At 61.4% G+C, this 137,199-nt stretch overlaps 5 protein-coding genes across 10 annotated transcripts; 1 reads left to right on the plus strand and 4 right to left on the minus strand.

Moving 5' to 3' along the window:
* Positions 1–1,949: 1,949 nt before the first annotated feature.
* Positions 1,950–48,955, minus strand: WASF2 (WASP family member 2). 4 transcript variants are annotated; one of them, XM_041129084.1, is made up of 14 exons: positions 48,842–48,955; positions 31,868–32,021; positions 27,791–27,925; positions 27,112–27,265; positions 25,852–25,969; positions 24,576–24,706; positions 22,853–23,008; positions 20,560–21,080; positions 19,945–20,092; positions 15,082–15,184; positions 11,612–11,833; positions 2,783–2,887; positions 2,233–2,310; positions 1,950–2,016 (listed from the first exon to the last, which is right to left on the minus strand). In XM_041129084.1, exons 2-12 carry the CDS (start codon positions 31,995–31,997, stop codon positions 2,870–2,872), a joined length of 1,836 nt encoding a protein of 611 aa, XP_040985018.1. In that variant the 5' UTR covers positions 31,998–32,021; positions 48,842–48,955; the 3' UTR covers positions 1,950–2,016; positions 2,233–2,310; positions 2,783–2,869. The 4 variants fall into 4 exon arrangements, with proteins under 4 accessions (XP_040985018.1, XP_040985020.1, XP_040985019.1 ...); XM_041129086.1 differs by lacking the exons at positions 1,950–2,016; positions 2,233–2,310; positions 2,783–2,887; positions 11,612–11,833 and adding an exon at positions 11,880–12,958; XM_041129085.1 differs by lacking the exons at positions 1,950–2,016; positions 2,233–2,310; positions 2,783–2,887; positions 11,612–11,833 and adding an exon at positions 12,863–13,908.
* Positions 7,091–9,165, plus strand: GPR3 (G protein-coupled receptor 3). 2 transcript variants are annotated; one of them, XM_030038620.2, is made up of 2 exons: positions 7,091–7,209; positions 7,992–9,165. In XM_030038620.2, exon 2 carries the CDS (start codon positions 8,008–8,010, stop codon positions 8,992–8,994), a length of 987 nt encoding a protein of 328 aa, XP_029894480.1. In that variant the 5' UTR covers positions 7,091–7,209; positions 7,992–8,007; the 3' UTR covers positions 8,995–9,165. The 2 variants fall into 2 exon arrangements, with proteins under 2 accessions (XP_029894480.1, XP_029894481.1); XM_030038621.2 differs by having other exon boundaries at positions 7,097–7,209; positions 7,989–9,165.
* Positions 48,956–61,900: 12,945 nt separating the features above from the next.
* Positions 61,901–63,799, minus strand: LOC115351645. Of its 2 annotated transcripts, XM_030038584.2 has the most exons (4): positions 63,437–63,799; positions 63,197–63,367; positions 62,722–63,017; positions 61,901–62,421 (listed from the first exon to the last, which is right to left on the minus strand). In XM_030038584.2, the coding sequence occupies exons 1-4, from the start codon at positions 63,676–63,678 to the stop codon at positions 62,204–62,206; spliced, it is 927 nt and encodes a 308-aa protein (XP_029894444.1). In that variant the 5' UTR covers positions 63,679–63,799; the 3' UTR covers positions 61,901–62,203. The 2 variants fall into 2 exon arrangements, 1 of the variants encoding a protein (XP_029894444.1); XR_005934107.1 differs by having other exon boundaries at positions 61,901–62,329; positions 62,446–62,974; positions 63,037–63,795.
* A 790-nt stretch (positions 63,800–64,589) lies between these two features.
* AHDC1 (AT-hook DNA binding motif containing 1) lies at positions 64,590–116,167 on the minus strand. The gene is given in 7 exon segments (XM_030038583.2): positions 64,590–65,115; positions 65,118–68,835; positions 68,837–69,693; positions 70,219–70,259; positions 71,406–71,568; positions 115,357–115,477; positions 115,940–116,167. Coding segments are annotated over 7 exon segments (5,565 nt in total). The 5' UTR covers positions 116,123–116,167; the 3' UTR covers positions 64,590–64,633.
* A 7,778-nt stretch (positions 116,168–123,945) lies between these two features.
* On the minus strand, positions 123,946–135,901 carry FGR (FGR proto-oncogene, Src family tyrosine kinase). Its single transcript, XM_030038585.2, is given in 16 exon segments — positions 123,946–124,819; positions 125,085–125,216; positions 125,649–125,802; positions 125,886–125,962; positions 126,173–126,329; positions 126,331–126,353; positions 126,800–126,955; positions 127,357–127,521; positions 127,979–128,080; positions 128,204–128,346; positions 128,528–128,626; positions 128,938–129,040; positions 129,149–129,314; positions 129,316–129,402; positions 129,728–129,788; positions 135,675–135,901. Coding segments are annotated over 14 exon segments (1,761 nt in total). The 5' UTR covers positions 129,391–129,402; positions 129,728–129,788; positions 135,675–135,901; the 3' UTR covers positions 123,946–124,610.
* Positions 135,902–137,199: the final 1,298 nt, after the last annotated feature.

Below are 137,199 nucleotides of genomic sequence, written 5' to 3' on the forward strand. Positions count from 1 at the left end.
GGGGGCCGGGGCGGGCAGGGGCTGGGGGGGTTCGGAGCAGGGGGCTGGGTGCTCCAGCCAAAATGCTACAGGGAAAAGCACCTGAGAGCCCACCCGGGGGAAGGGGGGACCCCAAGCCCCCCCCCAGCGAGCCCCAAGGCTGTGGGGAGGCAATGGGGCAGGGGGTGCCCAGGGTGGGGAGGGGGGGCTGCTGGGTGCTCTCTAACTGGGGCCAAACTGGGCCCTGCGGCTCCCATCCTGCCAAGGGTGCTCAGGGGGAGGGGGGACTTGCACCCTGCCACCGTGGGGCTGGGGGGGTGGGTCGGGGGCACCTCGCGCGGGTGGCAGAAGGGGCACGGAGGTACCAAGGGGCTGTGCATCGGCTGCGTCCCACCAGGGGCTCCGTGCACAAAAGGGGGCTGAGGGGGGACACCCCCTTCCCTTCCACCGCTAACAACTCCCAGGAAAACAGCAAACCAGCCGGGAAACCCCCTTCATGCAAACCAGGAGAGAGGGACCACGCCATTCCCCCCCGGGGAGGGGCGAGGGAAGGGTGAAGCTCTGGGGGTGCAGGGGGGCAGCCCCCTCCCCATCGCCACCAGCACCCAGAACCTACTGGTTGTCCTCTCTGGCAGCGTGCAAGGAAAGAGAGAGGGGGCACGGCCCCCCACGTTAGACACGGCGAGCCCCATGGCACACAGGCACGAGAAGAGCGTGGGCCCCCACTTGGCTGAGCCTCAGAGGGATGGATTTGGGGGTCCCGCGCTCCCCACGGGGCTCAGAGTCAGGATCCGGCCAGGCAGCAACAGACAGAGGCGGCGGCAGGACAGCCGGACACCAGCGAGGGGACAGGCAGGGGAGGACGAGCCCCTCCATCTCCCAAATCCTCCCCCCGCCGGGCGAGGACGGACCGGCACAAACAGCCACGGGAGACAACACTCAGCTGCGAGACAGGACACGGCCAGACGGGCCACGGAGCCCCACGGACCGGGGCTGACCCCCATTTTTGGCTTCAAGGGTGGGCTTGGCCAAGGCATGAGCTGGCACGGGTCCCCCCACTCCATCCCGGCCGGGGCCGCGGGAGCCTTACAGCGTTTGGTAGGTGCTGTCCTTCGACTTGATGAACTTGATGATGAAGAAGACCACGGCTTGGACGCTCAGCACCAGCACGATGCCGCCGATGAAGCTGGCCGTGTCAAAGCCGGGTGGGTGAAATTCGGGGCTGCCTGTCAACGGGGCACCGGTGGTGGTGGTCCCTAATGGCAGGGGAAAAATGAGATGGGGGGGGGGTTATGGGTGCTTTTGGCATCCCTGGGGTACTGATGCCCCTGCCAAGGAGAGGGGATTTGGGGTCTGCACAGACTCCAGTGTCTGCACAAGGCTGGGATGTCCCCATCAACACGCGATGCCAGGATGGGCTCAGCCCCTTCCCATGCCAGAGCAGCCGGCACCGCACGGGAGAGGAGCCAGCAGTGAAAGGATCCCAGTGGGATCAATAATTCAGAGGGCTCCAGGCTCTGGTTACCCGCCGTAATTAGCCCAAGGCTCTCCAGTTCCCGCTTACTGGAAGAGGCTCCTGATCCGCTTCCAGCTCCTGCTCCAACCCGGCTGGAGACAGCACTTCCCAGCAAGGATGGCAGCAGGACTGGTTCTTGGGGGGGGGTGCTGAAGGGTGTTATGACCCCCCCAGCCCCATCCTGGCATCGCTGTAGCCCATGGCAGCATTGATCAGGGCAGAGAGGAGGGATGGGGACGGAGCTGTGACCCTGGGGACAGCGCTGGCACCTCCTGGGGCACAGCCAAGGTTGCAGCTCCATGAATGCAACCCCAACAACGGCTCTGCTCATCCCTCCCCAGGGATGCAAAAAACAGAGGGAAGCGGCTTGTCCCATCCCACTGGCCACTGTCCCCTGGGGCACCCAGACCCCCCCACCCCATCCCACGACCTCCCACCCCTCCAGACCCACTCACTTGGGGAGTGTGTCGCCGGCTCCTTGCTATGGGACCACGGAGGCTCTTCGGTGGGGGACTTCAGCGCTGCCGGAGGCAGTGACAGAGGGAAGGGGGGAAAAAAGGTTGTCAAGGGACATCGCCATGTACCCCCCCACCCCACGTCCCTGTCCTGCGGGTGGGATTTCATCCCCACGGTGCCGGCACCCACGGCAGCACCTCCTTCCCGAAGGCTGCTGGGTCTGGGGAGGGCTGCTGGGGTCCAGGGGGGGGGACCCGCTCTCGCGGGGGGAGCGGGGTTACCTCGACACAGGGTGCTGGTGTTGTAAAGCACACAGGTCTCCCGCGCTGCCACTCCTCTCTGCATGCAGCTCCCCATCTCTGCGGGAAGAGGGAGCGGGGTTTTCCCAAGGGATCCCTGGCAAACCAGCCCATGGAGGCACCCAGTGCAACCGCTGGCATTTGGGCCCAGGGCTGCCCTGGGCACCTGAGGGTTTGGGATGGTGAGGACTCGTTCCCAGGGGTGGGCGTCCATCCGAGGGGCTGCGAGCTGGGGCTCGCATCTGCACCCCCGCGGGGAAGAGCCCTAAACAAGGGCTTTATAAACTGGGAGCAGCACACACCAAAATCCTGCACCCCTGCCTGCTGGGCTGGCACGGATCCCCTGCCTCCCCCTGGGATGGGTCAGGTGAGATGGACCTTGACCATGGAAAGCAACTGGGACCAGGCACCCAAGGGTGCTGAGCTGCCAGCACCATCCCGGCACGGCCCCAGCCCAGCAGCAGGGGCTGCGGAAGGCTGGTGGCAGGTAGGAGCCCCTCGCTGTACCCCCACACAGCTGAGCCCCCCTCACCTGGCTCCTTGGGGGTCCCACAGCCCATCCAGATGCAGCCGGTGGCGTTGTGCGAGGCGGTGCTGGCCGTGCATGTCTCGCAGGACCTCAGCTCGCTGCACTCTCCTGCCAAAGCCAGGGGAAAGGGGTGAGGTCCAGGCCAGCATCCGTCCCCAAATCAGCTGGGGTGGGGGCTGGACCCTCTGCTCCACAGAGGAGGATTTCTCGCCACGCAGCGGGAGGGATGAAGGCACCTCTCGCAGCACCAAACCCATTAACCGACCCATCCCGGCCAGCTGCAGGTGTCTTTGTAGAATCACCAGCTCTCCGGAGAGGGGACATCCCGCACCCCACAGTTCCCAGCACCCACAGCCACCCGGGACACGCGGAGCTCACCGCATCGCCCGCAGCCACGGTGGGCTGCATCACAGGGCAAACCCACCCCAGCCTGGGTTCTTTTGGTGGAGGTTTAAAAGAAACGAGGCAGCAGCACCAGCCCAGCTGCTCCCAGTAGCCTGGTTGGGGTTACCCGAGCAGCGTCGCCCCTCTGCCCCCCCCCCAGACCACCCCACAGGACCCCCCACTCCCCATTGCCCCAGCAATGGCGGTGAGTCACTTGGGTGTTTGCGGAGCTGCTTTGCCACGAGCTCTCCCCCCCCCCACACACACACACTCATCATTAATTTACAGCGATGACTGTCGGCGAGGGAGGCTGCAACGAGGAGCCACGGCCGGGCCCTGCCTGCACCTCGCTGCGTCCCAACGCCCACGTTTGCACCATCCCAGGAAAGAGCTGGGAGCCATTCCATTCCCACCCTGGACACGTTTCCAGGCTCTCAGGGGACAAACAACCCCCCCCAGGGCTTGCAGGAGGGTGCTGGGGGCTGGTAACCCCCTGCATTGGCTTCCCAGGGGTCTCGGCCACACAGGGACCGACCCGGCCTCACGCTTGGCTTTGCCACGTTGCCTGCATGCCATCCCTGCTGGCAGCGCTTTGCACAGCCAAAACCACACCACCTCCCTTTGGGGTGGGCAGCTCCAGTCGTCCCCCCCCCCAGCTTTTACGGTCCTCCTGGTCTCCTGGGCCATGCCTGGCTGAATCCAGAGGCCCTTTCCTTCCCCCAGTGCCCCCCAAAGGAAAAGCAAAGGGGGCAACTGGTGGTGTAAGGCGCGATGTGGGATGCTGCCGACCCATTGCCATGGCTACGGCGTGGTGGGCACGCCGCCGGGCCCCCCCTCCAGCATTTAGAGACCTGCTGGGAACCAATGGGAAAGTAGGACTTTGTTCACAAGGGTTTCAAGGCAGGTTTATAATTTAAGTTATTTTTATCGCGGCAGGCACAGGAACAGACGTTTGAGCCCAACGTTGTCAACTCCCGCTCCTTCCGTCAGGTGTGGGGAGGGAGAGGGAAATAAAGGGGGGGCAGCGGGGCCTGCTGAGGGCAGCCCTATCCTGATGGGTGCTCTGGGAATACACGTGGGTCCCAGTGGGACAAGTCAGGGTGGAAATGTCTCCCATGAGCAGCGGGGGGATGGGAGAAGGGGAGCAAAAGCAAGCCTGGGGTTTGCATAATTCATGCCCGGAGTTGCAGGCACCCCGGGCAGGAGGATGACAGCTCCGCTCCCCCACCACAGAAACCGCCACAAACCACGAGCTCCCCCCTGCTTTTTGGAAAGGGGGCCAGACCCTGCACCCCACTTGTCCCACAGCAGCGCAGGGCACCCCTCCAGGCCCTGGGGGTCCCATCCTCCCCCCAGCTGACACCAGGAGCAGGGACCCCTCTCCCCCCCAAACCGGGGCCAGCCGAGGAAACGGGGTTCTTCCAGCCCCATCACAGGCGAAGGGGACCCCCCCCCCCCAAAAATAAAACCCCTCCCAAAAAGTTCAGCTGCCCCAAAGCTGCAAACTCCCCCCCCCCCTCGCTCCCCGGCCGTACCTGCGCGGGTGGGTGCGGGTCCCTGCGCGCAGAGCAGCGCGCAGACCAGCGCGCAGCGCAACGCCCCGGCGTACGGCGGGGCCATGGCCCCGGCCCGGTTGTGCTGGGCTTAGCCAGGCTCAGCTCTCAACCCGGCTCGGTCCGACCCGGTCCCAGCGGGAGGTGTCGGCTGCGAAGCCGAGGAGCTCCCGGGAGAGCGGAGCGGAGCCCCGGGCACATGCGCGCCCGCGGGAGGCGGCCCCGGTGGCGGAGGGGGGGGGTTGTGGGGGGGGGGGAGGCCCCGCCTTGTCCCGCCCAGCCCCGCCCCGGGGGGCCCGGCCCATGGGGGGGGGCCCGCTCCGGGGGTGCAGTCCCCTTTAGCCGCCCCCCCCCCCCCCCCGCTGCCTGCACGCTGCCGGCACCGTGGGAAAGGCGGGGCCGGCCCGGTCCCGGGGGGGCTCTGGAGCGTCGGGAGCTGCAGCCCCAGCACGCCCTGCTTCCCTGAATGCACTGCGCTGCACACGCTGCATGCACTGCACACACTGCACTCACTGCACACTGCCTGCCCGCTGCACACCCTGCACTCACTGCACACACTGCCACATCCTGCACCGCGCACCCTGCACTGCCCAAGCTGAACACACTGCACACTGTCTGTGCACTGCACACCCTGCACTCACTGCACACCCTGCACTCACTGCACACCCTGCACATCCTGCACTCCACACCCTGCACTGCACATGCTGAACACACTGTACACTGCCCGCGCACTGCACACCCTGCACTCACTGCACACTGTCTGTGCACTGCACACCCTGCACACCCTGCACGCGCTGCACACCCTGCACTCACTGCACTCACTGCACACTGTCTGTGCACTGCACACCCTGGCCTCACTGCACACCCTGCCCTGCACACACAATGCACTGCCCGAGCACTGCGTGCCCTGCACACCCTGCACTCACTGCACACCCTGCACTCACTGCACATCCTGCCCTTACTGCACACCCTGCCCTCACTGCACACCCTGCCCTGCACACACAACGCACTGCCCGAGCACTGCGTGCCCTGCACACCCTGCACTCACTGCACACCCTGCACTCACTGCACACCCTGCACTCACTGCACACCCTGCACTCACTGCACACCCTGCACTCCCTCGCTGCACACCCTGCGTTGCACACCTTGCACTCACCGCACTCACTGCATGCCCACAGCCGGCTGAACACCCTGCACCCCCCCCCCCGTACAACCCCCACACACCCGCTCCCGGCCCCCGCACCCTCCCCAAGCCCGGGGCACCGCCACCCTCCCCGGGGCCGCGCCATCGCGGCGGCGTTCAGCACCGCGAACAGCTCCCGCCGGGCCGGACCGAGCCGAGCCGAGCCGAGCCGAGCCGAGCCGAGCCGGACCGAGCGGAGCCGAGCCGAGCCGAGCCCTCCCTTGCCCCCCAGCCCCAGGCCGGGCTCCGAGGGAGCGGCTGCAGCCGAGCCCAGGAGCACCGGGAGCTCCCGACCCCCGCGGGGTCCCGGCAGCGCCTCAGCCCGGTCCGGGCACCCCGGCACTGGCCAAACCCGCCCCCCCCCGCGGCGGGGGCAGGTTGCCGGGGAAGGCCTGAAATGCATCGGGCTTCGAGGAACCGGCGCAGGGGAGAGTCCCGGGGGTGCGCACGCCTTCTCCCTCCTTCTCCTCCTTTCCCCGGGGAGGAGGGCTCCCTGCCAGCCGCCCTTCCCGCAGCCCCCCCCCCCCCCCCCCCCCCCCCGGCCGGGCCAGGCCTTCCCGGTTCTCCTGGCAATGAATTATTCAGGCCCGCGTGGGAAAGCCGGGCCGCGGGGACCTGCTGGGGAAGCGGAGGGGGGCTGCGCACCCCCGGCTGTGCGGGGGAGGACTCACCTTCGCCACCCCCACCCCCCCTTTTCCCCCGGGCCGCCCCCTTCCACACACCCCACGCCCAGCGTGCAAAGCGGAGCCCCCAAACCTCTGCAATGGGGGGGGGGGGGGGGGGGGGAGAGCCGGCGCCCCCCTCCTCTGCAGCACGGCTCTGCAAGGGCTTTGCAAGGACGTGGCGGGGGGACCCGGGCTGGGGTCGGGGGGGGGGTCCCGGGGGCGGCGTGGGCCTGGGGTGGGGGTGGTGGGGTGGTGGTGGGGGGCGGCGAGCGGACGGGGGGGCCGGGGGGGGTTGGTGATGGTGGTGATGTCTTTTTTTTTTTTTTTTTTTTTTTATGAATGGGCTGCTCCATCCCCGGCGCGATTACTATGCGGCGCGCGCGCGCCCGCGCTGCCTCGCGGGGAGCTGATTGGCTCCGGCGCGCCATTGACGTCACAGCAGGGAGAACGGGGCTGGGGGGGGGGGAGGAGGAGGTTGCGGAGGGGGGGGGGAGGTGGTGGTGAGTCACCCCCCCCCCCACCACCACCCCCCCCCCCCCACGCCACCACCACCACCATCAACCCCCCCCCCCGGCGGTCACTATAACTCGGCGGCGCCCATGGCAGCGGGCCCCCAGCCCGGGCCACGGCCGAGCATCCCGGCAGGTGAGTGCCCGGCACCGGGGGGGGGGGGGGGGTTGGGACGGACACGGACACCGGTGGGGACACACACACACACACGGACACCGGTGTGTGTGTGGGGGGGTGTGAGCACGCTTGGGGAAAGCGCAGCGCTATGGGAAGGAGGGCGAGGGGCAGCCGTGTCCGTCTGTCGTCGGCGTCGTCCCTGTGTCGTCCCCCCCCCCCCCCCCGGGGTTGTGCTGCCTGCCCGGCTGCCCAGACCCCCAAGGCAAGGGGGGGGGGGGTGGCATTCCCCTCGGTTGGGGGGTGCGTGGCGGGGGGGCGGGAGGGCGCCTCTCCCCACCGGGGTGCCGGTCCCGGGGGAGCGGGGCTGCCCCCTTCACCTGCTGTTTGGGATCCCCTCAGTTTGGCCCCGAAGCCCTCGGGGGGAGTTGAGGGGGGGGGGCAAGCCAGGGCCGGTCCTGCTCCCCTGTATTTATCCACCAAAATCACGCAGTGCAGAAACCCCAGCAGCCAATGCAGGCAGGAGCAGGCTGAGTGGGGGTTCCCCCCTGTCCCCCCCCCCACCTTTATTCACCTATTTATTTTTCTTTGCTTGCAAAAGAATTAAAACCAAACCACCTTGTCCAGAAAAATCCCCTCGGAGCACCCCCTCAACACACACCGCTCTGTCCCCCTCCTGGAGACAACTTTTGGGGGGAGGCAGGACTGTCCCTGGCCGGGTGGCACAGGGACAGCTCGGGTGGGTCCCCACCGCAGACAGTGGGTGCTGAGGAGGGGGCTGTTCTTGCTTTTGGCTGCGGCAGGTCAGCCTCCGCCAGCATGATGGAGGAAGGGCCCCCCAACTCCAGCGAAGGCCAGCAAGGCTGGTTCACGGCCAGGAACGGCAGCGGCAGCTCCTTGGACCTGGAGTCTGTGGTGCAACCCCTCGCCTTGAACCCGTGGGACGTCGTCCTCTGCATCTCCGGGACCATTATCTCCTGTGAGAACGCCATCGTGGTGGTGGTCATCTTCTACACCCCGGCTTTCCGGGCTCCTATGTTCCTCCTCATCGGCAGCTTGGCCACCGCCGACCTCCTGGCCGGTTTGGGGTTGATCCTGCATTTTGCCTTTGTCTACTTCATCCCGTCGGAAGCGGTCAGCCTGCTCACGGTGGGGCTTCTGGTCACCTCCTTCACGGCCAGCGTCAGCAGCTTGCTGACCATCACCATCGACCGCTACCTGTCCCTCTACAACGCCCTGACCTACTACTCAGAGAAGACGGTCACCAGGACTTACATCATGTTGATCCTCACCTGGGGAGCCTCCATCTGCTACGGGCTCCTGCCCATCATGGGCTGGAACTGCCTGAAGGAGCCCTCCACCTGCAGCATCGTCAAGCCCCTGACGAAGAACCACCTCATCATCCTGTCCGTCTCCTTCTTCATGGTCTTTGCGGTGATGCTCCAGCTCTACGTGCAGATCTGTAAGATCGTCTGCCGGCACGCCCACCAGATCGCCGTCCAGAGACATTTCCTGGCCAGTTCCCACTACGTCACCACCCGAAAAGGCATCGCCACCTTGGCCGTCATCCTGGGCACCTTCGCTTCGTGCTGGCTGCCCTTCGCCATTTACTGTCTCCTGGGGGATTACAGCTACCCGGCCCTCTACACCTACGTCACCCTCCTCCCCGCCACCTACAACTCCATGATCAACCCCGTCATTTACGCCTTCAGGAACCAGGAGATCCAGAAAGTGCTGTGGACCGTGTGCTGCGGGTGCTTCTCCTCCACCATGCCTTTCCGGTCCCGCTCCCCCAGTGACGTCTGACACGTCGTCCCCCCCCCTCCCCAGCCTCTCTGCACCTTTCACTTACCGATTGCAGTTGGGGGAATTTTCTTTTTTTTTTTTTTCCCCTTTTCATTCCCAGAGACACATCGCAGGAGCTCTCAGAATCAAGCAGCTCTTCCCAGCCCCGTCCTTTTGGGCACAACCCCTTCTCTTCCTCTATTTTTCCACTTTTTGAATTTCCAGGAGAGAAAAACATATTTTTTATCCATAATATAATCTATATTTATGCGTGCGCGCGTGAGAGAGAAGGGGAGATCCTCATATTTTCTTTAAAACTATTTATGATGCTTTATTTTTTTAAGGGGGGGCGATACCAGGAACATTCGCTCCCCTCTTGCTTTTTTTACAGCCTCGTTATTTACCTCAGATAGTTAAAATATATTTTGTACGTTTGGGGGAAGGGGGGGGGGAGACTCACTTGCCAGAGGAGGAGGGACTCAAACCCACCCCCTTCTCCCAGCTGTCCATCCATTTATTTATTATTTTTTAATTATTATTTAATATGATTTTAATGCCGCCCTCCTGCCGGCCCAGCGCTGGGGCTTGCTGCCCTCTAGTGCTCGCTGCCTTTGGGCAGAGGGTGCTGCCGGAGACTGCACCCCCAAACCCAGCAGCTTTGGGGGCCCCTGGGTACTGCCCCCCCCTCCCCATGGCACCCAGGGGTGTCCCCCCTCCCCGCCAAAGCCTTTATTTGGATTTGCACATTTTTTGGGTGGGTGGGGGAGACGGATGCGAAGAGGCCTCTTGGGATGGGGACCCCTTGGTGGGATGCTGCAGAGTGGGGTTAAGGGGGGGGGGGGCTGCTTCTATGTTTACAACCGTGGGGAGGGGGAATAAAAGTAATTTGTGATACGAGATGCGGCTGTTTGATGCTGGGGAGGGGATGCGGGGGGGGGGAGCAGGTTGAGGTCCCCGCACCGTCACCCCGAGTCCAGGCAGGGTCTTCTCCCCGCTCCCGGTTAAGAAATCCCAAGCGACAGCACTACCCCCACCCATCACATCCTGTTAGCAGGAGCCGGCCCTGGGGGAGCAGCACCGAAAGCCCCGGCCATCCTCATCCTCATCCTCAGAGCGGTCCAGCAGGCAGAAGGGCCGCATCCAGCCTTGTGCTGTTATTGCCGCCTCCATCACAGCAAGATCACGGGCAGCTGCCTGCACCCCGGCCCCTCTCCTGGCAAAGGCGGCACGGGAGGGCTCGGGGCTCTGCCAAGGTGCCCGTGCTGCGAGGACCACCGTGCAAATAGGGTCTGGGATGCCCGTCATTGCCGCCCACGCCGTTTGCGTGCGGCGCGCGTCGCAGGGAAGGCAGGGTTAACGATGGCAAAGCTAATTAGGGCAGCTCGTCCCCTCCGGTAGCAGGGCTCTGTGCCCCGAGAGCCCCCCGTGCCCCTGCCCACTCCGGTCAGGGAGCAGCAGGTTTCTTACAGGCATTTGTGCATCCACAGACACGCCGGGATGTGGCAGAGCCCAGGGCTGAAGAGCAGCCGGAGCCCGGCTGGGTGCTGCGGCACGGGCGGTGCAGAATGCGTGCCGGTCCCCGAGGCTTGGCTTCACCTTGGGCTCAGGGACCTGGTGGCAGCCCGGAGGGTTGGTGCTGTTTATCGCAAAGGAAATAAAGATTTCCTTCCGCTTCTCGGCCGAGCTGAGCGCTGGAAAGGGGTTATGGCAGCAAGTGTCGAGGGGAGATGGGGCTGGCGAGAGGCTGAAGGACCCGCAGACCGACATCTCCTGCTCTCCAGGGGCTCGGCTCAGCGCTGGTGTCGGGGTTGGGGAATTTGGGGCTCCCTTTGTCCCCACCAACGTTAAGCCAGGAGGAAAGGAGCAAAACTCAGGGGTTGGAGGCACGTATCGTGCCCCAGGGCTGAGCTGAGGACCCTTCATCCCTCAGCCGGGGGATAATTCCCAAGCTCACCTCCCCCAGCAGTAAAAAATCCTGTAATTCCCAGCCCTGCTTTATTCATGGGCAGTTTATACCTGGTTGTTCTTATGTCAACATTGTACAGCAGCTTAAATAGCTTTTCTCTCCCTCGTGCTTCCCCTGCTGATGTCTTCAGAGGGAGCAGCCGCAGCCCCTTTGCTTCTCCACGGTGGGCAAGCCTGGCCGGTCCCTTCTGCTCCCTGGGGTCCCTGTCATCTTCCCTGGGGACAGGGTGACACGCTGGGGTTCGCTGCAGGGTGTGCAAGCATGTGGCATAAAGGCAGCACCATGCAGGTCTGCTGGGACCCCCCCTCAGGCTCCCACCCACCACGGCTGGCGGTGGGGTGGGCACAGGGCTGCAGCCCCCAGCTCCTGGCAGGGCTGCGCTGGAGCTGATGGGGCTTCCCAAATTCATCTGGGGGGAGGGATGCTCACAGGACTCGGGAACTGGGGTGAGCCTGACAACAAAAGCCACCACGACCCAGCCCCAGTAACTCAGGAACCCTCGGAACCGGAGGCCGCGCCGAGCCCTCGTACCCACCGCCACGGGTCCCCCGAGAACGTCACCCCTCGCGGCCCCGTCCCCTGCTGCCACCAGACACAACGGTGGCCATCGATCAGCGCGTGGCTGCCCTGCGTGCCACTTCCCGGCTTGGAAATGCACCCTTCGGCTCCTACCTGTGTCCAATTCCCTCCTGCCAGGATGGATGAGGAAAGCCGAGGCTGAACGTGGGGGTGGAGGAAGCCGGGACCCCGACCCCGCCGTGGTGCTGGTTGCTCTCCTGGCACGCCAACCAGTGACTCTGGAGATGTTCCTGGCCGCTCCCAGGCCTTCAGGGAACGGAGCAGGCGGCACCGAGCCGGGAGGTAAACAGCCCGCAGCAGGGCCCAGCCCGCTCCCTTTTTTGGTGGAGAAAGATGCAGAAAGCGGAGGTATAAAAAAAACAGTCAAATCCATCCGAGAAGGCGCCCGAGCGCTGAGCAGCCACCCCCACGCCGCCGATGTGAAGGAGAGGCTCGGGAGGGACCGATGGCCCATCTTTGGGGTTAAAATAGGAGCTAAGAGGCTGCGAGCAGGATAAAGGCACTGGCGTGCCATCACCCCAGCTGTGCATGCACATCTGGCAGGCCCAGCCCTCCCCAGGCACCCCCTGCCCAGCACCACAGCTCCCAGCAGATGCTGTAAGCCACAGGCAGCCTCTTGCCTCCAAACCCTGCCTATGCTGCAATGAGGGCATGGGCGTCCGGGCAGGTTTTTTTTTTTCCCCTTATCTGCTGCGGGCAGCCCCTGTCCCATTGGCAGCAGCGGGGCTCGGCTACAGCTCCACCGCCTGCCCTTTGCCACCTTGCCAGGAGCAGCGATGCCGGGCAAGAGAGCTGGCAGTAACCATGGCAAAGCCACGGCCGGTCCCTGCCAGGCAAGAGCCACCCGCTAAGGAGCCTCCACTCGAGCCCTGGTACCGAAAACACGATGGCTTTGCCAGATTGGAGGAGGGAGGGAGGTTGCTGCTACCCCAAAACCTCCCACCAGCACCCCGAACCCCAACGGACATGCCTGGGGCAGAGCCAAGAGCTGCCCATCGCCCACACCGCATCCTAGGGATGGGTCTCTGCTCCCAGTGATTTACTGGGGTGCCCATGATGGGTGCATCCCAGCAGGGAGCGTGAGCCCCGACATCCCCCCTGCACCACCGTGGGCGGCCGGGCTGGGAACACCGGGCTACAGGGAGGGCTGAGCAGCCCTGGTTATTGGCCTGGGTTACATTTAAATGAGAAACCTCAGCCCTGGCTTGGGGGATTTTGTTTCCTTGGAAGCAGGAGCAGGCAGGAAATGAAGAAAACGCGGCCCCGCTCGTAAGCATTTTACCAAATGCCGAAGGCAGTGGGGCAGCGGGAGGCATTTCCCGGTGCGGCTTGGGCTGTGGAGCATCGTCCCCGGCCACCACCGGAGCCGTGGCTCTGGGAGGCATCGGGAGGCATCGGCCAGCGTTTCCCGGAGAGGAGAGCCTGTCCGAAAGTGCTGTTCTGGGTGGGAGACAGCAAACAGCAGGGTGGAAAGGAGGTCCGTCCCCAGCACCCTGCAGCCTCCCATTTTATTCCTGCAGCAACATCCGATGCAGAAGGCGGCTTCGTGCCAGGAGCCCTTGGCTGCCCGACCGGGGTGCAGGGACCCGGGGCCGGCAGCACCCTCTGCTCCCCACTGGCAGCTCGCAGAGGACCGGGCTCCCACGCTGGCTCAGGGCTGGGGCTTTGTCTAACTCAACCTGGCCTGGAGACGGCAATGGAGAGCGGAATTTGGCCCTGGCCACAACCCCAGCTCCGCGCCGGCTGCCTTAAGCCCTCCACATGCAGGCGCTGGCCTTTGCGGGAGCGGATGAGCCCAGCGCAGAGCTGCTGCCCTGCCAGACTGCAGAAACTTGAGCTCCAAATACATAATTCCTCTGGCACCCCGTGGTTATTTGTGAGCTGCTGTGAGCAGATGGAAGAGTTACAGATAAAGCCATCCGCAGCACGGGAGCCGATTGCCTTCCCCACACAACCGCGTAGGCAACAGCAAAGGCAGGGAGGAGAGAAAAAAAAAAAAAAAAAAAGGCAGAAAGAGAGCGAGAGAGAAGGAGTCAGCCATTTCTACAGGGGCTGAGCTGCCATCTCAGCACACCTACGTGCAAGAAATGGGGACTCTCTGCTGGCAACGGGCCCTTCCCGGGGAGTTGGAAGAGGGTAGTGCTCTCCCACCACCCATGGATGCTTGGCTAACGAAGGCAGCGCGAGTCGGGGGTGACATTGGCAAGGCAGAGCGCTGCCACACACTGGGAGAGCAGGCTGTTAACGCTGATCAGAGCTGGCAGCGCCTGCACTCGCTTTGGTCCCAGAGGGGGAATTAAGGGAGAGAAGCTGACGTCAGTGGTGGAAAGGACACGCAGCCCACTCGTCCAAGGCAGCCGGCAGCATCTTCTGGGTGTTGCTAACACCACCTTGAAGGAGAAAATTAAATAGGTCTTTGGAGACAGGGGCTCCTGTGAAGCCAGAGCCCGGCCAGCTGTGATCTGGTGCCGAGCCCCGTGGAAGAGACAGACAGGCAAACACATCAAAGGCTGGGGCCAAGGCCAGAGTGCCAAGGCACAGCAGAACCCGAGAGACTCTCCCCCAGCTGCAGCAGCTCCTCCATAGGAAACCGCTGCTCACGGAAGGGGCTCAGGCTCCGAGAACACCGGCACACGATTCATCTCGCTGCTGGGCTTTTCCTCCCCGTAATGAGCTAAACCCCGGGCCAGGGAGCAGCAGGAGAGGGGAAGCTTCTCGGTCTGCAGGAGCTCTCCCCGGCTCCGTGGGTTGCTTGTACACCCACCCCTCCAATTCCCAAAGACGACTTTCAAGGGCCGGTAACCCAAAAGCGCAGGGCTGTGTGCTAGTGTGTACCCCAAAAAAGCAGAGGCACCAAGTTCGCCCTGGCCACAGTCGCACCCATCCAGACAAGGGAGCCGGGGGCACTGGCTGCTCCTCCCGGATTTGAGATGGAGCCAAGAGCCGGGACACGCAGCGCCAGGGACGTGGAAGCCCAAGAGATCCCTCCTTCCCCTGCCCTCCGTGCCCCAGCACGACTAAAGGGCTTGCTTGTTCAGAAGCTGGCAAGGCCAATTAATCTAATGAGGTTTTGCAGCCAGGGACTATTGTCAGCCAAGAAAGGCACAGCGCTGCAGAGCGAGCGCACGGGTCTCTCCTAGAAGCCAAGGGAATTTGGCAGAGCAAAGCTCGCGGTAAAAGCAGGGACGAGGAGCAGCAGGGACGGATCCTTTTGTTGCTCTCCACCGACCGGCAAGAAAATACACCCGCACAACAGGCTCACGTACCAAGCCCAGACAAGGCACCTGAAAACAGGGCCAGGAGCCATCGCTGCTGCGGCTGGGGCCAGGCAGATTAACTGCCTAAGGGACCTTGAGCAGCTGAAATGGAGGCAAAAAAAGCAGAAGCAGCCCCCTCCCACCCCAGCTGCAGCAGCTCCGCTCTTGCAAGATGGAGCATGGGCTCATTTCGTATGGCAGGGAGCACACACGGGAGGCTGGTAGCTCCTCCTGGATAGCGCTTCCTTGGCGCCGTTACCCACGGCAGGCAGCACTAACTACCACCATCGATAATCCTCAACCCACCTTGGCATGGCTGCATTTCGGTACTGGAAGAGGCTTCTGCGCGGATGGCAATTGCAAGACAGCTTGGGACCCGCTGGCTTTCTTCATCCCTCTGCCCAGGCACCTGCAGACAGGACACAGCCCGGGCGCCCTCGATGAAACGTCGAATGCAGCCAGGCTCCCCAAATTACACCCCAGCAGCCCTGCGAGATGCAGTACAGGACACAAGTCGTACGGGCACGAGCCGCTCACGTGGCTCGGCACCTGCCCGTGCTCCTGGGCAGGAGAAGTCACACACAGACAAGTCGCAGCAGCCCCTCTGGCCGGGACCAGCCACTTTCCACGTGCAAGAGACCACACCGCAGCTCCCCAACACATGCTCGGAGTAACACACGCAGGCACCGATTGGATAGAAAGGTTTTATCAAGTTTAAAGTTTTAAAAAAGGATCAAAAAAATTAATTCTTTTTTTGTTTGTTTTTACATGTACATTACAAAAAAACTTGAAATTGGGATCTTCATCCAGGGGTTACTGAGCTGATTATAAAAAAAAAAAAAAAAAAGCAGCAGGAAAGCCTGGCTTACACAGCAACCGACAGGGAACAGCACAGACAGACATTACATGGGAAAACAGAAGGCAGCGGGTCTGCGCCGGGATGCACAGGTACGGACCGGGCTCCACTCCCCCAGCAGCAGCAGCTTTACGCCCGCTGCATCCGTGCAGATGAGGCGGCAGAGTCTGGCCATCAGTGTTTATTTTGCAGGGGTAAGAAAACCAAACAAGTCTACAGTATTTTGCTCATGAGGTTGGTTTTTTTTTTTTTTTTTTTTTTTTTTTTTTCCTAAGCAGAGTTTCACTGCTGAAACTCCTTTGGTCTGAAGTGAGTAACCCCCTGCACCCTGAGAGTATCTGTCAAACATCACCCTTCCGACCCCCGGCCTGGCTGGGTCCTTCGAGGGCACTTCCCATCTCTCCTCCCACCATATCTTCTGCTCAGCAATAAACCCCTAAGATACAAGTGGAATAATTACTCTTATAAATATATTTATATCATGTAGGAAAATAAGGCACTTCAGGAGGGTTACAGCTCGTCTAATTCTATGACATTCTAATCAGGAAGAAAAATGAGTTAGTTTCTGAAATGAATTAAAATGAATGTTAATACAGTAATAAAAACATCAGATCCACTTCCCACTTCAAGGCTTTGTTTAAAAAGGAAGAGAAGAAAGCACCCCCCGAAATCCAACAGCAATGAAACCTGACCCAGGGCAGCTGCATCTGCCCCACGCAAGGCCCTGCCAGCTAGCTCCCCGCCAGAGCCTGTCAAGGGCAGGTACTTTCAAACAAGGCACGTTAAATAAGTCCACGGACTGGAAAAAAAAAAAAAAATCCTTTCCCTGAAACGACACTCCGCACAGTTTCTTGGCCATCTGGGACCTCCAGGAGCCCCTTCCCTCGATCTGGTCTGGTGCTCTGGGTCTGATAAGGAGAGGAGAAAGCAGTGAAGGTCACCGACTGCGGATGAGGCTCCAGGCTGAGCCCAGGGAGCCGGGACGAGGCTTTCCCTGCGAGCGCGGGAAGGGGGGCAGCGGGGGAGAGGCTGCCGGGAGCAGCAGCCAAGCACTGCGGGCGAGGACACCGGGAGAATGTTTAACCAGGAGCGCGGCGCCGGGAAGGGGAAGGCAGCGGCGGCCTGCCCAAACTTGCACGCCCCGAGCAAACGGCTCCCAGGACGGGCGAAATGGCTGCTCCGGCTCTGCGTCTCCATACGGACACGGGTTGGGCTGAAATGGAAAGACGGGGGCTCCTCCCGGGCAGGCGGAGAGCGGGGAGGACCCCAGCTGCCAGCTCTCGCTTTTGGCTTTGTGAAATGCTTGAGGTTCGCCTGCCGTGCTGTTCAACCCAGCCTTACACGGAAAAAGGGGAGGAAGGAGTAACTTAACACAAAATGACAAAGATGGCAGGGGAGTCCAACACAGGCCCTCGGTCTACATGGGGCAGCAGCCCTGCAGTTACAGCACAGCTGCTCTGTCTTGCAAAGGTTGTTTTTGGCACCTCTCCTCTTCCCCTACTGGTTTAAGAAATATTAAGCTTACTTGGTGGCCCAGTGCTCTGCGATTTTGCAACGATACTCAGAGACGGTCACGTTACACCAGTTGTTTCTCAGGGATCTCCACGCTAGGCTCATACCACTTCTTTTTGCAATTGAAAGAGATTTTAAAAAAAAAAACAAAACCCACAACCAACCTTCCCTACCTGTCCACAACCCTTCTGCTTAGGATCCAGCAGTTTTGATTCTCACCTTGGGATGCGAGTTTGGAAACAGAGGGTGGTTACAGCAGGCTTGCACGGACAAAGCAGCGTCCCTCCTGCTGCCAGGAGGGCCTTGCAAGCAGGCGAGGCAGGCAGAGGAGCCGACTCCACCCGCAGCCATGCTGGATCGCCCACACAGCATCCTTGTGCAACAGGCAGCACGTGGGGCAACTGTGTCCCTAGTGCCTCGAGGCACGGCCCTGCCTGACAGACCATCCATCTGGGTCACAGAGAATATGGCACTTTTCTGTATTTCACGTGACAGGAATACTCACTCCCCTTTCCCAACAGGGGCCAAGTCTAGTTAAGGCAATTTAAAATTAACCCAGGTTTGGCATTTGCGAGCTCCTCGCTTCCCTGTGTGATAATGCTGTCAGCCCGGGTTAGCTTAAAGGTCCGTTTTCCCCAGGAACCTGTCTCCGAGAGAAGCCAGAGGAGGATGCTTACAGAAAGAGCAGAAAAACAAGAGGCAGTGATTCTCCTCTAGCCCCCCTTACCCAGCTTGCAGCAATAATCAGTTTGCATTTCCAAGTCCCTACACTGCACGATGGCTCACTGGCACTCGAGGGGTTTGTTCCCTCTTCCAGAACCTGGAACTAGCACGGCTCAGATGTTCCCAGCCCATTGGGATGCTTCACCGTCTACGCCCTTTGCATCCTGCCTAGCAGCTGATTTGCAGACAAAATCTAATGGTGCAGCGGTCCACTAAATCTCTCAGGGTCGCACTGGATCTCAGCTTGATCCGCACCCCAGAAAAGCCCATCCTCCAGGTCATCATCTGCTTTGTCAAAGATTAAAAATGCGCACGCACACACACGCACATAAGAAATCAGTAAGAACTCAATGGCACAAACTGAAGCCATCAATCAAACCCCAAGAAGGATTTTCAGCAACCTGGCAGCCTCGGGCTGGGCCTGGCGTTCCAGGTATCAGCAACATCATTAAACGAGGCAAGCCAAAGAAGAAAGAACAGGCACAGGCTGGCAAAATACTTTACAATAGGAAAGGCAAAGAGGTTGGAGAGTTGGTCTTAATGGGACATGCAGCTGGTCCCACCCCACAACAGCTGGACCCACAATCTCCAAAAGGCTTTGGAATTGCTTTCTTGCATGACCCTGAGAGAGTCACATCCAAATTAAAATGCCAAAAGCACATCTGTAACATCAGGGGTACTTGTTTCTCGATTTCCAAGATATGCTTATGTTCGGTGTAAGGTAATATAAAACAGCAATAAAACCTAGGTCAGCTAGTTCAAGTTCACCATTTTCTCCCCCTGCCAGTACTGTATCTGTAGTGAGCAGCCTGGGAATTCACAGGGTTAGTGAGGAGAAGAAACGTTTCCTTAAAAGTAACTAATGAATTATAATAACAAAATTATGGGAAACGACATAGGTTAGGGCTGATGTAACCGATGGGCAACTCAGTTCACACACTAGATGTTTTTAGGCACACAAACTCCCCTCCTTAGGTGGAAGGGAGGAGGAAGCAAAGGTAATACCAGCATTTTCTGCTACTCAAGTCCCTGTGCAAAAAAGTATGGTCACCCTGCTAGAAAAAGCACCTCTTCAAACTAACTGCAGCATTGCCCTGAACAGGCCAAAGAAGATCAAAGTGCCTGGTGTTCAGAGAACCCCTCCCCACACCATCTCCCTGCTCTAGGCACCTTTTTTAAACACACTCTCAGCATGAATTGGAGAAATCAGCAAAGTGGAGTTTCACCACCACTCAGTGCTGACCACACAGATGTGTCTCAGTGGGGCAGTGGCTCTGCTCTCCCAGAAGTGGGAAGCCGAGCAACCATCCTGCCCTGGCTTTGCATCCCTTTGTGCAAGTCCCCTTTGGCAGACTTGGCGAAGCAGTCCAGGAGATTTGAGGAAGGTAAAGGCAGCTTTTAAAATAAAAGAGTCCCTCCTCACATTGCACCCAATGCACTCCACAGCCCTAGAGCCAGGAAGCGCACTCCACACAGGGTAGTCTGGAAATAATACTAGGGGGTCAGAGGGGAAAGAATTGTGCACTGTTGCCAAAAACTGATTATTTGACAGTGGGATGCAGCAGAGAACAGACATTTAAAGCCCATTTTCTTGCAGCACTACCAGTATTCACTGGAAAGGAAGAGCCATCAGATCAACTGTCTGCTGTTGCAATGAGAAAACTAGCTGAAAATGTCCTTCATCTGAAAGGCCACGCGGCCACAACAGGATCATCCATCTTTACTTTAAAAATCCCTCAGGATGGAGGGTTTATATGTGCTCTGCCTGGTGGCATCGAGAATCTGGAGGTTTAGCTCTATTTTAAATAAGCAACCGTTACACCCCCTCCAGCTAAATCCCAACACCGCATCCTCAGTGTCCGTGAGGAGACCTTTTGGAAAGGCAGAGCACAAAGTCCTGCCAAAGCCAGAGGGGGGAGGGAGGGGAGATATGCTGCTGGTTGTCTGAAAACCCTTGGCACATCTTTGGTTATGGGATGAAAAAGAAAGTGGTGGAAGGTTTGGCCACCTGATTCTTTAAGAAGATGTTAACCCAGGAGAGAAGGGGAAGAAGGGGACAGGACTGTGGTTAATCCGACCATTCGTCCTCATCAAACTCCGAAGAGTCGTCCTCAGAGTCGCTGTACTCCACAGCGATGCGGCGTGACAGGATCGTTGCCACATCATTGCCCACAACGTCCCGCTTCTCCTGTTCCCGCTGCTCCTCCACCTTGCGGAGCTGGAAGCCTGTTGGGAAGAAGGCAACAGAGGGGATCATTCAAAGGCTTTGGTCACACTGAAATCTCCAAAGCAGCCATCCCTTTGACACAACCCCCTGAGCAAGGCAGCCTGTCCTCTGCCAGTGAGTATTGGACAGGCTGTGGGATAACGCTGATGGTGAATGACAGCCAAGACAGGCTGGGTGGGCAGGTGGAATGGGAAGCGAATCGTTTCTGTGCTCCTCTGAGGGGTTACACCACTGCTGTTCAATCCACTTGCAAACTTGGACCACACCAATTCCAGTACTGCCATCTCCAAAGGTGCAGGTGGAGGCACAAAACCTTTTGAGGTTGTCGTTAGGGTGGGCAGACAAGGAGGGACCACAAGGAACAGGTCTCAAGCAGCAAGGCAGTCACCCCACTGCTCATGAGATGGCTCCCAAGTGCTCTCACTTTGAGGCAAAGGAGAAAGTTGGTATTGAAACAAAACCTTACCTTGACGAATAGCTGAAAGCAGATCACTCCTGGCATCACTAACCGCAGGCAAGGATGACTTGGGCTTGGAGGCGGAGGTGTCTGAAGGTGGAGGAGGGGGTGGGGGACCATCCAGGCCACCGGAAGACAGAGGCGGTGGGCCAGGAGGAGGCGGTGGTGGAGGGGGAGGCGGCGTATTCCCACTGCCTGGCTGTGGCAGCGGAGGTGGGAGCACGCTGGCATATTCGACTGCTGGAGGGGGTGGTGGTGGTGGCGGGGCAGCAAACTCGGGGTGAGGAGGGAAAGAAGGGGGCGAGGGTGGTGGTGGAGTTCCCGGGGATGGGAAGCCCACGGGAGGTGGTGGAGGGGAGGTGTTTCCCAGCAGCGGTGGTGGTGGAGGTGGCGCCGGAGGGGGAGCAAAGCCTGGCCTGGCTGCTGAGGGGGATCCGATCGGAGGAGCTGGTGGTGGGTGACTTGGGCTAACCAGGCTGGATCGTTTGGTCCCTCCAGAACCAGAACCTCTTTGGTTGTCTACAGGATAGCTGTTGCAACAGAAGGAAAGAGACATAAGGCTATTAGATGTGAGGCCAGATTAGACTGTACAATCTCAATGTTAATGCAAATCACGTGTGTTTGGTGCAGTCCAGACAACAAAAAAAAATAATATCTAAGTTCCAGCTTTAACTGGTGTTTCCAAGAGACCTCACTCCTTGGTTTTAGTTCCCTCGCAGCGTTTCTTTTGGCCTACACCACCAGAACAAAAGAAAGCTTCTAGGGACTGGCAGAAATGCTATCATCCATCCCATCTCCCAGGCTGACAAGAACATGAGCCATCTCACCTCTCCGCCAGAGGCCAGGCGTCACGTCTGAGCTCAGAGCAGCCTCCTGGCTTAAGAGCTCCTGCAGCAATGCAAGCCACTACCCCTCCACACTGAGGTCAGACTTATGACACGCCAAGCAGGGATGTCTACCGTGATAAATCGCACAAGGACTGGTGGGTGTGCCAGGAAAGCATATGCTCTGAACACCTGCTAGCAACAGATCTCTTCACCGGATTCCATGGCTCAGAGCTGGAGAGCAGCAGCCATGTCTCATAGCTCACCGTGGGGAGTGAAGAGGAAGATATGGAAACCCAACGTGCTCTTAAGGAAAACACCTATTCATGAGCGACTGAATCTCCCATTTATGGAAGCTGTGTTTATACCAGAAAACACTACTGCCCATAAGATACTGTAATATCCTCTCTACGTGTAAAGGAAGCCCTAAACTGACATCCCCTTCCACAGTAAGACAGAAAAATAAGGTACTTTTGCTACAAAAATGTCACAATTTTTAACAGTGCACAGAGCTGATCCAAGACAGACTACTGGAGATCAAACCTAGCTCCCAGGGTTCTTTAAAAAACAACCACCAAAACAAAACCAGAGAAAGGAGATCTCTGTGGCTGGCAGAGATCTAAGCAACTGCATAAGGCAGTGTAAGCTTCATCTGAAAGCTCGTTTCTGCTCTGCCCTAGAGGAACATGCTGCAGAGTGGAGGGCTTGGTCTCTTTGACACATCAGAAGAGCCTTTTCTGCAGCATTGCTGCCTTTGGATAAGATGGAGACAAGCTAACGCAGTCCTGTCTATCAGACATACTTCCTCCTGTTACTCTGGACTCTGTTTTACTGCCTTTAAAAAAAAGGCTACTCTCTTGTTTCACCCTTTGTGTCTTGAGCTACCACTGGACCATAATTCTCATCTCTAGAGGTGACTGGAAGTCACCATTTCATCAGATACAAAGCAGCTACCCTGAACTTGCACTGAAGTCTCTGGGAAGAAGTCAGCTGGTGTGCTCAAGTCCTTTAAATTTAACTACATCTACATCTTCAGTGCCCACATCGTGCATTTGTCAGAGATCATAGGGCAAATGGTAACAAAAACAGCAGAGAAAGAAACCGTTCTTCGCACAGCTCTGTCAGGAACATAAGTCTATGTGCTCTGGACCAACTGCATTGGAAAACGCATGCAATGGAGCCAGACCATTAATTGGGACCCCACTCTTCTAGAGAGTGAAATAAGCCTGCTCTACTTCTTGCCCGAGCCCACTGTCCCCTTCTGTATGGGAACAACGATGGTGGTCGGGATTTACGGAGAGCTGTTCTGCCTGTGCCTCTGTCCCTGCCTGCAGTTGCACTTCCCCTCCAGACAGGAGCATTCTGGTTCCCATACAACACCCGTTAGGAAGTTATGCTGAACTATCTCAGCCTGTCTCATGTCATCCTTTTACACCACCTACTACTCCTTGGTGACAGAAGGGATCCCGTAGGCTTACCTAAATTCCACCGGGGGCGGAGGCAGGCTGTCATCTGGGAATGAAGGAGGTGGTGGCACAATAGAGTCAGTCTGCGGCGGTGGCGGGTAGCAGTTCACGTCCATGCTTTCATTTGAACCGATGCTGCCGTTCTGATACACCATGTTAGAGGGGTACCTGAGTGAAAGCAAGACAAGCGATTTATTTAAAGAGTTCAAGGCAATGTCTAAAGCTCATTTCCCGCCCCCCTCACTCACAAGAGCTTTGCCTCCTGGAAGGGTTACAACAAACAACCGTGCAGCAGTTCAACCACCGAACGGCAGTGATATTAACCAAGTGGATGGATCAACCTGCAAGATTTAGAAATGAGGTCTTCTAGCAGGAATGGCTTTTCCCAGCACAGTGGGACCTGCCTTTAGGTGGAACCTTATCAACCACCACGACAGGACACACAAAACAAAACCTTAAAGCAACATTTAAAAAAAAGAAAAAAAGAAAAAAGTCTCTGTTTCTCAAGGCATCCTATATGAAGAATTATGTACAGCTGTATTAGTATGCTCTGCGTAATTCTTTGGCTAGAATTTGCCCAGATGCTCTCGTGTTTGTTTATTGCTACCACACACCAGAACAGCATGAGTATATATTTTAGTGAACAAGAAAACACCAAAATAAAAAATACATTTCTTAACATTTGATTCTAGAAAAAACATTTATAAGAGCGTGTTTTGACCAGTGTGGACTTGAAGGACTCCCAGTTACACTGGGTATCATCAGTGGCAAAAAAAGAAGAGGTACTCCTAGGTGCCAAAAAAAAAAAAAGCTTGAGAATAGAGTATCAAAAAGAACCCAAGGAACGGCAATGCCATTAAAAGCAAGTATCCAGAGCTGAAATAGTACTGAAGGAAGAGACCACTCTCACACTCAACTTCCAATGAGCTCATTTCACTGTGGGGCGGTGGAACCACCCCATTCTTGGGGGCTCTGGACCTCCAGTGAATTCAAATGCATGAACATGCTTACACCAGAAGAGAGGAGCAAGAAAATGGTGCTGTTGTGCTGCTCGATTCCTCTGCTAGAAACCAAACCTGTTCTCCTATTAAACTAAAAGCAAGTTTTATTTTTAGCTGGAGAGTGTGATTTAAAGAGAGATTTTTCTTATATGAAAGGAAGCTGCAAGGAGCGAGCAAGCGAGAAGTGCATTGTGGGGAATTCGGTCTGCTTCCAGCCTTGCTGGTGTCAAAAGTTAAATGAATTCCCAAGCCAGAAGTGCTAAAGAGAGATCTGTAGCTTGAAATACTTGGATGGGGACAGCCCCCGCTTCAACTTTAGGGTGTGAAGAGCCATTTGTGAAATGTTACAAAGCAGTCACACAATACCACCGAGATGCCACCCTGCTCCTCAGTGTAAGGTCCAGAGGCTAGGTGTGATGGGAAGGGCACTGCGATGGGGTAGGGAGCCAAAGCTCTCAACACTTTTGTGCCCACAAGACAGGCAGCCGAGAGCAGACTTGCTACCGAAGCTGTTCCTGCCACCTTGTTCAAACCATGTAGCTCCCTGATTTATTTAGCAAATTTTAAATCAGCAGACGGATTTACTTTGGAGAATCTGATTAGTGGCAGTATCGATCTGCACTGTGCAGCAGATCTGGAGAAGCTGCAGAGCAGGGTGAACTGCATTACAATCAACAACGCCCGCCTGCTCCCCCTCACTGGGGAGCTGAAGAGAGAGCCCCAGACTTGCTTACCCAGCAGGACCATGTTTGTCCTTTGACTCAACAAATTCTTGTCCCATTTTCAGCTTCTCCCACTCTTCTTTCCGGGTTTTGATTTTCCGTGGATTCACATTTCCTCGGTTTGGATTCTCCTTTTTCTCTTTCTAAGGGAGGAGGAATCAAACAGAAGCCTTATTTTGCTTTAAACTCACTGGGAACAGGGAGGGATAGGACAGACCTGTAGCAGTTTCAATAAGATACATTCTCAAAGAGGGCCAGGATTTTTAATTTACTTTCCTGATTGCTGCAAGCTCCAAAGATCTCCCATACAAAGAAGCTGGAGCAGAGATAGCATAAAAAAAGACAGACAACATCAGATTTCCCCAGTGCAGCCCAGACATGATGCCATCGTTACTCCCTGGCATGACCACCTTGAGGGCAGAGTGAAAGCTCAGTTTCCCACATCAATTCAGTTTTTGGCCTCTGTGTCAAGGCTGCCAAATCTCACTATCATCTTGCTGGTGTTAAGTGCTTTGAGGTGCAATATGGACACTTGCCCACAAAGAACTGGGCTTTAGCTAGCCTCACTCTGTATTCTAACATGGCCTAAATCTCTCCTTTGTTATTCTGATCGAAAAAACATGATCTATTTTGATATTTAATACTCCAGTTGCTCAAAAGCTAAATAAAGTATGCTCAAACCGAATCTTTTATGGTGTAAGTTTCAGTGTTGGTAAACATGGGTCCAAATCCCCAGGCAACCAAACCAGGAACTCTACCTGCCATTTTCAGCTTAAATGGTTTTGTTAAGCCTCCCGCTTGCCCCTAATTTAACATTAGGGCCTGGTTTTGCACTCCTGAAGGGACATTTTCTCTTTTCTTTATTCTTCCACTGCAGAATTTATTACACCACTCAACACGCTGCGGTGCTGGGGCAGTGGGATTTGCACTGCTTCAACACTGAACAGACCCCTATGCAACATCAGAAGTGCAGAAAAGACTCCGATGCAACCTTCTCCCCCGCTGACTGCACCAGCACTACGTTTGAGAACTACAAATTACACCATTGTAACCATACAAAGATGGTGCCATTTGGAAAAACAGATCAAGGGTATCTTTGTTTTCTTTTTTTAATTAACAAGGATGAGAGTAAACCAGAAAAAACCTTCACTGAATTGATCCCTAAAGAGCTTAAGAGAGCAAACCTGAATTTTGGATAGCAGTTTTGGAGTCCAAGATTTATTAACACTCCCCACCTCCTATTCTTCCCTGACATGCCTCTCTTGGCAGAGATCTCCCATTTCCTCACCCTATGTTTCCGCTTCTCTTTCATAATATCCTTGGTGTCCTGAAGCATTTTCTCTTTCCAAAGGTCAAAGAAATATGAAGGATCCGTGTAGAATTTAAGTGCCTCTTTGCCATCATCCCTAGAACAGGGGGAAGAAAAAAAAAAAAAAAACAAAAAAACCAAAAAAAACCAAATACACAAAAAAGGACCATGTCACACATTTGTTTGAAGCCCAAAGAAAACGCAAGGCATAACCCCAGATGACAGTTTTAAAGTCTGCAGTGAGAAGGTCAAACACGCTGCTCTTCCCTCTGTCCCCCATTTGAGAACAGGCAGCAGACCCACAGCCTCACTTGTCCTGGCTCTCCCACTTGCCATCACTTTTGTCCTCACACAAACTCTCCATTACTCAGCACCTGAAGAGCTCAACTGCTCTGAACAATCACCAAGAGAGCAGCAGGTCTCTCACTTCAACTCCCACTTGTTTGTGTTGTATTTTTGGTGTGAAAAAAACCTTCTCCAGCTCAGGAACCCTAAATCAGACCAGCAGCGTCCTTGAAACTCATGAGTGAGCGTGCACGCACACACACACACACACACACTCTCCTCCTACTTTGCAGTGCAGCCGCGTCTGGCAGAAGACAGCTGCCTCCAGCTATCTGTAATTACTTTTTACCTGTTCAAAAGATATTTATGGATGTGGGCTAAGTCTCTGTATTCTGACCCCCTTTACTTCTACTACCTACAAGATGAAATCAGAGCAGGACTGCTCAGAAGAACTGGTTACACAGCCAGCGTAGGTCACATCAGATGTCTCAGACCAGGCACAGAAGGCCACAGAAAGCATCTCCAGATCTACAGGAGTCTGCTGCACCCACCTGGGTGAGAGCCATTTACAGATGTATGCTCTGCAGTTTGCGCTGCGGCTTTCTGGAAAGAAGCCACAGGGCTACAGAGAAGCACAAGAAAAATGCATCATCTGCACAACACCTAGCATGTTTATGCAGTGCCAGCCAAGCCTTGCCCCAAGGCAGTCACAAAAGTGACAGCAGGTAACCAAATATATAATTTTCTAGCTACCCTCATTTGTACAGCCCCAAAAGCAAAGTTCCACGTAATCCAGGGGATGGAGATTTCCTGGTGGATCTCAGTGTAGCAACTCGATTTCCCAGTGGAAACAGATACTTCAATACAGCACAAGATGGGAAATTACCTTGGCAGGTTGGGAGGAAGAGGTACTCTGCAAGGGAGCAAGGGGCCAAGAAGGTATTGCAGCCATACCTGTAAGGTGAGAGAATGTTGAGAGGTGGAGGAGTATTGCAGGTCCTATAGGTTTCAAGGACAGGCACGGGGAGAGAATCTCTATCAAAGAGCTTCTGGTCCTGAGTAGTGGAGCTTTTGAAGGCTTTCCTGGTGTTAATGCCTTGCAGGGACACTGTAAGAAAGAGGAGAGAGCAAGTGAAGAACAGCTTGACCCAGGCCAATGACACTGAAGATAAAGTAGTGAACATCTGATTTCAGTTGGAGTTCTTGGCACGCTTAGCACTTCTTAAGGTCAGGTTCCTTTTCCCACAGATCTCTTGGGAAATCCAGCAAAGCTCAGATCATGCCGTGCCAAGATCTGCTGCTGTATAGACATGGCTCTCTTGAGAGTTGCCGATGTGGTTTTGAACCCCTGCGACCAAGACTGAAGAAGTGCACTGCTATCAAACTGTTGAAAAGTGAGTTTCCACATGGAGACTTGCTAACGAGCAAAGCTAGACTCAGTCAAAAAGGCTATCCACATAAGCAGCATGGTGCTTTTTCAGGAGAGGAGGAAACGGTCCCTCTTAGTCCAAGAGAAGATGTTCCAACACCCATCGCAGCGTCATGCTCACTTTATGGCTGTGAACCAACCATGCTGACTCAATGAGAATCTTTACCACGCTTGGTCTGCAAGGACTGTGCTCCACTCCATTACCTTCTTCCTCTTTGGGATCCAGCTGAGTGACTTTGACTTGCAAGCGGTCAACTCTCTCGACTAGAATGCTCACCCGAGAGGCAAAGGTGTTGGCTTGAGTAAACAACTCTCCAAATATGTCTTCTGCAAATTTACCTGGAATATTAAAGTGTCCACATTACCCTTGTGAGCCACATCAGACCACATTCAATCTCCCACCTTGTTTTCTTGAAGAAAGAAGAAAGAAAGAAAGAACCATGCTTCTTTTAAAGTTTGTCAGGGTTGAGTTTAACATCCAGGAAGAAAACGCTCTGTTCCACCAAAACCTGACATTTCCAAGGGATCTTCAAGCAATAATGAAACAATCGAGACATACTTTCAAGTCGTTATTAAAGTAACAAAATAAAAAGAGGGCTGACAATACTATAATGGTCTGAATCTGGATGGGTATGTAGGTCCTTTAAGACTCTCTACTGTTCTGTTTATTAGACAGGCAAATACAGTTAGATTTTTATTGCTCTGGAGAATCTCAAAGGCTCTCAGTCTCCAGCAGGCCTGCCTCCAGGGTAACTGGCACATATTTACAAGCTCAAAGTAGTCTGCAACTAGAGAGCAGACCCAGTCCTTGATCCTAAAGCCTGAGCTATAACCACAGACGAAAGCACTGACCCTTTTGTTCCTTCAGGTGGCAGTGTCTGAAAAATTGATGCATTCACGTTTATTCCAAATCAAAACCAAAGGGGAACTTCTCAAACAGGGATATTCTCTCTGTAACAGCTTGGATTGCCCAGTGCACTGCTATGACAAACATCATCCATCGCTTGGACTGTGAGAGTGCCTAGGGGCTTGGATCAGGAGCTCACTGCACCACTTACAAGCATAACAAAAAGATGTCCCCTGTCCTTAAGAGTTTAAAAATCTACGCATGCAACAAGAGATGACCACAGGTAGACAGAGATGGGAGAACTGGAAGAAACCCAAGAACTTACGAGTACTGTCTTTTTGTTCTGCTCTCGGGCATAACCCAAGACAGGGAGCCCTAACCACGCTGAGGACAATACTGATCAGAACAGACTTGGCACTGACAGCAGACATAGGCCCATGGAGTTCCCACTGACGGGAAACATTTCCAGCCACGGCTGTTGAGTACAAGGCTGCTCCCAATAAGCAGTCTGGTTTTGAAGTGCATCATCATATGGTCAACAGTTCATTTTGGAATCTGTTACTCCTAAAGATCCTCTCCGACATTCAGGAAAGCATAACCAGTTGGAAGCCTAACTTTAACAGCAATTTTGGAAAATCTGGTTGTCTGCAATGAGTCACATCAGAAAGAGAAGCGCCCCTTCCACAAGGCAACACGAGGGCATCCCCCAAAGCCCAGCTGCACAAATACTTTCAGCTATCTAAACTGACATATCAGCTACTTGTTCATACTCCCATGCACTTCTCCTTACACTGCCAAGCACGGGGAACCAGCCAGGTTAAAAATCAACCTCCTCCACCCCTTTTGGTGGCAATGCCAGCCTGAAGTGTTTGTAGAAAGCAAATGCTGGAAGTTAACTTCAACTGACCTCCTCCTTCCACTCTCCTAGACAATACAGACTCCACATACGTGCCATTAACAAGCCCAAACAGCTTTCCTCAAACTCATGAGAGAGGGATTTTATTTCTGGAGACCTAAGGGCCAGGTAGCTCTTGCTATAGCCAGGTTTCATGAAGCACTCCCCGTGTTCAACATCAGCACAAGACCAGCTCTCCTATTTGACCAAAGAGGGTGAACGTTTATCTATGGAATAATTTGACAGCTCCCAGCAACAGTTCAAAAAAGAAAAGTTGTAATTTGGTTTCTACTTTAATGAGAACTGAAAATAATTTCTGAATTTCACAAGGAACTGCAACAAGCACTAGGGAAAAAATGAAGTCTTTGGTTTGCAATACTGAGTAGTATGTTTCAAGCCTGAAATAATAAACAGCATTGTATATACTGGTCTTGACCCTGGAAGGAGAAAGCAGCAATGGTCCATATTCCCTTGCCTGTGTAAGTGCACCTGTACAGAGTTATCACCCAGCATCTCACATACCATTCTGTGTTTCATGTACACTTTCAGATGGGGTAAGGCAAAGATTAATTTTTTGGTTTAGTTACTTTGACTGCAAAAGTGCAGCTTACAATCAGAATTATCTTTGTCATGCACTGGCAGGAAGACAGACGGCATGATTTAATAGGTCTTTCCATCTTTAGCTTGTGGATTCTATAAAATCACACAGAAACGCACAGTCGACTTATACAAAGTGCTACCAGCTGTGATAGTAACGAAGGGTAAACTCACTGGAATATGAAAGTTTGACAAGATTTATGTTTGCATCTTTGTAAAGAGACTGTGGTGCACTAGGCATGGCTGATTATTCACTTGACAGGGCTGTCACAGCCTACTGAACCTGCTTTACGTTCCTGTAATATTCAACGTACGAGGAAGGAGCGGATTTATTTTTCAGAAGTAAGAAGGAAAGAGGAGGGGGGGCAGGAGTTTGGTCATTTGGGTGCAAGCATTCTGTAGCAGTTAGTCTAAATATTGCTTCATTTAGAATACTGCTGACCCTAGGGAAGCAGGTAAGAGACGGTGCTCAGCATTTCCTCCCCACCTGCCTCGCTCCCCTCTTACACAGACAAGCACGCAAGTGTCAGCAAGAGCCACCTCTCCCGAGTTTTCCCTCCAGCGCTCTGCTTGAGGTATCTGCGATTGGTCCAGCAGCACGCACCTCCCTCCCCACATCGCCGAGTGAGGCTCCCAGGGTACCTTCCCGATAAAGAAACTGGGCTGCAATTTGGCTTCCAGCACTTCACCCTCTCTGACAAGGTAGCAGCAGAGAAGCTTTCAATATCTGCGCTGCGCAAAGAAGGTCTAAACCTCAAGGATCTCACCACGGCTCTGTCACACTAACCCACTGCATGCCTTTGGACTGGGATTAGCTTTCTCCGCAGCTGAGATTTGCACAGCTTTACTGATTCTTCCTCATCATTTCACATGCACGAGATGGATTTTACTCACACTCCACAACCACCTTGGCTACAAGACCTAACAAATGAACAACAAGGGCCAGTTGAATGCGAGCAGAGAGACTGGTCTTGCCTGTGCAGTGACATTTCTACAACCCAACAGAATGTGATACTGACTGGCAGCAAACACAGGCCCAGATTTTAGCAACAACCATGGTTTTCACTGCTGGAAAGAGACTGCACTCCAACTTTCCCTGCCACATTCATGCTATGGCAGAAGACAAGGGGCTTGCTTCGCAGAGCAAGCAGAGGTGCTTGCAGACACCATGCAGAAGCTAAACAATTTATTAATTTGATTATCAAAGTCTTGCTTCAAGGGCAGAGGTGGCTTATCAGAATCCAGAGCATTTCAACAGAGTAAGGAGTCATCCCGGAGAGACCACAGTTAACTCTTCATTTCTCCTACAGCATGTAGGCCCACGTTTTCCCTCCAGCCTTTACAAGGCTATTGGTCAGCCCACTGGAGAGCTGAGCTAGGCATCGCTACAGCTCGTGCTGCCATTTGAGCAAGCAGCCCCAAATCCCCAATACTCCAGAGGCAACGCTTGGCTCAGACTGGGGACTTTGGGTCTTGCAACACAACAAACAGCGGGGGCAAACAGGCAGCTTCTGCGTGTGCGCTTTAATTATCTTTCATTAAAAATAAGACTACTGACACACTGTAGATTCAACGCAGTCAAGCTCCATTTAGTAGCGCGTGCAATTACAGGCACATTCTCTGACACAAGATCCTGGCTGCTCGGAGAGCCTCCCATTTTACAAGCCTGAGTTGTGCTCCATCCTTCCATCTGCAGTTTCGCTGCAGCCTCTCACACATGCACGCACACAGACATACATCCCCCCCTCCCCATTTTCTCTTAGATAGGAAGGCAGTGGGACCAGGGATATGAAATTAGCATCAGATTTCTTTAGGAAAACATTTTAGCATTACCCAGGGAAGGCAGATGGGGGAGAAATAGGAACACGAGAGTAGAAAGGGAGCTAAATAAAGAGCACTAGCGACTCCTGAGGGCAACGCGCAGGCTCGCCATGGTACTCACTCAGGCTGCCCAGCTGTCGAATGACATTTGCCAGGGTGATGTTGGTCATGCATTCCAGCTCGCTTCGAACGCTAGGCAACGTCTGACGGCACAGGTGCCTTGGCTCAATGTTCCTCGTTACTAACGGCATGGTGGACCTGCTTCAGGCACTGTTCTGAAAGATGAAAAACAACCCAAAAAAGAAACAGGAAAGGATTACTCAACCGCAAATTCCAGGCACACCAGAGCCATGGTGTTCGTTTTTCCTGCTCTCAAATGGCTTTATTTATAAGCCTTCTTTCCCCCTCCCCACCCTTATAAAACTGGTTCATCAGAAATAAAGATCCTGCTGTTCTGTGACTTGCAGTGACAGCAAAGCCCCACCAGCTCAGGTACAGAGGCAGAGATGGAAAACTACATCTTCGCCCACACGCAAGGTGCTGCTGGCATTACCGCAGCCGTTGTTCCCTTCCTACCCATCCGCCGTCTCTGAGCAGTCTCCTTCCTCCCGCACAGTGTCTTTGGCGAGTCTTACAAGCTCTTCTTCAGAAATATTTTAAACTTGCAATCAATAGGTCTGCTTAAACCAAGAGGATGAAGACGGGAGATGTTAAAAAAAGACCCCAGCTTCTTCCAGCACACCAAAGCATGCGTGGTGCCTCCCTCCTGGAGCAGCACAGACAGGGCTCTCCTGAAACAACAGGAAGCGCTTGCAGCTGACCAGGAAACTTTCTGGTGACTGTTCCTTATCCTGCAGGCTGCACCCCTCTTCCCTTGGGAAATCCCCCGGGCCCGAGGTTTACACTGGACCATTGTTTCGTGCTACAGCAGTTTAACATTGAGGGAGCTCTAATCAGGATGCAGGACTAGAGCGTGCTCAGAAAGAAGTCAAGATTGATTGTACAACAGTCAGGACAAACTTCCAGTTCTTTAAAAAACAAACAAAAAAAAAAAATTAAAAAAAAAAAAAAAAAAAAAGAAGAAAACATAAGTGTCCGGAAGTTATGCTTTGGACAGAAAATGCTTTTATGTGCAGGTCAGTGCCTTGAACTAACAAAAATCTCCTTTGCTAACAGGCTGAAATGTTGAAGCAACAAACGGCTCCCTCTCAGATCATCCGCCTCCAAGAGAGAGGAGGAAACTTGGGTAAACAGCTCAGAACAAGGAGCATGATACATGCCTGAAATCTTTAAGACTAAGTGAAAGCAAATACATCCCAACTTCTTGATTAATTTAGAAGGGGAAAGAATCACTTTTCTAGGTCAGCTGAGGAACAACCCAAGAGAAGCAGCCAGCTCCCATGTGATAGGCATGCTGATCTGCTTGGGCTGGGTGTAAAAATAAAACAGGAAGCTAACAGCTTGGGGAACATGGCTTCCTGTCACCAACAGCAAAAACCCAAGAACCATAAAAAATCAGCTGTTTGCTCTTGACTTTGAGCCACCCTTTGATAGTCTCTGTGGCAGCTGGCAGCTTATCTTTGAGGTCCAGGAGTCCTTCCTGGATGCTTTTCTATCAGGGTGTTAAGAGGAAGAAGTGGGCATTATCCCTCCTAATTACCTCACAAGCCAGATTTTGAATTGCTAAATTTGACCCATTAAGGCAGAGGAGTTCAAGAGCCACAGCATACCGGGGCCCACGGATATCTCCCAGACAAGCAGATATTGGTTGCCATTTTGCAACGCCTCTACGCAAAGGACTTCGTGTGCTTGTCCCTGCGCAAGGAAAGGGTCCCCAAAACTGTACATCTTATCGAAGAGGGGAGCGAGACCTGCATCCAAATAAATAAAAGGAGAGACTCTCCAAGGACTGAAGCCCGTGTTGTTCTTCACCATGTCCAAGCACTGCAGCAGCCATCAGTAACTGCTGGGATATTTAAAGAACAGGGTGAACTAAGGAAGGACTCTGACCTTCGCTTCCAAATACCCTGTGTTTTATTGATTACAGCCCAAGCCCTACAATCTTTTGTCAGCTTTAGCGCTTTACGCCAGACAAACTTTCCCAGCTCCCCCCAGACTGCAGTCTGCACCAACAAGCAGCTCTCATAAACAAGGCAGCATTTGCAGGCTGCCTGCATCGAGCTTCTCCCCCGTGCTTCCCCAGGGCTTGGCCAGGGAGCACATGCGGTGGGATCTGCAGAGCCAGAGTGGACAGCCCATCCACCAAGCCTGGCTGGAAACTGTCCAAGGTGCAGGACAGACAGAAGGAAAACAGCAAGAGGAAAAATAAGCCTGTAAGGGGGAAGAGATGTGAGCATGCATGTATAAAGAGAGACAAACACCGCCCCCCCACCCCCCGAAGATGATAGGTAGCCAGGTCAGACAGACACAGGTAGCACTAGTCTCTGCAAGTATGGGGAGAACAGGGCAGAAAATGGAGTAGTGCCCCAGATACCCACAAATAAACAAAGGCTCAGAATATGTTGTCTATATACAGCCCCCCCGAAAGTGTATGCCTTCAAAGCATGTTTTCAAACTAAAAGCAAGGAGTAGTGGTGAAAGTTGTTTTTTGGTTTTTTTTTTTTTTTAAACAACAATGGTACAGCACGTGTACATTATGAATTCGCACCGGTGCAAGACACCAGAGATAAGGGCTAAGAAAAACACTCCCTTTATAGCCTGGCTCATCCTGCCAGCCACCCCCACCCTCCCAGCACAGCCTGCCACACTCCACTGCAGAATCAAGAGTTTCGCCCTCGTGATCACTACAGACAGCCCTCCTCGCAAAGAGTGTGGCAGTGCTGCTTCTTCCCAAGGCGACGGGGACAGCTCTGCTGCCCTGCTGCTGCTCCTAAAACCCATCAGGATCCAGCAAGCAGCAGTCAGACTAAAAGAAGAGATTAACCCCGTGCAGCACCAGAGACGAGCAAGGCAGGGAGGACAGGATGGGCTGTGGACAACCACCCTTCTGCTCTCCCAGCAGCCTCTGGGATAAGAGGCACTTTAAAGAAAAATTTCTTCCCCTCTGAGCGGAAGGACTAGGAGCTTCAAGGTTTCAGATGTTTTTGTAGGGTGGAGGCAGGCAGATAGGAAATCTGGGACCTACAACCAGAGCTTGGTGCCAACATTACCAAAAAGAGCAGTTGATGTCCCTACAAGAAGGCACTTTGCTGTTAGACCTCGTTTTTCCCCATGAGTCTTTGGAGGGTAGGTATAGAGATAACAGCTAATGGGCTCCTGTAAAACCTTCATGCCTCGTGAGTAGGTGGGACAAAGATTAATAGACTGGATTGGAAAATAAGTGGTGTATTTCAAAAGCAGCAATCAGGTGGGGCAGAAAATCAAGTGTGGAGAAGGGACAAGTTACGAGAGCAGAGGGAGAAGGAGGAAGCAGAACACTGGAGACAGCACAAGGCATACAGCTGGAGGCAGGGAAGAGACACAGTAAATGAAACAAGGAAGGGACAGACCTAAAAAAGCTTTCCAGGAGGCTCTTGCTTTTATTCTTTAAGAGAGTCATTAAGAAGCCGATTGACAGCATGCTACCAGCAAGGGCCATCCAGAACTGCTTTACTTTCAGTGGTCAGGGCATGACAGCACAGCAGTTTTCCACCCCAGCTAGCCAGACTGGTCATCAGGCATTAGTCACTGTCACGTAACTACCGCAGACCATATATTATAACTAAATCCTACCATTCAGAAGCAAGTTAAATGAATTGTGAGGCCAAAAATCCTTATCTTTCAGGCAAAGATAAGCATTTTCACTTGCTTATTAATGCTGAAGATTATATTTGTTTCAGTAGTAGAGTTTGGGGTGCATACGCTGTTTTTAAGAAGGTGCAAGAATGGCATGCCTTGCCCCAATCCCGCTGTAACAGGAAAAGAGAGGGAGCATGTTGAAAGTAAAAGGAAACTGCCTCTAAGAAACAGAAAACTGTCTGCAACAGATATCTAATGAATATGGAAAAAAAAAAAAAAAAGGGCAAGCATCAAATTGAAACAGTGCTAGCTAAGTGATGAGAGAAGTTAAGTGATCTTTGCTGGTTGCAGAGCACTGCTGGTTCCGAGAGCTGTAAGGAACTGGGCAGAAATGGGCAGACGATGAGGCCGCTCATGTGCCAAATCCACAAACACTGCTGCACCAATGGAGGTTCAAAATACTCATCCTCCCAACTGCTGTGCTTCACACCTTCTTAAAAACAAGTAAGGGCTTTTGTTACAGTAACAAATGATTTTTGTCTCCCACTTGAATCAGAACCTTCCCACCTGCTCACGGCAAGCATTTCCTCTGAAGTCTCCAAGCCACCGCTTGAATCAAAGAAGGCTCCAAGCCTTGTTATGACGGCAGTGACTAAAAGCCAAACCACCCGAAAAGCCCAGCTTTGCCCCGTAGCTCTTTTCCCCTTGCCTCCCTGCAGCCGTATGCTGCCCCACCTCCAGCTGGGCATTGCCAGAATTCCTCATCATTTCCCCTCTCCCAAAATGCTTACGCACGCGTTGCCGAGCCCTGGCCCGCTCCACAGCCCCATGCCGGCCCAGAAAAAGTTTGCTGAGCACGACAAAAGCCCTGGAAGCTGAGCTCACCGCTCCTACATTCCTACCGATCTTCCAGCCACAACTGGCACCTCTTTTCCAGCTTCTGCTCGGCATCACCCTTCCTATCGTGTGCTTGCTCACTGCACAGACAGTGGTCTCGGACGCCTTGTATTTCTCCAAGAAAGCAGGATCCGCGTGTAGCGCTTCTTCATATGGCTGCCGATCTCACACCCTGCTCCCTCCACAACAAGCTCTCACCTTGAATCCCTTACTCACCAGTTTGTAAGCAGATTTTGACTTTGGCAATTATTTCTGTCAATACTTTGGGGGCACTAGGAAACAAGCATGGCACAACACAGGCCTGTAAAGCCGGGAGGGAGGCGGAAAATGCGACTTGCAATTTTTGCCTTTCTGAATCCAGCACTTTGAGCAAAGCACGAGGTAAATTCAAGATAAGCATGCTGCTCTAAGATTTCTTATCAGCAAGTCATTGACCGCTCTCCCCATGAGCTCTGCTGCAGCAGATCACTCAGGAATCCCAGTTCTGGATTAGAATCAAGCACAATTGGTTTGTTTCAAACAAGAACTGCCAGTCTATAAACCCCTCACACAAAGCTGCGTCTTATTGACTATTTTTAATAAATAGGGCTGGCACAGTAAAATTGGACAATTGTTACAAACAATAAAGGAGACAGACTTTGATTACAAGTATTGAGAAGCAATACAGGGACATTTTAGGATTGAGTATTTGCTTTCCAACGCGAGTTCTGTCAACTGAAAACAGCAACTCAGAGCAAATACTCCTTAACAAGCAGTTTGGAGCAGAGCAGAAAACAGCACTGCACAGCAAGAGAGGAACCAGCCTTTTTTTTTTTTTTTTTTTTTTTTTACAGCAGGCAGATAGTACAGTCAACACCACAGTGCAGAGGAGAAGGTAGGCAGGACTACAAGGTGAGACGTGTGTATGCAATGCACACAAAGAGCTGTAAATAACAGCCCGAGTTGGAGGGAGAGATCTGGCAAGGTTCTTCTCACTGGTATTTGACCAGCTAGCATAGCATTACTGGGAGTCACCTGGGTAATTCCCCACTCAATGTGACACACAACCTCTTAGATCAGGGACCATCTGCAAATAAATCTGGACCCCAGCAGTGATATCATCTGTCATAATGTCTGGTGTAGCACAAAGCACCTAAGGAGGACAGAGCGCATTTTTTGGGGAAGGGGAAGGAAATTAGGCTTGATCTTCAAGTACATCAGGGTGACCAATCACCCTGCCCTCAGCAGGGCTTACAGAATCTTCTGCCTGGACACAAACAAGCAGCATAGTCAAGGAGACCAAGCCTTCAGCTAAGCGCCTTGGAGAGCAGCCTTTAGGAGTACCCATCGGGGGATTAGACACACCAGCAGGTTTGGGAATGAGGGAGAAAGGAGATAATCAGATCTGAAATTCCCATCAGTATGAAATGAGACTTAACTCAGTAGCTTGCCAACGCAGACTGACTGTTCTTTCTAATGTCTGTGACAACTCTGCTTCAAATTTCAAGCTTCTCTCAGCAGTAACTACTCCCCCATGTAGCTGTAATGGCCAGAAAGAGACTGGCTTTTATGTAACCCCAAAAGACTAGCAGAAAGGGAAGCAGCAGCCACACACACACGGAGAACTGGAGAAAAAAAAAAAAAAAAAAAAAGAAAAAAAAATCAGCAGAAGGCTCTGCTGAGTGCTCAGGGCTATATCCAAGCTCACAATGCAGCCACAGAGAAGTGGGATGCAGCAATCAGAAATGCTACAGTTCCACGCTCGGAGAGAGACCTAGCAATCAGTGCTGCATCCGAGCAATAGGGAGTGAAATTATAGAGCAAACTGCTATGTGATGCCACAAACTACTCCATCCCGCCAGCTGTAACAAGTATTCATTCCCAAAAACGCGTCACAGGCTCATCTGTCATTAAGAGCCCAGCCTGCCAGCAGCTGAGCAGGAGTCAGCAGTGAAGGGCAGCTGCAGGGCTGCTTCCTTTCACAGTGGTCTATTCTCCCCAAAAGCCACGGGGGAGATGCACGGGTAAACCCCCCCAGGTGCCGGGGAAAACGTTGCCCACCATCTCTTACCAGCCGCTAAGATGGAAAGCGCAGTCTGCATTTTCACCCACCATCGCACAAAAGCTTTCCTGAAGCAGGATCTACTGAAAACACAGGGCCTTCAGGAGAACACAGTTAGCCGATCACAAAAAAACCATACATAACCCCTCTGTACATTAATAATTCACTTCAATCACCAACTCAAGAACTTCACAGATACGATCTGGCAGCATTACGAAAGAGGTGTTTCAGCAATAGCGTGGGGCAAGAGCAGCACTGCACATTTCCACAGCGATGCTCTGACACTAGGAAACGTCAGCCCTGATCTCGCAGAATAACGAAGCATTGTACAGCGCACTGTGGAGTCCTTGAGACAACAAACATCTAGCCTGCTCAGTTCCCGGAGTAAAAATACTCTTTTTTTTTTTTTCCCGCCCCTTTTTTCCCCCCCCTCTCCAGTCTGCTGGCTCTGAAAAATGCAAAAGAGGCTCAGAAAGCCATTTTCTGCGTTTTTTGTCTGGCTCATGCATTATCATCATCATTTACTGCCCTCAAGGGGATTGCACAGGTGTGACTGAAAATTTGGCTCTTCCTTTTAAACTTTTGTTATCAGCTTTACTGAAGATGATCTTGCTGGAATAAATGCCAGCCTGCTCTCCTGGAGAGGGACTCGCTCAAAGCTGCTGGCAGAAATCAAGCTGGGGGTGGAAGGATGGGGGTGTCACCAACGGGGAACATACAGATCCTCCTAGCTTCTGTTGGAGTGCAAATACAGCCAGCAGTTGGACCTAGACTTTTTCTTTTTTTTTTTCCCTAAAAAATACACCATTGCCCTAATTAATGTTTCCATTCATTTAGCTGAAAAACAAGTTAAACAAAGAAGGTCACCCGGTGTTCCTATCAATGCCTGACTAGGAGGATACAGGCAGAACAAATGCATTTAAATAAAACTCTAGAAGAGATGTGACAAGAGAAAGGCAGTTTAGCTCAATTAAAGAGAGCTGTCACAGGGATTTGATTCTCAGAATACGGAACTATTGATTAAACAGGAATTAAAGCTCCAAAACAGAAAGGTTTCAAGGTCTTTGCCGTGAGGATATACATCAGGAGAGAGGCAGGGCTCCTTCAGCACCAGAAGAGCTCTGGCTTTGTTGCTTCCTAGGAAACAGGAGCAGCAAAGGGAGCAGAATGCTTTCTGTTAAACCTATGAATAATTTTGGCAAGGATACAAGGTCAATGACAATACAGAGTAGGATCACAAACTTCAATCAACAGGTAGCTTTGGCATACTCAGGTAAAGACAACCCACCATAGGTTCTCAAATATTTTAGGAGTATATGGGGAGAGAGGCCTGGTCAGTGGGCAGGTTTCAGTCCATCAGCAGGAGGTCTCCAACGATACCTGGTCTGAGCCCGAATCACTGTCCAAAGTGAATGAGACTGTTCAAGGAATCAGTCTCAACCTGTCCCAGGATATGAGTCCCCTGAGCAGTAACAAGCCCCAGGGTTAGCAATCACGGCAACCCAAGAGGGAGATGTCTATTACAACGGGATTGCCACTCTGCCCCAAAAGCCAGTCCTTAAAGGTCAAGGTTGAGGAGCTTTCATTGGCAAAGCCATCTGTTTGTTTCTGTCCCAATCCAGGCAAAATATGCTCTGGATAAAATCACAAGATTTAATTTTCCAAGCCTCGAAGTCTGTAACAGCACTGAATTCACTTCAAAAGATCTTGACTAGAAGAGATGCAATTTAGGTGGCAACACAAGCAGCGTCGTTCCCAACAGCTTCATCTGGAGGTACTGCAGGTACCCGAGCCTCACGCCATCACTGCGGGGATGCCTGCGCAGAACCACAGGCCAACTTCTGCAAATGGTGCGTGGCTGCTAAAGCAAACACCGCTGAATCGCTCATTCCCAGGCTGAATTACTGCTAATGAGGATAGCATGTTTTCTTCCTCTCCTTCACACCAGCCTCCTCCAGTAAGAGGAAAGGCTTGTGCCTGTTCACACTAACAAAGCGCTCGGTGCAAAGCGCAACTCTCACAATACATCAGCACATTTTCATTCTAGGGTAGCGCTCGGTAATTAATACGGAAAGAGAGGGTGTGGTTTTTTTCCTAAATGACTTATTCCTGAAGTCTGAACATATTTTAACCTTCCTTTTCAGCAGATAAACTCTGTCTCATTTGCAGCTAAGCTCAGCCTCCCCTCCTTTAACACACACTAAACTATTTTGATTAATGAAAGAGTAGGAACAAACCAGTTCCAAGTGTTTTCTATACAGCTCAACTGCTCTTTCAGTTTCAACTCACGCCTAGATAATTATATCACAGCTCTGAGTGCCCCCACCCTTCTGCTGCACTTGGGGAATACTGGAAAGATAAGTCTTTTCTTAATTATTAAATGTAAATAGCTCATTAAATATAATCCAATTACTTTAATTGTAAGAAAAAGGAAGTAATTACAATATGTACATGTATTCTTGCCTGAACAGTTTTAATATCTTAAATGAATCTTTGCAGCATTAATATTTTAAGTTAACCTTTGACATGAGGAAAAAACCAAAGACATTGACTCCCTGATATTTTCCAGAAGTGTTATATCTGCTGGGATTTCTGTCACAAAAAACCAAGAGAACAGCCTTGAGCATCTAGATTAAAATGGTTTATGAACAGCGTCTTAATAAAGTCAAAATAACACATGGGTTTTCTATTGCGGAAGGAAAAAAAAAAAAAAAGATACGCATATGATGCCACATTAAGACCCTGGATATGCTTTTTAGATCTCAGGAGTCAAGTGAGATGGGTAGTACTATGAACTTGGGAGAACAGGCAGGCGCCCACCCCACCAATACCAAAAGCCACCACATATCTGGAGTTTTCCAGGCAGTTCTCCCTCCCCATGCCTACAGTTTGTCCTGTCCAAGGGTGGAAGAGGAACTAGGGCTGGGGGAGAAGGGGCCTGCCCCATGTCTGGGATTACCCCATTCTTCTGTAGAGGTGCCCAGCGAGGCAACCCCACAGAAACACTGAATCCGGTTTTTGTGCACGTACAAGCCATCTGTGCAACGTACGGGCATGGCGCATGATCCCAGGCTGCCATTTGGGATTTGCAGGCAGAGCTACAGGAAGCTGCGAGTAGCAGTCTTCTGGTTTTGCTCAACAGCATGACAATCCTTGGACTCACTTTCTCCATCCATGCAGCCAGCGGGACCAAACAACCTTCCAGGCAGACTTCAGCAAGGCCCCACTGTTTCAATCAGCCCCCCTGGTCTGACAGAGCAGGGTCAAATTTCAGCTTGGATGTGGTGACAGATGCCTGTGTAATCTCCTTGGGACAGTCAGAAAAATATTCTTTTTAAGCTGTAGTTGTTTCCATTTTGCATGTTCTGAGCCCAGCAGTGATCTCACCTTATGTAATCTACAGTGCAAACTCCAGGCTCTGGACCATCCAAAAGTATTTCAGTGTTTGAAACCATCACTTTATTGAACCGATCTTTTCAGGAGAAAAGAGATTAGACCGTATTAGGGATGCTAAAGATGCAAGTCTTTCTATCAAAGCTCACCACAAGGTCTATAATAAGCTGCTTTATGGAAACCTCTCATGTGAAGCCAGACCCTAGATGTAACCTCCTTGATACAATATTGAATTCTCAATAGCAACCAAAAGGCTATTTTGTATAAGTTAATTACACGCATTTTTAATTTAGCCTCCAAAAGGGAAGCGGCCAGTTATTTCATGCTGCCCTAGACACAAGGTAAAGGTTTTACACAAGCTGTGTTTACAGCTATATGCCTTCCTCCAGCAAAGGATCAGCTCAGCAGCTGTTGGTATTGAAAGAACAGGATCTGGGTGTGTGCACGGTTCTCTCTCGCCTTTTTTTTTTTTTTTTTTTTTTTTTGCAGCTGCAAGGCCAAAACCATAAGAGTGTGTGCTTTTTCTTACGGTGCACAAAAGCAGGGTGCCTGAAAGGGAACTCGCTTCCGCTCTGGCAAGCACTCAACCAACTATTTGCTGGGCTAAGGGGTGGTCGGGGAACTTTCACCCATCCATTCAGCCAGGGCTGCTATTCCCCCTCCCTCCCAATTAAATCCCATTTTTTGCACTCCATGCATGAACCGCAGCTACACCAATACATCAGATATTGTGGCTGATAGCCTTCTCTGAATGCCACTTAAAGCCCTCCAGTGCAGAGCTGACTGAAAGCAAAGCATCATTCATTCTTTGAGCAACAGAAAAAGACTTTTGCTATACAGAGACTTGAAGTAAGACTCTAAGAAGTAGGAAAAGGGCATCTGTGAAAAAGGAAGTGAGAAATTAAAACCACATTCAATCTTATTAGCAGTTTTACAACAGGTCGACAAAGTACTTCGCAAAACTCCACAGCATGTTAACAATTTATGCAGAACTCGCTCCTATGCGATCAGTGACACCAGCCCATTTGGCTATTACGGAAAAAAGCAAAGATTGTCAGCAACTATTTTAAATAGCCCAGCTGGGAGGGGAGATGGCTGGAGATATTACCTCCATGCCTTGCAGGGAGTACACTTACGAGATGAGAACAGGAGGAATATTCCCCCTCCTCCTTTTCCATCTGAAACATTTTCGCTCTCTAGGGATTTCCAGCATCTTATAAGCGAAGCCTCTTTGAAGTACCGCAAAGTGGCATTGCTCATCATTTCAGTAATGATAGTAAATAAGCTCCAGTATTTTGTTGATCCTTTTCCTTTTGCTTTACAAACAAAAGGTCAGAGTCATTAGCCCAGTTTTATGAGCAGGGAGAAATGGAGGCTCGGAAGAGGCAGATTGCTCTGTAACATCATCGGAAACGTCAGCGAACAAACAAGACAAGAAACCCTAAGCCACAGGACTTAAGAATAGCCATGCTAGGTCATCCAGCCTCCAGATAAACCAGCATTCTCTGTCCATCAGTGGCCAGATATCAGATGCATAAAGAAAAGAGCATGAGAACAAGGCAGGCACAGAGCAACAGTTCTCCCTGCTGTCCTTTTCCACGTTGCAGCACCCCACCACACCTTAAGACCACGCAGAAACAAACACTATGATTTAATTGTCCTTTATGGATTTCACTTCCATAAACTGGTCTCATCAGTTTCTGAACTCATCTAAACAGTTAGCATCCATGAAATCCCAGGGCAGCAAGTCCCACATTTATCATACACTAGGTGAAAAAAAAACTTCCTTTGTGCCCTTCACTTTACAATTAGGAGATTTTAATCTCAAATCTATGTGTGTCTTTGCTTCATAAAGGAGTTGTTTGAATAAATGCATCACCATTCATATTAAACAAGCACCTTCCGGGAAGAAGGTTATCTAGCTGCATCAGACAACAGAAGAGAAGCTCTCAATTCTTACTGAGCACTTTCAGCAGAACACAAATAATAAACTCATGGTTTAGGTTTGATTTACTGCAGCAGTAAGAACAAACTATTTTTAGTGGACAGCTCTTTGCGTGTTGTCCGGCCCATTCTCAACTGTGCACCACTTTCAACAGTAACGCAGGAGAATCAGAACCTCCAGGACAACAGGTCACTAGTGATCTCAGAGCAGCTCCTCTAAAGCGGTGACCCAGCAACAGCCTCCCATGCAGAAATTTACGCCCTCAAGAACAAATGCTAACTGCTGCTGCTTCACAGGCATCTCCCTTCTTCCTCTCTTGGCATCACAGCATCCTTTAAACCACCATTTCTCCCCAAAACAGGTCTGGGATACTGCTCTGTAAGAGGAGACGACACGGAAGGTGTCAAAGGAACACAGCAGGTCACCACTGACCGCATTTGTGGGAGACCAATTGAGATTCCTGGTCCTTTAAATTTTCTTCATCAAAAGCCCCTGGCAGATGCATACTTGAGATATGTCTGCGCCTCACCACTTCTCCAGCAGCAACATAATACCAGAAAGCTTTACTGTGATTTCAAGAATTAGGGTAGGATCTAGAGGAACTATTTCCCAGGCCCATTACTGCAGTGCAAGGCGAGCTCAGGATGGAGAATGTGATTAACGCTTTGCACTGCTGCTGTACTGCTTGCTCAACAAAATAACATGGAAGTTCACGTTTCAGTTCTTCTGGGAGGGGACCTCCCCCCTACTGATTCCCAGGCAGGAAAATAAAAATCCTGCAGACCTTCAGATGGAGAAACCAATCTTATATAAATCAGAATCAGGCCTGAATCTGATAACCTTCTGTAGAAGCTCCTGTTAGCAAGCACGCCCTTTGCAGTGAAGCCTGATCAGCAGCACCAGTAGCCTCCCCTCCTCAAAAAGAAAACACACAGTCTTTTTATTACACAGAGTTGCAAAAATACAAAGGAAGTAAATGTCACCGGGGTGGTTCTGTTCTGAGCAGTCATTTGCTTATTACCCAGAAGCCATTTCCACATGCCTTTTTTTAAATCCAGTGTTTATAAATACCTAAAATATTTAAATAAATGTTAATCTGCGGTAACTAAGGGCCCAATCTCACAAATATTTATCCTTGCACAGTGAGAATAAATACTTAAATGCACAATTTCTTACTACAGATCCTATTAGAAGCAAGAGTGTGGCTGAAAACAGTAACACACCACAAGACAGGCTGGGAAAATAGTTGCATTTTGCTTTCCTAGATTTCCGCACAGTGAAAGTGTCACTTTTGGTTTGCCTCCTGTGCATTTTGCACAGCATTACTTTAGAAACTACATAAAGGAGCAAGCCCAGCACTGAGCCGTCAAACAGTGGCCTGTTCTGGCTACTCGAACTCTCAGAAGCAGCTTTTGGCAGCGCATGCTTTTGCTGGGTGCTGGTGTCCCATTCTGTATGGGGACAGCGGGAACTTTATACACAACACATGCAAACACAATTGCTATTCAATCCTTTTCCTGGTTTGTGACTGACTCGTGCAGCACATGCAGCAATGTATTTTGCTCAGCTGAATGACCAAGGGCTAAGTATTATCATCAAACCTAGCAGAGACAAAACAGAAACCTTAAAGTTAAACATTTGAGTCCAGAAAGCCCACAGAGAGAACCTATCTGGAAGGATTAAAGCCGAGTCTTACACTTGTTGAAATCTTTCTTATTACAGTCTGTCAAAGAAAACCAACCTGATTTCGTTGAAACATTAATCCTAACAACCTTCTTTGTTCTTCTATCACCACAAAAAATAAAAAAAACCAAGAGATGGATTTGCTGCTCTGACTATATGCATATGAGGCAATCACTGAAGTTTTAACCCCTCCACCCACACTATGTGATTATCTAAGCTTTGTGAATGAAATCAACTTTTCCTAGACCAGCCCTGAAGAATGAGATATATTCAAAGCATGCTGAGAAACTGGGTTGGTAGTTATCATAAAGGTTGTATTCTTTTTAATGAATCACTGCTCACAAATACCTTCTGAGCTGTAACTTAAAAATACACCATTTCTGTTCGGTGTGTCACATTATTCACAGGGCAACCAGTTTTATACTCTGCTTAAAAGAACTTTACTATTAACTCATTACTTCAAACTCCAGCAGTGATATCTCTAAAGACATGAGGGCTGCAGTTCCAGCCTCTACCCTTCTTCAGTAAGCCACTCACTTCACAACACATTTCAAATAGGACTTGTACAAAAAGTAGCCAGAAATTTCCCTCCATATTTCCCTCTTTTTTTTCCTGCAGCCTTAGCCTGCACCCTCCTACCCACCCCCCAGCATAGTTTTGTAAAACCGGAGCTTGAAAGATTTGTTAGGAATGTAGACCAGACAGAAGCTAAAGCAAGGAACAGTGGGTGAGCCTGCAGCCTGAGATCAGGCAGTGGCATCGCACTGCTGCACAGCTGATTTTTTGCGGGGCTGGGAACAGGGGTGTGGGAACAGCAAAATGAAGCAGGGGTCTTGCTAACATCACCATGCAGCAGCTTGGAAAAACTGATCAGCAGCAGACAGCTTGGAAAGGCTTTATCTTCACAGCTGTGAAGAGGAAGGAGTCTGACAGGCATGAGCCATCAGAAGGTTTGGTTTTTTAAAATTAAAAAAATGGAATTTGAGGCATTTACTTTTTGAACTTTTTACCAGACAGATAAAAAAAATGTCACATTTCCTTCTGAAAGCAGTCAAAATATGTAGTTTCGGAAAAAGCTTGCATTCAGTTCAACCCTGGAAGTTTATCCTCTTACAACTCATAAAGTACAGCAAGGCTTCACCTTGTCTCAGCTGGGCTGAGACAAACCTGCTCCTCACCCCAAACAGAACAAGGCTTTTAACCAAGCAGAAATCGATGCTTTCAAGGCACAAGTCCTGGGTTTGACCCCCACCATCACCAACCCACCCAGGGACAATATTGACAACTGTAGCTTGACCAATGATCAGCATTAGGTGGGTCTTTAAAGCCTGCATCAAGCTCACTCACTCAAACTTCATGTTTTGAAGCACAATAGTTAAAAAAAAAAAACAAAAAAACGCAAACAACAAAAATGCACAGAACTGGAGTGCCTGGCCAGCTCCACCCCACTTCCTGGATAAAACTTGTCCTTGGCTGTGAACGCAAGTGGATTTTCAAAGTCACTCTATCAACATTCTGTCTGTGCTTTCAGTGGGTAGATGTTAGTTTTGGTTTGTTTTTAACTAAGTTTTGGATTAAACTCTGTATCGGTTTCTATGACAAAAACCCACTCAAGGTCAATAAGAGGCAAATCAGAATGAAAAGTGTCGCAACACAGCATTTTAAATTCCTGCAGCATTTAGTAGCAACTGATTCTGCAGATGTTTAAAACGGGTGGAAAACATAACTATTCCCCTTCCTCATGTGACCAAGCATACTGACTTTAGTACTTCCCATAAAGTAACATTTTGCATCAGCTTTGTCACAGGGAGGCACACACACGCACACCCTGCTGGCTTCTCACATCTTTTACTTTCAACTTTTCCACCTCACAAGTCTTTGTGGGGCTGGACATGCAAGTGTGAAGGTTACAGAGGGCTCCATCCATGATGACCTTGTCTGCAGCCGGTGTACTTCATGAAAGTTTTCTATCGTTATTAATATAATTTCATGCCCACCAACATCTGCAGTGCTGAAAGACTTAGACTTTCAGTGTTTTCTAGTGTCTTACCGAAGAGGCCTACTCCTGGCATTAACACACCATGCAGTCCCACCAGTGGTCTAATCTATGTAGAGGTACCTAATTCCGCTGTTGCTACTAACGAAAGTAAGAGAGTAACGTGAAATGTGAAACTTTTGGCAGGAAAAAAAATCCTACCATGGGAAGGTCCTTGAGGTCACATAACAGCTAACAGGGAGGAGCTGCAATCTCTTACCTTTCTCCAAAGGACATAGGCTCTTTGTATCCCAAAGCAGTAACCGCAACACAAACCTAAATGCTGGTGAGGTACAACCCCAAGGACATTCCTTAACAACTTATTTCTTCTCTGGAAGAAATATCATCTGAGGTCACCAGCAGGTCAGAACATTTGACCAAACTACCCAACCATATCCTGTTACACCCTCCAAAGCTTCTTTTCAGAGAGCACCTAGGGATTTAAGATTGGGGAAAAATTTTCCAAAGCACGCTACAGCACCCACATAGTCTTACCCCAAGTAGTTTTAGATTTTATGGGCTCATATGGCTAGTTAATGGTCAAGGGGCTTACACACATTCTTAAAGTATAGCCAGACACACTGAAGGGCGCACCCACTTGTGGGGCAGGAAGACAGCCAGGAGGGAGAAGTCGCTTTCACAGCAACGCTCCACGAACGCAATCACCAGAACTTGCACCAACACGGGCAGCCAGCTCACACCCAGACAGACAGACTTTGTACACAGACACGCACACGTTTGCACAAGCACTGATGTCAAACCCGGCAAAGGCTGCAGCCAGCCTGGAAAGGGAGGGACCCCCTCCCCCAGCACAGCAGCACTGCCTCTCCCTTAGAGGGGACCCTGCAGCACCCCCACCCTTCTCCCCAGCTTCCCCAAACCATTCCCACTAAGTCAGACCTCTGTAATGGCCCCAGGACAGCCGACACCGGCGAAGCCTCGGGAGAGCCCGCCAGACCGGCATTTCCTTAACCCAACGCAGGGCTCTGTCCACCCGCCCCGGGCAGGCCAGCCCTCCCCCTACACCCCAGCCCCTCCGGCCAGCCCGGCCCAGGGCACACACCCTGCACTGAGCCATGGCCCCTGGGAGGGGCTGGGCAAGTGTCAGCCCAGGGATGAAGCCAATTCCTTTTCCCCGTCCCCAGGCCGGGGCCAAGCCCGCCCCAAACCTCCCAGCCCGGGGGCACCAGGGCCCACACCAGCCCGGGACTCACTATGTGGCAGGAAACAGTGCCCCGCTCAGCCCCATAGCTCACTATTTGGCAAGGGCCTAGCGGCCCACCCCAGCGCCTCCGCCTCTCTCCCCCGGGAAGAGGCGGCCTAGGAAGCCCGGGGAGTCTCTGCTCGCCTCTCTCGTACTCACCCCCCTCCGCAGCTGTCCCCTCCGGCCCCCTCGGCTCGTTACCACCAGGGCGGGCCAGCCCGGCCGTCCGCCATTCCACAGCTCCCCCTCCCTGCCCTGACTGAGCCTCGCCCCGCCTCCCCCCGGCCGCCGGTCCGCTGCGCCATTGGCTAACCGGTCAAAGATCCTGCCGCGCTATTGGCTACGTCTGGCTGTCTATCAAAGCCGCTCTACGCCACTTGCGTACGAAACTGGAGCAACAGAAGAACCCCACCCAAGCCGGCCGCGCAAAGAGCGTAAACAGGGAGGAACGTACCATTAGGGGAGGTAGACGGGGAGCGCCCCGGGCAGGTTTGGGACAGATTCCAGGGGCAAGGGGGAGAACCGCGACACCATGGCCACCCACGACATTTTTAAAACACGTTTCTGAGTCTTGGAGGGCCAGAGCTCGATATCCTTCCAGGTGTCTTTGGAGGAAGGGGTTCTCTGTCCCTTCGTCCCCCCCCGAAGAGGTCCCCTTTAGTGTTGCCTTTTTCGCCTCTATGGTCTCACGCCCTGCGAGGAAAGTTCCACCTGGGGGAGCGGGGGTGTCACGCCAGGGCGGGGCGGGGGGGGGCAGAGCTGGGGGTGGGGGGCAAGGCTGGGGGGGGGCCAAGGCTGTGGGGTCAGGGCTGGGAGCTGTGGGGCAGGGTGTGGGGCAGGGCTTGGGTGCCAGGAGTGTGGGGTGGGGGTTAGGGGACAGGGCTGGGGGGGGGGGGGGGGGCAGGGGGAGGAAGGGGTGGAGGGATGGGGGGGGGCTTTGGGGAGAGGTGGGGGGGTGGCAGTGGGGCAGGGGGGTGTAGGTGACAGGGACAGTGTTGGGCTGGCGAGTGGGACCGGAGCCTGGCAGCTCCTCCTGTCACAAACCCAGAGACCCCCCATCAGCCTCCAGCCCCTAAACGAGGGCGGGGGGGTCCCCAGCCCCCCCCAACCACCTCCAGTCCCCAAATCAGGGCAGGGGGTCCCCAGCACGGGGGTGTGCGGAGCTGGGGGGGCACGGGGACAGCCAGCCGTCCGCCTCGCTGGCCGTGCAGGGGTGATGGCCGCTGGTTTGGGCTCCCGCCTGGGTTTCTCCCCACGGCCTGACGAGGTGGGGAGCGGAGTCACAACTTAAACGAGCCTGGTTTAACGAACGGGGCCGGCAGCGTGCGTATGGGGGGGGGTGACACGGGACGGGTCCTGCTGAGCGGACACTGCCGTCCGTCCCCGGCGCCCACGAGGATATCGGGCCGGGATTGCGGCAGGTGGGGGTCACGCCAGGTCGGGCAGCTTGGCTGAGCACGCTGGGGGCTCGGAAAAGCTCCGCTCCCTGCCCGGCCTCGAGCTCCGGTGACCTCGGCAGCGTCCTCCAGCTCGGCCCAGTCCTCGGCAGAGCCAGGGCGATGCTAATGGCCCCCTCAGAAACTGCGGGAGCAAAGGCTTGATCAAAAATTACCAGCACGTGGCATGCTGCATTTCTGCCTGCGCACCTGGATATTAAATCTTTCCATCCCTGCCTGATTATCAACATTAAGCACTGGGTTTGTTTGTACCTACAGAAGGGGGAAGAGGGAGCAGGCGGGGGCAGGACGAAGGGCACTGGGCACCGACATCTATCTCTTCGGGGCTTGGAGTGCTCGTGCTTTAAACCGAACCGCGGGGAGTAAATCACCGGTGTTCCCATCACTCCCACTGGGAAGCAAACAAATCCCTGTCAGCGCTGCCGGGAACCGTGACAGCAGCCGGGGAGGGCACCCCAGCCACGGGCATTGCTGACGGGCAGAGCTGGTGGCCCCAACTGGAGCAACCTGGGGGTCACTCTGGTGTGCGCCGTGCCTGCCCGTTCTGTCCGCAGTTCCTGCGTGCCCTGCCCCATGGCACAGCCTTTGCCCACTCCTGGGGTCTCTCTGCCACTGCCGCCGTCTCCTTTGGCTCCTCCTGGGTGAGATGGGCACATGCGCATGTTGCAAACAGCCAATTCTTGCCCGTTTTACATCACTCCCGCCTCCCGCACAGCCACCTTGGGTGCAATGCTCAGCACCTCCCGACGCCCCCAGCACCCCTCCATCTCCCCCTGCGGGTGCAAGGCAAGGGCCGAGGTGCTGCTGGAGGCCGCTCGGCTCCAGGTTTTCCAGACTGCCAGCGAGCCATTCCCTTGAAGAAGATCTGCTTCTATCTCAAGGTGTCACAGCCTCAAGGGAACCACCTAATCTGTATCTGCACTGCAACCTTTATCTCTCCCCGGCTGTGTGAGAGGCTCTGTTTATAGCTGCCAAATAATACCCGCTAAATTGCAGGATCCACCACCCCCCTCCCTCCCCGCAGTACCCCCTGACACTTGTTTGTCTGCAAGAGGGATGCTCTCGCCTGCCAGGTGCCTCCCCGCATTTTGCTGGAGGTAAATGATGCTCCAGGGGATGGGGAAGGGCAGCTGGGCTGCTCCTGCCTCCTGGCTGGGCTCCAGCCATGTCCAAGCCCCTGATAACCTCAGACAGACCCTGGCACAAATTGCTATCCCCTCCGGCTTCAGCCCGACCCTGCTTCCCTCAGCCTGGGCTTTGCTTCTGCTGAAAATGAGGTGGGATCCAGCAGGTCCAGCCTCATCCTTCCTCTGCGTGACCCAGGGACGGAGGAGTGGACATCCTCTGCAGGAGGGAGGAGATGGCAGCTTATCGCAGCTGGCGTGCCGTCCCAGCCTCGCACAAGGCCACGGCCATGTCCTTGCCTGGGGATGGCAGCCAAGCAGCAATCTGGAGTCACCCACCCTCCGCCGGGGAGTCTTGGGTGCCCCTTCCCCAGCTCCCCCAGTGTTTCACAAAATGGCCGAGGAGCCCCTGCAGCATGCAGCAGCGTGGCACGAGGGCAGAGCGGCTCCGGCTGCATCCCTGCTCCCTGCGGGAAAGGAGCCAGGGCTGTCAGTACCGGAGCTGCAAGGATGTTCCAGAAATGTGCACTCAACGGTGTGCTTTGGGCTTCTCCTGCATCCCTGATTCCCATGGACCGTGACAGCCTGGCATCAACCTGGGCTGCAGCAGGGAGCTGGGGTGCCTGCATGCAGGGAGTGCATGGGATGCACAGGGTGCATGGGGCACCTGGATGCGCCCCAGGGATGTGTGGGGCATGTGGGATGCCAAGGTTGCGTGGGCTACCCAAGGTGCATGGGATGCACGGTGCACACAGGATGCAATGGGGTGTGTGGGATGAATGGGGTGCACGGGGTGCTGGGGATCCAGAGGACACATGGGGTGCCCAGGGTGTGTGGGATACATGGGGCATGTGGGATGCTTAGGGTGCCCAGGGTGCCTGGGGTGCATGGGGCACGTGGGATACATGGGGCACGTGGGATGGATGGGTGCACGGGGTGCCTGGGATGCACAGGACACACGGGGTGTCCAGGTCACACGGGATGCACGGGATACCCGGGATGCAGTGGGCCACACTGGATGGATGGGGTGCTCAGGGTGCCCGGGATGCGCAGCGCACATGGGGTGCCGAGGGTGCGTGGGGTGCCCAGGGCACCCGCTGCCCGCCGGGTCCCCGAGCCAGCGTGGTGGCGGGCAGTTGCTGTGCCGCTGACATTTACTAATCAGCTCTAACCTCAGCTGCACACCCGCTCCGTCTCGCTTGCTGTCTTGTCTCCATGGAGACTCCGCAACCTTTGCTCACTCGTTAATGGTATCTCAGCAAACGAAACTCCAACACCACCCAGCCTTCCCCTCCCGGCCCCGGGAGAAATCCTCGCCTCTCACCTCCATCCCCATCCCCTCCCGCCGATGGGGATAAAAGGGACGAGTCCTTGTTAACGAAGGACCCAGCCACGCTGGGCCGAGCCGGGGGCAAGTTCTGACAGCGGCGCGGGGAGGAGGGAGAGCCGCCATCCTCCTCGCCGCCAAAAAAACAAGGCCGGGGGATTTTATTGCTGCGGCAGCAAGGACGGGCTCCGGCCATGCGGGATGCCGGCCAGCAGCCCCTTCCCAGCTGATTTATTGAGCCACGAGGCTCGGCACAAGCCGTTGTGCCTGGGGTTGCGTGTGCTCCCATCCCAAACCTACCCCTGCCCGACGGCCAGCACCCACCGAAGCCACCGGCACCCAGAAATCATCCGAAGGCAGTGGCGGCTGCTGGGAGCATGCTCCATCCCTGGTGTCCTGCTCTCGCCGATTCTGTTTTCAAATTAACATGGGAAAGATGCCCATTACCTGCTTCCAGATAATGACTATGATTAGGCAGAGCTCTGCTGCCAGCCGAGATCTGAAGGATTTCTGTGCACTCCAGCAGCGCTTGCCAGTGCAAAAACAAGAGCAATAAAGTGTAAATAAAAGACTAAAGAAAATAGCGCGGTCCATCAGCGGAAAGGGTGTGCGGAAGCAGCTATAATGACGGGTTTCTGCAGTGGTGGTGGTGGCTTCAGCCTTGCTACAGGCAAGGCAAAATTGGAGACGGGCTGCCCCAAACCTGCACCCCACGTTTGAACCTGGCTTGGCCTCCACTTGCTGGAAGCTGGGGGTTTGGAAAGAAAAATTCAAGATGTGCACTTGTAAGCTGCAGTGTAATGAGTGAGGCTGTCCTTGGGGGACTCCCGGCCCAGCAGACAGAGCTGGAGGCTTAAGAAGGGGAAAAAAAATACCCTGATGTCCTGAGTTGGGTGAACTGGCTCCCGGAGCACCCGGTGTGGTCCCACACCTCCTCCGCCCCCGCGGTGTGACTACCCTGCCCTGGCATCCGTGGAGCCGGCGGGGAGCAGGGCAGAGGTGGCCCCTCTGTGCCGGGTGTCCCGGCACATCTCCATCCCCAGCCCACCGGAGCCCAGCGGGCAGGGGATGCTCACAGCCCCGTGGAGCTTGGGACGGGCAGGGAGCAGCACAGGACCCGCGGTGCCCACGGGTACCAGCCAGCTGCCCCATGCAGCGCAGCCCTGATGGTCACACGAGGGGATAGGATGGGGCACACGACCCCGCTGTGAGGGGGGAACCCTGAAACTTTGCTGTTCATGGGTACCTGGCTCAGCTGGACCCTCCTCATCCTCCTGCTCCTCTTAGCAGGCTGGCAGAGCCCACGCTGACTTGCAAGATCTCGCCCTGCATCCTCACATACCAGCATGCCCCGAAGCACCCTGGCTCAGCCCAGCCTCCATCCCCTGCACCCCGGGGATGCCCCATGGCACATTGCCCCATGGCATGTCACCCCATGACGCATCGCCCCATGGCACGTTGCCCCACCGAGCCACCCATCTTTCCCAGCAGCCCTGGCCGGGGCGGCCCCCCCCTGAGCCGGAGCCAGGCAGGGCTGAGCTGGCAGCGGCATCACTCACCGCCTGCCACGCAGCGGCTGCAGGAGGAGGGTGAAGGCAGCAGACGAGGGGGAGGAAGGGCGGCCGACGCATCCCAGCACCATGGCGGGGAGAGATTTGTGTGGTGGGAGCCCCGGGGCTGCCCGGGTATCGATCTTGGTTCCTCTCGGGGCTCCATTTCTTACCCAGCGGCTCAGGGCTGGGAGCCAGTTACATGGGGGGGTGCAAGAGGGGGGGACCACAGCCAAGTTTGTCCCCATCCTTCGGGGATGCTGGGCTGTCACTGGGGGCACTCGCCCTTGTCAACCCCCTGTCTGTGCTTCTCCCCCCAAACCTGCCAAAATCCCCAAGATCCGTGGCCGGGGGAGATGGAAAACCACGGCCACAAGCTCGCCCTCGCCAGAAGCCTTCGTGGCAGCTCTCGCCATCCATGGGGCAAAGCATCACTCCCGGCTTGCCCTCCACCGAACCACGGGGCTGGTCCCCCCACAGCCGGGGTGCCACTGTGCCCGGCCAAGGGTGACAGTCCCCACGGTCCCAGGGGAGGCTGGAAAAGGAGCCGCCATTTCCTCTGCCGGCCGCTTCAGGCAGTAACCATCGCCTCCAAAATCTGGTCCCACATGTGACTCGCAGACGAGGTGGCTCCCCAGGGACCCGGCGGCCCTGTGTCACCTGGCCGGGCTCCCGCTGCCAGTCAGATGGGTACAGGGGAGCCCCCCCGGACCCCCATCCCGGGCAGGGGCAGCCACAGCCCCGGTGCCCACAGGAGCCGTCCCAGCCCGGCCGGGCGGAGGCAGAGAGCTAATCTCTGCTCCGATTAGGCAGAGTTCCCAGCAATGGAGGTTTCTTCTTTTTTTCTCCCCCCCTCAGTGATAACAAATAATAATATAATCCCCTTAATCCCTCCCTGAGGAGCCGCCGCACACACCCGGCCGGGAAGCACCGTGCTTCTGCCGCTGCTGATAACTCACACCGCCGGGGCCCCCGGAAAAACAAACGCTTTGGCTCATGCTTTGCCCCCCAAAACCCTCCGTGCTGCCCCTTGCCTCCCCACCCAGCACCCCCAGACCCCCCCACCCGGCCCCACTGCCAGCCTGGGGGGAACCGGCATGGCTCCCGGCTCCGTCTCGCAGGGCATGGCTGGGCAAGGCCACCACGACCCCGCAGAGCCCCCAGCCCCAGCCGGGGGGGTCCCATCCAGGACCCCCCCCCGGGTACTTTGCTCCCCCAGGCTCCTGCTCCCTTTGCAGCTGGGACATGGTGAAGCCCCTGGAGGCTGAGCGCCGTGGGTGCCCTCCCCTCGCACCCTTCTGGTCCCCAGGGGTTTAGGGGGGATCCCCTGGGTGCCCCCACCCCAGGGGGGTCCGGGCTCCCCCCAACATGCCCTAGCTGTGCCCCAACACTTTGATTTAGGAGCGTCGGTGCGGAGAGCATCGCCTTTCGCCCCAACCGGGGCCCCACCGGCGGCTGCGCAGGACCCAGGAGTGCTGGCATGGATCCTGCACCCCCCCCCCCCCCCATCTCTGGGTGCCAGGAAGGAACCCAGGCATCCGGATGCCAAATCCCCCTCCCTTCATGGGAAGCCCAGCCTGCCCTTTCCCCACAGGGCGGACACGCAGCCCACTCCCTGGTGCCGGCTCCCCCCACCGCCATCATCAGCCAGCAAATATTAATAACAACCCCTGCAATAGCCTTTGCTTTTATTCCCTCGCTTTCCTGGCCCCCGCTCTGCTGATCTCAGCTCCTCCGGCTCCAAAATGCCTTTTAAAATTACTGGAGAGTGGAGACCTCTGCAAATGCTCTGCCCCCGGCTGCCCCTGCCTCCCCCTCCGCGCCGGCACCCACACCGGGGACGGCAGCACCCACGTGCCGTGCAGGGAGCTGGGTGCCATCCGCCCCGGTTATTTAAAAGGCGCCAGGCTGGGCTTGATTAAAACCAAGTAAAAGCCAGAGCCAGGGCAGAGAGGGGGGATTAGATCGCTCGGGGGAATGTTAATGGACTCCAGAGCTTTCTGCCCGGCCGGCGGCTGGGCCGAATCCAGCCCGGGGTGGCTGGGGACGGGCAGGCGCAGCCCTGCGGCGGGTGCAACGAGTGCGCCAGGGCTCAGCTGGACCCCGGCGCGGGGAGTGCATGGGCAACCCGAGCTGCTGCTGGCGGAGCGGAAGGAGGATGGGGGGGACACGGGGAGGGGGGGGGGGGGTGGGTGGTGGAAATATCTTCTAAGGGCCTGGCCCTTCCTCTGGGAAAAGCAGGGGTGGTCTGGTCGTCCAGCTGGGCTCTGCGCCCGCCCCCGCTGCCGGCACAGAGGCCGTTCTGCAGCGGGGACGCGGCACGGCACAGGCTGCCTGTGGCGGGACAGCCCTGGGGAGCATCGCCGTCGCCCCGCGTCCCCTTCCCGGCTGTCCCGGAGTGGGTGACAAGGACAACATGGGGTGACACCAGCCATGGGGGGCTTCAACAGGGCTAACGGGGGCTGTTTGCCGGGCTGCTGCTGGCGGGAAGGGCCGGGGCGATAGCAGGGGTGCAGGCGTTGGGGCAGGGGTGCCGGTGGCCCCCGGCATGCGATGGTCCCCACCCCGGCCGCCAGATGCACTGGATTGCAGGTCTGACGTGGGAAATCGCCTCCCTTCCTCGTTAGCTTGTGATTAGCATGTCAAGTGGTTGAAGTTGGTGGGTATAAAGGATGCGAGCTAAGAATAATGGCTTCAATTTTCTTCACGGCACAGCCATTAATTTGAAGGAGAAGGGGGTGTCTAAACCTCCCAGGCAGCTCCAGGCGGCTCCGCTGGCCCCAGCCCTGTGGGGCGAAGGCAAGGGCCCACCGCTGCCCCCCGGGACAAGACCCCAGGGCTGGGGTGGGCAACGCAGCCCTTGCTCTGCTCCGCTCCGGGTGCCGGTGAGCAGCGGCTGAGCCGGGTGCCGGTACTGGGGTGAGGTCAGCACGGGTACGGGCATCCCACATGCTTCCCTGTGCCGGGGTGATGGTGCAACCGGGACTGGGTGTGCAACATGTGTGCATCCATGCACACCGTTCTCTGTGCCGGCCCTCACCTCCCAGGAATGGGGCATTTCCCAGTTTTGTCCCCCCCCCCCCGGATCCATCCCCATGCGATGGGCAGGAGGGAAGGGCAGGGGGAGGAGGGCAAATTCCTGCCTTGTTTCCAAGGGGATGGAAAAAGTCAAAATGGCGGCAAAGCTGTCTTCCTCCCGGCGCATGCCGGATCCCGGCAGCAGCGCAACGAGCCTCCTTACAGCCACGCTCCCCATGGCACATGCGGGCAAAGCTCCGGCTCACCGTGGTGCAGTGGCTCCGGGGTCAGCCCTGGACCCCTGTGCCAGTGCCAGGGACACGGAGCATCCCTCGTCCCACCGTCCTGCAGCATCCCCAGGCTCCGAGCACCATCGCCTGCTCTGGCATCGTTAGCACCATGAGAGGCCAGAACCCTCCTCCCAGCAGAGCTGCTTAATTAAAATAATCATTTCCATCCCGAGGAGGCGGCATGGCCGAGCAGGTACAGCCAGGCACCCGGGGACCAGGCTTTCCTCTCCCCGTTCATCCCACATCACCCTGGGCACAGCGTGGCACCGCGGCCATGCCGGGCTCGCCCCGGGTGCCCCCACAAGCAGCTCCCAGAAACCTTTGATAAGCACATGCCATGCAAATAAAGAAGTAGCAAAACAACCGTTTCCCCACCAAATTTTGAAGTCTTTTCTCCTTCCCCCCCCTCTCCGCCCCCTGCACCAAGCAGCCTCTGCTGGCAAAACCCAAGCAAGAGCCGGGTGCGGCGGCAGCGATGCTGGGCTGTGCTGATAAACCCCCAGCAATCAGCCCAATCATGAGGTTTTTCAGCCTCAGAAACGGCGCACGCTGCTTGATGGATTTAATTGAGTCTTAAATAAATAAATAAATAAATAAAATAAATAAAATCAAGCTGTGCTCCAAGCAGCCGGCCGTGCCCGGCAAGGCTGTGGCCATGCTGGTGATGCCTCCCGGCGGGATTTACCTGCCGGGGGGGATTTCTCTCCCGGCTTACCCCAGTGCCTCCATCGGTGGTCTTGTGCTCGTTTGCGCCCACCTTACCCGGGCGTTAATCAGGCCGCAACGGATTTCGTCCTCCTTTGATGCTGCTTTTTGCAACCTGAAATGAAAGAGAGGAAAAACGGGGGGAAAAGAGCAAATCTGATGCTTGTGGGAAGCATCGCGTTGGAGCCAAGGTGGGAATGGTCACGCACCCCTAAAAGACCCCCCCAAGGGTAGCTGTGCGGGAGCTGGCTGGGGGGTCCAGCCTCTGCAGGATGGGTGCAGGATGCGGGCACGGCCATGGCGTGGGCAGAGCGGCAGGGCAGGCCGTCCTCCCCTCCCCTGCTCATGTGCCTCAGTTTCCCCATTGAGCAATGTCACGATCGGGAACGTTTGGTGCCCACCAGGGTGAGAGCACAGCATCGGGGTGGCCCCCCCCCGAGGTGTCCCCTTTTGCCTCAGCCATGACACTCTGCCCGCACCGTGTATGAGGATCGTGGGAAGGGGTGCTCCAACCTCCAATCCCTTCCCCACCAGCAGCCTCCCAGTGCTGCGGCCACCCTGCTGTGGGGGTACTGGGGGGGGGGATGACCCACCAGCTGTGCTAGATGTGAGCAGCATCCCCAGAGCCACCACTAGCTCTCGTGGGGCCAGTCCCAGCCTGGATGGGGCCACGGGGTGCCCAGCAGGCACCAGCCCATGGGGAGCAGACGGAGCTCGCCGGGCGAAGCTCCAGTGTGCGACATTAGGGGTGCAAGTGCCCCCCCCCCCCAAACCACCCAGCACCAGGGTGCTTGCAATGAGCGTGGCTGGTCCCCAGGGGGGATGGCATCATCTGCAGGGTCCCCTGTGCCGGCAGAGCCCCCCAGCCCCCCCCTCCATCACCTCCACCCGCAGCATCTCCCCCAGCTCACCCTGAGGGCCCTGCCTGATGTGGGGGGCACCCGGGGGGGCACAGAGGAGCATTGCCCCCCCCCCCCCCCCCCCAGTTTGGCCCCTGCAGAGATGTGGTTGCACCAAGGGACCCATGTCGTCCCCAGCAGGGACACCCCATGCACACACACGCAGCCATGCTGCCGAGCACCCCCCAGCACCCAGAGCCCCCCCTGAGCCCCCACCCTGCAGCGCTCGGGGGCACTTGCAGGGCCCTGGGGCAGGGAAGGGTGGTGGAAATACAGCTCCCTCCAAACACCCAACCACCTTCACCTGGGGCACAGGGACTGGCAAAAGCCCCTTCTCCCTCCTGGCACCCCCGGGGTGCCGGGGGGGGGTCCCATAAGCCCGGCTCCATGCCCAGATGGGTGCTCAGGGTGCCCCTCACCACCCTATAATGGGGGGGGGGGGGGAGCTGCATTGGACCGGGCTCCCTTGGTGCCACCCAGCTGCTTGTCCCAGCAGGAGGGGGGGGCTTTGCTGGTCCCCCAGCCCAGCAAGGAGGGGGTCCCCCAGCATCCCCCCCCCAGCTCTCCCAGCACAGCACCGACATCTTCCCAGGCTGCGGCGGTGCTGGCAGCCCCGCTCCCCCCTCTCTCCCCCCCCCCCCCCCAGCCATCAGTATGCACCGTGTGTTCTTCTCCATAGCAACCTCCTGCCTCCCCCCCCCGGCCCCCCCAGCGCTGCACAAGCACTTCGCTGCAGCAGCCCTGACCCCGCCGGGATCGCTAACCTCTCCCACCCACAGGTAGCTGGTTCCCCCCCTCCACACACCCCGACCCCCCCCCCTCTCTTCGCCCGGAGGATGCTGCAGCCTTCATCTTCCCAGTCCTGGAAGTTGGTGGATTTTTTTTTTTATTATTTTGATTTTTTTTTTTTGGCTTATTTTCCTCCCTTTTGCTCCTTTATGGTGTTGGCGCTTTCCCCATCCATCACCATGAAGCTGCCTGCAGCCTTGTGTGTGTTCCCCCCCCCCCCGCGTGCAACCCAGGGTGCCCCATGGGTGCCAGGGAGGGGTGAGCACCCATCTTGTGCAGCAAAGGCCCCCCCCAAAGCAATAACTCGTGCACCCACAGCCCCGAGCACGAGGCGATCGGGGAGGGCAGCGGGTCCCTGGCGTGCTCCAGCCACCCTGGGGTAACGTGTCCCCCCCCCGGGACCGCCACTGGCACCCCATCCCGGGGGGGGAGCGGCAGCGGGACCACCTCGTGCCATACCACACCCCAATTTGCACCAAAATTCAGCTTTCTCGCTGCAATTCCCACCTTAGGCCAGATCCTGGCATCCCCCGCCAAATCCGGGGGGGGGGTGTCAGTCTCCTTCCAGCCCCCCCCCCCCCCCCACCCCGGCACAACCAGGTCGTGCCACCCCCAAAGAGAAGCAAGAAAGCAGCGGGCATCGCTCAATATATAGGTTTCTTTTTAATATAAAAAAAGTGCCTATTAAAAATTCCTTCCTAAATAACACAAAAAGACCAGTTGAGGGGATAGAGCGGGGGCCGGGGGGGGGCCGGGCGCGGGGGGCTCACCGGGGTGGGGGGGATCTTGCCGGGGGGGGGCCGCTCCGGCCAGGGCAGCACAAGCACCGCGCGGGTCAGCTGGGGAGGGGGAGCACAGGAGGGGTGGGAAAGGGGGGGCTATTTTGACCAGGGGAGGGGGTTCCCTTTTTTTTTTTTTGCATTTTGTCTTTTTTTTTTTTTTCATTTCAGGGTGGTTTTTTCTTTTTTGTTGTTGTTGTTTTTGTTTTGGGTTTTTTTTTTTTTTTTTTTTTGCACAATCCACAAAGCTGTACAGAAGTTGCCAAACCCTGGGGGGGGGACACACACAGGGGACTGGGGGGGGGGAGGAGGAGAGGAGCCCAAAGCCCCCCCTGGCACCCACGCACGCACCCACACCCTGAGCTCATCACCACCGCCATGCTGGGGGCCACGAGAAAGCCGGTGACCCCCCCCTTTGCCCCGGCCCGCGCCCCGGTCCCCCCCCGGCTCCCCCTCCCCACCAAGAGGGTGTGTGATTGATTTCTCTTTCTTTTTTTTTTTTTTTAATTTTTTTTGTTTTTTTTTTTTATACAAATTTGGATCTTTGGGTGTGTACTGCCAAAAAAAACCCGCCTCGTTCTTCTTAATAATAATAAAAATAAAACTCAAATCATCATCATCGTCATTAAAAAAAGGCAACGGAAACCCAAGGAACCCATGCGGAAGTTGCACACCACAAAACCACAGCAGATGTACAGAATGCAATATACAAGACACGATTTATAATAAAACATTATATACAATAAATAGGTTATTGTTACTTTTTTTTTTCTTTTCTTTTTTTTGTCGATCGATCTGTAAATAAATTTTTCTCAGTGCATACTGGTGGGTTTTTGCTCTTCTCTCCTGCATATTCACCTCTCGGTCGCTTTAGGTCTCTGTTCTCGGTCACTTTTTGATTCTCCCTCCGGTGTGTGGCTCTCTCTTCTTTTAGGTTTTTTTTTTGTGAATTTTCAGCTTTTTAAGATTTTTTTTTCCTTAAACATTTTTTTTTTTTACTTCTTTTCTTCAAAAGTATTTACAATTGCTGGTTTTGTGCAGAAAATGAAAATTAATAAAATAAAAAAATCAAAATTAAAGAGTCCCTCTGCTTCTGGCCGGGAGGAGAGAGAACGCGGCGCCGGCGCCACGGCCAAGGTGGGGGCCGGCGGGCAAAGCGGGGGGCGACGGGGCCGGGGCACCCCGCTGGCAGCGGCCCCCTCCTCTCCTCTCTGCTCCGGTGGCCGGGACGGGTGCGGGGTGCGGGGCCGAGGGTGCTGTGGCTGGCGGGCAGGCTGGGGGGGGGAGAGGCGAGAGAGGGGTGAGCGTCCCACCGCCGTGGCCCCTCGGCCCAGCCGGGGGTGCCGGGTGTGAGGTTGGGGCTCGGCACTGCGCCGAGTGGGTGCCCACCCACTCGGTGGGGCTTGCGGCGACTGGGTGGCAAGGAGACCTCCCTGCCCCGGCTCCCCGGGGTGGAGGGATGGAGCTGCGCCCCAGCGGCTGGGGGCCTGCGCTCCCCCCACCTGGCACCCACGCACCCAGGGGTCTGGGGTCCTGCCCACTCCAGCTCTGGCACCCACGCACCCAGGGTTTTGGGGTCCTGCTCATGCCCCATCCGGCACCCATGCACCCAGGGGTCTGGGGTCCTGCTCACCACCCACCTGGCACCCATGCACCCAGGGGTCTGGGGTCCCGCTCACCCCCCATCTGGCACCCACGCACCCAGGGGTCTGGGGTCCTGCCCACTCCAGCTCTGGCACCCACGCACCCAGGGTTTTGGGGTCCTGCTCATGCCCCATCCGGCACCCACGCACCCAGGGGTCTGGGGTCCCGCTCACCCACCCACCTGGCACCCATGCACCCAGGGGTCTGGGGTCCTGCTCACCCCCCATCTGGCACCCATGCACCCAGGGGTCTGGGGTCCTGCCAATCTCCCATCTGACATCCACACACCCAGGGGTCTAGCACCCACGCACCCAGGGTTTTGGGGTCCTGCTCATGCCCCATCTGGCACCCATGCACCCAGGGGTCTGGGGTCCTGCCAATCTCCCATCTGACATCCACGCACCCAGGGGTCTAGCACCCACATACCCAGGGTTTTGGGGTGCTGCCCACTGCCCACCCGGCACCCATGCACCCAGGGTTTTGGGGTCCTGCCCACTGCCCACCTGGTACCCATGTACCCAGGGTTTTGGGGTCCTGCTTACCCCCCATCTGGCACCCACACACCCAGGGGTCTGGCACCCATGCAGCCAGGGTTTTGGGGTCCTGCCCACTGCCCACCCTGCACCCACGTACCCAGGGTTTTGGGGTCCTGCCCACCCCCCACCTGGCACCCATGTACTCAGGGTTTTGGGGTCCTGCTCACCCCCCATCTGGTACCCACACACCCAGGGGTCTGGCACCCACGCAGCCAGGGTTTTGGGGTCCTGCCCACCCTGCACCCATGTACCCAGGGTTTTGGGGACCCGCTCACCCCCCATCCAGCACCCACGCACCCGGGGGTCTGAGGTCCTGCCCATCCCAGGTCTGGCACCCATATACCCAGCATCTGGGGGTCTACTCACCCCCCCCCATCTGGCACCCACGCACCCAGGGTTTTGGGGTCCTGCCCACCGCCCACCTGGCACCCATGCACCCAGGGGTCTGGGCTCATGCTCACCCCCCATCCAGCAGCCATGCACCCAGGGGTCTGGGGTCCTGCCCACCCTGGGTCTGGCACCCATGTACCCAGAGTTTTGGGGTCCTGCTCACCCTTCCATCTGCACCCACACACCCAGGGTTTTGGGGTCCTGCCCACCCCCCATCTGTTAGCCATATATCCAGGGGTCTGGCACCCACATACCCAGGGATCTGGGGCACCCCACACCCCTGCAGCTCCGGCACGTCCAGGGTCCAGCACCCGGCACCCCACCACCCTTGACTCCAGCACCCCACACCCTGGGCTCCAGCCACCCACAGACACTGGGGCAGACGAGGTCCCCAGTTTGATGCTTGGCCATGGGGAAACACCCAGGCCAAATGCTTGCAGCCCAAAAGGGGCTGGGGGCACCCAGTGGGCAAACCTCACCGGGTGCATTTGAGTTAGAAAGCCCACCAGAAAGCTCAGGGCACCCGGCGCACCCCCGCTGCCCCCCCCCCCCCCCGCACCCAGCTCCCGGCCCCCAACCCCGCACCACCGTCCCAGGGGACGGGCATCGGGCAGCGAGGGGACTTGGGTGGCACTTACCGGGTGACGGTGGCGTCTCCGAACCCCGCTGGCGAAGCTGCCAGAGCCTGGTGGGGGTCAGCTCTCCCAAACACCCATCGGCATCCATCCGGCAAGAAAAACACCCCCGGCAAGCGAGCGGACGGGAGGGAAAAGAAAAAAAAAAAACAAAAAACCCCAACCAGACCCCCCCAGGGGCGGCTGAGGGGGCTGCCCTTGCCCCCCGGCCGGGCTGCGGGCAGGGGGCACCCAGCCGCTGACCCCCAGGCCCCACGGCCGCCTCCTGCCCGGCCTGCCTGCCCTCCCTGCCTGCGCCCCTGCCCTGGGCTCGGCGGGGGCCGGCGCCGTCCATCCGTCCGTCCGTCTGTCCGTCCGATTGTCCTGCTGCGGGGCGGGAGGTGGGGGCGGCAGTCCGGAAAGCAGAGCCAGGCGGTTGGCAGGCGGAGTGGGTTTGAGTGCGGAGGGGGGAAAAAACGGGGGGTTTTCTCTCTTCGTCCGTTATTATTTTTTTTTCCTTTCGTTTCACTTATTTTTTGACTTTTTTTTTCCTTTTTTTTCCTTTTTTTTCCTTTTTTTCTTTTTTTTTTTAGAAAACAAACAAACGGTTCCAATCCCAGTTAAATACAGAACTTGAAAAGTGTTCCAGAAAAAAGTGCTGGCTAAATTACCTCTGAAAAAGAAACACAACACGGAGGGGGGGGAGACGATGAGAAGGGCCCAGGGGTGCCCCGTCCCCACCCCTGCCACCCCCCCACCCTCGCCCCGAGGGGCTCCCCCACCTACCCTGTAACAAAACCTCGTTGTCCGGTTGGCACGTCAGCAGACACTACAATGAGGTGACCGTAAAAGTGTCCTCGGGGTGTTGTTGCTCTACCATGGGTCCCAAAAACCCGCTCTTCTGGGTGGGGGCCATGACGGGGTGCCCTTGGGGTGCAAAACTGGGGTACCTGTAGTTGTCCTGCAGCTGCAGCATTGAGTCTCTCGGTACGGGGGAGATGTTCAAGTCATTGATCAAGGGACAAGCGTAGGGTCCTCGGTGGTGAGCCCGGGACATCTCCAAGGGCTCCTTCTCGCCCTTGGAGGGGTGGGTGCCGCTCGGGCTGCTCAAGTGGGGGTTGAGACATGGGGGGTCCGTCCTGCCCATGAAGTCTACCAGCATACCGGCCCCCGCTTTGCCGTCGTACGAGGGGCTACGGGTGCTGGCGTTGGGGGAATACCAGTACGGGGGGTTTTTGCAACTGGGGGAGTCGTAGTGCGGTTGAGGCATGGGGAGATCGCGGCAAGCCAGGTGGGGGGCGTGCGGCAGGGGCCCCCCCCCTGCATGCTGTGTTTGAGCGAGTCGCAGGCGGGCAGCTTACGGATGTCGCCCGCCCGTAGGTCCTCCTTGAAGGCCAAGGTTGGGGAGCAGTTGGGCGAGAAGGCTTTCTGCAAGCCGGCCTCGAAGACAGTCTGCTGGCCGGGGGCTGCCAGCTGGTGCGGGAGGGCAGGGAAGTGCTTGCTCTCCAAATCTGGCTGCCCCAAACCGGGCGAGTCGCTCTGAAAACCCTGGACGAAAGTCCCGTCCGAGGGGGTGGAGGGGTTCATGGAGTAGGGGCCGGCGTAGTCGCAGGGGTCCCGCTCGCCCACCCCGAAGCCCCGGGACTGGGAGGGCAGGGGGGACATGCTGCTGTCCCCGCTGTAGTAGTCCAAGCCCAGGTCCGTGCTCTCCTGGAAGAGGGGGTTGACCGCCTGCGACTTGGTGGGGAACTTGGCCTTGCCCGTCCCCCTCTCCTTCTTGGAGGCGCAAGCCCCCCGGGACCCCCGGGGCTGCCGGGGTCCCGTGCTCCTCTTGGAGGGGTACACAGAGGAGGAGGAGGAGGAGGAGGAGAAGTTCAGGTGGGAGGTGTCGAACATGTCCACCTTCTTCCGTCGGCCCCGACCGGGCTTGGAGTTGCTCTGGAAGAGGACGCTCTGGTTCCAGTTGTAGCCCGGGGCGGAGGACGCCTCGTTCCAGTCCATCATCAGCTTCTCCAGGCTGGAGAGGCTGGACTGGCCCTCGCTGGAGGAGGCCTCGCTGTTGGCACGCCGGTAGCCGGCCGGCTGGTTGAACTGGGTGCTGTCGGAGGAGGATTCGGAGAAGGTCTCCGAGACGGTTTGCTGCTTGGCTTTCTGCGGGGTGTAGTTGGAGATGTCCAGGATGACGTTGGGCTCGTTGAGGTGGCACTCGAAACCCGGGTTGTAGAGCTGGCTGAAGGCCTCCGAGCTCCAGTCCAGCCCGCCGTAGCCTTGCCGGAAAGCCCACGGCGCGGCGCTAGGGAACTGCCGGCAATTTTCGGGCGAGGGCTGAAAGGAGGCCGAACCCTTGGGCACCATGTAGCCGCCGGGCGAGACGGTGCTGGCCCGGCTATCGCAGCGCAACGGGGTGTGCGCCGCGCTGGAGAATTGTCCCCCTTGCTCGGCGCTGTTGAAGAACGCGGCTTTGCCCAGCGGCAGGCTGGGACCGGCCGTCTGCGGCGCGTAACCGGCGCTGTGGGCGCTGCTGGGGGAGGACGGGAGGCTGCTGCCGCTGCCGTAGGCGAAGCTGCAGTCCTTGCTGTTGGGGCAGTCCTGGGCCGACGGGTACTGCTTCCCCGGCGGGAAGACGCTGGCAGGTGCCACGCTCTGCCCGGCGCCGTAGCTGCCGTACGGGGAGTAGCCGGGGGTGCCGCTGGCCGCCGGGTGAGCCGTGGGCGACCGGGAGACAGCTGAGGGCGGCGCCAGCTTGGGGAAGGCCTCGGCCCCCCGGCATTCTGACGACCCTTGGGCCACCCCGTAGCCGGCGGCGGCGGCGGCGGCGGCGGCGGCGGCGGCGGCGCGGCCGGGCGGGAAGGCCGGCCGGCCCTGCATCGCCGCGTGGAAGGCGGCCTCGGTGCCGGGAGTTGCCGCCGCCACCTTGCCGCCCCGGGCCGGGTAGGCGGCCAGGCCCCGCTGTCCCGGCAGGGCGGCCGGCGGGGCCGTGTAGGCGGCCGCCGACTTGCGGGACTCGGAGCGGGAGGCCGAGAGGGCGAAGTCCAGCAGGTCGGAGGAGTCGTCCGAATCCAGCAAGGAGCGGAAGTAGCCGGTGAAGAGGCTGTGCCTCTCCGGGCCGGCCTCCGTCTGCGAGGACGGCGCGCTCCCGGCGTAGAAGCCTGCCCGGCCGGAGGAGCCCGACTCCAGCCCGGCGGCGTGGAAGGGTCTCGCCTCGGCCCCTTGGTAGCCGCCATTGCGGCCGGCCTGGCCGCCGGGGTGGCCGTGGTGGGGGGCCCAGGGGCTGCCCTTTTCCCCCCCGGCCCACTCGGCGGGGCCGTCGCCGAAGCTCTGCCCGGGGTTGGGCTCGGGGAAGAGTGCCCCGTTCTTGCGGGCCCGTCGCTTCCGCTTGGGTTTGCCCACGGGGTCGGGCTCCGGCCGGCCCCGCTTGCGCGGGTGCACGGGGTCGGCGTGGAGGGCGGCGGGGGCTTTCTTCTTCTTCCCGATGCCCTCGAAGAAATCGCTGAAGGAGCAACGGGCGGCACGGGCGGCGTGGCCGCCCCCGCGCCCGCCGAAACCCCCCGCCTTGCCGCCGCGCCGGCGGAAGCCCTGGACGCGGTGCAAGAAGTGGGAGATGCTCTGGGTGTCGGGGGCTTGGTGGATGGACTCGGGCTCGCTGGGGGTCCAGCAGCGGGGCGGCGAGCAGCGCCCCGAGCACTGGCTCTGCCGGTTGAGGAAGGCCAGCTTGGCCAGCACATCCGAGTAGTCGGCCTTGCTGTCGTTGGTGTCGGCAATGTAGGAGGGCTGGGGCGAGGCCAGCTTCTGCTTCCTCCTCCTCCTCTTCTTCACCTCCGGGGCGGGCTCCTTGGGCTTGGCTTGGCCCAGCAGCAGGTTCTTGGGGGGCCTGCCCCGCTTGCGCTTCAAGATGATGGGCATCTCGCCGGGGGGGAAGACCACCACCACGTTGCGCCCGTTGTTCTTCATCTTGAGCAGCGGCGTGGGCTCCATGGAGCTGCTGGCCGCCAGCTCCTTGCCCTCCAGGTTCAGGTTGCTGCTGAGCGACGACACCTTGTAGGTGGTCTTGTTCCTCCTCCCCAGGGACACGGGGATCTTGGCCATCTTCACCACCATCTTCCTCACCCCCCGGCACTTGCTCTTCTTCCCCGTCGCGGGGGCCTTGGGCACCTCGTCAGGGTCCAGGGTGGCGGGGGCTGGCGGCGGGGGGGCCAGCAGCGGGGCGCCGGGCTCCTCGGGCCCGGGGGGCACCTCGGCGGGCAGGGCGAGGGGGGACAAGACGCGGCTCTCGGGGGCGATGTCCGCCCGGCGCCCTCGCCCTGCCCTCCTCCGGCGGCACAGCATCTTTGGCTTGTCTGTCCGGCGCAGGGCGTACTTGCGGTGGTCCTCGCCGCACCGCCCGGCCCCCCGGCCCCCGCAGGGTCCCCGCTTCACCACGCCGCCCAGGGGACACCCCCCCAGCCGGGGCTGCAGCCCGTGGGGCCGCAGCGGGTCCCCGGCACCCGGCTGCGCCTCCAGCAGCTCCGACACAGGCCCCAGCGGCTGCGCCTCCAGCAGCGAGGGCTCGGCGGGCAGCAGCGGGGCCCGCGCGTCCAGCAGCGGCGGCTCCAGGGCCCCGGGCAGCGGCTCCAGCGTCTGCAGCCCCAGCGGCTCCGCCAGCGGCTCCAGCGACTGCAGCTCCAGCGACTCGGACAAGGGCTCCAGCGACTGCAGCTCCAGCGACTCGGAGAGCGGCTCCAGCGACTGCAACCCCAACGGCTCCAGGTTTTGCAGCTCCAGAGACTCCGGCAGCGGCTCCAGGCTTTGCGAATCGAGCAGCTGGGGCTGTGACTCGAGGGACTGGGAATCCAGCAGCCGGGACTGGGAGTCCAGCTCTTGGGCTGGCAGCAACTGGGGCTGCGGCTCCATCGCCTGCGACTCCAGCAGCTGCGTCCCCGGGCACGCCAGGGAGGCCAGTTCGTTCAGGATGTCCGCCTCGGCCAGGTCCGAGTAATCGCCGGCGTCGGGCTGGGAGCAACCGGCTTCCTCCGCCGGTGCTTTGGAGGCCCCCCCCCATGCCCCCGCTGTGGCCGGGGGGCTGCGGGGCGCTCCCCCCGCCGCCGTCGGCTTCTCCATCGCGGGCCGGGGGCCGGGGATGCCGCGGCGGCTCGGTTTTGCAGAGCACCCCCCGCTCCTCGGGGCTGCGGATGCTGTTGGCCAGGGAGGGCGAGGAGAAGAAGCTGTACTGGAGGTCGCGGTCGGCGGGCAGGAGGCGGCTGTCCTCGTGGCCACCGCCGCCGCCGCCGCGGAGGCTGCCGCAGTCCAGGTGCACCCCACTGCTCTTGAGGTCCTCGGAGAGGCGGTTGAGGTCCTTCATGATGTCGATAAGCTGCACCACGGGGTGGAGGTTGATGTGCCCGTTGCCGCACTTGCTCCGGAGCAAGGCGAGGATGCTGTCGACGTTGCAGCGGCCCGAGGCCAGCGTCGCGTTGGGGAAGGTTTTAGGCGCCCGATCGCGGGCGGCTGCCTCCTCCGCGCTGCCCCCCAGGATCCGGGGCTCACCGGCACAGCCCAGCAAGTCCTCCGCCGCCTTGGTGCCCCCGTGCACGCTCTGGCACCGGTCGGCCGGGTCGCCGTGCAGCAGCGAGCCTGCCTGGTGCTCCCGGCCGAGCGCGGGGCACGAGCCCTCAGGGAAGCTCAGCACGCTGCAGGATAAGGCCTTTTCCGCCGGGCAGGCTGGGGGCCGCTGCGCCGGGTGCCCCGGCGGGTAGAACTTGGGCTCTCGGACGTAGTCGGGCGAGCCACGCACAACGCTGGTCGTTACCACTGGGCCCGGGGGCTTCACGCGCATCCTGACCTCCTCCTCCCCCGCGTGCCGCTTGGCCGAGCAGTTGCTGACATGGGGGTCGGGGAATGTGAGACCGGGACCTGCGTGGGGCAGAGAGGGGGACAGTGAGGCTCCGAGGGCACCGCCGGCCAAAAGCAGCCGGCAGTGCCTTGCTCCATCCCCGCCGCCCTTGGAGACGGGGTGCCCGCATTCACCCCCCCCCCCGGCTCGTCCCTGCCTTATCACCAGCGACGACCCGGCTGGCACTGCGGGAACCTGCCCCCGCCGCCCCCAGCCTCCTCCCTTGCCCGCCGCAGCGGTGAGGAAATGGGGTCAGGCCCCCTCCCCTGCTCGGGGGGGGGGGTTGGACGCCCTCCCCACGGCAGGACCACCCGTGCCAACCCCCGGCTCGCCCCGGCGCAGAGCCAATTCCAAGGGGAAGCGGGGTGGCTGTGTCTGTGGGGGTCTGGGGCTGCCCCATCCCCTCGTGGGGCTGGGCTGGGGGGTCCGGGGCTGCCCCATTCCCCCGTGGGGCAGGGCTTGGGGGGTCTGGGGCTGCCCCATTCCCCCGTGGGGCAGGGCTTGGGGGGTTCGGGGGCATCGCGGGGTCAGGGCTTGGGACTTACCCTCGGCTTTGCTGCTGCTCCTGCTATTGCACTTGAGCTCTCTGCAAAGGAAGGGGTGCCGAGGGTTAGCCCCGAGTGGGGTGGGGGGTGGGGAGGGTGGGGGGGAGTGGGGGGAACACCTGGGTGCCCACCGCGCCCACGGCTTCTTCGCAGCACCAGTCCCTACAAGGGACATACCAGGGGCCGATCCTCCCGAGCTCCCACAGCCGAGAGGGCAGCGCCCGCCCATCACCCTGGCGTCGGGGCTGCGAGCGGGGCGGGGACGGGGAAAAGGGGGGGGAAGCTGCCTCCAATCTGGGGGACAGAGGGGACAGGTTTTTACCCCCCCTACCCCCCCCTCCCAATACCACCATCACCACCACCAACCCCTCCACGGGGCTGGGGCGCTGGGGGCGGGGAAAGGGGGGGGGGGGGGGAGGCCCGGGGCGGTAAGGGGGGGAAAAGGGGGGGGGGGGCCCTACGGCCGTGCTGCCGCTAGGTGTCCCCGGCGAGCCGCGCTCCCGCCCGCCGCCCCGGCCCGGCCCCCGCCCCCCCCCCCCCCCCGCCGCCCAGCGCCCCGGTCCGGCCACCGGACAGACCGGGGAGGGAGGGGAGGGGAAGGGGGGGGGGGGGAAGTTTTTTGCCCACGGAGGTGGCTTAGCATGTTGCGGTCCGTCCGTCTGTCCGTCCGTGTGTGTCTGTGTCCCCCCCCCCCGCCCCACCTCCTTCCCACCCACCCGTGGACAGCCCACGCACCGCTGCTGCCCCCACCCGAGGTGACACTGCCCGGTGCCAGCAGCCCCCGGGGACCACCCGCATTGCGTCTGCCTCAGTTTCCCCTCACTGGCAACGGGGACACAAGCGAGGTCGGGGGGGGGGGTGTTGCACAGGCACCCACGGGTGGGTTGGGGTGCCCGGCATGGGACCCATGCACCCACTAGCACAGCCCACCCTGCACCCCATGGCAGGCTGCAGGCACTCCTATTTGCCCCCCCCCCCCCCCCCCGCTCCAAGCCAAGGGCTTTGCAAAGCCGCGGAGCCCCCCCCTCCCACCACCCCCCCATCTCCAGGGATGCTTTGCAGCCCCCCACTCCCGCCAAGGCAGGGACGGGCAGAGCAGAGGCAGCAAGATTTGCTGCCAACCCCCCCCACCGCCCCCGGTGCAGCCCCCGTTCCCCGTTCCCGGGGCGAGGGCCCCCCCGGGGTACCTGGGCCGCGGGTGCTTGCAGTGTAGGTTCACTTTGAAGCTCCTGCCGTCGCCGTCGCTGCCGGGCTGGCGGGGGCCGGAGCCCTGGGTACGCGGGAACCACTCGGCTGGCGGGCTGGCACCGTTCTCCAGTGCGACGGGCTGGCAGGCGACCGAGCTCCCATCTGCTCGAGCAAGCACAGAGACCCCCAAGCGTCAGCCCGGCGGCCCCCTCCCCGGGGAGCACCCCTTGCCCGGGCTAGCGTGGGTGCCCGCAGGGCTGGGCACGCTGCGTGCTCCCCATTCACGCCTCCCCCTCAAAGCCATCGGGACACCCAGGGAGCCACGCTGTCCCCTCCGCACCGCAGGATGGGGCCCATCGCGGGATGCCCGGGCGCGGGGTGGCATTTTGGGGCAGGACACCCCTTTCTTCCCCGCCGTAGCCGTGCCTTGGGCTGCCCGTCCGAGGCAGGGCACCTCCCCGCCACGCCGCGGGCGCGTGCGTGCGTGACGCGTGCGCACGTCCACACGGATGTGCGCGTTGCACACGCGTGTGCGTGCAGGGGCCCCTGCCGCCCTGCGTGACACCGGCGTGCTGGGGGTCCAGGCACCCAAGGCAGCTGCCCATCGGGCACGGGGGTGCCCAGCAGAACCCCCCAACCCATCGCGGTCCCCCCATGCCAGCGTGTCCGCCTGTCCCCCCCCCCAGTGCCGCGTGTGAATCCCTGCCTGTTGGCTCCCTCCCCCAGCACACACCCGCAGACACACACACACACACGCAGCCGCTCGGCGTGATCCAGGCTCTTCCCGGTGTCTGGATTAGCGTGACAACTTATCAACAAGGCAGGGAAAGAGAATTCAAACCTGTCAGTCCATCCGCATCCCACCCCCCCAGCCCTCCTCCCAGTCTCCCCACCAGCCTTTGGGCGCAGCGCTGGCACAGAGGAGATGCGGGCACCTCTCCGGCAAACACCGCCGTGTTGCCTGCGTGGTGTAGAGTTACACCAAGGGCAATGTGGAGCAGGAAAATATGTGCTAGAAAGACCGGTCTAGTCTCTGATGAAGCTGCTAATGTGCCCGGAGAGCTGTTGGAGGGGAGGCAGGCAGGAAGGAAGCAAACGGGAGGTTTTCCAGAACAGCCGCTGGGAGCCGGTCCCCGCCGCACACGCTGCGCACGGCTCGACGGGGAGGACCGGAGGCGTCGCGGGGCGTGGGGCGCGGTCCCCCCCCCCCCGTCTCTGCTCCAGCGTCCCCCCGCGCGTCCACGGCGTACGGAGTTGCGGGTGCGTCGGTAAATCCTGCGGGATGCCCGTGGGGTCCCCGATGGGGTGCGCGGCACCCGCCGGCGTGCGTTCGTGGGTGCCGGAGGTGCTGGGTACGTGTCCCCCCCCCCCCGCCCTGCCCTGCCCGTCCGGCCGGCTCTTACCCCACACTGGCCGGCGTCAGGCTCCTGCCCTCGGACCCCCTTCCAGCCCCGGCAGGGCCACGTGTCCGGCGACAAGGCGGGGGACGCTCCCCCTCACCCCGGCCGAACCGCCGCCGTCCGGCTGCCCCCCACGGCGGGGACCACCTGCGCCCCTCGCCCGGCACCCACCACACCGCGCCGTGGGGACGGGCAGCACCCGCCATCCCCACACCACCACCACCACCCCCCGCCCGGGGCATGGGACGCAGGACGGGAGCCTGGCCCTGGGCGGTGGGGAGGGGGCTGCGGGGGGGGGGGAGCCGGGTGCGGCGGGATGCTCGCCGCGCCGCCGCGCTCACTTTCACCTCCCTGCTCAGCCCCAGGCAGCCGCCACATGTTTCGCATTAGGCTCTCCGGACTTCGCCATTCCTGGCTTGCTCGCCAGGGGTAGGGCCTTTTTCCTTCTTTTTTTTTTTTTTTTTTCCCTTTTTTTTTAATTTTTTTTTTTTTTAATTTTTTTTTCTCCTCGCTGGTTACAAAACACCAGCCGAGACCACACAAGCGAGGAGGGATGGAGGGAACGAAACGAGAAGGAGAGATAGATGGGCGCCGTGGGCGGGGGAGAGGCAGCGAGGCCGGGTGCTGCGGCGGGGTTGGGGGGGGGGGGGAACTGAGGCGGGGGGGGGGCAGCGGGCGAGATTGCAGTCACCTCCGCTTCCCACCTCCTGACCCCGCAGCCCTGCAAAGATAACAGCCCCCGAAGACTGCTGACTCGCCTCGCAGAAATCCAATATCCTCGCCTGGTGAACTAATCGACTACCTGGGCTCGCCACCTCCCCTGCCCGGGCTTAATCCTGCTGCTGCAAAGCTTTAATTAGTTTAACGGTTTCAGGCTTGACGAAGGTTGGCAGCAAGTGGCATGCCCCCCCCCCCCACCCCACCCCGCCGCTTCCCCTTCCCGGACAGGCTCCCGGGGGTCTCCCTCTTGGGTGGCAAGGGTGCTGTGGGGTGGGAGAGGTGGCACCATGAGGGCACAGGGGGGCTGCAGACCCCCCCCCCCCCCATGTCCCCTGAGGCTGCTGGCACCCAGCCCCGACCCTCAGCGCTGGCGGGGCAGAGGAGTGGGGGGGGGGGTGGGCACAGAATGGCTCGCTTGGCACCGGCGTGGCGGCAGCTTGCGGCGGAGGGACGGCTCCGCAAGACACGGACGTGGTTTGGTGCCCGGCTCTGAGGCCACCCAGACGTCAGGGTGGGGCCGGAGATGCCACCGGGAGACAGGCAGGCGGCGGGGACCCAGCCGCCACACAGATGGGGACACGCTGGCCCTCCGCCTCCCACCCCGGCAGGGCACCGTGCCGAGCCGCCCGCGGCGGCAGGGCCACGGCCGGGGGGTCCTCCCCATCGTCCTGCCGCCTCCCGGGTCCCTGGGCACCGTGGGGTGCTGGGAGGGGTCGGGGTGGCCCTAAATACCCCCATGTGGGGTCTCTGGACGCCCCCGTTACCCGTGTTCTGCGTGCACAGCTGTCGCGGCTGTCCCTTGCGTGTGCACAGACACATCTGGGGCACCGCAGAGGTGCCCCCCCCCCCCCCCTTGCACACACACATGATGTGGCATCACGGGGGTGTCCCGCTCCCGCGGCCGCCCTTGCACAAGCCTGGGGCCGCTGTGGCAGTGCCTCTCCCTTGCACACTCACACAGCCGGGGCCCGGCAGAGGTTTTCCTCCCTTGCACACGCACATCTGGGGGCACCACAGACGTGCAGCTCCCTTGCACGCCCCCCCCCCCCCCCGCCCCGCTGCTGTCCCCTTTGCGCCCTGTCCCTCGCACGTTCCCGCACCCCCCTTGCTCGCTCACATGCACCCAGGCCCCCCCGCCCTGTGAGTCCCCCCGGAGCCCGTCCTGCTCCTGCTGACACCAATGGAAAATCCCCTCCAGTGACAGCTTCCTGGCAGGCGCTTTCCGAGGGTTTCCGTGTTCCCCAGCCAGCCCCCCCCCCCTCCAGCCACCTCCTCCCTGAGCCGTGCGGGGGGTCGGGCAGGCAGGAGGACCCCCCGCCTTCACTCCTGCCACCCCGACCTCTGCATGTTCCCCCCCCCCCCCCAATTCAGCATCACAGCCCCCACCCCAAAGCACATGGGTCTTGCTCCCTCCTCTTCCTCGTCACCCTGCCTGCACCCCACGCACCGGGCATCCCCTGCCACCGCCCTGCTTGCCTCCGCAATGGGGGCACCCATCGGCACCAAGGGTGATTTGGGAGCCCATCTAGAAACCCCCTGCCCTGGTACCGCTGCCAGCTCCCACGGCACCCACCCACCTTGGGGAGCCACCACCCTGCGATGCCACCAGCGCACGGGTTGGGAGAAGGGCAAGAGCCGGGGGTCCAGAGGGGTGGGCGCAGATGGGTGCTGGGGCACAGGGGGCTTGCAGGCAGGGCTGCGGGGGGCTTGTAGGCAGCCCTGACCCCTCCTTCGGTTGTCACCCCGCTCCCACCGCCGTTCGAACCCGGCCGTCGCCATGTCCCCCCCACCACCCTGCCTTCTCTGCCGCGCTTGTAATTAGGAGACGGAGCAGATGGCGCCCGGGTTTCATCTTAGGTAACGGGTCCAGCCGAGCTGCTCGGCCACCAGTTCCTTTCAGGGGGCCATTGGTCGCCAGAGTGGAGGTTTTTCGGGGTCCCTCCCAAGCAGGGAGCTGGTGGGGGAACACATCCCCCCAGTGCAGTGCCGGGATGTGGTGCCGGTGCGGGAGGAGACGGCGGTGCCGAGAAGGCCTTGGCTGGCGTGTGGGGCAAATACACCTGGGAGATGTGGCCCCAAAGGAGAGCTGGGGCTGGGAGCCACCCTCCCATGGCACCCTGGGGTGCCACATCCCCAGGGCAGGCTCAGGCACCCACCCTGGCACTGGGAAGGGGGCTCTGGGACCGCTGGGCTCTAAGCAGGGGGTGCCTACAGGTCTTGGCATCCCCCCAACCACCCAGCACTGCAGCAAGGCAGGGTGGGAAACTCATTGCCAAAACAGCTCCAAAATCCCGGCTGGCCCTGGAAGCAGGGACCCCGGGGACGCAGATGCCGCCACGCTGTTGGGGATAATGGTGAGTCAGGGGACACGGCCCTTCTCTTGGGCCTGGCCCCAGGTGTGCTGCTGCCACGGGGGTCTGCGGCAGCGCAGCCCCCAGCCTGGCTGGTGGCATCCTCGAGGGGTTCACCCTTCAGCCTGAAGGCCTGGTGGTCCCGGAGCTGGTGGGACCCTCAATGGGTTCAGTCCTCAGCCCTGTAACGTGTCACGGTGCCCTCGAAGTGGGCAGGGGTGGGGATGCCTACTCCCGCTGTTGCAAGAAACCATCTCCCCTCCACTGACCATCTCCCCTGCAAGGACCATCTCCCCTGCAATGACCATCTCCCCTGCACTGACCATCTCCCCTGCAAGGACCATCTCCCCTGCAAGAACCATCTTCCCTGCACTGACCATTTTCCCCTGCAATCATCTCCCTCTGCAAGAAACCATTTCCCCGTGCAAGGACCCTCTCCTCCTCCCACAGACTTGGGTGGCTGCAGCCGCTTGGGGGTTTGGATGTGGGGGGCATGCTCCCCTCCGTGCCCAGGTGCCCCCAGCCCCAGCGGCATCGTCCAGCGTGGATGCAGCCCCCTCTCCCACCTCAACCCCCTTGGTCCCAGAGGGGCCTGACCCCCCTCCCTGGCTGGGAGGGGGGCAGGAGGCGGCGGTGGGGCTGGAGGGGGGGGGCCGGGGGAGGTCGGGCGGCAAAACCGCTCGACAGATGGACTGCAGAGACGGTGGCACCTCGGCCGGCTGGAGCCCAGAGCCGCAGTTCAGAGCTAGCAGGGAAACGGGCTAAATTTAGCCGCTTTCCTCGGTGCCAGCTTTGTTCCCCCGCCCCGTCGAGCCGGCGCGGGAGGCGAGCAGCCGGCCTGGCCCCCTCCTCTGCCCTCTCCCTGCCGGGGGGGGGGGGGGGGGGACGGGACACCCCAGCACCCATCCCTCGGGGTGCCAGGTCAGGGTGCCAGAGGGTCTTCGGGGCGCCGGGTATTTTTGCACGCACGTCTCCGCGCGACGGCTGTTCCCGGCGGTGCCGCGGGGTGCTTCGCCCCAGCGCGGTGAGCGTACCCCGGGGCCCCCCCCCCCTCAACGCGCCGGCAGGCCCGAGGCTGCGCAGACGGCCGCGGCCCCCCTCTCCGGGCTCCCTGTTATAGCCACAGCATGAGTCACAGCCCCGGTGCGTCCCTGCCCAGCGCCGGCCACGCCGGGTCATGTAACACCCGCGGCCGTGCCGGCGCGGAGGGGGGCTCCGTTCCTTGCCCACGCCACCCCCTGCCCGCAGCCCGTGGTACCCGGGGTAGCTCTGAAGCCCCCCGACAACCTGCTGAGGGACCCCCGGAGGGGGTGGGCAGAAGCGATGCTCAGCTCCCCCCTGTCCCCGGCCGGCTGTGAGGCCGCGGTGCGCTGCGGGTTAACGCCGAGCGGGGCCGGGATCCTGCGAGGCCAGTAACATTTGGAAGGCGCCAGATGGACGCGTGCCCGTGCCGAAGGCTCGCTCGGCACAGCCATGCTCCCCCGGCGCTTGAGGGTTGGGGGGCTGCCCAGGGCGGCAAAGGGGCACCCGCCGGGATGTCGGGATGCCCACCGTGTGCCCGCCGGGGGTCCAGGGCCACCCAGCGCCCACCCGTGCCCCCCACACCGGGCACCGGCCGCTGCCTCCCTCGCTTGCAGCCCCACCGCGGGGAATGGCGGCAGCGGGGTCCAGGTGCACCAGTCGAGCCCACGGCATCGCCGCAGCACCCCTTCGGTGCCGACGACGTGTCGGGGTGGCCAGGTGGGGACTGGGGGGGGGTCTGGGCAGGGGGAGAGCAGCCAGTTGCCTCCCTTGGCCAATTTTAGAAACTGGCTAGACAAGAAAAGCAGAATGGGCCGGGCAGGATTAACGGCCGTGCTGGTGTCAGGGTGGGTTGTTGGTTTTTTTTCTTTTTTGTTTTTTTTTTTTTTTTTTTTTTTTTTTTTTTTTTTTTTTTTTGTGGGAGGCATACACGAGTTGAGCGGAAACTCCTGGCTGCGGATCCTGTTTCCTGGGAGATGCGGCACCGTGCAGGGCCGGCTGGGGCCGAGCTGGGGTGTGGGAGCCACTGGGGACGATGCCAACACCGGCGTGCCGGGGCAGGGGCGCGGGGAGGGGGGCAGCCCCACTCCGTGGGGCAGCCCCCCTCCCCGCGCCCCTGCCCCGGCACGCCGGCAGCCTGGCACCCCGCACACAGGTGGGTACGCAGGAGATGCACCCACTGACATGTATGGGTGCAGGTGTGCGTGTGCATGGGAGGATTGCGCCCGCGTGGGTGCACCCACACAGACAAGCACGGGTACAGGGGTACGCTCACGCCTACGTGGGTGCAGGTGGAGACGCAGGTACAGAACGTGCACGGGCACCGGCGGGCACGCAGACGGGTGCACGCGCGGGTGCGCGCGGGTACAGCCACCCAGGTGTGCTGGCACATTGGATGCGCAGCACCCATCTCCCACGCACACGCAGGATCACACCCACTCGGGGGTACAACGCACCGACAAGCACCGCAATGCCCCCGCACCCTCCCGACCACACGGCGCTGGCAGCCCCAGCCGGGCACCCAGGCAGCACCCATGGGCTCCCGCAGTGCAGGGACTCCCTAGCCCCCCGGTACGGCCAGGCTGGCACCGCGGACCCCAACCCCACACCCCGGCAGCAGCAGAAGCAGGAGGCCATTGACAGCTTGTGCCAGGGGGCACGCTGGGTTTTGCCCCGATCAGAGCGGGTGACCCCAAAACACAAGTCACCCTTCCCCTTTGAGAGGCCGCGGTAGCATCCAAAAAGCCAGAGGTGCGAGGAAGGTGCGAGCGCAGGGAAAGCACCCGGGATCTGGCAGCGATAAGCGGCGGGGACATGGGTATGCGTGGGGAAACTGAGGCAGGGAGCAGGGTGGGCAGTGCCTGGCGTGCAGATGGAAACGGAGCTGCAGCCAACTCTCCCGGAGGACCCAGGCGTCCGCCACCACCCCCCCCAGCCCCCGGCTCTGCTCCCACCCAGCTGCCCTCCCGGCTCCGGTTACAGCTGCGGCTGGGCCAGGCTGCGGCACGACGCGTCCTGGGGGGCCAAGCTCCCCAGGGCCGGGGGATCAGGGCACCCAGCTCTCCCTGCACCCTGCCACGACCCACCGGCATCGCTGATCCAGCCACGTAGGAACCTCAGAGCACACACACCTATAGGTACGCCTATTTCCCCCCCCCCTCCCCTCGCCAGGGAGCTTTCCATTAAAATTGGAAGAACACAACTTGCCGGCAGAGCCCCGGCGCGGATCGTACACAGCCTGTCACTCACACATCACTTTGTAGATGCCCATAAATTGCTTCATTACCTCTTCTAATTGAGGAGAACGCAGCTGCTGTGGGGCGGTGACAGAGCGCCTTCCCTTTGAAGGATGCCTCGCTCTCCAAAGACGGGTCCGGCAGAGCCGCTGTGCCCCACCAACATCCCAATAATAATAATAATAATAGTAATAATAACGATAATAACAGTATCGAAGCAATATCCCTCGGCAAAGGGCAGCGGGGCTCACGTGCGCCGGAGCCTGCTGGTGGGAGGGGGATGAGGTGCTTGGCGAGCCCTGCGGCGGTGGGGAAACTGAGGCACGAGGGAGGTTGCGCCACGCACGAGGAGAGGGTGGGGATGCAAACCCCTGCGTCGCGCCCGGACCCTGGGGGGGACCATGGTGGTGACAGGACAACCTTTAGGGACAACCCCACGCTCAGGAGGACAGAGGACGGAGCATGTCCCTGGCCCACGGCAGGGATTTGGGGAGCGAGGGGGATCCACAGAGCACGGTGCTGCCAAAACTCCCCGGGGAACTTCCCACCCTGGTCAGGGGCTACGTTCTCCCAGCTTCGCCGGCGTGAAGCCAGGGGTCCCTGCCACCCTCCTGCGTCCCTGTCCCCTGCGCCCCGTCCCCGCGCGGGCCCCCCGGCTTTGTCTGGCAGGCGGCGAGCGGCTGCGGCTGGGCTCGGTCCCCTTGCAGGATACTGCAGAAGGATTTACTGTATTGCAGCTTGTGCTGGCTGCAGCCCAGCGCACAATAGATTAGCTGTAGCCCAGGGCAGCACGTTGCGGGGGAAGGAAGGTGGGATTCATTCGGATGCAGATTGCAGGGCATTTGCTGCAGTATACTGCAGGATCCGGCCACTCGCTCGGGACCCCCCATCATCCCGCTCCAGCCCTGGCAGAAGGGCTTCGAGGGGCTCACGCGTCCCCTCCCCGTCCCTGCGCTGTCGCCCCCGCCAAATTTTACGGCGTGGATGTTTGCTATGGCTGCGGGTGCCCACGCGGGCTGGGGGACACCCCGCTTGTCCCCTGTCCCCATCCCGGGGGGTCCGGAGGGGCTGCGGTCCCCAACGGTGCCCGGGTGCTGCAGGGGACGCCGGGGCCCCCCTTGCCGGGTGCGACGGCACAAAGCTGGTGCAGGGAGGAAGCCGGGGACTGCAAGCAGCACTAATTGATCGCGATTAATTCAGCTCCTACCTCCCCGGGTGGCAGGGAGAGATGCTGAGACACAAACCCAGCCCACAGAGCTCCCCAAACAGGCTCCGCTCTCCCCCGCGCCCACCCCTTCCCCCAGCGCGGGCACCCAGGCCTGGGGGACCCACGCTGCCTGTCCGTGGGGACGTGGGGGGCTCCGGTGGGTGCCCGGCTCCTGCTGCTGCCCCAGAGGTTTTGGGTGCCCATGCACGCGGTTTGGGGATGGGTCCTTGGGGTGGACCCACCTCCCCAGGGTGCTTTTGGCTGCTGGTTGCGGTGGGGGGGGGGGAGGCGGATCCCGCTGGCACCCCACACCTCTCCCCACCCCTCCGGGACGCAGGGATGGCGGCACGCCGGGAGACGATGCTCAGGCGACAGCACGGGGGAGCAGAAGTGCCAGGGGGTCACCGACAGCCTCACGGTGACACCACGGCACCTTTGGCGGCGTCACCAGCCGGCGGGTGCAAACCGGGGTCCCCAGAAGTGCTGCCGCCACCTCCTCCGGCACCCGGCCTCCATCCCGGCGCGGACGGCAGGCGCGGGCAGGCGCCCCGCGGGCACCACCGCCGCGGGCGCCGCGGGCAGGGGGGGGGCTGGCACGGCCGGCGAGGGAGGGGGACGGCCACGACACCCCAGTGGCCGTCTGGATTTCGAGGGGAGTTTGGAGCCTGCGGATTCAGGCTCCGTAATCCTACGTGGGATGTAGTTTCCACAGCAACAGCGGGTCAGAGGGCAGCGAGGGGAGCTGGCTGCTCCGCTCGGGATTGCAATTGTGCCGTCGCTGCCGAAAAACCGCCAGGGCGAGGTGCCGGGGCGAGGTGCCGGGCTGGACGGCTGGGCCGTGGCGGCGAAGGCAGGCGGCGGTGCGGGGGCCGTGCGGGGCGCGGGGGCGGCCAGGCTGGTGCTGCCGGGGAGGCGGCGAGCGGCTCAGTGTGGCGTTGTCAGCAAAGATGTCACTAATTGTCTGCAGGAGCAGCAAACTCTCGTTAACCCTTGGGCAGCCAGCGGCGGGTGCGCTCTTTCGAGGCCGGGGGCACCCAGGGACCCGCTGCCGAGCGTCCTGGGGCAGACCCACCTCTGCCACCACCCTGCTCGCACGGCCCCGGGCAAGTCACCGCGCTGCTCCCGCACCCACCTTCCCCCCAGCGCGGCTACTGGGACTCCAGTGCGTCCCAGTGACCAGCAGGGTGACCCCCGGCAGCCCCTCTCCTTGCCGCACAGGCTTTGCCCCCGCTGCCTGCGGTTGGGACGGCGCTTGGCCAAGCAGGAGCATGGAGGCAAACGCTGGCAGTGCCAGGGCCACCTCCATCCCCGGTCACCTCCATCCCTGGTCACCTCCATCCCCGGTCACCTCCATCTCCGGCCATCTCCATCCCCGGCCACCGTCCCCACAGGCACACCCGGCAAACGCAACGGGGTGCGGGTGCAGGCAGAGGGGGACGCAACACCCACGCCGTGGCCAGCACCCAACCCGTGCCGCACTCCGCACCTCACCACAGCTCCGTCCCCACGGGGAAAAGGGCACGTGGCCCTGTGGTGACGCTCGGGGACGAGGCACGAGCACCCACCCTGCTCCAGGAAGCTTTTGCCACGGCTGGCGGAGGCGTAAGCGCCGGGGGCAGAGGCAGAAATGGCTTTTCCACCTCCCGGCCGGCTCCTCTACCTGGGAGCGCTGCCGGGAAGCGCTGACGTCGGCAGGAGCGGGTGGGGGCGGCGGGGGGAGGCCGGGGCCGGGGCAGCTGGAGCAGGGTCAGCAGAAAGCCTCCGGCTCCACTCGCCCCTGCCAGCCGCCCCGTGGACCTTTTGTTCCCATTCAGCACCTTTCCCAGCACCTCTCGGCTCCCGCCGCCTCCCGGGGCTCCTCTCTGGGGGGGTCAGGGCAGGCCCCCCGCCACGGTTCTGTGGTTTTTGGCGAGCAAATGGCTCCTGGGCAAGGCAGGAGGTGCCCAACGTGGCTCAAGGCACGGGGGACCCGTGCGGTGATGAGGCCGTGGGCGCATCCTGACCTAAGGTGGGGTGACTGGGGGAGGTGGCGGCTGCTCTGCGTGGGGGATCTGAACCCAAACCCCAAAACCCAACCCCCCCCGATGGCACTGGGATGCGGTGGAGGGAGGGGGCGAGGAGAGGAAGGCAGCACGGCTCCCCATCCGCATGTCCCTGAGCATCACGTGGGCCCCCAGCGCACAGCCAGCCCGCTGAGCCCCGGGGAGGGGACGGATCCTGCACTGCACTGGGGAATGTGTACAAAACCAGTGCTCCCACTGCAGACAGCCACGGGGACTGGGAGGATGCAGGGCACTGCCCGCTGCCCCCACCCCCAGCACCCCAGCAGCACGATGGGGACACCGAACCGCCACTGCCGGGCAAAGCCCACCCCACAGGGTGACAGCACCGGGGACCCCAGGAAAGCCGTGGTGGGTGCAGCTCTCCCGTCTCCCCCCCCCAGCCGTTGCTGGTGCCCAGGGAGGAGCCGGGGCTGGGCAGGTCTGTACAAGGCCAGGGACTCTCCCAGCCTCCAAGGACTTTTCGGCTGGGATTTCCTGAGCGGGACGCGGGTTTGCGGATGTCGCAACGCTTCGTGATTTCTGCACTGCAGACCTCCCCGGAACCCACGCATGCAGTTGGCCTCGTGGGTGCCCATCAGTGAGGAGTCCTGTGGGTTACACCCACGGCCACCGAGCCTCCTCCCTTTGCCGATCGCCTGGCACGCCACTGGTGCTTGGCGAGCACCGGCCCTGAGCCGGCTGCCGGGGCCTTGCAGAGCTCCCGGGATAGCCCTGCCAGACAGGGCTGTGACAGCACCACCCTGCCCAGTATGGTTTACTGGTCATACTGGGCAGCTGACACCGGCCCTAAGCAGCTCCCCCAGTTTCAGCACTGCCTGGGGACGTCCTTGTCCCCCGGGCAGCCCACCACGCACCCTCCAGCTGGGGTGCAAACCCACGCCTGGGTACGAATTCAGCCCTGGATGCAAATCCATCACTAGGTACAGACCCACCCCTGGGTGCAAACCCGGCCACAGGGCGCTGCACCCCATTACATTGCCTTTCAGCCAAGCCCCAGCACCCCTCCCCTTCCCCGGCTGCTCCAACCCAGCCCAGTGCCGCCCAGTGCCACCCAGTCCCCCCGCAAAGTGCCGCAGGTCCCCCCGCTGCCAGCCTCGCCCTCCGGATACAGCAGACAGGTCTCTTCCCCCCAGGCTCCCTTGCTCGGCGTCTGGCTGAGCTAAGCGTATTTAGCGCTTTTAATTGTTCTTAATAAATCAATCCCGCCAGCCCCTTAAATCATTTTTGTGGCTTCCCTCTCAGCCGTCCCCGCGGCCGTGCTGGTGTGGAGCCTACTGTCTGCAGCACTGCCGGGGGGGGGGGCCGGCTGGCACGGGGGGGGCCGGGACGCACCCTGCCCACCCCAGCACCCACCTCGCTGCTCCTCACCCGTGGGTGCAGCCCCGGGGTGGCTGCGAGGTCCCAGCAAGCAGAGCACCCACCCGGCAGCTGGGTGATGGGGAGCTCTGCCTGCCTGGTGGGTGCCTGTGCCTCAGTTTCCCTCCCCGCATGGGCTGTTTGGGGGATGCACCGGCTGCTTGCCCTCTCCCTGCTCTGCGGGTTCAGTCACCCCAATATCGCTGTGTTTTGGGGGACACTGAGGGAGCACACGTCCCTTCTCTTGCTGTGGCTATGGCTCCGCACTCCGTGCCCCTCAAGGCTGGATGCAGCGGGAACAGCAAGCAGCCTGTTGGTCCCCTGCCCACACACCGTGTGCCTCAGTTTCCCCAAAAGGCACAGCCCTGATAGGACAAGCGCTGGAGCTGAGCAGGGGCTGGGGGGGGGGGGAATGCGGTGGGGGGGGACCCCAGGGGGTCCCTCGCCGAAGCTGACCCTGTGCCAGAGGTGGTGACAGTGGATGTCACCGACGTGGCACTTCTGTCCCAAGCCGGTGCACGGTGGTCCCAGGCTTCGCCAGCATGGATGGACATGTGCCTCCCCCTCCGAGCCCCCCCCCCGGTGCTGCCGCAGAGCCCAGGGACACGCGCCATCCCTCTGCCCGTGCCCAGCCACGGGAGCACTCATTGCTGAGCCACCGAGGGTGCGGGCTGAGGCCGGCCCCACTCGTGACACCCCAGGCGGGCTCAGGGCAGCCCCCAACCACCTCCAGCTGCCTTCCCGGGGGCTCGGCGCTGCACAGGGACGACGGTGACACCCAGCCGGATGACAGCACTCCTATTTTGGGGGACGCACCACGCACCCACGCCATCACCAACCTCCCGCAGCATCTCCCGGCGCACCCAACCCCGCATCCCCCTCCGTCCCACCACCCAACCCCGCAGCCCATCCATCCATCACCCCACCAAGCGCTCCGGTCCCGCCGGCATTTTTTTGCGGAAGGAATGACCACCCAATACCCAAGACGGCTGCCGAGGGGGGATATGTCACCGAACAGCCTGGGCTGGCTTTGGGCGAAAAACAAACCCGGCAGGGCTTGGAGGGAGAGAGCTAACCTTGACACAGTTGCAGCAGTCACTAATAGCAGGCAATATGCCTGTTCTTGGGGGACTGTTGCAGTTGCTAAGATACTGGCAGCCGTGTGAATGGAAATGGGTCAGTAAACCTGTGGAGAGATAGTGTGACACTGTAACCGGCACAGCTGTTGCAGCCTACATCGAAATCCCACCCTTTCAATATTTATCACTCTCCGCCTTCGGTTCCTTCCTCCCAGCAATTTTCCACGTTGGTTTTTCCCGGGGTTGGTGAAAGCACCCCCGAAGACTTGAACGGGAAAAGAGGTGGTGGAGATGGGATGGGATGGGATGGGAAAGGCGAGTTGGCGGGTGGACGGGGAGGGAAATGAAAGCCCCCCGCGTTGGGTGGGTGTCGTCCCCCCCACCCTGCTCCGTGAGCAGGATGGAGCCAGTTCTTGGAGAGATTTAACAGGAAACAGGCTATAATCCCCCTGGTAGGAAAACGGGTTAAAAGGTCAATTTACTTCTGTCCCTCGTTTAGGCACTGTGGTGAAATTACACACTCGCAGGAGCCGCTGCGCATGGTTGGGAGAGGAGGGAGAGGGCGGTGGCGTCCGTCCTCGTCCGTCCGTCCGTCCGTCCGATCCCGCCTGCCGCGCTCTCCGTGCCTTCCCGAGGCGCTCCGGGAGCGCGTGGCCGGCGAGGCGTTCCCGCCGGAGCGCGAGCGGTGTCCACGCGGCCCCCGCCGGCAGCAGCCGTGCGGCCCGGCGTCTCGCCCCGCGTGGCTCGGCACACGCGTGGCACATGCGCGTGCACCCGCGAGGGGCCCGCGTGCACACGCATGCCCCGTCCCGACCCGTCTGCCCGCAGCACCGCCGGCACGGGAATTCGGTTCTGCTGCCTGCCCCGGTGCTGGGATAGGCGTAAACCAGCAAGGAGCACTGTTGTGACCACCAAATGCTTCAGCAAACCCCCCCAATGCCCCAGCACCCCCACCCCAAATGCTCAAGCACCTCCCAAAAGCTCCAGCAACTCCCCTGAAATGCTCCAGCATCTCCCAAATGCTCCAGCAACCCCTCCAATGCTCCGGCACCCCTGCCCCAAATGCTAAAGCACCTCCCCAAATGCTCCAGCAACCCCCCCCCAATGCTCCAGCACCCCCACCCCAAATGCTCCAGCATCCCCACCCCAAATGCTCCAGCATCCCCCTAAATGATCCAGCACCACCCCCAATGCTCCAGCAGCACCCAAATGCTCCAGCAACCCCCCCAATTCTCCAGCACCCCCACCCCAAATGCTAAAGCACCTCCCCAAATGCTCCAGCAGCCTTCCTAACGCTCCAGAACCCCCACCCCAAATGTTCCAGCATCCCCCTAAACGCTCCAGCATCCCCCCCAATGGTCCAGCATCTCCCTCCAAATGCTCCAGCGACCCCCCCCCCCCAATGCTCTAGCATGTCCCCTACTGTTCCAGCATCCCCCCCAAATACTCCAGCATCCCCCCAAATACAAAGCCCTGGTGCCGCGATCCCGTCCCCGACGCACTGCCCCACGCGCAGACGGGACGGGCTCGGCTCCCCGCTGTGTTTGGGGTTGTCACAGCCCAGCTGCGGCGGAACGGGTCGATAACTGGGGAGCACTGGGAGCCAGAGCACAGCCACACGGGAGGACGCCATTAGCTGTCCCCTGTCCCCAGCCGCCGTCCAGGTGTGGGGCAGGAGGGGAGATGCTGGCAGGCGGTGTCCGTCCCGGCACGGCCGCGGTGAGCTGGCTCTGGCCCGGACCCCGTCGGGGGGGAGGAGGGCGAGAACATCTGGTCACAGGGAAGAGGGACAGTCCGGGGAAATGTGCAGAGCTGTTGGAAGAGGCCCTCGCCGCTGAATCTGGGGTGGAGCGAGCCCCGGCATCCCTCCTGCGCCGCAGCTGCGCCGGGGCTCGGCGGGGAGCGGAGGTGCCGGTGGGCGCGGGGGTCACCGGCCCAGGTAGGGATTTGCTGCTCCCCGGCCTCACCGCTGCGGCGAGGGGAAACTGAGGCACGGCGGAGCCAGATGATGCAATTTGGGGTCGCGCAAGCCGCCAGCGCCGGGGTCACCACCACCCCCCCCCCATCTCCCAGGCGCATCCCAGGTGGCTGGAGGAGTATCGGTGCGCGCCTGCGCCAGGATTTATAGCCCGGGGCCTCGCACCCCAGGGGCGAGCAGGGAGGGGAAAGGGAGGTTGCGGCGAGCGAGCGGTGGCAAGCGAGCGGCAAGCGAGCGGCGAGCTCTCCTCCTCCCCAAAGGCGCTCCCTGCCACCCCCCCGCAGGTGGCTGGAGCAGAACGGTTGATATGGAGACAGGGAAGCACAGACTGTCTGGGTAAGGTGACATTCGACAGATGCCAGGTTTAGACTCGCTCCAGCCAGTATCCCCCCCCCCCCCTCCCCACCGCCTGCCTCCGGCCCCCGCGCCCGGGTGGCCTCCCTGCCGGCCAGCCCCCAAGCAAAGGCATGTGCAGGGAGGGCTGGGGAGGTGGGTGGGCAGGGGGAGCAGGGGAAACCGGGGCACCCTGTGATCTGCTGGTAGGGTTTTTGGCACCCTGTCCCCATCCCGAGGGCAGGTACTGGCACCCTGCTTGTCCCCTGCCCGGACGCCACGGCGCAAGTGAAGGTGCCACGGCCCCTGTGGGCAGCCCACGGGGCACTTACGTCAGGCACCCACGCTAAATGATGGGGCACCCTGCCCCGTGCCAGGCAGGCATGACAGGGAGGGGGCACATCTGGGGGGAGAGACACCCCCCCCCCACCATTGCACGACTTTGCAGAGGGGCTAATTAGCAGCTGATGCCAAACGAGAAACACCCCAACCTTGGGGTAAGCACAGGCTTCGCATCTCCTGCCCAGGCAGGGTGACACTGGGCACGGCAGCCCCTCGTCCTCAGGTTCATTAGCCAGGGAGGGGTCCCGGGGTGCTTGACCCCCCCCCCAGGCTGCAGCCCTGTCTCTCTGCACCCCGGCTGGGCCCCTCTCGCCCTCTCACCCCGCGGTGCTGGAGATCAAAGTGCCGCTGCCGGCTCGGCGAGCAGGGCCAGGAAGGATTCCTGGCACGCAACGGGCCGAGAGAGCCCCTGCTCCGTGCTGGGCAGGGAAGGACAGGGCACCGGCATGCCGGGGGGGGGGGCACAGGCACCCCCCCTGCACCCCAGACCAAGAGCTCATGGTCTGCAATGAAGGAAACTGGGTGCTTGGGGGGGGGGAGGCAGGAAAAACCACAGCGGGGTGCAGCACTGGGTGGGGGGAGCCCCTGGGGACCCCCCCCCCCAGCACTGCCTTCACCATGCCTTCTAGATCCCCGTCCGGTGATGCCGCACCCCCAGATTTGGGGACAAGCATCGCGGGAACTGGGACAGCTCGTGGGGGCCGGCGAGCGGGTCGGCGGGGGCCACCAGCCCACACAAAGCGCCTCCAGCCACGCTCCCCACGCCCCCCCGCCCCGGGGCTGCTGCTCTCTGACCCCCTGTGCTGGGGAGGCTGGAGCCTGCTAATGAGCTCAGCCCTTTCTCAGCATCCCCATCCCCGGCGGGGCCCTGGCAGGTGTGGGTCACCGCTCGCCCAGGGATGACCGGGACGCCGCGGCCTGGAATCGGTGGAAACGGGAGGCACCCGGTGAGGGGGTTGCAAAGCCTTCGGCATCGCCTGGCCGGGCTTCAGCGCTCGCTCAGGGTCTGCTGCCTCCTCTTCATCCTTCTTCGGTGTGTCCCCCCCCCCCAAAACGCCCCTGACCCAGTTCGCTGCGATGCTCGGCGGAGCCCCAGCCAGGGCATGACATGGCATCTACCTGGGGACACCCAGCACCCCAAGATGTGGGGGGGACACGCAGCCCCTCTCCCTCCTGCTCCCTTCACCGCATCTTTCTCCCTCCTCCTCCTCCTCTCTGCCCTAAAGCAAGACTGATTTCACCGCTCTGCTGAGCTCCAAACTCCACTTCCAGATTTTCAGTGCGACCTTCTGGCTACCTGGATCCGGCACTGCAAGATGCCCCCTCTGATCTCCCCTCCCCTCCGGCCCCCCAGCATCCCCGGGGGAGCCAGGGCTGGATGCAGTCAGGAGCTGGATGCAGGGGGGAGCCGGGGGTGGCCAAGGAGGAGGGAGAGGTTGGGCTGCACCTGGATGCAACGCCGGCCTCAGGGGCTCGCAGCCTGCCTGGGGATTTTGGGGTTGTTGTGTTTAACCCAGCCTGGCTCAGGGAGAAGCAGGAGCGTGGCCAAAGAGCGCCTGCCAAACTCGTTGCATGTGTGGGAGGTGCTGCCATGGCTCCTCGGGCAGCGTTTGCCCTCGCTGCCTGCACGGCGGGTCCCCCCGAAGGGCCCCCGCTCTCCCGTGACACTGTCCCGCAGGGATGTACCCGTTCTCCGGGTTGCTCCTGGCTCCCTGAGCCTGGATCTGGCCCCACGGGAGAGGCAGGGGTCTGCGGGACGCAGCCCCGTCCCCATGCCCTGGCGTCACCGACCCTCGCGTCCCCCCCCCCGGCGCCGCGCCAGATAACCGGGGAAAAGAAGGGAGGAAAGACGTAAAACCCCCAAAATACACCAACCCCCCCGCCTCTTCGGGCAGGGAGCGGGCAGGAGGGAGAGTGTCCTGCGGGCACAGGCAGCACCGCGGGGCACCTCCTTCAAAAAAGCAGCAAAAAAATCAAGGCAAAGAGATGGAAAAAGGCCCAAAGTGCCACGTTTCCCCCCCCAATACCCCCCACCCCGCTGCCCCCTGCCCTCGCTGCTCTCCCCACCAGTTATTTCAAGCCCTCTGCATCCCACCACCACCCCCCCCCCCCCCCACCCCGCCTCCTCATTCCCTCCCCGGCACCCTGCTCTCCTCCGCTCGCTCTTGCATTCTGGTATTTGGTGTGTTCCTCAGCTGCAGGAAATTCCTGATGCTCTCCATCATGCAGCCTGTGCTCGCATCCCCCGCCCTGCCGCGGCTTCCCTCCAAAGGACAGCCATGTGCTGGACAGCCAGCACCGCCGCCGCCGGCATCGCTCCCCTCCCCGTTGGGGATTTGCTTCTCCCTCTTCGCCTTCTCTTTCTCCTTCAGCATTTTTTTTTTTTTTTTAATTTTAAACTCTAACCCTGCAAAACAAGCCCCCTTTCCTTCCCCGCCGGGGACTGAAGCCGCCCAGCCCCGGCCGTTCCCCTGCCTGCCTTTTCCCTCTTCGTCTTCCTCTCTTCGCGAGACCGCTCCTGATCTTATTTTAATTCGTCTCAGACGGTGTTGGAGTGTTATTTTAAGAGAGAGGATATGCACAGACATTGTGTTTTCTGCTTTTTCCTGGCCCCAAGCCAGGCTCTCTGGGCTGTCAGCTACCCACTGTGTTGCAGTCACGTGTGGGAAGAGGCAGCCAGAGCCAGCCTCACAACTCCTGGTAGCAACATGGAAATCGAGTGTGCACTTTCTTCCCTCTGTATGTGTCTGTATTATTAATAGCGTCTCTCTCTGTGAGTTATCCATAATGTATCTTAATACCTGTCCGTCTGTAAATGATGTATTACGGTGCGCGCACACAATGGCAGCGGTGCCCGCACCCACGGCTCCGTGTACCACGGCGGCGGGGGGGGGGGGAAGGTGTCACGACGGTGCTGTCGTCACCCCCGGGGTGCGGCGTGGGGTTGGGTGCCGCGATCCGGTAGCCATGCGTGGCTCCGCTGGGAGCGTGGTGAAATCGGCTTGCGGGGGGTGGCGGGGTGCTGCAGGGAGGACGGGGCCAGTTGGCACCAGGACGGCGCCGAGAGATCCCCATCACCGGCCGGGATGTGCCGGGGGACACCGATGTCCCACCCCATGGATGCTGGCTCCTACGAGCTCATGCGGGAACGCGACGTGCCGCTGCACACCTGAGGGACCACGGGGTGAGGCTTGCACACGCGTGTGCGAGGCGAGCACACGCGTGCAGGAGGTCGGTGGGCAGCGGGGAAGGCGCAGGCTGGACGGACGCGGCACGGCGCGGCACAGGGCACGGGGCTCGGCTTTGTGGGATGCAAACGTGGCCCGCGAGGCTCCGGTTTGGCTGGGAGGGCCGGGCTGCCCGGAGCAGTCTGGGGGGGCTCCCAGCCCTGGGGGGCCAAGCAGGGCCTCCCCCCACGGCCACACGCCTGGGTTTGTGTGCAGCACCCAGCACCCAGGTCCCCATGGTGGGGCCGGCTGGTGCTGCCCCTCTCGAGGCGGCTGGGGTCCCCCATCCCCACCGCGTCCTGGGGATGGGGACGTCAGGGCAGGGACGGGACTGGGAAACACCACGGGACTGGGGTCCTGCCAGTGCAACCAGTAAGACTGAACATACAGACCATACATTATTGATACATACCGTGCCCACACCCCCCTTATACCCATATAGCGCACATGTCTGTGCAGGAGCGCCTACATATACACATCACACACCCACCCTTGTGCACCATCTAGACGCACAGATGTGTGCAGATGTTGTCTGAACTTGCCCGTGCACGGTGCTGCCTGCAATATCCCTGCCCGCAGTACTCCCTGCCCACAGTACCCCCTGCCCGCAGTACCCCCTGCCCGCGGTACCCCCTGCCTACCGCACAACACTGCTGCGCACACCATGCACATCCCCATGAGCCGTGCACCGTGCACGGGTGCCACAGCGTGCAAGGACATAGGAGCACCCCAAACCCGCGGGGTGCCAAGACGGGCCGGCCCTGCACCCCAGCACGGTGGGAGCAGCGTGGGTGCCCCGTGGCGAGCACCCAGCCGGCATCCCGGGGCCATGGGGAGCGGGAATCCAGGAAGGCGAACGGGAGCTCGAGGCTTCGCATTTCTGGATTCTGGTTCCCGTTTCTGCTCCCGGCTGTTTCCATGGAAACTGGCGTCGGACCTGGGAAAATAAGGTTAGGGTTTGCAGAGAAGGCCCTCCGCCATCGCCTGCCCGCCTCCGTGCCCCCCCCCAGCCCTGCTGCCCCACTGGGGGCAAGCGCCCGGGCACCCCCCTGCTCCCTCGCCCAGCGGCGATGCTCGCGTTCGGGGGCTGAGCGGCACCGGCACCCTCCGGCACCCTCCGTCCTTCTGCCCGGTGACCCCTGGCAGCCCAGCACGCGCTGGGTAATTTGGAAACCGGCACCGCTGTGTCACTCCCTGGCACCCTGGTGAGGGACACCGCTGTCCCTGGGTGCGGCCGGTGGTGGGACCCACCGGACCCATGGCCCCTTCCCCGCCATCCCGCTCTCCTCCCCGGTGCTCCGAACCCGGCACAGCTCAGCCTCGACAGGAACTTTCCGGCGACGTCCATGTGCCCACGACACCCCATCAGCCCCGTGGGGACGGGGGACACCGGGACGGTCTCCAAAAACCTCGGGTTTTACAAGGACCCAGCATCTGCTGGCGGTGTCACCCTCCCCTTCCCCAGCTCAGGATCCCCAATTGCTCCGGGGAAGGTGGGGAGTCAGAGGGGGGAGAGAACCAGGACACGACACCTCGGGGGAGCTGTGAAGACTAATGAATGGAGGCTTTTAAAAAGCACTTTGAGTGAGAAGTGCTGTAGTAGGAACTAATTATTCCTCCCGCCTGCGCGCACACTCGTACGCACACGCGCGCAGACGCGCGTCCCGCTCTCTCCCGGAGTCACGGCTGCAAAATCACAGCCAACCCCAGCACCCAGCACCACGGCAGCCGCCGCCTCGCCGATCGGCGTCGCCTCAGCCAGCGAAGATTTCCTCCAAGGCTCTGGTTCTCCTCCTGCCCCCCGTGCTTCTGTCCCCCCCGGCACAGCTGCGCGCCCCCCCTTTTGCTGCCATCGCCCCCCCCCCCCTCCCCCTGGCAAAGCCGGCAGCCCCGGGCTGTGGGTGCGGGGAGATGCTCACCCTCCTTGTGCTTGGGTTTTTGGGAGGGTTTCCTTTTTTATGAAGAAGCCGCCATTTTACAGCGATGGAAGGCCAGGCGGCCGATCCCCGGGGCCGCTCGGGGATGGACGGCACCTGGCGCGGCGGGGTGGGCGGCGGAGCCGGCGCGGCCCCCTCGGCCCCTCGCAGGTGCGACCCCGAGCCCCGGCGCAGCCCAGCCGCGCCGGGCCGGCGGGACCGGCCCGTTGCCGGTGCAATTAGGGGCTGGCTTGGAGCGCAGCCCAGCTCCCGGCAGCGGCCGTGGGCAGCGGGCAGCGGGCAGAAGGCAGATGCAGGGGCTGAGCCCGCTCCCCACGCATCGCCCCGAATCCTCGGCCCCACTAAACCCAGAGGGTCCCCATGTCGCTGACCCACAGAACCCAGAGCTTTGGGGCGGCGCTGCCGTTGCTCCCCATCCCTCTCTTCTCCTCGAGCCGGGCCCAGCGTGAGCCCGTCCCGTCGTCCCAGCTCTGCCCGCTGCACCATTTTGCATTCTGGTGCTGGCCAGCCCCGCTGCCCTCCCACTCCCACCCCCACCCCGGGCTGCGTTTCAGCTGTTCTTGAAATCTGTCCAGGCTGGATTCATCACAAGAGCCCTCAAGCGGCTGCAAACAAACAGAAAAAAAAGCGAGCGGGAGCGAGCAGAGCGATCGATCGGCGCTGGGGGGGGCCTGAGTCCCTTCGGCGACACCGAACCGGCCCCAAATTCACCACTTCGAAAAGAAAAGGGGCTGGGGATGAGGGGCAGGGAGAGGGGGATGGAGAGTACAACTGCCACCATCCCCTGGGCCGTGCTGGCGAAGCCCCCCGTCACGGTGCCGCGGTGATGGGCGGCAGCGTCGCGGCGACTCTCCCTTCCCGGTGGAGCTGGGCTCATACCGCTCCGAAACTTCCCTCTTGTGGTTACTGCAGTTAAAAAAGCAAACAGGAGGCTTGGGCGCATTAAGAAAGAAATAGGAAATCGCACGGGGCGGATCAGATTGGAGGGTGGGGGCACCCGCGGGGACAGGGTTCGCCCAGCACTGGTGGCACTGGGGCCGGGATGGGTGCGGGGTCAGGGTGCCCGTCCCCGCGGCTGGGCGAAGGAGCAAGCCCGCAGCCCAGCAGCGCAGAGGGGACGTGGCGGCACGTGAAGGGCAGCCGTGGCCCCGTGGCCCAGCCCGGGGATGGATGGTAATGGCAGGGGAAGCAAACGCCAACACCCCTCCGGTGGGAATCGCCGCCACCAGAGCCCGAGGGGTCGGGTTGCTGCGCCTGGGTTTTTAAGAGGGGCTGGATAATTTTTACCACTACTAACAATCCCATCTGTGCCTGACACGCTCCAGCTCCGAGCCTGGCGCTCTGGCAGGGCTCCCCCACCTCCCTGCCCAGCCGTGCCGATTCGCCTCCCCCCTGCCTCGACCGGTGACGGTTTGGGGCACGGACACGGCCCGTGCACCGTGCCGCTGGCTGGTCTGCGGCACCGATATGGCGATGTGCTGGGCGTCGGGTGGGAGGGCGGCTGCAAAGGTGCCTTCAAACAGCAGCCTCTCTGCTGGCCGTGCCAAGCCCAGCTCCTGCGAGCTGATGAGAGGAGATGCACACAGAGATTTACTGCTAATTACCCGCACCGCGGCTGTGCTCGCAGGCCTGGGCAGGATCAGGGCATGGCGGGGTTGGGGAAGGCACGAGGGGTGGCCGAGCACCGGCCAGGCACGCCGCGCTCCTAGCCCCTCCTGGTGCCACCACTGTACCCACCCACGGCACTCCCGGGGACGGTGGGTGACAGCAGGACCCGTGGGGTGGCCGTGACGCGTGCGGCGCCCAGCGGGGACGGGGTGGCGGTGACAGGGGACGCCGCACAGCCGGGGGATGCCAAGAGATGTCTCCAGGTTGCCCACGTGAGAAGCAGCTAAAGGGTTTTTTTTTTTTTGGTGGTGGTCCCTTGCAGGGGTCTCCCATGGACACGCAAGGGGCTGCTCAGGGACTGATCCTGCCTCCTGCACCGGGTGCAGGGTGCCACGAGCCGCCCTCCCTGCCCGGGGACGAGGAGCCCGGGATGCGCTGGCACCGGCCGCCCTCCTCCTTGCTCTGAACAAAGACCTGCTGGAGGATGCTGCTTTTTGGGGAGGAGGTTTGCAGCATCCTGCAACCCATCCACCCCGCAGGACACCCCCCCCCTCCACCCCATCCAGGCAGGAGCAGAGGGGCGCAGGGCGGGTGCCTGCGGCGCAGGGCTCCTCTCCCTGCAATGTCAACCTGCTGCTCCGCATCCGCCAAGGCTGCCCTTGGAAAAGCTGTCGGCTGCGCCGGCTGGTTTGCCAAGCCCAGGACAAGCTCTTTAGCTCGACTCTGCCAGAACAGATGCCTGGGTGACTGTAATTCTTCCTAGCATGGATGGGGGGGTGGAAAAAAACCCAACCTCATTTAAGCATTGCAGCGGCCGCTTCTCCCAACCCCACCCACCGCAGCATCGTGGCCCCCGCAGAGGGTCCCCCAAAAGCCGGGGGGCGAAGCGGGGTGGCGGGGGGGGGGGGGAGGCTGGGTGATGCCGGGAGGGGAGGCGATGCACGGTGGGAGGACGGCGTTGCACGGCACACGCTGGAGCCAAACGCGGCTCCGCTGCCAGCTGGGGAGGAGAGAGCGACCCGCTGCAAGGACAAGTGGGAACCGCAAGCTCCGCATGCCACCGGTGTCCTTGCAGCCGCTCGCCTGCTTCGTGTCGATGCTCCCCACAAAACAACAATCCCGTTCTCATGGCAATGTCCTCTGCAAAGAGCACGGTGCGGGGAGGAAAGCGTCGGAGGAGCGGTGCCCGGCACCACGCTCAGGAGGGTCTACGCTCCTTCTCACGCTCTCTGCAAGTTTCTCCATATGCCAAAAGTCTCCCTCTGCACCCAAAACCCCCCAAAGCCGCCCGGCCGCAGGGGCAGGAGCTCCCAGCCCTGCCGGCCCTGAAACAGCCATTGCACTGCGCGGAGGAGGCCAGCAGCATTTCCACACAGATATTTTCTTCCATTGGCTGCAGTTTGGGGCTGCCAAAAACCAAAACAAGAATGGAAACATCCCATTTTTTTGGCAAAAATTCAACGCAGGGGTTGTTTTTTTTTTGGTTTTGGTTTTTTCTTTTTTTTTTTTTCTCTTGTCTTTGGTTAGGAACGGAAATTCCCTGCCATGAAAACATGACGAAACCCCAAACCAAAACACAGCTCGGACCGAAACCTTCACCTGATTCCCCGGGGATCCCGTGTGGGGCAGGTCCCGGGGCTAGGGCTCACCCCCCAACACGGCCCCGGGACACGGGACCGAGCCCGGACCCCAACACCGGCACCAGCCATGTGCGAGGCGAGGGGATGTCGTGCTTTGGGGATCTCTCCTGTGACCCCAATGTGATTCCCCCCTTGGGATTCCCCACTTCCCAGCCTTGCTCTGCGCCACCCTGCCTCGATGACGGCACGTGGGAGCCAACATCGGGCCCGGCAAGGCACTAGTTTGCTCATGGGGAAACCAGTCCCTACGCACGGCGCCAGGCAGGGACGGGGCTTGCGGTGCTGGTGGCTCCGACCATGGCGTTTCGGCAGCGTTTGCTCGCGGTGCTCCCGGGAAGGTGCCGGTGCCTGGCCGCCCTGAGCTCCCTGTGGATCCCGGAGACCTCTGGGCTCCTTTGCAAGAGCAGCGGCTGGGAATGGCCTCATCCAGCCCACCCCAGGGAGTCTGGATCCGGCCGAGCCCCAGGGTTCGCCCCTGCAGCACCCCCGGCGTTCCCCCCTCCCCAGCCCTGCTTTCCACCAGATGTTGGGGCCGGAGGATGAAACGGCTCTTCCCACCCCAGTCCCCGCCGCGTCTCTCTCCGGCTCCCATTCCGGAGGCTGGATCCGGCCACGCAGGCTGAATAAGGCTCTGCCTTTGTCCGGCTCCCCCCGCCGCGCTTCCCCTTATCTAGCCCAGCCGCCTTGCCAAGAGCAGGCAGGAGGACGGCGGCAGCGCCGAGCCGGCGAGGGAGAGGCCGTTAACTCTTCTCCTCCTCTGGCTCCAAAGCCCCCAGGGCCATCATCGCCCCTTGCAAAGCACCGCCAGCGCCTCTCCTCCATCCCTGCTCGCTCCCCAAAACCAGGGGACCCCCCCCCTCATTGCTCAGTGCTGCACCCCAAATCGCCCGGCTTGGCACAGCAGCACTCCTTCTGCATCCCCCATCTGCTCCTCTACCCTGGGGAGGGGTCCGAGCATCCCTGGGGGGGTCCGAGCATCCCTGAGGGGCTGCAGCCAACGCAGGGACCGGGCAAGGCGGGTGTCCCCGGGGCAGCACGGAGCCCGGCTATCTGTCTGCAGAGCTCTGAGTGCAGCAATTAACCTCGAGAGAGCAGCCGCGGCTCCTGCCAAGAACCACATTAGGTGTGTGTGGCAGCGTCTAGACATGCGAGAGACCAGAGGCCTTGATCTGGAGGAAGGCGGCTCCATCCCTTCCCCCCCCACCTCGCCTGCCTCCCCCCCGGGACCCCTTCGCAGGGGTCTGGCCAGTCCCCGGGCTGGAGCATCGAGCACCGAAGGGGATGCGGGGATGGGAGCGGGAGGTTGAGCTCAGCCCCGCATCCCTCTGCGTGGGTGTGGGTGGAAACAGCTCTGTGCCGGGCTTTTAAACCAGGGCTCCGCTGCTCGGCACGGCATGGCGTGGCACGGCGTGGCGCGGCACGCTGCAGCTGCACCACCGCGCGCTGCATCCCCACAGATGCTGGACCCCCAGGTCCCCGGCCGTCGGGGGGGAGGAGGAGGAGGAGGAAGGTGGCTGCAAGCGGTACCCGAGCCATCTGCCAGCCAGGAGATGCAACGAGCATCCCAGGGAGCCAGCAGCAAACCCCCGGATGAGCCCCGGAGTCGGGGACAGAGCTGGGAAGAGACCCAGCTCGCCGCCTCCCCGTGACCATCCCGGCGAGTGGGAGGGTGTTGACAGCCTGTTCGCCCGGGCAGGTTGGCGCAGGTGCGGCGGAGCCGGGTGGGCACGGTGGGGGCCGGGCACCCTCCCTGCCGGTGCCCCTCGCGCTCGCGACACCCCCTTGCTCTCGCCTCCCGGGTGCAGCCACCCCAGACGGCTGCAGGATGCTCGGGAGAAGAGATTTTCCCGACGTTAATTAATTAAAATAAACAGCAAATTAAATACAGCAAAATTAAAATAGCTCCGGAAATTAATTTTCAACAAAACCCACCTGGAAAGGCTGGATATTTAAAGAATTAATGGAGCCCTCTGAGACCATAAAGAACCGCCGAGCTCCCGGCATCCACCAGTCCCCTCCGAGCCCACCCCCCGCGGGGACTCAGGGCTGTGGGGAAGCCAGGATGGGACCCGGGATCAGAGCCTGTCCCCGAGCCCAGCTCCCAAGTCCCCGTGCCGGACACCTCCTCCGCACGCTGCCTGCGTGTCCCCACTCGCAGCTGCCTCGCCTCGCCGCTGCCTGCACGTGCCTGCACGCTGCCACGCCAGCGCGCCGCGGGGAGGGAGGGAGGGAGGGATGCAGGCGAAGGATGCAGGCACGCTCCCCGTGGTCCCGCCGGAGGGAAGCACCGGCTCCAGCCCCGGCACGGCTCGGCACAGGGCTGCCTGCCCCCTGCCCGGTAAAGATCCCGCGGGGACGCCGGGCTCCCGCCCGCTTCGCCCCACGGCTGGGCGAGCCGGCGGCAAATGCCGGTGGTCCTCGATTGGCAGGACCCGCTCCGGCGCGTGGACGTCCCCGTCACCCTCCTGGCCAAAACCCGCTGCACCGAGGGAAATCCCGACCTCCAAAAGCCGGCTGCCGGCCCCTGGGCGCTCCGGGCCCCCCCACAGCTCTCCCCACGTGTAATCCCCCCGGCGAAGGCGGGATTACCGTGCAAACCGGCTGCGTAGCCAGGCAAAGCTCCTTACCAAGCACGACGTGCAGATCGACGGGCTCCCGAGGGGCCTGGCGGGGCGCGGGCAGAGCGCTGGGTGGGCGAGATGCCGGGGAGCATCCCCGCACCTGGCCGGGCTCCGGCCTGAGACCAGGCACAACTCGTCGCACGGTTGGGGCGCACCAAACCGACCGCGGCGGGAAGTCCCGTCCGGCGCGCGCCGGCCCTCCCGCGGCACCGGCGGCGTTTCCTCTCCCCGCGCACGGGCGTGTGCACAGGCGCAGCGACAGAGACACCGGCGAGCGAAAAAAGGCTCCGGAAGGAAATGGAGAAAGCGAGAAGAAGCCGGCAGGTGGAGAGCAGGAGGGGCCGTGGCCGCCCCCGCCCCGGCACGGGCTGCGAAGGGGATCGGCCGGGGCTCCCCACCTCGCCGGGGTGCCTGGCCGTGCCGCTAGCACCGGGCTGCTCTGCAGGCAATACCCCCACCTGGGGAAACTGAGGCACGGCGGCAAGCGGGGAGCAGTTCTGCGCGCCGCGGTCCGCTCGGAGCCCCCCTCCCGGGGAGGGAAACGCTCCCCCCCCCCGCCGCGGCTTGGGATGACACCAGCTCCCCGGCCTCCTCCCCGCTCCACCCTGTTCCTGCAGGAACCCAGGAGTCCGGACTCCGGGCAGGCAGCCAGCGCCTCCCTCCTGCCTGCACCTCCCGCCCTGCCTCCCTTGCCTGCACCGCGGGCGCCCGGGGCCAACTCCGGCCCTCGGCACCCACATCCCCGGCTCAGCTTGCGCCGGCCTCCCTCCCCGGGCGCGCACCTTCCAGTGGCGTGTCAGGGCGACCTTGGAGCGGTGCCGCGGCCGGTGCGTGCCAAATATCCCGGCACTCGGCGGCGATGCCAACGGCAGAGCTGGGGGTGACGGGTGGGGTGGGCAGGGGGAATTTTTTTCCCCCCATTTATTTATTCGTTGGGTGGGGTTTTTTTCCTTGCCGGAGACAAAGGCAGCCCGCGCGGACAGCCGCGGGGTTCGGAGGGTGCCGGCGGTGCCGGGACCCGGTGGCGATGCCGGGCCAGCCGCGCCGGGGGCTCTGGGTGGCCGGTTTCCTCCGCACACAGATGGCTGTTTCGACTCAGTCGAGCGCTTGACCTAAATCTCCTCCTGATCCACGGGAGCTGCAGTCCCTCGGCAGCACAGCTCAAGGCAAGGAGGAGGAGGAGGAGGAGGAGGAGGATGAAGGGGGGGGGGGGGGGGACCGAGGCCAGCTGTGGACCGGCAGGAGGGTCGTGCCGGAGGGCCCCCACCCCAGGCTTGGCAACGGGGCCGGCGGAGGCGGCGGTGGAGGGAAGGAGGGAGGCAGAGGAGGGGGGGGGGGGAGGAAAAAAAAAAAAAAAAAAAAATCTCCCACGCTTCAACCTCCAGCGCCGGCTGCCCGCGCCTGCGTGCTGCACCCGTCGGGGCCAGGGCAACCGCCCCGCCGGGCTCGACGCCCCGGCAGACCACTTCCTCGGAGAGGGGCCCCGGCGGAGGAAGCTCCAACGGCTCGAAAGTTTCGGCTGTGACTCAACCGCTGGCTAGGGTGACCGAGCCGGGCCCGGCAAGGGGGGGGGCCCGCAGGACCCCGGGGGTTCGGGGCACCGGGGTGGGGGATTTTTTTTGGGTTCCCCAGACGAGGGTTGTCTGCGAGGCATCGCGCTCCACCCCCAGTGTCGGAGCAGCCCAAACCGGCTTCCCAGCGACAGCAGAAAGCTTTTAAAATCCCCTACGCGCGGCATGACTCACTCCAGAGCCAGTGCCCAAAACAAGCTCCAACACGGAGAGGAATGGCGAGAGCAGAGATGCTGGGGGCGGGGCAGGAGGGGCTGGGGAGGGCCGGGGAGGGGGGAAAGGGGGAGACAGAAGGAGGGAGAGAAAAGAGAAGAGGCAGAAATAACAGCATCTGAAACTCTGCCTGCTGGAGGCTAATTGGTTCCGGCACAGCCTGGTTTGTTTGGCAATGTTTCCTCTAATCCTTCAGGCTTCGAGCTCCCAGCCCCAGGGACACGGGGACATCTCGCCGCCCGGCACCGCCGCCCGGCCAGCGCCTCTGCGGCACTCCCGGCTCGGCTGCGTGCCCCCCCCCGGGACGCAGAGGGGTGATGCTGGGACGGGCTCTGCCCACCCCGGGGTCCCCCTGGGGCTGCACCCCGCCACGGTGACATCCTGGGGATGGTGTCCCCTTATGCGGCGCTGGGCGCGAGGATGCTGGGAGGACCGGGCAGGCGACGGCCGGGGCGGCGGAGGGAAAGGAGGGGAAGGGACGGGAAGGGAGGGCGAGGGAAAGGGGGGGCCCCTCGGCCCAGCATGGCCGAACCAGAGCACTAGCCAAGAGTCGGCAGCTTTGTTCCAGGTGCCGGCTCCCTTTTTTTCATTAGGCTAATGGGATGCGGATGCATTATTCCATTCCACATGCTGCTAATGAACCACTCAGGCCAGTGCATTTGCATTAATGTGCAAAGCACTGGAGGAGGGTGGAGTGGCTGCATCTGGCCAAGGCTGACCTTCCCCGCGCCACCCAGCCTCCCCGGCGCGCGGCCCCGCAGCCCCCCGAGCCACGCCGCGCTCCCGCCGCTCCACCGGACCCTTGATCTCCCCGGGACGGCTCCGACGCACATTCCAGGACACATTAACCAGCCCCGAGCAAACCCCAGCCCGGCCACCCCAAGCTCGTTGCCCGCGCCGTACCCACCCCCCCGGCTCCCCCACCCCTCCCCGTATGGATCCCGGCCGATGCCCCGCTGCCGGCACCCCGCTCCGCACCCCAGCCCGGACACCCCATAAGCGGAGGGGACCGCAGCGTCCCTCCTGTGCACCCCACCGCTCCCTAAAAAGCGATCGCTCCCACGGCCTGCAAAGGAGACCCGCTCAGCGTGTCCCCCCCTCCCCAGTTATTTTTACTGGGACCTCCCAGCACCACCCCAAAGCTCCACTCCGGCACCCCAGGGGAGCAGGGGGCCCTCTCCCAGCCCCCCCCCCGCCCCAGTGCTGGCAGGCAGCGCTGGGCGCGGGCGTCATCGGAGCCCTTGGGTTGTTTGTTACGGCTCCCAACTGCCTCCGTCCCCGGAGAGGTTTCGAAGGCGAGTGACCCACGAACTGGAATGCGCAAAGCCTCCAGCAAACAGAGCCAGCTGCCTGCGCCCGCGCAGGGGGGGCGGCGAGGGAAGAGCAGCCGGCCCCACGGCACGGCACGGCACGGCACGGCACGGCACAGCTCCATGGACGCAAGCGCACGGCCCCGACGTGTCCTCCCAGGGCGGGCAGCCACTCAGCTGGGGTGAGATGAGAGTGAGCCACTGGCCTTGCCGTGTCCCCAACGCTGCCAGCCATTGCGACAGGCCCCCTGAACCCCTGTGTCCCCCTTCCCACCTCCCTCCCAGCCCGTTTTTTGGCAGCACGCGGCCTCCCGGCACAGCGTCGGGCTGCAGGGGAGCTGTACCGGGAAGATGCTTCACCCCTCGCCCGGCTGCAAGACCTGCATCCTTGGGTGGCCAAAGGACCTCTAGGACAGGGGACAGCACGGTGGCAGCGCCAGGCCCCCACCTTGGCCAGTGCCACCCTCCCCAGGTGCCGGGAGGGCTCCCAACTGGTGACAGCGGGGACGGGCACAGCCTTGCCTGCCCTGGGGGGCACGGTGGGGTCTCAGGCAGCTCCGTGCCCGGCGAGCATACGAAGCCCCTGCGCCCGAGCGCGCGCACGCGGGTGTCTGGGTTTGTCACAGCCTGGTGAGCAAGTTAATCTCAGGCTCCCTGACACGTGGAATAAAATCGCGATCCCGTAATGGAATTCATTCGTCTTCCTGTCCAGGCGGAGAACAAGCCCCCCGCCGCCCGCTGGGGCCGGAGCCGGGCCAGGGCAAGGCAGCTGGTGGGCCAGCACCCAGCTGGGGGGCCCTGCCCGCGCCCACCCTTCTCCCCGCAACGGGACCTGACTGGCACGGGAGGGACATTCCCGCGAGCTTCTGCCCAGGGATGTGCAAAACACTGGGTGCTGCAACGTGTCCCCTTCCCAGGGGACATCAGCCACATCCACAGAGGCAGTCGGGGTCACCAATGCAGGTCGAACGCCCCCCCAGGGCGATCCGGCGTCCCACCGTGCCGGACGGCAGCCACGGTGCTCACAAGGAGGGGAAAGGGAAACTGAGGCAGACAGCGGCACTGGGGAAAGGGCAATCCTGGCGGCATGAAGAGGACAGGGGAAAATGTCCCTCTGTCCCCGTGATGTCCTTCTGTCCCCCCCGATTCCCTCCCCACTGCCGCAGCTTTGGCCAGCCCCAGCAGGGAGGACCCACCCCAGGGACCCAGCATCAGCTGGGGCACCCATGGGAGACCCCAGCACGTCCCCAGGGACCGGCTCACCCGCAGCGCGTGGGCCCTGCCGATGCCACGGGTGGAAGCGACGGAGAAAAGCCCTTGTGGGAGCCTGAGCGGGGCAGAAGACCATGGGGCTGCCGTGCTGCCCCGTGCCTCAGTTTCCCTCCGGCACCCACGGCGAGGCCACCCTCAGGCGGGAAAGCGGCCCCGCAGCCAGGGGAGGAGGAGGAGGAGGAGGAGAAGAAGGAGGAGGGCTGCTCCTTCCCGGGCACACAAAAGCCCCTTTCATAGGGGCCGAGTTTGGATTTCCTCCCGCCAGCCCAGCACCTCGCTGCCTCCTGCCCTGCCAGAAAAGCTGCGGTCGGAGCGGGGGGCTGGTGGGTCGGATGCCTGGGGGGGGCACGGGGACCTTCGGGTAGCTCCGTCCCTCGCCCCAGCCCTCGCCCTGACCATCCCCGTGATTTTCCCCTCCTGTCAGCTTTTAATTATACCCCTAATAAAAGTCGCTTTGCAGGGAAACGGGAGCTTTGTTGCTCAGGAGCTCATCTGCTCCCGCTGCTCCTTCCCCGCTTTAAACTGTAATCCTCAGCTGGGGACACTGCAATTAGCCACCGCGGAGCCGGGCACCGTGTCACGGAGGATTAGGGCTCCCTTTGGCAGGGAGCTGGGGGACCCGGCCCCGGAGCGGGTCGATGACTCTGTGCAGGATGGGCTGTCCCCTGCTGCAGCCCCCGAAGGAGGGGGACGAGCCTAAGGGCCCCCTCCAGCCAGGCAGCCCCCAGCCCACCTCCTCCGGGGTACCCACAGACCTGCACCCCTGCACCGCATCAGTGCCGCTAGGTTATTTTGGGAGTGCAGGGGAGCCACGGACCCTCGACCGACCCCCCCCCCCCAGAGCTCCCCTGCTCAAAGAGACCCAAGGAGGGCTTCCCAGCGGTTGGGTGGCTTTGTACGATGTGACTACGGGGACAAAAATGGGGCTGGGGGGACCAACACGAGCCTCAGCCCACATCTCTGCATGTCTGCCCAGCCCCAGCGCCTGCCCCTAGGGCCCTGTGTCCCCCCGGAGGGGAAACTGAGGCACGGGGCACCAGGTGCCCATGACGCACATCCCGCAGCCGCCCCTGCGCCGAGGAGAGACGCGGTGCTGCCACGTCCACGCACGCCTGGAAGGATGGTGACAGCCCTCAGCCCTCTCCCCAGGTACAGTGCTCTGCTGCAAAATCAGGCAGGCTGCAGGCAGGCTGCAGGCAGGGAGCTGCCGCGCTTTCAGCCCCCCCCCCCCCCCAGGCTGACAGACAACGGGACCACGAGGGCCGCAAGAGCCATCGGTGCTCCCCGCCACCGAGCTGGTGGACCATCCAGCCCCGGCACCGGCACGGTGACGGTGACACGGGACCCTCGTGAACGGTGCAAAGGCCACGTCCGCGGCACGGCAAAGGGGCAGCGGACGTGGGGTCACTCGACCCCTTAAAGCCCCCGAAAGGAGCCCGTGCATCGCTCCTGGGTGCCTGCTCGCCAATCAGCCTCTTCCCGGGGCTGGGGAGGCAAGCGGGGAGCGCAGGCGCTCGTTAGCAGCCGCTCATTAAGAGCCCTCCGGGAGGAGGAAGGTACCGGGGGCACCTGCACCTCCGTTTAATGAGCTGCAGCGCCATTAAATGCTGGAGGGGACCTCGAGCACGGTGGGGCTGCTGGTGCGGAGGGCTGACCCCCACCCTGACCCCCACCCAAACCACGGCGTGGGTCCCCGTGCCGGTGCGGCCGGGAGAAAGGGAGGGATGTGGGGAGTTGAGTCATGGTGACAACTGCAGGCAGCGGCGGTGGCAGGGCCGCGTGGCCGCTGCTGCTGCCAGGAGCGCCCCGAGCTCCCCGCCAGCCCCGGGGGGCACCCGACCGCAGCCGCATCCCCCCCCCCCCCACACACACCTGCACCCACGGGTGCTACACGGAGAGGGCGACGGTGGCCAGTGCTGGCTAGCGGTGCCGTGCACCGCACTGGTGCCCGTGCGGAGGCGGGACAGGACCCCTGGGTTCTCGGGGTCGGGACCTTCCCACCGTGGGTACCCCCCGAGCTGGGAAGGGGACCCAGACGTCCCGCCCCCACGGACCTTGCCCAGCACCCAGAGCTCCCAGTCTGGCCATTAAAGCGCAACCTCATGCAGCGTCTAGAGGGGACCCAGGCGTCCGGGGCGACGCTCCCGGGCGCACCCTAAGACACATGGACGATGCCATGACCGCCCCCCCCACCCCAGCACCCGGTCCCGCAGGACGCCTGGGTCCCCAGGCCCGAGCGCCGCGGCCCCCCCACCCTCCCACCCACCCACCCACCCACCCCGCGTGGGGCTCTCCCTCATTAATGTTTACTCGGGTTCGTTAGCGCCGGCACATCGCCATGGCAACCCTGCAAGCTGCGCGCCGCCATCGGCGCCACCGCCACGAGGCACGGGGACGTCCCCACGCGTGGGGTCACCGCGGGCACCCGCCGCCCACCCCGGCCGCGTGGGGCCTGGGCGACGGTGCGGGGAGACGAGGGGCCGCGGGGACATCGGGGTTCGCCTCCTTCCCATGGGGATGGCGTGGCTCGGTGTCACCCAGACGGGGTGACAGCGCCCACCGCTCGCCCCCGAAGCGCCCGCCGCCGCGCCGGGCCCGCAGGCGTGTGCGCGGCGCTGCCAACACGCCTCGGCGCCGCATTATTTATAAACCGGAGGAGCAGAGGGCTCGGCGGCAGCTGCAGAGCCCTCGCGGGCCACCCTGCCCGGCGTCACGCAGCCACCGAGCCCGTTGGCACGGTGGCACCGCGGCCCCGGTGGCCAGGAGGGACAACGGGGACGAGGCTACCCGTGGGGCCGGCAGAGCCACGGGGTGCCCAGATGCCACCCTCGCGTCCCCTTGGACGCGGCGCGCGGCTGCTGCGGCACGTGGGGATGTCCGGTGCGTCCCCGCGTCCCCCGCGCCGGCGCGGCACCGCGAACTACCTCCTGCCACCGCACGAGCCCATCGCGGATGGGTTTGGGTGACGGCAGCCAAGGGGTGCTCCCACCCGAGAGCCAGCCAGCCCCCTCCCCGTAGCAGAGGGCAGAGCCCTGGCTGTACCAAAGCACCGTTCACCAAGAGCAGGATGCGGCCCCGGTGTTTTCTCACACCACCGAGCTCCGTTTGCTACGGCAAACAGGTTTTCCTTAAGCTTTGCGGAATCCTCCCGCCTCCTCCCCCCTCTACGAGTCCCACCTCCGGGCTGGGGAGGGGGGGAGGCTGAATTGGGGCTTTTAATTTTTCATTATTAATTTCCCATCGACGCCGAGAGGCGCCGGGGCTCGCTCAGCCGCCCCCAGCATCGCCCCCCGCGCTCCCTCGCGCTCTCCTGGAGCTCTGCACCGGCTGAAGCCGAGCCAGGCTGCCGATAGGATTAATTCTGCATGACTGCCCATCTCCGCGGGGGGATCTAAGACCCTCAGGCCTGCAGCAATCTTTAAAATTCCTCCAGCCCAACTTAATTCCCTCTTCCTGCAGAGCTGGCGCATCTGCTGCAGTCAGGCACGGAGAGAGGGAGACGAAGGGAGAGGGGGGGATGCCGGCACCCAGGACTGCCGTCGGCTTCGGCGCCAGGCGGTGGTCCTGCTACGGTGGTCGTGGTCCTGCGTTGTCACCGTGGGGTCACCCAAAGCCACGCCGGTCGCCCACCCCGGCCCCACGGGTGGTGGCACAAGGAGAGGGTTTGCGCTGGGGATGGGGGAAACTGAGTCACGCTGGGGCAGCCCTGGTCGGTGGCCAGACGCAGTCCCCTGCACCGCAGCCCCGGCGTGTTGTCATCCCCCCCCGCCCCAAGCTGGGACTCCCCAAACCAGGAGGCTGACTTAAAAACGGGGTTTTTCAAACACCTACAGGCTCTGCCTCTCCGGGGGGGGGGGGGGGGCTTGTTCAGCACACAACCCCCCCCCACCCCGTTCTCACCCTCCACAGCCCCGAAGGAGAGACCCCCAGGGTCGAACATCATCCGGGGGCACTCAGGGTCCGGGATCGCTGGATTTTGGGACAGCTCATGGAAATGCAACTGCTGCTCGGGAAACAGCCTCGCACCCCTGAGCACAGCCCGGGGGCAGAGCCAACCGCCCCCCCAGCCCCTCTCCCAGGGGACAAGGACCCCAGCGTCACCCCGGGGGCTGCGCCCACGCAGAGCCGGCACCGTGGGACCCCCCCGCCCCAACGTGAACCGCCACCAAACGGCGGCAGGGCGAGGAGCCCGGCCAAGTCGGGGGTGCTCCCCCCCAAATCCCCGCCATGCACCGCGGCAGCCCGGGGACGGTGGCGTGTCCCCACGCTTTGAAGGCTCAGCCGCCGCCACGCCGAGGCTGGCAGCCGGCGGGCAGAGCTAACCTTCAGGGGGGTGGCGGGGAAAGGCAACGGGGAGGGAGGGGGCGAATGCAGCCACCAAACTCCAACCCCTGCCCGCACCCACCGTCCGGCAGCACGGCCACCGTCCCGAGGTGTCGGGCAGCTGCCGGACCCGGGAGATCCATCCCTCTGCCGCCTTTGCCTGCAACTTGCCCGGCTCGCCAGGCAGCCGGGAGGAAGGCGAGGAGCGCAGCCCAGCCCAGCTGCCGGCGGAGCTGCGGATACATGCATTTAAATCACTTATATCTTTACTTTCTCCTGCGCTGGCTGTGAGATGGGCTTTTTTTGCATGCGTAATTAGGGGGTGGAACAGATGGCGGAGGGTTCGTTTAAAGTAATGCATCCATTAAAATAACCTTCGCTGTCGGGGACTGCGCTCCGACAGGGGCCTGTTTCACCGGGGGCGGTGGGGAGCGGAGGGGGGGCTTTGTTCTGCAAGGAGGGGGGTGTCGGACTTTGGGAAGGCGGCCGGGGGCCGGAGCGCACGCTCCCTCCGGGATGCATCATCGCGGGACGAAGGGGCGAAGCTGGCCCGGATATGCCGACCTGTATCGCCACGGATGGATTGTGCGTGAGAGCTGGGACCAAACTGGGGCCAAACTGGGGTTGAACCGGTCCTCTCCAGGGCTCAGTTTCCATAGCAATACAATGGAAGCGAGATGGCGGGGACGCAAAGCCCAGGTTGGGGAGGATGCCACAGGGCGGGCACGGTCCCCGCGGTCCCCACGGGGGGCAACTCCGGCCGGGGTACCCCAGCCGGAGTTGCCCCCCGTGGGGACCGCGGGGACCGTGCCCGCCTCTGTCCCCCACCCACCCTAGAAACCCAAAATAGGCTGGAGGAGGACATTTCGCCTTGCCACGCAGCACCAGCCGCCTCTCCTGTTTCAAACCCCGGGTTCCCGGGAGAGGCAGGAGGGCTTTGTTCAGGCACCGGAGGAGCAGAGGCCAGAGAAAGCAGGAGTGCCCTGCCAGCTCTTGTGTTTCACTCCCGAGGAATGCCGGGGAGGGGAGGGGAACGCTGTTCCCCCCGCCCCGATGGGCGCCCGGCCCGGCTGCAGGGTGCTGAGGCTGGGAGGAAGAGGAGGGGAGGGCACGGGGATGAAGGATGGGGAGGCGGGTGTCGCGGGGATGCCGTGGTACCACCACGTGTGGTCAGGGCTGGCAGTGGGTGGGCTGGGAGGGGGGGGGGGGCACACACGATGACACGCACTCGGGGTGGCACGGCAATGCCGAGCACCGCGCTGGCTGGGTTGGAACGGCCGTAATAATTCAAAGAGAGAGCCGCCGAGCAAATATTACACCCCTATCCCAGAGCAGAGGAGAAGCTCCCCACGGGTACCCCCCAAATTTGGGGGCTCCAAAGAGGCAGACGCCGGGGAAGGGGCTGGGGAAGGGCGAGAGCAGCAGCAAACCCAAACCCACCCATGCGTGTTCAAATATTTAGTGTGCACTTGCTAAGGTGCTTCTGCTGCCTTTAGGGCATCGCTGTGTTTGAAGCATCAGAGAGGTGGGAACTGGGGTGGGGGGGGATGGGGAGCAAATGCCAGGGCTGCACTGGCGGGGGGGGGGGGTTCTCTCTTTTCCAGCTGGGCTGGAGGCGGCCAAGGCTGGCCCCCGGCCACAGCGCAGGGAGCCCAGGAGGGCTGGGACAAGCTCAGCTTCGCCCCGAGCCGTGCGAAGGCTGGCCCCTGCCTCGCCGCCCCCTCCCCGGCCACAGCCCCCAGACCCCGCAGGGCTACGCGTCTCTCCCTCCTCCTCCTCCTCCTCCTCCTTTTCCCCCAGCCCCTACACGCCTCACTGGTCCCCCGCATTCCCGCTCGCCGGCACCCTGGGGTGTCCCCAAGCACCGACGTGGCCTGGGGGACAGCCGGCAGCTGCGGCAACGTGGCGGTTGATGCCGGCAGCGGGACGGGGGCTGCTGCTCTTGCCAACGCCTCCGTGCCCGATGCCGGGGGCAGAAAGCGAGACGCCGACGGCAGCGGCAGTGTGCCGAGGGCGGCGACGGCAGGCGTCGGGGCGAGGGACCGAGGGGACACGCGGGATAGCAGCGACGGGCTGGGGGGCTGCCGGAGAGATGCCAAAAGCCAAGGGGGGGATCGCAGCAGGACCCAGATCGCGGGGTGACGGGGGTCCCCAGGCCACCAAGGGAAGAAGCCCCTCCGGTTCGCCCGCCCTAGCCCCACGCACGCGTCGAGGAGGAGCCGCCGCGCCTGCCAGCCGAGGGACACCGGGCTTTGCCCCGTCGCCGCTCGCGCAGCCCTGTCCCCACGCCGTCCCCCGGCCACCGAACCCCCGGCTCCGCCACCCCCACCCTCTCGCTTGCCGATCCGACCCCCCCTCAGCTCATCCCTGTCCTCTCCCCAGCTCACCTGCCATCACCCCCCCATCCGCCCGCCAGGCCCCGGCACGCCGCCCCTTCGCCTCCCCCGGCGTTTCGGCCGGTTCCTTTGGCGCACCCCAAACCCATGAGCATTTCCCATTCCCCGGCCGGCAATCCGCTGGGAAAACCGGTCCCAAAAAACCTTCCCCGCATCCGCACCAGCTCTGCGGGTCTGGGGGGGCCGCGGGCTGGCCCCCCGCTCGCCAAGAACAATAGCGCCTTGTTCCAGCCCGACTCCGTCCTCTCCTGCCGGGCTGCAAACACCTCCCTGGGCAATGCGCTGGCCACTCTCACCTCTACGTCTCTCTCGCTGTTTCCCAGCTCCCTCCTGACAAATCCCCGTTCCCGATCGCTTCTCCTCCCCGCGGGTCCATATTAAGCTACATTCTCCTTTCAGCTGGGTGGAAAACAGCAGTAATAACCATGTGGAGAGAGCCGTGCCCCCCACCTCCACTTCCCTCCCACTTTGGGGTTCAAATTTCATTTCAGCAAAAAAGCTTCCCCCGCCTCCAATTTCTTCCCCCAAACCGAGTCGCTGTCGTCTCGTCTGATCTCGGCAGGGGCCGTATGGATGCTCAGCTCCTCCTGGTTCAGGATCTGCTGCCAATCTGGACCTCGCAAACTGGTTCTCACACAGCTCCCGCCTAGCACCTCCCTCTCAGCATTTATTGTCCCTCCTCAGCCACCCAGCCCCAGCTTGCTCCCTGCCACCCTGCTCCCATGTCACCCGCTCCCTGCCACCCTGCTCCCATGTCACCCCGTTCCCCCTGCCACCCTGCTCCCATGCCACTCGGCTGGCGATGCACGGGGTGCCACGCTCCCCTCCTACCCCTGCTTCTGCTCGGGTGCATCCATCCCAAACCGAGCTACCGAGTTCGCCGGGTGAGATTTATTCCCGGCGAATTCCCGGGGGGCCAGCGGGGCCGGCAGCTGGCAGGGAGCGGAGCAGCCCCGTTGCCTCCAGCGGAGCAGCCTCCTTCTTTCCCGCAGCTGAAGAGCTCATCTCCCTCGCCCAAGGCGCTCCGTCCTCCTCCAGATATTTTAGGCCCAGGTTTTGCGAGGAATGTACAGGCGCCGAGCCCAAGCCGATGCGCTGAAGTCAGCAGGAGGCGAAAAGCGTGCGTGGGGCTCGGGGCCCCGGGGGTGGCGGCACGGGGATGGGATGGGATGGGATGGGATGGGATGGGATGCTGCTCCCTCCGCCTGGAGCTCGTTTAGTGGCGGGAAGGGCAGAGGTTGGAGCTGGCAGATGCCAGAACTGCTTTGCTCTCCCTCCGAGAGGATCAATAACACATTTCGCCGCTCCCCCGTCTCCCCGCATCGCACCAGGCCAGGCTGCATCGGCACTCGCCCGCGTGCACGCCTGCGCGGGGTGGGCTTCGACGCGGGGCGGGGGGGGTCCCCGCCGCCGTCCGTCCCCGTCCCCTTCACCGAGGAGGAGCAGGAGGCGTTTTCGCCGCGGTGACGTGTCCCCTGCCAGCACCTGCCCAGCCCCACCTTCACCCCCCCAGCTCCGCACGCCGACCCCGGCCCTGGCACGCCAAACCCTGCCCGCGCGCGTGCCGACGCCTCCCGCTAACACCCCCGAACGCCCGCACCCCACTGACCCCCCGCACCCCCAGCCCAGCACCCCCTCCGCGGCCCCCCCCCCCCCCCCCCCCGCCCCAGCCCCTCGGCAGCTCATCGCACCTCCCAGCCCAGCTCGGCGTCCCTGGGGGGGGGCTTCGCCCCGCCGCAAAGAGAGTCCCCGACGTGGCGGCGAGCAACCGCCCTTGTCACGGCCCCGCTGGCACGCAGGCGTCCTGCGTGCTCCAACAGGTGAGCCCCCGGGGCAGCGTTCCTGCCTGGGCCAGGAACTGTCCCCACCGGGCAGCCGGTTTGCAGGCATGTTCCTTCCCAGCACGTCCCTCCCTCCTTCTCCTTCGTATCCAGCCTCCCTCGGCCGGCAAAAAGGGGGAGCCGACGGATTTTAATGAGCTCCCCGGAGGCATCGCTCTGCACCCCCCCCCACCCCTCCCTCCCCGCCTCTTCCCGCGCCCGGGAACCGATGCTCTGAAACACAACCCTCGGTGGCAAGCCTGGAAAAAAACCACAGGGCACATTTCCCCCCCCCTCTTTCCCTCCTCGCCTCCCCCAGCTTTTTGCTCTCCTGCCGATGCCAAAGACCCAGCCGGGCTCTTGTGCTTTCACTCGCAGCTGCAGCTGCCGATTTTCGCTGTAAGCCCTTGTGCCTAGAAGGCCCAGAGCGAGGGATTCTGGGACGCGGTGATTGAAGACAGCACCAGCGCGGAGACCATTGCTCAGACTTTCCCTGTCTGTCGCCCCAACGTTCAACCCACAGAGAGGGAGGGAAAAAAAAAAAAAAAAAAAGGGAAAGAAAGGGAAAAAAAAAAAAAAAAAAAAAAAAGATGGAGAGAAAAAAAAAAAAAAAACCCAACCGAAAAAAAAACTGGACTGGCGCTCGCCCCTTCCCACCCACGCAGAGCGGCACGCTCCGCTGCGCCGGCACCGAGAGCCCCAGCCTTCGCCCGGGTCAGCCAGCCCACAGGGCCAGGGCGAGCTCCCCAGGCCCACGACACCCCGGTGAACTCCTGGCTGCTTCACTTTGCAACGCCAAATCCCACCGCGAGCGCGCCGGATCCCTCTCACCAACGCAGCCCGCTGTACATCGCCTTAAAAACTCACAGCGGGCACCTTAGCGGCACCCCGTTTGTTTCCCCTCTGTGTTATTTTGAAAGAAAAACAATAACAACGCAGCTTTCGAGCCACCGTTTGCAGCACAGGGTAAATATCGGGGCGCGGGTGCGAGGGGAGGCGACGCCGCGCGCGATGCCGGGTCCTCATGCGAAGCCGAAACGCTCACCCGCGGCGGTGGGACCGTCGGGATGCACCCCGGAGCCAAGCAAACACCCTGGGCACATGTCACCACGTCCCCTCCACATGCAAAAGCCCCTGGGGGGGGGGGTCCCAGCACCCTGGGCATCCAGACGTGCCTAGGGAAAGTCCCACGGGACCAAATACCTGCCCTCCAGCACACGCACCGGGCCAAGGCATCGCTCAGCATGTGCCCCCGAGGCAGAGCAGGAACAACTCCAGCCCGGACGGACGGACGGATGAGCGGCGGGGAGCAGGGGAACCAGGCTGCGATGCCGCGGACCCCCCATGCCGGCGAGAGGAGGGGGCCTGCCGAGCATCTCCCGGCCAGCTGAGCCCTCGCGCCCCCAGAACCGCCGCCGGCATCGCCGGCTCCCCGAGGACCGCGGCCGGACCGCGCCGCACATCCCAGCCCTGAAGTTTGGCGGGCGGCGAGGCCGGGGAGGGGACGGCGGGGGACGGCGGGGGGGGGGACGGGACATCTGCGACGCATTCAGGGGCCATCCCGCATCCGGGCAGCCCGGCCACAGCCCAGCATCCAGCTGGCTGGCCCTGGGGGGGGGAGCCCTGCCTTATCACCAGGCAAAAATCCCCCCCCCTCCAGCCCGTCCCTCCCGCTCCCCCCTCACCACGCTCCCGTTAACGAGCCCGGAAGAAGGAAACAGCCCTCCCCACCGCTGCCCTGTTTACCAAGAGCTGGTTCCAAGCACTCGGGAGAATAGCAGGAGCATTTCAAGGCCCTGTTTCCACTCGGCTGACACACACTATTTATAGAAGCCCACAATTCTCCCAGAGCTTTCCTCGGGATCTCAGCAGAAATAGCCTGCCCCGGGTCTCTGCTGCCTCCTCTAAGGAGGCCAGGGCAGCGCCGGCCCCCCCCCCAGGCTTCCCGTAACCTTCCACGGGCTTCCATCGCTTCTCCTCCGCTGGCCGCCCTGCTCCCGGCATGTCCTTGGCTACTCCGTCCCCGTCACGGTGCCAACCCTTCGCCTCTCCCCCACTAATTCCCCCCCCCCCCCCCCCCCAAAACCCCAGCCATCACCACCTCCTGACGGATCGGTTCCCGGCGGGCGCGCGGTGGCTCCGGCGGGTACGCGGTGGCTCCGACCGGCGTCCGCTCGCCGGACGGCGCAGGGAGGGAACCGGACTGTGGTTGACGGAGGGGGGGGGTGTAGTTGGGGGGGGGGGGGGTGGGGGGAGGCCAGCAGCCGGGTGAAAGCCACCTCCCGCCTGACTGCATCGGAGCGCGGCGGAGCCCCGGGGGACTCGCACCGGGGATGGAGTTGGCCTATTCAGGTTACAGAGACATGGCAGAGCGGAATTTGGCGCCGCGCCATCCCTTCTCCAGCCCCCCCCCCCCCCCGCCCTCCTCTTCCCCCCCTCCCCACCACCACCACCACCCTCCCCTGCAAATTCCTCAGCCCAGCAGGAGAAGCCAGTGTAAGGGGACACCTGGGGGGGGCGAGGAAGGCGGAGAGGATGGGGGAGGGCCTTGAGGAGGGGGGGGGGGGGGGCACAGATTCGGACCCCACGCCCCCAGCGCCCGCCGTCTCCTGGGTAGAAAGCGAGCGGGCAGGATTCGTGCCCGTCGCCCCGGGGGTTCGCTTCTGCTCTCTGTCACGCCAGGATAAATCTGGAGCGACTCCACCGAGCGCCGGGGCTCGCGGCGGCACACAATGAGCTCAGCCCGTGGCTTTTGGTGGCTGTTCTGGCAGCCACGGGGCCGAGGGGCTGGATGCGCGAGGCCACCTGGTCACAGCTGGGGCCACGTCCTTCCCCGGGCACGTCAGCGAGCGGGGACCCAGGTGTCTCCACCTGCCCCTGGGCTTGGGGACACCAAACACGTCCCCGGGGTTGGCAGAGGGTCCGGCATTAGCGTGACCCCGGTGAGGGGGGGGGGGGGGTGACTCCAGCTCCCACCAAAACCACCGGTCCCCCGTAGTCCCCAATCGCCGTGCAAACACCGAGGGGGCCGTGCCGGCGGGGGGGGGGGGGGGGGGGAGAGAGGGAGGGAGGGAGGGAGGGAGGGGGGGAATTTAAATCAGCTGATCGATAAAAACAAATCAGAGGGGGGATGACAGGCACCGAAGTGACAACCGCTCGCCGAGACCCGCGCCACGGACCACGCAACTTCGCCGGCGGGGCTGGGGTGAGACCCCCCCCAAACACTCCCCACACCTACACACACACCACCACCCCCCCCCCCAGCCCCGGGGCTGCTCCCCGCGGGTCAGCCCGCCGTTCCCCGGGGCCAGGCTGCCAGGGGAAGGGGGGGGGGTAAGATGCTCTATCCCCCGGGGGGGCCCCCCCAAAGTCCCCCGGGAAGCCCGGCTAACCCCAAACGTTGTTGACACGCTCCGCTCCGGCGGCGGCCTGCCTTCTAGCGGACGGAGCCGGCTCTGACAGCTGTCACTCAGCGCTCGCAGCCGGAGGGGGGGGGGGGAGGCGACGGAGTAAGGAGGGGGGGGGGGGGCCGGCCAGGGGGAGGCGGCCGAACTCGTGGAGATCGCAGCCCCCCCCCGTCCGCCCTCGCCCTCCCCGTCGGGGGCTCGCCTCGGCCCCCCCCCCCCCGCACGCCCCTCCCCGCCCCAAGTGCCATTAAACTCCTGCAATTTGGCACCAACTCGCCGCGCAACTTCAGCGAAGGGGACGGCGGGGGGGGGGGGGACACGACGACGACGACACGACGGGGGACACGCCGCCTCCTTCCCCCCCCCCATCCCCTCCTCCGCCCCGCTCTCCCCGAAGGGGGTGTCCCGTGTGTCCTCCCCCCTCCTCCTCCCTCCCTCCCACCCCCCCCTTCCCCGTTTCCCACCCCCCCTCCCAGTCTCCCCAGCCCCACACAAAGGCGGGGGGTCCCCGGTACTCACCCACCGGCTGCTGCGCTCCGAGCCCCTCGGAGCCCGCCCGCTTGGGGAGGCTCCTGCCGTCCGGGGGGGCTGCCTCCTGACCGGCCGCGGGAGTCCCGGAGCCCTCGGCACCGCTCGCCACCTTCAACGAGAGCATTTCCAGCGCCTCCTGCTCACATTCTCCCCAGGCAACTCCGCTCCTGCCAGCCCGCCCCCTCCTCCGTCCCCTGCCTGCTCTTTCCTCTCCGCTTTCCTCCTTCCCTCTCCCCCCCCTCCCCCCCTCTATTTTTTTTTTTTCCGGGCTTTTCTCTCCCCTCTACCTCTTAGCTTTTTTTTTTTTTTTTTCTCCCTCTCTTTTTTTCCTCCTCTTTTTTTTTTTTTTTTCCTCTCTCCCCCCCCCCTTCGCCTCTCACACACACAAAAGGCAGCGGAGCGGGAGGCGGAGGGGAACCGACCTCCCCTCTGCGCCTCCGCCGCTCGCCGCCTGCGGAAAGCAAAGAAAGACACAGCGCAGCAGAGCCCTGGCTTGCCGCTGCCTCCCCCCTTCCTCCACCTCCTCCTCCTCCTCCTCCCCTCCTCCTCCTCCTCCTCCTCCTCCTCCTACCACCTCCTCCTCCTCCCTCGCTCTTGCCTTCTGCCGCTCCCGGCTTTGTGGGGGCTGGGATAAAAAAAAAAAGGGGGGGAGCGGAGCCGGCGGCGAGGCGCGCCCTGCCCCTCTCTCCTCTCCCCGGGGCTCGGCGGGGACCGCGGCTTCGCTTCGCTCCGCTGTCAGCGGCACGGCCAGCATCCGGCACCCCGGGGAGCCGTGCAGCACCACCGGGGCATGCCGGGCCTTGTAGTCCTTCCTTTCCCCCCCCCCCCCTTTTTTTTTTTTTTCCCCTCCTTCTTTCCTTTTCCCCCCCCCCCCCCCGCCCCTCTTTCTCCTCCCCGCTGCTGCGAAGCGCGCAGGGAGGGGCGCAAACGGGCGCGTCTCTGTTGCGCGCTTCTTGGGGAGGGGGATACTTAGGGGAGCGGGGGGGGGCATCCCCGGGGGGGGGGGGCAAAACCACTTCGGTGGTTTGCCCCCCCCCCCCCCGGGGTTGCCCCCCCCCCCCCGAGGGTCCCAGTGGGATGCGTGGGACATTGCTGCCCTCTCCCGGGTTGCACCCGCACTGCGCACCCCCCCCCCCCCACTAAGGATGCAGGGTTGGAGGGGAGGGACACCCACACACACACGACGGGACAGCCCCTGCAGCCCCTCTCCATCTCAGCACCCCTGCGCCCTCACGCACCCCCACGGAGCCACCCAAGTACCCCCCCCCTTTTTTTTTCCTTCACTTTTAATTGATTTTTTTTGAAGCAAAAGCTGTGTCTGGGGCCTGGAAACTTCCTTGCTGTTTGGTAACACCCTGCTCCTCCACGTTCTTTGGGGTACGGCACTGTGTCCCCTCTCGGCCAGGTCCCAGAAGGGATGGCTGGAGGGCGGGTGGTGACCAAGGCCCCTTGGGACAGCGGTGGCAGAGCAGGGAGATGCCCCCCAGCTCCCTGAGCACCCCATGACCTCCCTCCTCCCCATGGCTCCGTCGAGCATCTCCCCAGCACCTTCCCTCCAAGTCTCCGCCAATGTTAATGTTCCCGGAGCCGGGTAGATACAATATAATTAAAGTAGATAATACCACTGATGTTTGTTATGACATTGTGTTTTTGTGAGTGACGAGTGAAGGGTTAACTCCAGGGAATTGGGAATATTGCTTGGCTGCTAATAACACGTGAGTCATCGATGAAATAACACATGGGTGCAGGGAGAGACACAGCACCTGGCTTTACAGCAGCCCTCCGCCTCGCCTGCGTGGTGCAGGTTGGGGTTTGCGGCATGTTTCTGGATCAACAGGCAGCGAGGAGCCAATCTGCGCTCAGGATATGCGCTGGGCACCCCAGCTTTGCCACCGGACTGGGATGAACTGGTGAGCTGGGGTCAAGCTGAGAGTTGTCTTCCAGCGGGGAACTATTGCACCCGAAATGCTGGCAGCTCCGTCGCTGGGGCTCCGTGCACCCCAGCGGGATCAGCAGGGATGGATCGGGGACCAGCTGGAGTCTGGAGACCCTGGATAAGGATGGGGACAGGTCTGCATCGCTCCTGGAAGCGGTGCAGAGAGGAGGCCTGGGCTCCAGCCCGGTCAGCAGAGGAATCTGCACACGCAGACAGGATCGCTGCAATTGCTGGTGGCTGAGTGAGCAACTTTGCAGGCTTCCTCGTCCCCTCACCCTGAATGTCAGCTTTGAATTTTCTTGCTATTTTTAGGGACGGTTCAAAAAACGGGGAGGATCCCTCCCTTCTCGCCTTGCAGGGCTTTGCACCCTATGAATATTGCAAGGCTGTGTAGTGCTGTACCTGCGTGTGCACTGGGGGAGCGGGACGGAGGGACGGGTCAGCTGTCTTGCATGGGCAGGGAGAGAAGGAGGTCGTGCAAAAAACATTACATTGCAAGCAGAATGGGTTAGAATGTAAAAGATTTATTAATTTAATCCGAAGCATTAAAAGGTCATGTATTAATCAAAGAGATGCTTAAAACTGTCAAAGTCCTTTGTCAGGTTTGAAGTGCATCTCTATAGTTATCATAAAATATATATATCAGTCTGGCATGGAGCCCTCGGCAGGGCTGGGAGCGGGGTTGAGGAGCAAAGCAAGGCACTTTGCAGCGGGGTCCCTGAGGAGGGGCACCCACTTTCTGGCCCCACCAGGCTCCCATGGGTGCCCAGCACCCCCACGCTGATCTGGGTGCCTTGTGGGTTACCCCGTTTGTCCCCAGGCCTGCGTTTGTCCCCCCTCAAGTCAGGCTTGTGCCCCGCGGTTGTCCCCAGCTCTGCTGCGCGGGGTGGTTTGGGTTTGGGGCAGAGCTGGGGAGATGGATGTGATGGGTTTGGGAGCGGGGTCCTCCCCTTGCTGCCTGTTCAGAGACCCACCGGCGGGCACGGGTGGCAAGGGGGCATTGGGGCGGGGGAGCCGTGCCCACGCCACCCGTGTCACAACTCGGCGGGTGCTCAGCCCTGCCGGTATCTCTTTTTACCTGGGGAGGTGGGTGGCGGGGGCGGGTCCCCAGGGCCACCCGGGTCACCCGGGCACCCTGTCCCCCTCTCCCAGCCAAGTGCTGTGTCAGCAGCGTTGGCGTGGACTTACGCTACCATCTAGTGGCTGCTTTGCCGAGCCGGGGCCACCGCTGTCCCCGGCTCTCAGCCCGTGTCCCTGCACCCTGCGGGCGGCTGGCCCGGGACTCCAACTCCCCCCGCTCCCCAAACCCCGGGGGCCATGGTCCCGCTCACCATCACCCTTGCCAGGATCAGGCCGCCTGGGTTTTGTCCCCCAAAACTTTGCTTTGGCTTAGCTGGGGGGTGGTGGCAGTCAGCACCCCAAAAGCCACCAGCTCCCCGAGGTGGGAGCAGGGGGTTTGGAGGCAGTGGGGTGCTGTGGGGGAGAACTGGGGTGCATGGGCACAGGGAGGCGAGGGGGACAGCAAAAGGTGTTTGATGCATGGCTGGGGTACGGGAGCTGCCTTTGTTGAGAGCGCGGTCCAGAGACCCCGATTTTGTTTGGAGGGATCCTGCCCCTCCGGCGTCTGCGGAGAATTGGGGCCAGCTAGATTTCACCTTGATAAATGTAACTGCAGCAGAAGATACCCATCCATCCCTGAATTCCAGCCCCGTGCTGCCCTGGAGCAGCAGCAAAAACTATCCCAGATTTCTCCCCAGTGCAACCATTGCTCAGCAGCTCCAAGCAGCACCGTGCCCCCGGGCACAGCAAGGCTCCCGCTGCACCTCCTCCCCATCCACGTGTGTCTGTGTTGTGACCCGACCATCCCCATGCCTCGCTTCGCCCAAGAAACCTCCGTCCCCAAATCCTGCTGCTCCCCGGTTGCTGTCATGGATGCCGCTGTGGCCGGTGCATGGCTCTTCCCAAACCTCTCTTGTTTTTTTCGTGGAAAAAGGCGTCCCCTCCCAGCGACTGGTGCTGAGCTGCTGGGTGACTGCCGATAAGTCCCTACGTGCCTCAGTTTCCCCTGTGGGGACACAGTCCCTGCGGGCCTCGCCCAGCAGTCCCATGCCTGGTCGAGCCTAAAACTGCATTTTTGGCCATCTTCCACTGTTGTCTGGTCATCGCTGCCTCGAGGACGCTGCTCCAATCCATGACCCAGGAGCTCTGCGGGCTCTGCCAGTCCCTGGGGAGCTTGGGCTGAAGGGGACAGGAACAGACCCGGTCCCCAGGCCTGTTTTGGGTGGGGATGGCACCTTCCCAACCACGAGGGAGACACAGCTCCCGGCGGTAGCTCTGGGCAAGGGGACCCCCCCCCCCGGGGGAGGGTGGCAGTGCCACGGCTCCCTCGTGCCAGGGTCTGCAGCGCCGGCCATCTGCAGCGGTCTCACACCTGCGCCCACCGCGCGCTTGGCACCGGGTGGGCATGCTCGCTCCAGAACCCCCCCCCCCGCGAGCTCCCGCCGCGCTCGTGCGGACCGAGGCTGGCACGGCGCAGGCAGAGCAGCCAGCCGGAGCGGGACCGCGTGGGCCGGGCAGGCACGGGCAGGGTTTGCAGGCAGGAGAAGGGAAGGCGGGTCTGAGCACGATGGGGCTGGGGGGTCCTGGGGAACGTCGTGGGGACCTGACACTGCAGCTTCATGCTGGATTCGGCCTTCGGCTGCAGGCAGGGTGAGGGCAGGGGAGGTGATGCTGAGCTGCTTTTGCCTCCTCTCCAGAAGATGCTGCAGCCAAGGCTCGGCTCTGCGGCACTGCCTGCGATGCTGCAGGGACCGGTCAGCCGGGAGGGGAATGGGCCAGAACCCCCAGGTCTGGATGCTGAGCTTTGCCATCCCCAGCACCCGCAGCCGTGTTCCCTTTGAGCACCCAACCCAAGCTCTGCAGCAAAAATGAGCCCTGCAGCACCTTTGGGGGGGTCCCAGCTTCCTTCCCTGCCTTCCCATCACTCCTGGCTGGAGGCACCCCAGGGTTGACCCTGCCCTGGGCTGCCGGGAGCTGCCGTGGATCTGCGGAGGGTGACCCCGGGAGCGGGCGGATGGCCGTGCCCCCCCCAGCAACTGTCCCTTCATCCCCGGTCGATGCAGCCCAGCATTAACATAAAATCGATGCCCCCTCCCCTGCCCAGCCTGCGGTCACCCCGGGGCGATACCCTTTAACCCCTTCGCCCCTGCCTCGGGGCACCCACGGGGGGAGAGGGGGGAAGGACAGAAGGACGGAGGCCAGGACGGGGGTCCCTCCCTTCAGCCCCTTCACGCAGGTCCCTGCAATCTTTGGCCCCACTCTCTGTCCCCAAGAGCTTTCACGCTCATGACACCAAAGGGGAAAATTGGGGACAGACTACGGTGACATGACCACGGTCCTGCAGAGATTACTGCGGCACAACTGCATTTAAAAGCACGTGGCCAAATCCACGCGGGTCCCTGGGGCACGGCACGGCACAGCCAGCACAAACCCTCTGGATCGGTCTTGACCCACCCCTGCCACCGGCACTGCCAGGGACAGGGGTCCTTTGCTGGGGACGTGTGGGGGTGGCATCACTTCCAGTTGGGAGGGCAGGATCTGTCCCAGGCTGCGGGGAGGTGAAAGCGGAGCATTAGGAGGGCGGCAGCGGAGACAGCGCATCACCAGCCTTCTCCTCCACACCAAGCCAGGCCCCGGATTTACATTTTTATTCCTTTTAAAGTGAATTTTGGGCTGGAGGGTATTGCCAGGTTGGCAGAGCGAGGGGCTGATCCTGCTCGCTGCTGCCCCGGTGTAACCCTGCCGGGCAGCCGGAGCGCGGTGGGATCAGCCCCCCCCCGAACACCCAAGCAGGCAGGAATGGGCAGGAACCAGGCAGGAACAGGGATTGAGTCAGGACTGGCATAGCCAGGGCCCAGCACACCGGGATCCATCCGGCAGCGCCTGTCAGTTGTCCATCCCACCCTGGATGGAGGGGCTGCCTGTGGGCGCAGCGAAGGCGATGGTGAGCCTTCCTCCCTGCTGGTTGCCCAGCTGCTCCCCCCTCCCACCCACCACCGCCTTCCAGCCCTCTTCTCTCCACAGGTGCCCACCATGGCCACGGAGCCACATCCAGCTCCTCCCTAATCCAGCACCGAGCAGCTGCAGGCAGAGGCTGCTGCCCCCCCCCCCCCAGCCACAGCTGGGGTGCACAAATTTGGGGTCCCCTTGCCCCCCCCCCCCCGAGCCAGCCCTGCTCTATGAAAGCTCCAGTTGCAATTAAGTGGGAGACTTTAATTACCAGGGCTGAGCTGCAGAAGGACCCTGCCCAGTGCCGGTGCCAGGGGGCACAGAGGGAATGGGGGGGGGGGGACACCCCAACCCTGCTTTGTTTCACCGAGCAGTGCTGTGCCCAACTCAGAGAGCTGGGGTTGAACTGGGATGCTCCCCCAGGCTGGAGGGCTCTGCCCCCAACGTGGGGCTGGAGAGGGACGGCACACGTGTCCCCGTGGGCCTGGGGACAAGGGACACGTGGCGCGGGTGAGACGTGTGCACCCCACACGAAGGGAGAGAGGTTTTGGGGTGCTGGGTGTGTGTCAGAGCCTGCGGGCGCCGAATATTAGGGGGTGCGTGTGTGTGCGCACGGAGCTGCGGGCAGGGTCGCCCGGCGCGCACGCGTGTGCACACCCAGGACAGGCAGCGTGCGTGTGTACACGCGTGCACTGACCACACGTGGGTGTGCACGCGTACGCACGCCAAGCGCGGGGGGCGATACGAGGTGGGGGGGCAAGCCGGGTGGGCAGAGCGGGCAGCCCTCGGGGTGGGGGGGGGGGGGGGGGTGGCACAGCCCCAAGCCCCGGTGCTACCGGGGGGGGGGGGGTGACGGAGACAGTGCCGTGGCCGTGGGGTGCCCCGTGTCCCCCTGACCCCCCACACGCTTACGTGTCCCTGGATGCCCAGCCCCAGGCGTGGGGTGGCCGGAGCCGGTGGCTGCAATCTGGCACCGGGGCTCTGCCCGCTGCGGTCCGGTGCCAACCGCCTCCTCGCCTCGGCTGGCGGTGCCACGCAATCTGCTCTCCTCGCTTGGCCCCCCCCCCCGCCCCGGCACTGGGCATCGTGCCATACTGCCCAGCCAAGCCTGGCCGGGGGCCTGGCCCTTCCCAGAGGGATTTTTCTCTGGGATGGGGAAGAGGGGGGGGGGGGGGGGGGCCGCATCCAGCCCTGCTGTGCTGCATGCCCCTATTCCCCGGGGGGATTTGCAGCCCTTGTAGGAACTGGGGTGAAGCAGGAGCCGGGGAGGTGCCCGGGAAGGTGGCATGTCCCCTAACCCCCGGTATGTCCCCAAATCCGCTGGCATTGGCCCCGTGCCCCCCTCCCCACCTGCCTGGGGCCTCCCCCCCCCCCCAGCCTGAGCCCCCCCCCCTGGATGGGGCCGGGGCCAGTCCCCCCTTCCCACCAGTGCTGGGGAATTCATTAGCCGGCCACAGCTGGGCCCTGCTGGGGAGGCCAAGCTGCAAGGAAAATTAACCTCTTCCTCCCCAGCCTCCAAGCACAGGACCCCCCCACCAGCACGTCTGAGCTCACGCAGAGGAGGGGGGCACCAGCTCCCCCCAGCCAGACACTGCCCAGGGACCCCCCCCCTGCTAATTAAACCCAGGCTGCTGCCTCGTTAACGCACATGCCTGGGAGCTAGCAGGAGGGGACGTTGCCCGCCGTGGGGATGCTCAGTGCAGGGGGGGGGGGCTGCCCTGCGTGGGGGCAGCTTTGCAAACCCAAATGCTTCCCAAACCCTGTTTTTCCAGGCTTTTATTTGCAAGAGGAGCCCGTGCTGCAGCCCCAAATGGCCTGGGGGAGCCGGGGGGGGCCTTTCTCTGCTCTCCCCAGTGGAGGTGGCCCCCCCCAGGCCGAGGTACGTCTGCGCCCTGGGGCTGGAGGGGGTGAGGATACGGCCCTCAGTCCTGGCTTGGCTCAACCTGGGAGCCCCCCTGCATGGGGATGGGTCCCCCCACCCCAACTCTTGCAATCCAGGGTTGTCCCCCCAGCTCTAGCCCCCCCCCCCAACCCACCCTGCCTGCTGTCTATCCCCCCACCGGGGCAGCCCCTCTCCCTGAGGGGGGGGGGAGAAGGACCCAGGCTCCCCCCGCTTGTTAGAAAGGTTTTATTTCTCTCTATTTACAGATTGGATTTAAAAAAAAAATAAACAACAAATCCCTCCCCTCCCCTTCCCTCCCCCCCACCTTTGGATGGCACTGCCCCCCCCCCACCCCAGCCCTGCCCCATGGGTGCAGGGGGGCTCCTGGCCATGGGGAGCCCGGCTGGGGCCAAGCCTGGGACTACAGGCACCCCCCCACCCAGGAAATGGGGTGCCCAGGGGGGCAGCCGCCCCCCAGGAGCCAGCCGGCAGGGTGGCATCCCCCCCCTGCCTCCAGTGCCATCACATTCACATTGCGCCCCGACTCCCCCCACCAGCCCCAGTTAATGCTTGCCGCAGGGTTTTGAGCCAAGCTGCAGCCGGGACCCCCCCCCCGAGCGCTGCGGGGGTGACCCCATCCCGTACCCCCCTTCTCGCCCCTCACGGGGCGGTAGGAAACAGCCCCCAGGGCAGAGCTGCCCCCCCCCCAGACTGCGCCCCTGGCCTCCCCCAGGACCGCTCATCGCCCCCCCCAGGACCCCTCGTTCCCCCCCAGTGCAAGCAGAGGTTTATGGCTTTCAGGATTTGACTCTACTATAAGGAGAGAAGATAAAAGGGGGGGGCAAGGGGATCCCCCTAAATACAGGGATCCCTAGGGGTGAGCTGGCTGCTAAGGTGAGGGGTATAAAATCTCATAAATTAAAGACGATATTAAGGACGGGGGGTTAAGGTGACCTTTCCCAGGTCAGCTCCAGGATTTGGGGGGCTGAACCCCCCCCAGGTGCACAGAGCTGAGCCGGGGGAGAGGAGATTGGGGTTGGCATGGGGAGGGCCACCCCCCCCCCCCCCGAGGCCTCTGCTGCTGCAGGGCTAGGGGTGTCTGGGGGGGCACAGTGGGGTACCCCCACCTTCCTCCCCCAAGCCAAAGCACTTCTCAGGTTCAAAGCTGGGTGTAAAGGCAACGAGAGAGGGGCCAGGGCAGGAGAAGGGGGGCTGGGGCGGGGGGGGGGCACAGCTTTGCCCCCTCTCCGAGTCCAAAATCTTTGTGCAAAGCCCTCTGTCCTCCCCAGGGCACCCCCCGACAGGCGTTTTGGGGGGGGGGGGGCACAGGCAAAGGGAGCAACAACCGCCCTGCAAAAAGGGGGAGAATTGCCCAAAAACCACCCCAGAGCCCGGCTGGGGGGTGCCAGCACCGGCTCACTGGTTGTCCCCCGGTTGGTACTGGGGCTCGGTGGCGGTGAAGTAGTCCTCGAGGAAGGACTGGAGGTACTCGAAGGTGGGACGCTCCTCAGGCTCCCGCTTCCAGCACTGCACCATCACTTCGTGCAGGGATGGGGGGCAGTTGCCCGGGCACTGCATGCGGTACCCCCGCTCTACTTGCTCCAGCACCTCCCGGTTGTTCATCCCTGTGTGACAAGGACCACTCCTCTCAGCAACCAGCAACCCCATGGGACAAGCCGGTGGGGAAACTGAGGCACGCCAAGGGACGCAGTGGCATCGCCCCGTGGTTTGGCTAGGGAGCCCAGCTTAGCGCTGGTCTCCCTGATGGGGAAACTGAGGCACGGAGCAAGCCTTGCCAGTGGCAGTGCTGGGGATGGTCAGCCCCTGCCCTGTCCGCACCCTGCTGCCCAGCCTGCCCCAAGGGTGCCCGCTGCCCCGGTGGGGCCGTACCTGGGTAGGGCACCCGGCCTTTGGTCACCAGCTCGGTCAGGAGGATGCCAAAGGACCAGACGTCCGACTTGATGGTGAACTTCCCAAAAAGCGCGGCCTCTGGGGCTGTCCACTTGATGGGGAACTTGGCACCTGCAAGGGGAGGCAGGTGAGCCATGGCTGGGGCACCCCACTGCACCCGCACCCGGGGTACCCCGCACCCGGGGTACCCCACACCTGGGGCACCCCGCACCCGGGGTACCCCACACCTGGGACATCTTGCACCAGAGGCACCCTGCACTGAGGGTGTCCTGCACTCAGGGGCACCCTGCACCCGGGTACCCATCAGCTTGGGCACCCATCACCTGGGACACCCATCACCTGGTGTACCCATCACCCGGGGTTTCCATCACCCAGGATACCCATTCCCTGGGGTACCCATTCCCTGGGGTACCCATCACCTGGGGCACCCATCACCCAAGACACCCAGAATTGGAGATGACCACCCCCAGGCCCAGGGTGGGATGCAGCACGGAGGGGACAGGGCAGCGGTCCCCGAAACAGCGGCGCACCAAACTGGCTCACCCTGGCGTGCCGTGTACTCGTTGTCCTCGATGAGGCGAGCGAGGCCGAAGTCAGCGATCTTGCACACCAGGTTGTCTCCCACCAGGATGTTGGCAGCGCGGAGGTCCCGGTGGATATAGTTCATCCGCTCAATGTAGGCCATGCCCGCCGCGATCTGGGTGGGGGGAAGCAGTGAGGACCCCCCCGGATGCATCCCCTGGGGGGCACCCCCACCCCCGTTGCCAGTCTCCCCAGTACCTGGGCAGCCATGTCCACCAGCTGGGGCAGCTTCAGGTAGCGGCCGTCCCCATCCTTTAGGAAATCCAGCAAGCTGCCTGCAGGCAGAGGGTGCCAGTCAAAGCGTCCAAGAAGCAGCCGTGCCCACCCAAGGGTGCCCTCCCCTGCAAGCCCCCAGCCCGGGGACCAGCTCCCTGCCCGCCCCAGCTGTGCCCAGGCAGGGTGAGGTTTGCAGAAGAGCTGGGGGAAGAAAAACTGGGGGAAGAAAAAACTGGGGGGGGGTCCCTCGGGCAGTGCCCCCCACTCACCCTGGCTCATGAACTCCGTGACGATGTAGATGGGCTCCTCCGACACGACGGCGTAGAGCTGCACCAGCTTGTCGTGCCGCAGCCGCTTCATGATCTGAGCCTCCTCCAGGAAGGCCTCCGGTGACATGGTGCCCGGCTTCAGCGTCTTCACCGCCACCCTTCGTCGTGCCGTTCCACGTGCCTGGGCCGGGGACACGGGGTCACCGCGAGCCCAGGGGACAGCCGGCCCCGGCAGGGCCGGGATGGAGGGGTGCGTGGATGGAGGGATGCATGGGTGCATGCTTGCATGGATGGATGGATGGAGGGAGGGAGGGATGCACGGATGGAGGAGCAAGGAAATCAGGACAGGGCAAGGAAGGGGCATGATACCGCCGCACCCCACCCAGGACAAGGAATCCCCCTCACCCCACGGCATGAGGACAGGGCACCTGTGAGCTCATCTCCTAATACCAACCTTACCCCATACCCCATCCCTCCACGGGGGACCCTGTGCTGAGCTGCCATCTCCCCCACAGCAGTGGGTACCGCCTGGCATCCCGTGATGCTGCCTGCCGGGGCAGGACTGGACTGCTCCTGCCCCCCCCGTGCCCCCCCCCCCCCACCCCTGGCCGGCTGGGCCAGCCTTACCCATCCACACGTCTCCGAAACATCCCATGCCGAGTTTCTTGTCGAGGCTGATGGATTCCCGCGCTATCTCCCAGGCGTCCTTAGCTAATCCCAGGGTCTGGGGCTTCATAGCGGGGCACGCGCGGGTTAGCAGATGGCACAACCCGTCGTTATATTCTGCGGGGGGGGGCAGGGAGGGGAGGAGGGAGGGAGGGGGTGCGATGGGATGAATGCAGCATGCACGCCGAGCGGAGGGAGCACGGGGCGCCGGAGGAAGAGGATGACAAAGAGGGGACCCCCCGGCCTGGTCTTGTCTTCTGCTTGTGGTCCCATCTGAAAATGGGGGGGGGGGGGGGGGGGCTGCTTGCCCACACAGGGATATTCATGGGGCATCCTGGGGTACCTGTTGTGACCCCAGAGCAGGACATGGGACGTTTCCCCATGCCGGCAAACTGGCGTCGCTCAGCCTGTCCCGACAGGCAGGAGCCCTTCCGTGGGGGTGTGGGGGGGGTTGCCAGGCCTGGGGGTGCCCCCGCCACCCTCCCACCGCTCGCCCCGGCTTGCCCGCCGGGCCCTACCCATCCACACTTCCCCGAACTGCCCGTTGCCCAGCTTCTTGAGGAGCTGGAGGGACTCGCGGGGGATCTCCCACACATCTTTGGTTTTGACCGAGAGGTCGGCCAGCTTGGGCGTTCCTTTATGGCACGGCACGGCCAGGCGGCAGCACAGCCCAGCCGCCCGCTCTGCGGCACCGGGGTGGGGGGGACAGGCATCAGCCCGGACACGGACCCCCGCCAGCCCTTTGCCCCCACCTGCTACCCTGGGCATCGCCCAGGCTCCTGCATGGTCCAGTCACCCCCTGACATGCACACACATAAATGGGGTGCACACCCCCCCCCCCCCCAGGGACGGTCCCGCACCCCCTCGGGCTGAGCTGGACCCCCAGTCCTCCCCGGCTGATGCCCACCCAGACCCAGGAGCTATTTACCTTCTCCGGAGAGGCCGGGTGTTCCCTGCACCGAGGACACAGAAGAGGGGGGACCCCCAGGGGGTCCCCTAATGCCACCACCAGAACAGCCCCCTCCTTCTCCAGTTAAACCCAGCCAGCTGCCTCTTGCCAAAGGGTCTCCTGGGCTTTCCCTACCCCTCCCCATCACCCCTCCATGCCGCCCCCCCCCAGTGCCCCCCATCCCACCGTACCTATATAGTGCTGGACCAGCTGCTGGACGGTGTCGAACTGGGCGCGGGTGGTGATGTAGTAGCCCCCGTTGTCCAGTTTCCGAATCTTATAGTGCTTCCACGCTGTGTCTCCCTTCCCTGGACTACGTCCAGTAACGGATGGAGTAGGGAGTAAGGCACACTACATGGAGGGTGCGGTCGAGTGTGGGTCAGGGAAAAAAAAGAAACCAAAAGGACGGGGTCCACAGCCCCCCCCCCCCGTGTCCCCGTCCCTGTCCCCGTACCTTTTGTGGTCTCGCTCTCCCCGGATGAGGAAGGTGCCCCTGCAGTTGCCGTGGCACAGGAGCTGCCGCTCCGCATCCTTGCGCCCGATCTTACCAAAGTACCACCTGCCGCGGGGCCGGGCTCAGCGCCGGGAGGGCACCGCCGAGGGGCACCCACAGGACCCCGCAACCACGGCCCCTCGCCAGCACCGCGGCGCTGCCGGGGCTCGCCGGGGGTGCCAGGAAACCTGGCTCCGAGGCAGATGGGGTTGGGGTCTGCCTCCATCCCTGTCCCCCCTGTACTCACTCTTCTGCCTGGATAGAGTCCACGGGGGCCACGTAGTTGCTGGGGATGTAACCCGTGGTGCCCGAGCTCAGCGACCTGGCCTCCCACCAGTCACCCTCCCTGGGGAAAGAGGAACCGAGAGTGAGGAGGAGGGACAGACAGACGGACCTGGCTGCCCTGCACCTCGCCTCCCCGCACACAGCACCCCCAGATCCCGCTCTCCCCTGCCACGGAGGGCACACGTCTCTGCTGAGGCCGCCCAACTCATGACACGTGTGGCCCTGGCTCTCTTGCAGGTACACAGCAATGGAGCTGAGGCAGAGCTTGGGTCCCCAGCCCGGGTCCTGCGGGCGGTACCTGTGGCACGGAGGCACCTCCCCAGGGTGGCATGGGGGCACTGGGGGTGGCAGGGGGTCCAAGGGGGGGCTCACGTGTTGTTGATGATGTGGAATTTTTCCCCTTTCTGGAAGGTCAGGTCATCCTCCGTCCTGGCCTCATAGTCATACAGGGCGATGAAGAGTGTCACGCCACCGCCTGCGGCACACGGAGGGGACGGTGGTGAGCCCCCCGGGGCCGCCCCCACACCCCGGCACTTCAGGAGTGCAGCTGGACCCCCCCCCCAGCACCCGGTCCCGCGCTGACCTGTGATGCCCCCGCTCCTCATTTGCAGCGTGTTGGAGGTGAAGACCCCCGGCCCCGTGAAGGATGGAGCCGAGGGCACCGCCGTGCCGTGGAAGTTGTTGAAGTCGGGGATGCGGGTGAAGATGGTGCCCGACTGCGTGGGGTCGGGGTCGTACTGGGAGGTGGGGAGTGGGGGGGGGGCTCACCTCACCCCCCACCTGCCCTTTGCCAGATCCCTTCTCTTTGCAGTACACACACCCCATCCTGGGCACGGCCTGTGGGACAGAGGGACCGTGAGCCCCACGCCCCCCCCGGCAGGGCACACGCGTGGGCACACGTGTGTGCACACATGGTCCCAGTTAGAGGCACTGGGGTGTACGCAGGAGCCCGTGCCCACCCCGCCGGCGCCAGGAGGAGTGGGGTCCTGCCACCTCCCGGCACAGCAAGCTGGGTGACTGGGTCGTGACATGGGGACACCAGGGTCCCCAACGGGCACTGCCACTGTCAGGGACCAGGCTGCGAGGAGGGCCGTGCTGCCTGGGGGACCCCACATCACCCCTGGCACCCACGGGTGCTCCCGTCCACGGCGACCCCACTCACTGCAACGGCTCCTCGGGTCACTTCAGCTGCTCCATGTCACCTTGGGGAGGAGAAGAGGCACCTGTGGACGACGGGGAGGGCATCAGGCGGAGGGCAAGAGCCCCGCACGGGCTGAAACACCCCTGCACAGGCTGCAGTACCCCTGCATGGGCTGCAACACCCTTGCATGGGCTGCAATACTACTGCAGCAGCTAAAACACCCCTGCACGGGCTGCGATACCCCTGCACAGGCTGCGATACTCCCACACAGGCTGCGATACTCCCACACAGGTTGCAACAGCCCTGCATGGGCTGCAACCAGCCCGTGCATGGGGCTATAGCCTTGCATGACTAAAACACCCCTGATGTAGCTAAAACAACCCCTGCATGGGCTGCCAACACCCCCTGCCCCAAAAATTGAGCTAACACAACCCCTGCATGGGCTGCAAATACCGCCCTACATGAGCGAAAACCCCTGCCATGGCTGAACAACACCCCTTCCATGACTAAAACACCCTTTGGATGGGCTGCAACAAACCCCTTGCATGGGCTGCAAACAGACCCTGCGTGCTATAATATCCTTGCATGAGCTAAAACAAACCCCTGCATGGGCTGCAACAGCCCTGCATGGGCTGCAACCCTGCTGAGCTAAACACCCCTCATGGGCTGCAATACCCTGACTCTGCAGGCTAAAACTAACCCCTGCAGGGCTGCAACTCACCTCATTCAAAACACCTCTGCAGGGCTGCAACACCCTGCATGGGCTTCAGTGGGCTATAATAGCCTTGCATGAGCTAAAACACCCCTGCATGAGCTAAAACACCCCTGCATGGGCTGCAACACCCCTGCATGAGCTAAAACACCCCTGCATGGGCTGCAATACCCCTACATGAGCTAAAACACCCCTGCATGGGCTGCAACACCCCTGCATGAGCTAAAACACCCTTGCATGGGCTGCAACACCCTCTGCATGGGCTGCAACAGCCCTGCATGGGCTATAATAGCCTTGCATGAGCTAAAACACCCCTGCATGAGCTAAAACACCCCTGCATGGGCTGCAACACCCCTGCATGAGCTAAAACACCCCTGCAGGGCTAAACCCCTCAGAGCTAAAACACCTCATGGGCTCAACACCCTGCATGGCTGCAACACCCCCTGCAGGGGCTATATAGCCTTGCAGACTAAACACCCCTGCACTGAGCTAAAACACCCCCTGCATGGGCTGCAACACCCCAGCATGAGCTAAAACACCCTGCATGGGCTGCAATACCCCTACATGAGCTAAAACATCCCTGCATGAGCTAAAACACCCTGCATGGCTGTCTAACAGCCCTGCAATGGCTGCAACACCCCTGCATGACTAAAACACCCCTGCATGGGCTTGCAATACCACCCCTACATGAGCTAAAACACTCCTGCTTGGCTCAACCTCCCTTCTACTAAAACACCTCTGCATGGCTGCAACACCCCCTGCATGGCTGCAACAGCCCTGCATGGGCTATAATAGCTTGCATGAGCTAAAAACACCCCTGCATGAGCTACACACCCCTGCATGGCTCAACACCCCAGCATGAGCTAAACACACACCCTGCATGGGCTGCAATACCCCTACATGAGCTAAAACATCCCTGCATGGGCTGCAACACCCCTTCATTAGCTAAAACACCTCTGCATGGGCTGCAACACCCCTGCATGGGCTATAACAGCCCTGCATGAGCTAAAACACCACTGCATGGGCTGCAACACCCCTTCATGAGCTAAAACACCCCTGCATGGGCTGCAACACCCCTTCATGAGCTAAAACAGCCCTGCATGGACTGCAATAGCCCTGCACAGGCTGCAACAGCCCCGCACGGGCTGAAACACCCCTGCACGGACCGCAATACCCCCGCACGGGCTGAAACCACATCCTTGAGTGGACGTTTCTCCCACCACGTCCTCAACAAAGCGGTCACCTCCCTCCGAGGGGAGACGCGTCCCCCCAGCTGCCCCAAGGCTGGAGGGAGCCAAGCTCGGTGGAACGGAGCCCTCGAAGCGTCCCCGTCGCCATCCCCTCCGCTCGGCAGGGGAACTGGTGTCTCGGGGAAGGAAGGGCCCTTCTCGCCCGGCTGCGGTCAGGGCCGAGCTCTTCCGGCCGGGGCCGCTCGGCAGCGAAGGTGTCACGGAGGAAGAGGAGGAAATCGGACCTCTCCCGCCGTGGCTGCAAGGAGACATTTCTGTCCCCAGCCTTGTGACCTCCCCCCGGGCGCTGGCCACCCACCCACACCAGTCTGCACAGTTTGGACTGGCCAGAACTTTCCTGGTCGAGGGCTCTGCAGCGATACCGCAGAGCTCGCCCCGTCTCCAGCCCGAGAGCGGAGGGAAGGCGCCGTGAAGCCGTGCTTCAACACCCGGCAGCCACGTCCTGTCCCCTGTGCTCCGCAGAGCAGGAGGTGACGGAGGTTTTGGGGCGGATGAGATGATTCAGGCGGGTTTCCCCCATCACAGTCTTTGATTCACTTTCCTCTCTCTCGGTGGGGGGTGGAAAGGGCCCGGCTCTCCCCCCCCATCACCTTCGCTTTCGACACCAGCAGTACGGCAAGACCGTGGCCGTTGCAGATACGGCAGCATTGCCAAATCCGAGAGGGCCTGGCTGGTTGGGGTTTTTATTTTTGCTGACAATAAGTGGCTATTTCAGCTGATGAACAACCCCAGCTCTCGCAAACTCTGTCCCCTCTGCGTGGGAATCACCCGCCCCGTTGCCGGCATTGCGCTCAGAAACTTCCCATTTTGCTAAATTTCTGTGCCGAGCGCGACAGCAGTGCTGCCACGGCTGCTGGCAGGGACTGGGCAAGCAAGGAGCATCTTCTAGGCAAGCACAAACCCGAAATATCGCAGCACCGCGGGGTTTAGCCGCTGCTCGTGCCATGCCCAGCCGCCGCGCAGCAGCGTTGCATCCATGCTTCCCCTTCTCTGGGCATCCACAAAACCCCCGAGCTGGTCCCCGCCACCTCCCAACTGGGCAGGGTGGCATAAAACCCATCCCCTTGCGTTGTCCTTGGGGAGGGGACGCAGCCGGTCCCGTGTCCGATGGCTATGTGCTGGCGTCTGGCCCCGACTCTCCCGAAAAGGAGCTGCTTGGAGCCTGGGAGCAGATGGCAACCGAGCCTTTCCCGCACCGGCTCCACCGGCACCGGTCCTGGCCGAGCTGCCAGCTCCCGCCCCGCGCTGAGACCCAGCCAACTTGTTACCCCTGCCACTGCCCCCGCCTCGCCGGGCACGGCTGGGCACGATGCAGCCGCATCCCCGGCCGCCCCATCCATCTGCTCCCCGGCCCCCCCCCCCCAGGACACGGGGCAGTTCAGCCCCATCCCCAGCTCCGAGCTGCAGCGCAATGTCCCGGTGCGCACCGGTGTCACCCTGAGTGTCACCCTGGGTGCCGAGGGGGATCGCCCCCGTCCCCTGCCTCCATTCCCCTCTGGAGAATACCGGCGACGGAGGGGTCAGGCTCCGGGGGGACGCAGCCGCGCGGAGAGATATGGGGGCCGCTGGAAACGTCACGCACCCAGTGCCGCGGGGACAAGCCAGGGTGGTATTTGCCAGGCTGAGGATGGGTCCCCAGCACCCAGACGTGCCACGGCTCCACGGGGAGCATGTGGGTGGCAGAGGGGGCAGCTGCCAGAGGAACCTAGCCGGCACCTACGCGGCGGGAGGAGGAAGCAGCAGGAGCACGGCGTGGGGGAGGAGAGGGAGGAAGAGGATGGTGCTGAGGCCGCCGAGGGGAACCTCAGGGCTGACAGGATCCCAGGCCTTGGGGAGGGTGGCAGCTGGGGGGGCTGGGCAGGGACCGCGGCAGGACTGAGCGGTGGCTGCAGCCCCTTGGGTAGCCTGTGCCCCCCACCCCATGCCTTGTCCCCACCCCCTCGGCTCTGCACCCCAGTGGCTCTCGTTGCCCTGCCGCAGCCTCCCCCGGGGAAGAGGAACTGAGATTGCTGCACAGCTCAGCCCGGAGCCTGCCCGGGATCCTCCATCACCCCGTGGCTCTGGACGTCCCTGGTCCCAGGGGGGAAACTGAGGCACAACGCAGATGCAGCGCAGGAGGGGAAGGTGTCTCATTTTAGGACACACGACCCTGAGCCATGTCCCCATCCCATGCCCAGGACCCCCCCCAGACCTGGGGAGGGGACAAGAGGACACATCTTGCCACTCTGCGTGGTGGCAGACAGTGGCATGTCTCTGCTCCTTCCCCGCCGCCCCCAGTCCCGAGTCCAGCCCTGCGACCCGGAGCCAGGACCGTGGGGTAGATCCCTGCTCCTGCCCTAGTCCCCCCAGTTCACCCAGTGCCTGGCAAGTCCCAGGAAGCTCCCAGCAGAGCACAGCAGCCCCTGGCCCAGCTCGGCCCCAGCGGGAGCAGGTTCCCTGAGGACAGGGTCCCGCTGTAGCCGGAGAGACCCACACCACGAGCATACGGCTCCGGACCACCGCGAGACACGGGGACACGTGCAGAGGCAGCGGGATGGGACGCAATGCTCTGCCGGGAACATGCAGACAGGGTGACAGCCGCGAGAGGATCCCCCGAGCGTGGATTTCCCAATGGGGCATCCCAGCCTGGTTGGGGCACGTAATGGGGCTGGAAGTGCCGGCTGTGCCCGTCGGCAGCGCGGTGGTGGCATGGTGCTATTCCCAGGCACTCTCCAGGGGCGATGCCCGCAGGGACACCCCTTCCCCTGCCTGCCCACGAGCAGGACAGGGTTCAAATGGGGCTGCTGGCCCCCCAAACCAGCTGTGTCCCAGCTGGGCATGGCCAGGGCTCAGCCGGCATCATCCCTGTGACAACCCCAGGAGGTGGCAGGACGCCGTCCCCCCGCCGCCAATACCCCGGGGCAGAAGAGGAAGGACTCGCCACCCCCCCCAAAAAGCGATCTGTCCCCACAAGCCCACCCACCAGCATCCAGGCCCATGGCAGGGGGTGTCCCTCACCCCTTACCCTGGGAGAAGATGCCCACGGTGGAGGGATCCCCCCCCCCCCCCCCCTCAGCCTCCCAGCCCCACCGCTGGCTGGGAAAGCAGGATTTCCGCTGGAAGAAGAGCAATTCCCGGATCCGAGGGGCTGCAGGGGCGGAGGGAGGGAGCCGGCCAGGGCTCCAAATACAATGTCCCAGGAGGAGCGGGGCGGGGAGGGAATTGTGCGGGGCAGGAAGCGGCGAGTTCCTGTCCCTCCTTGGGACACACCAAGGACCGGGGACGAGGCAGAGCTGCAGGCAGTGGGGGGAGCACCCGCTCCCGCCAGGGCCCGAGCCCCCCCCCAGCTGCCCCCAGCTTTGGCTGGGGAGAGCTCAGCCCCCCCCCCAGCATCCCCCCGCCGTGAGCGCTTGCTGGGCTGGCACACCACGGGCACCTGCGGGGCTGGGGGGGAGCAGGTGTGCGTGACCCCCCCCCCCCCCCCCCCCCAACAAGCCGGTGTCCCCTAGGGTGCCGTGACCTGCCCCCTCCCCAGCACTCGGGTCCGGCGTGGGCGAAAGCACCATTTGTCTCCGCAGCCTCCCTGCCGCGGCGTCGTCGCCGATTAGTGCCGGGAGGGCGAGCCGGAGCTGGCGGCTGCCCCCAGCCCTCCCCACGCTGTAGCCCCGGGCGTGCTGCCACCCCGCTGACCTGCTGCCCCCCAGGATGGGGAGGATGGGGGTCTCCTCCCCCCCCCCCCCACTCATTGCAGAGGCTGGTGCTGCCCAGGGGGGAGCAGTAAGGGCAGGGCCCGCTGGCAGCCCCCCCCCCGGCAGACCCCCACCGGGGGGTCCTCCATGCCCACAGCTCAGCGCCCCGTCCCACCGCGGACCCAGAGCCACCCCACGTCGCGGGGGGGGGGCAGCTCTCAGCAACCCCCCCGGCACACAGCAAAGGGATTTAGAGACACCCCCCCCCCATTGCAGGGGGCAAAGCCCCCCCTCCCCACCCCATACCCCAAACGGCCCCGTGCATCCCTCCTACCTACCGTCAGCCCTCCCGCTCCGGCTCGCATGGAACCCCGCTCCCACGCTGCTCCCAGTTCCCGGTGGGACCGCAGGCCGGGGTACCACCGCAGCAATCCGAACCGTCCGGCGCCGGGGGGGGGGGGGGGCCGAGGTGTCGAGGCGGGTGGCAAGGCAGGGCAAGACGAGGCGGACGCCGCGGGGAGAGCGGGAGCGCCTGTGCGTGTGTTTCCCCTGTCTCTTTGGCGGCTCTCGCAACCGAGCAAGAGCTTCCCCTCCCCTCGCCCCCCCTTCCTCCCCGCGCTCCCAGCAATGGTTCATTGTACCAGTCAGCCCAGCCGGGGCGGCCGCCGGCTCACCCTCCGGCACCGCTCGCCGGGGCCCACCGCTTGCCCGTGGAGGTGGCGTGGCGGGGGACAGGATGGCATCGGGGGGTTCTCGGTCCCCAGCAGCACGGGGGGGGGGGACACCCCGCTGCGGCTCCCCCGGGCTCTGCCTGCTGGGATTTACGGGTTGTGCGTGGGGATACTCGGGTCTGTGGGATCCAGCTCCGCTCCCGGAGGCAGGCTGTGCCAGGCTGGGGTGCTGCCTGCACCCATCCCAAGACAGAGCCTGGCATCGCCCAGTTTGCCCCCCTGACCCCCCCTCAGAGCCAGCATCCCCAGGCAGGGGATGGCACGGGGACAGCGTATGGCAAACGGGGGGTTGTGACCCTGCGAGGGGCAGGAATGAGGTGACGGTCTGATGGCAGAGCACACGCAGCAGCCACCCGTCCTCCTGGCACAGGGTCTCTGCCGGGACGCGGTGAACTTGGAGCAGGGTAGAGCCGTGGAGGGGCAGCGAGCAGCCCGCCTTGCCCGGCGGATGGCAGGTAGCTTGGGACCATGTTCCAGGGGGGCTCCTGCGTGTCCCCCCCGGGGATGGGGGTGCAGCTCCTGTGTAGTTGCTGTGGCCATCGATAGCCCACCAGATATTAGACCCCTTATTTACTCCTTGTCCAGATAAAGTTGCTGGTGGGATGACCCCAAGATTTGGCATCGGTCACACCGACCCACAAACTTTGTCAAGCTCTGGGAGAGGGAGCGAGCCCCCCAGCACCCTGTCTGAGCCCCCCTGCACCCTGCCTGGGCTCCCGGTCCAGGGCACTGGGGCACCCACCCTGCAGAGAGCACTTCAAGCTTTTGGCACCCCGTCTACTGGATCAAGGGGCTCTTGGTGGGGGTCCCTCGCTGGGGAACCCCCATGCCGATCCGGGGTGTTGGGCAGCCACCCCTCCAAGGCAAAACCTCCCCAGCTGGATATATTCCCTGCAGCTGCACCTGGGCCTGATCCTGCATGGCCCCAAGGCCCCCAGCCACCCTCCTGCTGCAGGGGACGGTGACAACGAGGAGCTGGTGATATTTTTATGTACCTCCCTCCCCCGCCGCAGTTTCTGGCGGGGGGGCTGTGCTCCCAAGCGGGGCTGAGGGGAGGACAGGGGGGCTGCAGTTTTGCTCCAGCCCAGAGCTGGCTGCATCCCGGCTTGGCCACCCTGTCTCCCAGCACAGC

The sequence above is a fragment of the Aquila chrysaetos genome, chromosome 16 (genome assembly GCF_900496995.4).
Source record: "Aquila chrysaetos chrysaetos chromosome 16, bAquChr1.4, whole genome shotgun sequence".
NCBI lineage: Eukaryota > Metazoa > Chordata > Aves > Accipitriformes > Accipitridae > Aquila > Aquila chrysaetos.

What these genes read in the sequence shown, in the direction of transcription:
- LOC115351645 (XM_030038584.2), bottom strand. Translation starts at nt 63,678, where the DNA reads ATGCACCCGGTGAGGTTTGCCCACTGGGTGCCCCCAGCCCCTTTTGGG. An exon ending in CCAGATCCCTGGGTATGTGG is followed by an intron (nt 63,368 to 63,436) that starts GTGCCAGACCCC and finishes CTGGGTGTGTGG; the next exon opens with GTGCAGATGGAAGGGTGAGC. An exon ending in GGTGGGCAGGACCCCAAAAC is followed by an intron (nt 63,018 to 63,196) that starts CCTGGGTGCGTG and finishes GGACCCCAAAAC; the next exon opens with CCTGGCTGCGTGGGTGCCAG.
- GPR3 (XM_030038620.2), top strand. Translation starts at nt 8,008, where the DNA reads ATGATGGAGGAAGGGCCCCCCAACTCCAGCGAAGGCCAGCAAGGCTGG.
- WASF2 (XM_041129084.1), bottom strand. Translation starts at nt 31,997, where the DNA reads ATGCCGTTAGTAACGAGGAACATTGAGCCAAGGCACCTGTGCCGTCAG. An exon ending in GGATCCCAAAGAGGAAGAAG is followed by an intron (nt 27,266 to 27,790) that starts GTAATGGAGTGG and finishes TCTTTCTTACAG; the next exon opens with TGTCCCTGCAAGGCATTAAC. An exon ending in GAGTTTGATGAGGACGAATG is followed by an intron (nt 15,185 to 19,944) that starts GTCGGATTAACC and finishes TCCTGTCTGCAG; the next exon opens with GTGCCTGGGCAGAGGGATGA.